The 144,179-nt window shown below is 43.2% G+C and overlaps 11 protein-coding genes across 11 annotated transcripts; 8 read left to right on the top strand and 3 right to left on the bottom strand.

Annotated features, from left to right (window-relative positions):
- Positions 1 to 3,431: 3,431 nt before the first annotated feature.
- Positions 3,432 to 6,975, top strand: LOC308298039 (perforin-1-like; the record flags this gene model as incomplete). Its single annotated transcript, XM_080741603.1, has 3 exons — positions 3,432 to 3,524; positions 4,506 to 5,038; positions 5,703 to 6,975. The coding sequence occupies 3 exons, from the start codon at positions 3,432 to 3,434 to the stop codon at positions 6,973 to 6,975; spliced, it is 1,899 nt and encodes a 632-aa protein (XP_080597729.1).
- Positions 6,976 to 24,864: 17,889 nt separating this feature from the next.
- On the top strand, positions 24,865 to 27,369 carry LOC308298038 (perforin-1-like; the record flags this gene model as incomplete). The annotated part of the gene is made up of 3 exons (XM_080741602.1): positions 24,865 to 24,925; positions 25,313 to 25,845; positions 26,100 to 27,369. Exons 2-3 carry the CDS (start codon positions 25,322 to 25,324, stop codon positions 27,367 to 27,369), a joined length of 1,794 nt encoding a protein of 597 aa, XP_080597728.1. The 5' UTR covers positions 24,865 to 24,925; positions 25,313 to 25,321.
- Positions 27,370 to 37,022: 9,653 nt separating this feature from the next.
- LOC308298037 (perforin-1-like) lies at positions 37,023 to 39,152 on the top strand (the record flags this gene model as incomplete). Its single annotated transcript, XM_080741601.1, has 2 exons — positions 37,023 to 37,546; positions 37,883 to 39,152. The coding sequence occupies 2 exons, from the start codon at positions 37,023 to 37,025 to the stop codon at positions 39,150 to 39,152; spliced, it is 1,794 nt and encodes a 597-aa protein (XP_080597727.1).
- A 5,815-nt stretch (positions 39,153 to 44,967) lies between these two features.
- Positions 44,968 to 47,206, top strand: LOC308298036 (perforin-1-like; the record flags this gene model as incomplete). Its single annotated transcript, XM_080741600.1, has 2 exons — positions 44,968 to 45,491; positions 46,018 to 47,206. The coding sequence occupies 2 exons, from the start codon at positions 44,968 to 44,970 to the stop codon at positions 47,204 to 47,206; spliced, it is 1,713 nt and encodes a 570-aa protein (XP_080597726.1).
- A 10,778-nt stretch (positions 47,207 to 57,984) lies between these two features.
- Positions 57,985 to 59,320, top strand: iapp (islet amyloid polypeptide; the record flags this gene model as incomplete). The annotated part of the gene is made up of 3 exons (XM_080741599.1): positions 57,985 to 58,064; positions 58,599 to 58,724; positions 59,152 to 59,320. 3 exons carry the CDS (start codon positions 57,985 to 57,987, stop codon positions 59,318 to 59,320), a joined length of 375 nt encoding a protein of 124 aa, XP_080597725.1.
- A 3,912-nt stretch (positions 59,321 to 63,232) lies between these two features.
- On the top strand, positions 63,233 to 75,568 carry LOC308298498 (pyridine nucleotide-disulfide oxidoreductase domain-containing protein 1-like). Its single transcript, XM_080742114.1, has 13 exons — positions 63,233 to 63,396; positions 64,582 to 64,662; positions 65,414 to 65,533; positions 66,795 to 66,923; positions 67,350 to 67,423; positions 67,820 to 68,016; positions 69,163 to 69,257; positions 69,672 to 69,756; positions 70,647 to 70,759; positions 71,099 to 71,221; positions 71,599 to 71,736; positions 72,397 to 72,486; positions 73,789 to 75,568. Exons 1-13 carry the CDS (start codon positions 63,319 to 63,321, stop codon positions 73,945 to 73,947), a joined length of 1,482 nt encoding a protein of 493 aa, XP_080598240.1. The 5' UTR covers positions 63,233 to 63,318; the 3' UTR covers positions 73,948 to 75,568.
- Positions 75,569 to 75,870: 302 nt separating this feature from the next.
- On the bottom strand, positions 75,871 to 79,800 carry LOC308298034 (CREB-binding protein-like; the record flags this gene model as incomplete). The annotated part of the gene is made up of 1 exon (XM_080741598.1): positions 75,871 to 79,800. One exon carries the CDS (start codon positions 79,798 to 79,800, stop codon positions 75,871 to 75,873), a length of 3,930 nt encoding a protein of 1,309 aa, XP_080597724.1.
- Positions 79,801 to 79,927: 127 nt separating this feature from the next.
- LOC308298032 (pyridine nucleotide-disulfide oxidoreductase domain-containing protein 1-like) lies at positions 79,928 to 95,584 on the top strand (the record flags this gene model as incomplete). The annotated part of the gene is made up of 13 exons (XM_080741596.1): positions 79,928 to 79,945; positions 82,647 to 82,727; positions 83,768 to 83,887; positions 85,224 to 85,352; positions 85,711 to 85,784; positions 86,176 to 86,372; positions 90,645 to 90,739; positions 91,205 to 91,289; positions 91,940 to 92,052; positions 92,385 to 92,507; positions 92,885 to 93,022; positions 93,676 to 93,765; positions 95,068 to 95,584. The coding sequence occupies 13 exons, from the start codon at positions 79,928 to 79,930 to the stop codon at positions 95,224 to 95,226; spliced, it is 1,422 nt and encodes a 473-aa protein (XP_080597722.1). The 3' UTR covers positions 95,227 to 95,584.
- A 2,485-nt stretch (positions 95,585 to 98,069) lies between these two features.
- LOC308298031 (uncharacterized protein) lies at positions 98,070 to 119,770 on the bottom strand (the record flags this gene model as incomplete). The annotated part of the gene is made up of 2 exons (XM_080741595.1): positions 98,070 to 101,954; positions 115,868 to 119,770. 2 exons carry the CDS (start codon positions 119,768 to 119,770, stop codon positions 98,070 to 98,072), a joined length of 7,788 nt encoding a protein of 2,595 aa, XP_080597721.1.
- Positions 119,771 to 124,172: 4,402 nt separating this feature from the next.
- LOC308298030 (pyridine nucleotide-disulfide oxidoreductase domain-containing protein 1-like) lies at positions 124,173 to 132,480 on the top strand (the record flags this gene model as incomplete). The annotated part of the gene is made up of 11 exons (XM_080741594.1): positions 124,173 to 124,337; positions 125,834 to 125,962; positions 126,237 to 126,310; positions 126,700 to 126,896; positions 127,624 to 127,685; positions 128,299 to 128,383; positions 129,058 to 129,170; positions 129,510 to 129,632; positions 130,010 to 130,147; positions 130,815 to 130,904; positions 132,201 to 132,480. 11 exons carry the CDS (start codon positions 124,173 to 124,175, stop codon positions 132,357 to 132,359), a joined length of 1,335 nt encoding a protein of 444 aa, XP_080597720.1. The 3' UTR covers positions 132,360 to 132,480.
- A 1,808-nt stretch (positions 132,481 to 134,288) lies between these two features.
- LOC308298029 (CREB-binding protein-like) lies at positions 134,289 to 138,221 on the bottom strand (the record flags this gene model as incomplete). Its single annotated transcript, XM_080741593.1, has 1 exon — positions 134,289 to 138,221. One exon carries the CDS (start codon positions 138,219 to 138,221, stop codon positions 134,289 to 134,291), a length of 3,933 nt encoding a protein of 1,310 aa, XP_080597719.1.
- Positions 138,222 to 144,179: the final 5,958 nt, after the last annotated feature.

Below are 144,179 nucleotides of genomic sequence, written 5' to 3'. Positions count from 1 at the left end.
TTGATTACCAATTCATTTTTGTTGTGGGAATTTCCATCAAGGGAGCTATATATAACTTGAAGGCGCCCATTTCACATTCCATACATTAAAGGACCACTAAAGCACCACTTATTTTCAACCCTATCTTTATATAATTGGTCCTCACTAATGCCTATTATAAGATGGCATTATTTCTCTGTGCTCTTGAGTTTCAGAGGGCTATGAACAACAGGGCTTTAGAAACCTTCCTACCAGTGACATCATAGGTAGACAGGTTTGTCAATTTAAAAAAAGAATTTAAAATGTTTTAATGCAAGAACAATGGCTTCTATTTCAGCCTGCTACATTTCCAGGAAGAGAAAGGCTGTTTCTATTAGCTTGGAATTTCCATGAGACACGGGTAGAACGGGTAGATGGAAATTGCGCCATCTTATAATGATCATTAGTGAGGACCAATTTTATGAAGATGAAGTTGGAAATGGATGAAGTGCTCCATTAAGTAATAGGACTCTTACAAAGATGCTCAAGCTCGTTAGATGTCACACTCAACATAGCCTCGGGATCCACACTCAACGCACCCCTAGCCACATTCCCAGGGTTCTTCTCGACCCCCTGGAACCATGTTTGTCTGAATCAATCCCACTCATCATCAGCTTCACTTCTCCCTCTCCCCTCATCCCTCACCCCCTTTGCTTCAATTCCTTCACTCCTTCTCTCCTCGCCCCTTATAGCACCTTTCACACCCTCACCCCTTCCATCCTTCAATCCCACATCCCCAGCATTATATTATGCCAGCAGTACATTGCCCAAGGTTTTCATACAAACCATGACATGAATGTAATTTGTGCTGCGATTTTGGACATTCACAAACTATTAAATGCACGGGAACACAAATGCCATAGATCAGGGATGTCAAAGTCAAATACAAATTTGCTACAAGTCGAGGGCCGAACTGGCTCAATGTTTATTTAAAACATATTGAAATGATTGCACATAGCCTATCGAACCTGGACCTAACACAGTGTGCGTGTGTGTATGTGTATATGTATATGTATATATGTATATATATATATATATATATATATATATATATATATATATATATAATATATATATATATATATGAATAAAGAAATATTTTCTTATGACTCTTATGTCAGTAATTTCAAGTGAAAACATTTTTCAACAGGCACACAGACAAAAAAATAACTTCCTTCAAAGAAAAACCCCATGTCCTGTACATTAAATGAATAAAGCAATATTTTCTGATGGCACCGTCAGTAATTTCAAGGGAAAACATTTTTCAACAGGCAAACAGCAAAAAAGTTCATTTCCTTCAAAAACAAAATATGTTCCTTAATAGCAAGATAAATGCAGAAATGAAATTGCATGCAAACTCATAGCGGTACAGTGTCGCACATTGAAAATAGCCAATCTACAAGCTCACAATGTGTCTGTCGCAGATCGCGGCGATGAGGTGTAAGCATGTAGAGTTTATTTATTTAATTTTTTTGGGGAAATTACTTTCTTCTCATTGAACTGTACAGTGTTGCTTGTGTTGCTTTGCTTCGACATGACAATGCGGAGGACGACACGAGTCACGGCCACATACACAACACATGAACGCGCTGTTTTACATCCTCCATTCTAAATCCTCCTTTTTCATGACCAAATCTGAAGAATCATCAGATTATGCACCAGCGTTGTCTTCTTTTCATCCATCTCTCTTTCCTTTTCAATTTCTCCATGCTGTGTGTTGTCAATTTGTCGTTGTGTCTGTGAGAGACTGACTGACTGTGTGCGACGCGTAACAGCCTAGAACAGGCAACAGCTGCTTTCGCAAGGGGAAGTTTGTGATTTGTTTGGCTTGAAATGCATGAAATGTGGTTTGTGGTTGGCTGGCCTTAGCTATAGATTTAGCATATGTCGTGTTACGCTGGTCCGTGCAACCGTTTTGCGTGCGGCCTGCGGTCGGTTCTAATAGTAATTAAATATCCTTCCGGGGGCCATAAATAATTCATTCGCGGGCCGGATCTGGGCTGGCCCGCATAGGCCCTTGACTTTGACATATGTGGTTTAGGTGCTCATTGCTTGATGTTAGAGTGAAAAGGGGTGCTGATGCTGGATCTGACCAAGCCCCAGCAGAACACATAGTGAAGGAAGGGTCAAATTCAACATACAGCATTTCCAGGATATAGGCACATCAGAGCTGTACAAAGTCGCATTACACAACCGGTTCCAAGCACTACAAGGTCTGCAAAACCAATCATAGGCAAGTTTCAGCAGTCACAAGCACACATTAAAAATACACGGGGTACACTACTCACAACTAAGGAAGACCAACTAAAGAGTTGTACAGAGCACTTTAGAACACTGCTCAACTGACAGCCCCCCCAACAGACAGCAGTTATCCAACCAGTCACAAATGTTTTGGAGATAAACTGCGACCCCCCCCCCCCCCCCCCCTGCTTTCAACACCGGGGAAGGTGCATCTTACTCGAGAGGCTTCAAAAGGCAGTCGACGAGAAACTGAAGGAAACCCAGGCTGGCTTCAGGAATAATAGAGCCTGTTGCAGACCAAATAGTCACACTCAGGGTTATCATTGAACAGTCAATTGAATGGAACTCTCCTGTCTATGTCAATTTCATAGGTTTTGAAAAGGCCTTTGACAGTGTGGATCGAGAGACGCTGTGGAGGCTGATGGCGCACTATGGCATTCCCTCAAAGTTGATTAACATCATCAAGAACACCTACCGAGGGATGCAGTGTCGTGTCCTTCATGAAGGTTGACTATCAGAACCCTTTGAGGTCCTGGGGTGCGGCAGGGATGCATGCTCTCTCCCTTCCTGTTCCTCCTTTGTATAGACTGGACTATGATACAAGCAACGAACAATAGCCGAACCGGCATCCAGTGGAACCTGACCGAACAGCTGGAAGACCTGGATTTTGCTGATGATTTAGCACTCCTAGCACACATACACCAACAGATGCAGGAAAAATCATGCAAACTGGAGAAAGCAGCTGCTTCGCTTGGGCTCAAAATCAACGCAGGAAAAACCAAGGTGATGCGTATCAACAATAAGAACAACTCTCCAATAATCATGGACCTTACATACCTAGGAAGCATAATTGCTGTGGACGGAGGAACGGATGAGGATGTCAGTGCCAGAATTGGGAAAGCAAGGACCACTTTCAACATATAGCAAAAAACATATCACACAAGACCAAACTGCAAATCTTCAATTTGTCAAATCCACCCTACTATACAGTTCAGAAACCTGGAAGATCACTACTAATATACTCCACAAAAGACAGACATTCTTCAACCGCTGCCTCCGACGCCTCCTAGTTATCTATACTGGCCCAACACCATCACCAATACCAACCTGTGGGACCTCACTAAACAAGACACAATAGAAAAACAAATCAGGATCACCAAACATGATCTAACATGGAACCCGCAAGGCAGGAGGAAGAGAGGAAGGCCCAGAGCCACCTGGAGAAGAACAACAGAGCAGGAGATGAAGGTGCAAGGACTGTCATGGCAACAACTGGAGTGGAGGGCACAAGACCGAAGGGGATGGAGGAGTTTCATCGATGGCCTATGTTCCTAAGGGAATTTAAAGGCCTAAGTAAGTAAGTAAGTAACAAGCCTACACATTTTGCATGTACCACCTACTCTATAGTATCATATATCTAGGCAGTTAAACAATTTATCATATTGATTGGAAATGGGGAAAACAGCCTGAGTACCTGACTCTGTACAAAAATAACAAAAGCTCAAAAACAAGAGTTAAAACTTGTTTGTGTCATGGATTTGAGGGAGGTATTAATATCATTATCAATCATACAAATGAAACATAGAACTCACCATCAAAAGGATGACTGCCTGTGTTGTTTCCCTGTGGTCGCATCTGAAAAGCAGGGGGCTGTCAGGTGAAAGCGAAAGAAACCCCCTATAAGAGCCAGACATTCACTCAGATGGTGACATACTGTACTGTACTGTAAAAGGCGCACGTCTACTTCACCGTCTGAAAGAAGACACAACCTTAAGCGAGTACAGGCTGACTGCAGTCAGGTGAGAAATTAAATCACACAAATATTTCTTCGTCAGTGGAAGTAGAATTACAACGGAGCCCCTGAAGGGACATAGTAGGTAGTTTTTTTGTAGGGGTATGGGCATTTTTTAAGGGTTGCGTTATTATTAAAGGGTGTTATTTTTTTTATTTTACATTCTTACACGTTGAAGTAACAAATTGCACAGTAGGATGACACGTGTTTTCTGAAAGTACCCACCCTAATTGTTTTAAAACGGCCATAAGGTGGATCCATGAAGGCAGCAATTCAAAGAAGGTAGTGGTATGAGTCACCGAGGATGCTTTTGGCTCTTCTGAAACAATGTTTCTGGTAGATGTCCCAGAGAGATGAAAGAGGAAGGGGAATGATTCTTTGGGCTATACTGTATGTATGACACCGTGAAGTGCCTAAAAGTAATCAAACTCAACACTCAACCTTTTCTCCATAGTGTTCCACAATGAAGCTTGCTGCACTGTGGCTGTTGCTGGCTGTGTGGCCACCCACTGCCCAGCTTGCCTGCACCAATAGCCCTGCAGACCAGTGCAAAGCTGCCAAGGAGGCACCCGGCACCAATCTGGCTGGCGAGGGCTTTGACGTGGTCACCATGGAGCGCAAACAGGCCTACGTCATCGACATGGACACCTGGCAGAAGGAGAACGGCTCTTGCACCCTCTGTACGAATCCCTTTATGGGTCCCAAACCACAGAGGCTGCCTGTGGCCGTGGTGGACTGGAGAGCCGTGCACATGTGCAACATGCAACTGACGAGCAGAGTGTACGACTCCAGTGAGGCCTTCACCAAGGAGAGTCACACAGAAGTAGATGCCAGCTGGAAATCTAACCTTGATATAGAAACCCCAAAAGCTAAAGGATCAGTCACTCTAGGAGGAACGCACTCTCGTGCTGCCAAGAATGCCATGGCATTGTCCAAGAAGGACAAATACAGCTTTATTAAGCAAGAGGTGGACTGCTCCTACTACAGGTATGAAACAATTACCTGCAGTATACTGAATGGCTTCTCTTCAGTTCATATTTTTGTGGTAATTATGTTGAAATGAGGACATTTCTTTTGGGGAGGGGGAAGTAATGTAAGATTTATCTTTGTTTGAGGTTTTAGTAATAATGGGAATGTTTTGGGGATTACTGCACTGTAAGTGATAAGGGGGAACAAATATTTCGGTTTGGGGAAATAGTGGGACTATTTACAGTAGGAAGTTAAGTTACTTCAGTTCTAAAGTGTTGTTGACCTGTTGACTCTAATGGAGGGAACGTTCTACAAACAAAGAGAGTTGAATAAAATTCCTGTCTCCATGTCTCATTTCTACCACATCTGAAACTATAAGTTAACCATGTATCCTTCAGTATTGCACTACCAATTGAGACTTTTGTACAATACAATTAACTGTATATATGTTGTGCTTATTTACCTGTTCAGTAAAAGCTCAATCTTGACCAATGACCAACCTTGCAGCAATTACTGTAAAATGATCAGTTGTATCCCTTTTTCCATGCATTGTTTTTAAACATTTCTATTATGAAATAGCCACTGAATATTAAAGCTTTTAAACTTTATCATCAGAAGAGAGATTTTTATGTTTTTTTCTGGTCTTTTGCCATATTAATTTCTGTGTCGTCTTTCTCCTTAGTTATCGTGTTGGAAGCAACCCTCCACTCCATCCTGAGTTTACTCAAGCTGTAAAAGCACTCTCCCCCATGTACACCAGCAAGACCAAAGATGTTTACATGAACCTCTTGACCACGTTTGGCACCCATTACATCCACAAGGCCCGTTTGGGCGGCAAGGTGAAGAGTGTCACCTCTGTGCGTGTGTGCGAGGCATCGCTGGAGGGCTACACCGAGACAACGGTGAAAGATTGCCTGGACGTTGAGGTGACTGCGGGGACACACACTAAATCTAATACTGTGGATGCCAAGGCTGAGGCAAATTATTGCAAGAAGGAGCTCGATGAACGGCGTGACAAGCAGAGCTTCAGCAATATGTTCCGCGAGAGGCTCACCCAGGTGGTGGGAGGCCGGACCGAAGGCACGGCCGACCTCCTCTTCTCGGCCAAGACTGACCCCACTGCCATCCAAGAGTGGAAGAAAAGCCTGATATCCACGCCGGACATCAACAGCTATGCTCTGCAACCTCTCCACATGCTGGTGAAACACCCTGAGAAGAGACAGGGACTGAAGAAGGCCATCGAGGACTACATCCTCAAAAGCGCTCTCATCCAGCGCTGCTCCAGCAAGTGCCCTGGAGGTGCCACCCGTAGCTCCCATAATGTCTGCAACTGTGTGTGCCAGCAGAGTGCGCAGATGACCAGCCAGTGTTGTCCTAAAGAACGGGGCCAGGCTCAACTCAAAGTCACTGTCAAGCATGCCACAGGACTGTACGGGGACTCAACCTCCAAAACCGACGGATATGTAAAAGTGCTTTTCAAAGACCAGGGCCGTCAGACACCAGTCATCTGGGACAACGATTACCCCAATTGGAATATGGCATTTGACATGGGCTTTGTCACGCTGTCCCAAGGCAGTCAACTGACGCTGGAGGTGTGGGAGAAAGATGGGCAGTGGTACAAGAGATGGGACGACCTTCTGGGAAATTGCAACAGGCCAATTAAATCTGGGAAACGTGATGAAATGTGCAGCTTGAATCACGGCACCTTGTTCTTCTCCTACGAGGTCAGCTGTGCCCCGGGGCTGACGGGCACCACCTGCAGGGAGTACGCCCCCTCCGTCATGAGTGCTGACCTCCGTGACCTCTACGTCTCCAGGAACAGCCTGAATGTCACCCAGGAGTTGCTGGCCCACCTCAGGATGGGCCTCCATGTGGAAGACCCCCTGACCTTTGTCCTTAAGCAGCAGAAGGAGAGAGGCAAGCAGGAGGGTGGCAAGCTCAAGGGTGACACTTAGCTGTCTCCAACCTCCAATGCATCAGCAATTATATGTTTAAGCTAATACATACTATGTCAGCATTCTATCATTTATACAGACATAATATGTCTGTGTTATTATAATACCATGTCGTTTTCAACACACATCCAAAGCATGTACCAGTTTGTATTTAGGTCTACATGGAGCATGTGTTATTATCTACCTTTGCTTTGCCTATATTGTAAAGTTATTTTCACCTTTTAACCCCACTGTGCTTTTTTATCCATTAAAAAAATAAGTTAACAGCAGAACAAACATCTACTGATGCTCCTTTTTTAGGATCTAACTGTTATTGTTTAAACATAATACTGTAGGTCAGCGATTCTCAACCTGTGGGTCGGGACCCCCTGAGGGTCCGTGATGATATTGCTAGTGGGCCCCCAAATGATTGGTGAAATACTAATGCTTTATTGATATTATAACATTAATATCATTGTGATACCGATAAGAAGGATCTTACAAGGGGCATTACACCCCAGGCTGATTTTGTAGTTTGTTTTCCAGTTCAGGTTAAACTACATGACAGACTAAGCAAAACATGGACAAAGCATAACAGCTGCACCATTGTCATACAAATTATTTTTTTTATAGTGGCGTGAGATTTTCATAGGTGTGCCAGAGCCATGTGCCAATGCCAATGTGCAAGACAGTATTGATTGATGCACCATTATTCATTTGATTAGCTTCAGCTGTGTTGCTCATGTCCATATTTTTTACCCTGCTAAACCTTTTAACCTCAAGTGGAAAACAAACTACAAAATATGCCTAGAGTTTCATGCCGATTCAACGTATACTGCATTATGTTAGTTACATCCAGTACAATTGATTGATTTATCATTAAAATAATCATGCTCTGTGCTGCCGTGTTAAGTGGGTGCCATGGCATTGGTCCGAAGGTTCATTAGTCCGAAGGTTCATTTGTCCGAATTTGTTAAGAATACTATGCCTAACTCTAACCCTAACCCTAACCTCAGTAACCCTAACTAAATTCGGACTAATGAACCTTCGGACCAATGGGCAGTCCCCTTTTAAGTGGCCAGATGGGTGGGCAGCAAGCAAGTGGGTCCTTTTTCAAGTGGATCCTGATCCGGAAAAGACTGCATGGGAACTGATTCTGTAGTGTATACAGAGTAGTGAATACAGTACGATATAATGTGTGTGTTTATTTGTAGTTGAATCTGAGTGCTTGAGTGTGTGGGAGATTGAGTGCATGCGTGTATGAAAGCTGCAAAGTATGTTGTATGTTACCACTGGAAACCAGCAGCAGGAAACGGGTAGTGCGACAGGAAACCTCAACCTGTAAAGTGGTAGAACGCTTTGTCACACAGATTTGTCACACAAATCACTCAAAGCTTAATTGGTATTGTTACGTGGACAAAGCCTGGGCTTTCATCGACGTGACTTTATATGACTGTGATGGAGATGTGGTGCTTACTGTTTACTTCATCACGCCACACCCCCAGGCGAGGCCAACCATGTGTGAATATTCATCTTTCTGTATGAAGGCTGATATTCAGTCCATCTTCATGGGCGGTGGCTAAGTCAACTTTTATATTTGTAGACTGAACTCAGAGACAGGAATTCATAATTACAACTATGAAGGCAGGTTATACAGTACTGCATAATAAATACATAATACTATTCTAAATAATGAAATGATAAATCTGTAATGACAATGACATACTAGTACCATCTTGTGGGCAATTGTTGAAATGCTTGTATTTTGACTTGAAATAATGATACTTACTGTATCACACATTGTTGATGTTACAATGTGGATAATAGTTTTACAGTTACTGTGTCAAGTAACACATTAGGTTGAGAAATTCTGTTATGTAATTATTGTTTTTGAATCTTCTAAGTTCTAATCTAGGCAAATTCTGACAATGACATATCATATAGATATTCACTATAGGACTTTTGTGAGAATGTGATATATATATATATATATATATATATATATATATATATATATATATATATATATATATAAACAATCAGACATTTAGTCAATTGCTGAAACGGTTTAAATGAATCCAGGAAAATCCCTCCAAAGTGGATATGGTTGAACATTTATATCATGGTTTGAATTTAGTTGGGTTAGTTCTGGGGTTTAACAATATTCAGGATCAAACATGGAAGTTTTTTTCCAAACCTCGAAATAAATTTAAACAAATGTAATTTGTGTTGCTTCAGTGAGTTTGAACTTGGAAAATTTGACAATCAGAAAAGGAACATCATTGACATGTTGATTTAGCTACAGTAAGTTAGGTGCAGCTCTATCTCACACACACAATGGAGCCCATTCTTTACATGGGCAATTTAAATGCCGTAGCCCGTACTGTAGCTATCAAGATATATCCTTAAAGAGATAGACATCAACTCCACGTTCAACCAAAGTACCACTGAGCCCCTCTGCAAAGCTGGTCAGCAGCTTTCTCCACTGCCCAGTAGCAGATGCAGAGGCACAGGCTGAACGGTCATAGTGCAAAGAAAACAATTGAGTTGTCCAAAGTAACTGGATACCAGGTAAACAGCTAATTGCATGCTCTCTAAATCAGTGGTTCTCAACCGTTTCAAGCCGCGACCCCCCAAATAGTCATATTTTAACTGGGCCTAACTAGAGTTGAGGCATTACATTTTGTATAACACGGTTCTATTGTGAAAATAGCAGCTCTACATGCTCACAACGCCTCGCAACGTGAGGCGTTGTGAGCATGTAGATCGGCTATTTTAACTATTTCTGACTAATATTTGACACTTTGGCCAATGTTTAATTTGTCATTTTAAAGGTATTAAAAAGTCCTTAAATTGTCACTTTAGAAATGTGCAGATACCCTCTATACACTTAAACTTTATGTTGGTTTGTTTACTGTTGAGTGAGAAAACAATGTTGCACGTTAAGTTAATCATCTGGGGACCCCCAGAATAATTTGGGGACCCCCATGGGGGTCCCGACCCACAGGTTGAGGACCACTGCTCTAAATAACATGCTTAGCATTTGTGGACAAGTAGCCAACGCTTGCATAGTAGGCTACTAGCATCTGACAAAAAATTGTGTATGTGTCAAATTAATTAACAGAAACACTATGCATGCACGTAGCACATGCAAAAAAGCTGTGCATCTGTAACCAGGTGTGGTTATTTAAATAAAACCTACCTAACCCGTCTATGTGTACTGTGCAGTGTGCATGGGCAGGCAGTGGACTAATGCAGAAAAAACATTAAAAACTATATAATGCAATTGTTTTGACTAATACCATGAGTTATCGATATCGAGGTATTCAACAACGTTATCGAATATCCAAGGTTTTCCTAATATCGCCCAGCCTTAGATCCAATCTATGATATTAATTGAATCAGCGCTGTTTCACGGCAACCATAAAAGTTGGAAGGGCCATTTTAGGACCAGGCCCAGGTCATGTCACTGCCGCGTGATTATGGATCCCACTGGGAAAGATGGATGGAAACGGCATAGAGCGCTCGTTTTCAGTTATTGTCCACGACATTGCAAGCGGCGCGAAGGCCAGCGGACCTTGGTCCTGCTCTTCGCGCCCGAAGCCGTGGTGAATGCAATCGTTATATTTATGCCCAGGCCGTAAGGCCTGGGCAAGCGCACGATAAACGCCATGATAATTGGGTTTTGGTGCACCTCGCGCGGTCCAAGTGACTACAACGGAGCGCTCCCTACGTCCGATTCAGCCAATCACAAGCTTCAAAAATGAGTAAGTGGAGGATTTGTCGTCGGGCTCTGCCTGATGCTGATCAGTGTTCAGTGGTCCGTGTTCGTATTTGACAGCGTCTGCATAGTCCTCGAGTACGGCCTGGTTCTCCTCGATAAGAGGGTCGGTGTCATCGCCAAGCGGGAGTACTTTCATGTTGCCAGTTTCGTCCTCAGACACTAGCTGTAGGCATGTGGGGAGAAAGACAGAGGACATCTGTCATTCAAAATGTGATACTTGCCTCAGAACATCAATTTCCTTAGAACCCTTAATAACACAGTTCGGTCAAAACCTTGTATGGCTGTTTTCACCCCATGCTTTTGGGTCCATGGTGTTATCAAAAAAGTATCTATCGACCCCCATCTCTTTCTTCACCAACGCCTCAATGGCCTTTGTCGACATCACTGTTACCGTGTTGTCTGTGGCATCGTTGAGCCCATAGGCTGCATATGACGGGAACTTGTACCGGAGCTTGTACGGTGTGGAAGGGTCAAACCTGGGACAACAGTAGGCCGATCAAAGGTGCTTCGGCACAGACAGTCGGTCTACATTGTCCCTATGACCCATACTGGTAATCCCTGTGACGATGTACGCAGTGCCTCTGCAGTAGTTATTGAGGCGCAGACGAATGTGGTTTAAGAACGGCAGCCAGTGGGAATGTAGGAATTCGCCGGCCAGAGGCACCGCGTTGGTCAGAGTGTATAGAGGCCTTGTCGTCCGGGCTCCTCTGATGCTGGTCTGGGTTCAGCTGGCCCCGCTGGTTGGAGACTGAGTTTGAATAATCAGCCAGCACCGCCTGGCTCTCCTCCAAGCTCTGCAGCGGCACACCTGCCGTGGGGAAGAAGAAAGAAAAGTAATAGCACCCTATTCCCGGCCGAGCCGCACGTTATGATGTGTACATTGCGGGGGTGGCGTAAATCGTTCGTCAGTTATTACGTGCCAAAATTTGTGGCGAAATGACCGACCGACCGACCGACATAAGTACTGTATGGCGGATTACAATAAGTGTTTTGCCATTGCATTGCAGGCACACTTAATCATACAAATGGAACTCACCATCAAAAGGGTGAGGCCTGTGTTGTTTCTTGGTGGTCGCATCTCCAAAGCAGGTGAAAGTGAAAGAAAGGGCTTATACTGCCCCCACCCACATCCCCTGAGCCTGGAGTTCACTCAGATGGTGACACACTATATGTAAAAGGCGTAGGTCTACTTCACCATCTGAAAGGAGACACAACCTTAAGCGAGTACAGGCTGACTGCAGTCAGGTGAGAAATTAAATCACACAAATATTTCTTCATCTGTGGAAGTAGAATTACAACGGAGCCTCTGAAGGGACATGGTAGGTAGTTCTTTTGTAGGGGTATACTATGGACATTTTTTAAGGGTTGCTTTATGATTAAAGGGTGTTATTATTATTATTTTTTTACATTCTTACAAGTTGAAGTAACAAATTGCACAGTAGGATGACACGTGTATTCTGAAAGTACCCACCCTAATTGTTTTAAAACGGCCGTGAGGTGGATCTCTGAGGGCAGCAGTTGTAAGAACGTAGTGACCCTGGGTGGGATGAGTCACTGAGGATACGTTTGGCTCTTCTGAAACAATGTTTCTTGTAGATGTCCCAGAGATGAAAGTGGGCAGGGATTGATTCTTTGGGCTATATGTATGACACCGTGAAGTGCCTAAGTAATCAAACTCAACAATCAACCTTTTCTCCATAGGGTTCCACAATGAAGCTTGCTGCACTGTGGCTGTTGCTGGCTGTGTGGCCACCCACTGCCCAGCTCGCCTGCACCAATAGCCCTGCAGACCAGTGCAAAGCTGCCAAGGAGGCACCCGGCACCAATCTGGCTGGCGAGGGCTTTGATGTGGTCACCATGGAGCGCAAACAGGCCTACGTCATCGACATGGACACCTGGCAGCAGGAGAACGGCTCCTGCACCCTCTGTACGAATCCCTTTATGGGTCCCAAACCCCAGAGGCTGCCTGTGGCCGTGGTGGACTGGAGAGCCGTGCACATGTGCAACATGCAACTGACGAGCAGAGTGTATGACTCCAGTGAGGCTTTCACCAAGGAGAGTCACATAGAAGTAGATGCCAGCTGGAAATTTAGCCTTAACCTAGCAACCCCAACAGCTAAAGGATCAGTCACTCTAGGGGGAACGCACTCTCGTGCTGCCCAGCCATGACATTGTCCAAGAAGGACAAATACAGCTTTATTAAGCAAGAGGTGGACTGCTCCTACTACAGGTATGCAACAATTACCTGCAGTATACTGAATGGCTGGTTCAGGATCAGTAGCCAACAAGCAGTGACCAATCACCAGGTGCTCGTTGAGTAGGTGGCACATGGCGATTGGTCCAATTGAAGGCTACCAAGTGAGCCTTTTGTGCGATACCTCTTTAATGACCAATTAACATATGTTGTGCTACATTACCTGTACAGTAAAAGCTCAGGGAGGGCAATAACATAATTTGGCAGCTCAACTACAAGTAGAATGATCAATCTTGCAGCGAATACTGTAAAATAATCGGTTGTATCCCTTTTTCCATGCATTGTTTTTAAACATTTCTATTATGAAATAACCACTGAATAAAGGCTTTTAAACTTTATCACCAGAAGTGGGCCCCCAAATGATTGGTGAATAATGCTTTATTGATATTATAACATTAATATCATTGTGATACCGATAAGAAGGATCTTACAAGGGGCATTAAACCCCAGGCTGATTTTGTAGTTTGTTTTCCAGTTCAGGTTAAAATACAGCAGATTAAAAACATGGCAGACTAAGCAAAACATGGACAAAGCAACAGCTGCACCAATGTCATGTGCAAGACAGTATTGACACACCTGAAAAAAACACACCATTATTAATTTTATTTAACTGCAGCTGTGTTGCTTACGTCCATATTTGTTACCCTGCTGTACTTTTTAACCTCAAACAAACTACAAAATCTGCCTAGAGTTTCATGCCCCTTTAAAGTATAGTTGCATTATGTTAGTTACATCCAGTACAATTGATTGATCATTAAAATAATCATGCTCTGTGCTGCCGTTAAGTGGCCAGATGGGTGGGTAGTAAACACTTTTTCAAGTGGATCCTGATCCGGAAAAGGCTGCATGGGAACCGATTTGTGATAATACAGTACGATATAATGTTTGTGTTTATTTGTGGTTGAATGAGTATAAGTGTGGGGGGGATTGGGTGCATATGTGTGTATGAAAGCTGCAAAGTGTGTTGACGCAGTGGCTGAGGACACTGCCCTGCAGTTGGTGATGACGGTTGATACGTTACCTCAACAGCCTGTGGTCTTTTGCTGAGTAATTTGTGAAGCTTTGATTTATAATTGCTTTCGTCATATCGGTTAGCATTAATATTCAATGAACATGGCTCAGAAGTTTAACCTCTAAACTCTAAATACAATCTTCACAATGGCCAACTTTGGATAAAATATACACCTTGGGACACTAATTTGTAGGGGGAAATAAATGAATACATACACTCCTATAATGTGCAAAAAGGTTTTGATTCTAAATAATTATTCTATGCTCAGCCAAACATAGCCTATGTTCAGGCTTTGGCTAGCTGGGTCAGGGGTTCTAAAAGTTTCTGCTGTCACACAAATCACTCAAAAGGGTATATGCACACACGCCATTTTGTTCTACTTCCGGGTGTCTTTCGACTTCCTTCACAGGTGTTACCAATGATACTAATGAAGGCTTTGTTCCATTCTGGTCAAACAGAGTCAGGGTGCTGATATTGTGCATGTTGGCTCACTGGAAACACTCTGCTACACCAGTGGGTCTCAAAGTGTCCTTGAGTGGGTTCCAAATGTCCCCATACGGGTGTGTAACTCTGAGAGTGTACAAGTGGAAGCAAATGGAGGGTCCATTTGGGGTCCATTTGCTTCCATTTGTATAGAGTTATGGGGGGCCTTGAAATGAACTGTACAATAAATCAAACAGAGCCTTAATTAGTGTCATCAGTAACACTTGTGAAGGAAGTCGAAAGACACCCGGAAGTAGAACAAAATGGCGTGTGTGTGTTGTGTGCATACCCTATTGGTATTGGTACGTGGACAAAGCCTGGGCTTTCATCGTCGTGACTTATCTGACTGTGATGGGAGATGTGGTGCTTACTTTTTACTTATGAGCTGTGGAAAGCTGAGGGAAACTTCATCACGCCACTCCCCCAGGCCAATGTTCATCATGTGTGAATGTTCATCTTTCTATGAAGGCTGATCTTCAGGCCATCTTCATGGGCGGTGGCTAATTCAACTTTTATATTTGTAGACTGAACTCAGAGACAGAGAGGAATTCATAATTACAACTATGAAGGCAAGGTATACTGCAGAATAAATACAGTACATAATATAATTCTAAATAATTAGGCCTAAATGATAACTCAGTAATGACAATGACATACTAGTGCCATCTCATGGGCAATTGTTGAAATAACACAATGCTTGTATTTGGACTTAAAATGATTATTGAAATAATGATACAGTTAAGGCCTACTGTATCACACATTGTTGATGTTACAATGTGGGTAATAGTTTTACAGTTACTGTGTCAAGTAACACATTAGGTTCAGAAATTCTGTTATGTAATTATTGTTTTAGAATCTTCTAATCTAGGCAAATTATGACAATGCCATATCGCATAGATAATGCAGCTCTGTAATTTCCCCTTACCAATTCATCACTATAGGACTACTATTTGTGAGAATGTGACGCACGCACGCACGCACGCACGCACGCACGCACACGCACACGCACACACACACAGTACTACAAGTATACTATATCCTGCACCAATAGAGCAGCAGCTCGTTTTTCATCGTGACACACTTATTTGTGACAAAATACAAAAAGTTCTAATGTATTGACAAAACGTTCTAATGTATGAAGTGTCTTAAATTAATATTAAAGCTCTATATTCTGATAGTAATCATAGAGTGGTTCTTCAGTAACCGGTCTCAATGTCTCTCCAGCTCTTTGATAAACAGAAAATACATTCCAAATTCCAATACGATTTCAGCCAATCAGAAGAGTACACATTTTTTATCTTTGGTTTTATAGTGTTCCAGTACCAATTTTGTCTGCATATTTCTGTGTCATCGCTTCAAATTTCAATTGTTTGTCGTATGGTTCTCGGTTCTCTCTCTTTGGATACAATTGGTATTCTGACCTGAAAATGCCTTTTCTGTTTATTAAAGTGGTGGAGAGAAAAGGAGACCCTGTTATTAAAGTACTAACAACATATGTAGCTATTTAACACTTATTTTAAATATTTTAATCTCTTTCACATATTTCATAGACATTTTGATTCATAGCAAACCAAGCGTTCAAAACACAACTCCCAACTATGATTCAAGTGGAATGAAATCATGTCCAGACACTTGAATGGCAAATAGGAGGCCCCAAATAACACTTGCCATGATGACAAAGCAATATCCCCCACCCTACCTTAAGTGCCACAAGGTAACTAGGATATCAGGTAAACGTCAAACCTAGCATTCTATCTAAATAACATACTCAGCATTTAAGTATGTAAAGTAGGCATATCTATAAATGCATAGCATGTGTGAACAATTAACCAATTCTTCATATATAAGTATAGGACTGATCAAAATATACATGTCTTCCCATCAAAATAATGAATCTATTCTCAACTGCTTTTGCAGGCTTTATTCCCTATAATCTGACAACCTGTATTCTTTCGTTGTAATACTTAGTTTGTGGAATGAATGTTATATGAATTTGATATTAGTTTACCCCTGACTAGTGTATGAGTACACGCCTCTCTCTGTTGCGATCCCTACCTAATTGTTAATAGTGAATTTAAGTATTTATGTAGACCCCTTTATTAGAACAGACTCAGACTCTATGTATTTAGACGTACGGTATATTTCTTTCACTCATGTGTATTATGGATTTTGATGTATATAGCTATTAATAATAAGAATTGCCTTTGCATTTTATTGTACAATGTTGGTTGGGAGTTGTTTGCTACACGGACTGAGGAAGTTGTCGCTCCTACAGGACCCTATAAAATGTGACACTTCCCTTGCCCACAGTATACAACGCTGATGAAGGCGTAAATGCCGAAACTCGCTTGGCTGCCCTGCAGCATACCATGTCGACCAAAAAGTGCCTTAAAAGGACTGTTTCGTGAGTGCTGGGGCCTTAGCTTCTATATCCTGTTTGTGCTGCATCGTGGTCATGCACAGCCACTAGATTTAGCACACTTTGACACTCAACCACAACAACCATGCTTCACACATACCGGTACATGTACCACAAATTCTTTATGACAGGTCTATAGGGCGGGAATCAGATAGGTGTGATGATGTTTCTCACAGATGCTCAAAAACATTTGAACAAGTGACGTTTGCAAACCAATCAGACATTTAGTCAACGGTTTAAATGAATCCAGGAAAATCCCTCCAAAGTGGATATGGTTGAACATTTATAGCATGGTTTGAATTTAGTTGGGTTAGTGCTGGGGACTGGGGTTAAACAATATTCAGGATCAAACATGGAAGTTTTCTTCCAAACCTTGAAATGGATTTAAACAAATCAGAATAATAATTTGGGGACCCCCCTGGGGGTCCCGACCCACAGGTTGAGGACCACTGCTCTAAATAACATGCTTAGCATTTGTGGACAAGTAGCCAACGCTTGCATAGTAGGCTACTTGCATCTGACAAAGTAGGCACCAAGACATGCTAGCAGCTATGGCCTTGGAAGCTTCTATCCTGTTTGTGGTGCATGGTGATGCACGCACACAGCTGCTAAATGTAGCACCTTATTTGACACTGAACCCACCCTCCTTCCAGATGCTCACACGCCACATTTAGGTGACATTTGAAAACGAATCAATTAATGCAGGAATAACCCAAATTCAAACGTGGACATGATAGAACATTTAGAGCATAGTTGAAATCAATTATTTGTGTTAGTTCTGGGATTTATAATAGCCATATTGAGACTCATAACTTTCATCCAAACCATGCAATGAATTTAAATTGTGCAGCTTCTGAGAGTTGTTTTACTCGATTCTTCCTTTTTCTTCCTTATAGTAGGAAGGGGGCAAGATATTGAAAAGGTATCGATATCGAGGTATCAACATGCAAGGTATACATATCAACGAAGATGGCTTGAAATGAGGTATTAGTGTATGTGTCAAATTAATTAACAGACACACTATGCATGCACGTAGCACATGCAAAAAAGCAGTGCATCTGTAACCAGGTGTGGTTATTTAAATAAAACCTACCTAACCCGTCTATGTGTACTGTGCAGTGTGCATGGGCAGGCAGTGGACCTAAAGCAGAAAAACATTAAAAACTAAATAATGCAATTGTTTTTACTAATACCATGAGTTATCGATATCGAGGTATTCAACAACGTTATCGAATATCCAAAAGTTGTTGAGGCGTTGGCGGACATTGCCCAAATACGGGTTCCAGGAAGTGTCCAGGAACTCTGTTTCCTGTGGCACCACCTTGGTGAGCGTGTAAGTGGAGGATTTGTTAATTAATATAAAACAAGTGCCATAGAAAACAAACACTCAGGGGGAAATGGGCATTTAACCCTGAATATTAAACAAGGCAACATATTAACAACAACAAGGTAACAAGAAACATACTATATGCAATATCATTAATGCAACAACATGATAGCTACAACTACAAAGCAACATTATACCCACAAACTCACTTCAGTAACGCATGACCCGGTTCAGGCCAGACAGGGCTCCCAAGCTGTTGTTCTGCTGCTGCTGACAAACAGGAGTGAGGGCACAGGCCATATATACCCACCTGGCCACTAATTAGTGAGTGAGTTCAGGTGTGATGCATGAGTGAGTGTAGATGAGGGGAGGGGCATGTCCTGATTGGCCAGGAGGAGGGTTGGTGACCAATATGACACTTTTCTACAATAGCTATTAAGATCCTAGCAGTAATAAGTCATATAGTCAAAACGCCATTAAATGGAGGCTCAGTGATACTTTGACTATATTATTACAGCATGGAGGCCCTCCATGCAAAGCTATCATGTTCAGCAGTCCTTTCCACTGACCCGTAGCAGAGGCAGAGCGTGACCATTGACACAGACAGAAACACGCATATACCTGTTCATACATTCAAGGCAGGCCATCTATGGTGTCCTCTGTGGATGAGAACTTGAACGTGTAGGCAGAGTACAGGGGCACCCAGGCCCCTGGGCAAGGGGAAATAAAGAGGCCCTCATACGCGCGCAAAAATTCCACCTCCGGTCCACCTGACCACACTGTGACCTCACCTCCGGACCGGCCCGTGCATAATCTGACTGTGCATTGGCTCATTGGAAGGGTTTAAAGCGGATACAGAATTGGAGTTTGCGTGCATGTGTGTAGCCTATGTGTGTGGAAAGTACCGGATACATAGAGTGGGCGGGCTTTAGACTGCACTAAGCTTTCAGAGCAGCTACATGCAGTGCGGCCAGCAGAGCAGAAGCTCTCAATGTGTTATTACCATAATAAAACAAAATGTACTGTAACTAAACACAAATATCAGTTTATTTGGATTGCAATACTTTAAAATGTCATCATTAAATTATTCATTCAGGGTCTTTTCAAAATGGCTTCCAAGTTCCACACAGCCTCCCTCCTCCACTTCCATGTTCATAGTGCACGGATCATGCATGCCCATGCCTAGATCATGCACCACGTGTGTGCACACTGTTCACAGCTTTCAAACAAAAAAATCTGAATGGAAATCCGTTCAGGCATTCATGAGCTAGCAGCCATTATGTTTTCTTGAAATGTAAACAAACATGGCTGCCATGTTTGAAAGATGGGGTTGGTATGGGGGTTAAACATGGAATTTCTCGATTGCGATCATGCATACTACATTTTTTTGGAGAGAAAAAAACTTTTTTTTTCTTTCTTTTTTTTTTTTTTTTTTTTTTTTTTTTAGGCCCCCCTCCCCTGAGGCCCCCGGGCGCGTGCCCATTCTTGCCCTATGGTAAGTCCGGCCCTGGGGGCACCCTGTGGGCGCCGTCATACAAGGTGGCATAGCGCGGTTCGTTGCCATAGCGCTGGCAGATTCTCCGAAGCCCTGGAATCCTGCAGGTACGCGGACAACATGGTGTGCACGCACACGTTTTTCCTTTCTGTCTCTGGAATGGATGGAGTGTAGACAGAGGGAGGGAAGGAATGAGCCAGAGGGAGTGAGGGGAGGAGCTGGAAGGGAGGTGTTCAGGGTGCAGCAAGTCTCTGGACAGAGCCTCCTCAACGTGCATTAATTAATGTGAGGAGTGGGATGCTCCGCTGACTGTGCAATCATTATTATACAGTAATAACATCTAACAAAGATACAAATTAAAACATTATGAGATAGAGTTTACAGGTATAGAAAGACACATACTCTAAAAACTATTTAGCAGCACTTTTGGTAGAACCCTGGGTTAGACAGGATTCAGTCCATGATACACATTAGTTCTAAGTCATCTTTATCTGTTGCTTCTGTGCTGTGAGTGAGGAACCAGAGTATGGTGAATGGAAACCGTTTCTGGCAGCATTGATTACCAATTCATTTTTGTTGTGGGAATTTCCATCAAGGGAGATATATATAACTTGAAGGCACCCATTTCACATTCCATACATTAAAGGACCACTAAAGCACCACCTATTTTCAACCCTATCTTTATATAATTGGTCCTCACTAATGCCTATTATAAGATGGCATTATTTCTCTGTGCTCACTGAGTCTCAGAGAAGGGCTATGAACAGAGCTTTAGAAACCTGCCTACCAGTGACATCATCGGTAGACAGGTTTGTCAATTTCAAAAAAGAATTCAAAATGTTTTAATGCAAGAACAATGGCTTCTATTTCAGCCTGCTACATTTCCAGGAAGAGAAAGGCTGTTTCTATTAGCTTGGAATTTCCATGAGACACACCAGGTAGATGGAAATTGCGACCAATTTTATGAAGATGAGGTTGAAAATGGATGAAGTGCTCCATTAAGTAAGAGGACTCTTCCAAAGATGCTCAAGCTCGTTAGATGTCACACTCAACATAGCCTCGGGATCCACACTCAACAGACCCTATAGCCAAAATCTCAGGGTTCTTCTCTACCCCCTGAGAGACAGCCGCTGACGGCCCCGTCCGCGGCTCTTGCTGGAGGAACCATGTTTGTCTGAATCAATCCCACTCATCATCAGCTTCACTTCTCCCTCTCCCCTCATCCCTCACCCCCTTTGCTTCAATTCCTTCACTCATACTCCATCCCCCTCTCCTTCTCTCCTCACCCAGGCCCCATATAGAACCTCACCCGTCGCTGCATACTGTTGTGCTCCGAGATGAGGTCCTATAAAGGTGGCGCAGCGATGGTCCGGACCGCCTCCACATCAAGTTGGAAAACACTCGAAATGAAATTGTATCCAAAAAGTAAAGGTAGTTCCGAGCTCCCAGACTATGGTTTTCCATCCCACGGTACATAAAACATGCACCTCGGCGTTGGGAAAACGGTTTAAATCGCTTATTTAGTCTCATTAAATTCAGAAAAGCCCCTGGCGTAGTCTCGCGTGGCCAGACTGTTGCCTAACGCGATTTGCAAATGCTCTCTGGCTACGTGAGACTACAGTACTGGCAACAGTTCCGCTTGAATGGGAAAACATTACAAAACTAACGATTTAAGAGGTTGTTTCATGCCCTGGTTCATGTTTTATGTACCGTGGGATGGAAAACCATAGTCTGGGAGCGTGGAACTACCTTTACTTTTTAGATAAATTTTTTGTTTCGAGTGTTTTCCAACTTGATGTGGAGGCGGTCCGGGCCATCGCTGCGCCACCTTTATAGGACCTCATCTCGGAGCACAACAGTATGCAGCGACGGGTGAGGTTCTATATGGGGCTATCCTCACCCCTTATACCACCTTCCCTGCGGGGTGAGGGTGTGCCTCACCCCTAATCCTTCCATCCTTCAATCCCACATCCCATCAATCCCACATCCCCAGCATTATATTATGCCAGCAGTACAAAGCCCAACGTTTTCATACAAACCATGAAAATAATGTAATTCGTCCTGCGAGTTTGGACATTCACAAACGATTAAATGCACGGGAACACAAATGCCATAGATTATAATAGATTTTTTTTAACTTTTCTGTCATCAAAATGGAATTGCATTTTGGCACGTTTGTGCCATTCCCTCAAGATATTCCTGAGATATCACGTTCACATGAATGGGACACTCCGTTAAACATAAATTGATTGGCAAAACTTTACTGGTGAGCAATCACATAAACAGCATCGCATCAAGCCATGGAAAATGTTTTCGTGCTTACCCTACCACTGTCAGTTGTTAGTGGCTGCACAGATAAAGCTGCTCATAATGTGGTGTGTGAGATCCTTTGGAGAAAACAATGCCGACACACACACACACACACACACACACACACACACACACACACACACACACACACACACACACACACACACACACACGCAGCCCCACACATACACACATTGATGAAAGAAAAAAAAAGTCTTCCTGTAGCTACTACACTCTAAAAGTCGTGGTCTGTCTTCCTGTGGTTATCACACCATACATAACACACTCTGACAGTTCACACCTCAGGAGCACAGTTCTCATCAAACAGTTGAAAGTTTCCATCGACCCCCATCTCTTTCTTCACCAGCGCCTCGATGGCCTTTGTCGACGTCTCTGTTACCGTGTTGTCTGTGGCGTCGTTGAGCCCATAGGCTGCATATGACGGGAACTTGTACCGGAGCTCGTACGGTGTGGAAGGGTCAAACCTGGGACAACAGTAGACCGACCAAAGGTGCTTCGGCACGGACAGTCGGTCTACATTGTCCCTACGTATCATATGACCCATGGTGGTCATTCCCGTGATGATGTACGCGGTGCCTCTGCAGTAGTTATTGAGGCGCAGGCGGATGCGGTTTAAGAACGGCAGCCAGAGGCACCGCGTTGGTCAGAGTGTATAGAGGCCTTGTCGTCCGGGCTCCTCTGATGCTGGTCTGGGTTCAGCTGGCCCCGCTGGTTGGAGACCGAGTTTGAATAATCGGCCAGCACCACCTGGCTCTCCTCCAAGCTCTGCAGCGGCACACCTGCCGTGGGGAAGGGCTGCATGTCACCCGCAGCAGAGCCACTGGATAACTGTTTGGAGGCAACAGTGATGGTGTTATTGATCACAATTCAAAATAGACCCATGAGTAGAGTGGGAAAAGGAACATCATCTGACATTGTGATTTGACTAAACTGCATGTGGAACTCTATCTACCACACACAATGGAGTCCATATAGTCAAAGCACCATTAAATGGAGGCTCAATGATACTTTGACTATATTATTACAGCATGGAGACCCTCCATGCAAAGCTGCCGTGGTCAGCAGTCCTTTCCACTGACCCGTAGCGAAGCCTGACCATTGACACAGACAGAAACATGCATATACCTGCGGTTCATACATCCAAGGCAAGCCATCTATGGTGTCCTCTGTGTCTGAGCCCTTGAACGTGTAGGCAGAGTACAGTGGCACCCTGTGGGCGCCGTCATACAAGGTGGCATAGCGTGGTTCGTTGCCATAGCGCTGGCAGATCCTCCGAAGCCCTGGCATCCTGATGCCCGTCGGAGCCTGTTGGCGGTACAGGAAGCGGTCACAGTCCCTGAAAGAAGAGGGGTCGACGCTTGCGGCCGCGGGGTTCACCAAGCAGATCAGCAGTGACAGTAGCAGATACGCGGACAACATGGTGTGCAAGCACATGTTTTTCCTTTCTGTCCCTGGAATGGATGGATGAGAGTGTAGACAGAGGGAGGGAAGGAAGGAGCCAGAGGGAGTGAGGGGAGGAGCTGGAAGGGAGGTGTTCAGGGTGCAGCAAGTCTCTGGACAGAGCCTCCTCAACGCAGAGGACATCCTTATCATATTGCCGTTCCTGACGCTTTTAATTAATGTGAGGCGTGGTAGGCTCCGCTGACTGTGCTGACAATAATTATTATACAGTAACAACATATAACAAAGATACAAATTAAAACATTATGAGATGAGTTTACAGGTATAGAAAGACACATACTCTAAGGGTAAAAAACTATTTAGCAGCACTTTTGGTAGAACCCTGCATGGGTTAGACAGGTAGCCACAGAATCAGTCCATGATATACAGTAGGTCTAAGTCATCTTTATCTGTTGCTTCTGTGCTGTGAGGAACCAGAGTATGAGAGAAGCACACTTGCACATATAAATGAATGCAAACCGTTTCTGGCAGCATTGATTACCAATTCATTTTGTTGTGGGAATTTCCATCAAGGGAACTATATATATAACTTGAAGGCGCCCATTTCACATTCCATACATTAAAGGACCACTAAAGCACCACCTATTTTCAACCCTATCTTTATATAATTGGTCCTCACTAATGCCCATTATAAGATGGCATTATTTCTCTGTGCTCACTGAGTCTCAGAGAAGGGCTATGAACAGAGCTTTAGAAACCTGCCTACCAGTGACATCATCGGTAGACAGGTTTGTCAATTTCAATAAAAGAATTCAAAATGTTTTAATGCAAGAACAATGGCTTCTATTTCAGCATGCTACATTTCCAGGAAGAGAAAGGCTGTTTCTATTAGCTTGGAATTCCCACAGAACGTGTAGATGGAAATTGCTCCATCTTATAATGATCATTAGTGAGGACCAATTTTATGAAGATGAGGTTGAAAATGGATGAAGTGCTCAATTAAGTAATAGGACTCCTCCAAAGATGCTCAAGCTTGTTAGATGTCACACTCAGCATAGCCTCGGGATCCACACTCAACAGACCCTATAGCCAAAATCTTAGGGTTCTTCTCTACACACTGGAACCATGTTTGTCTGAATCAGTGAGGAGAGAAGGAGAGAGGGATGGAGTATAAAACTTGTTTGTGTCATGGATTTGAGGGAGGTATTAATATCATTATGAATCATACAAATGAAACGCAGAACTCACTATCAAAAGGGTGAGGCCTGTGTTGTTTCCTGGTGGTCCCATCTGCAAAGCAGGAGGCTGTCACGTGAAAGCGAAAGAAAGCCCTTATACTCCCCCCACCAACACCACATATAAGAACCTGACATTCACTCAGATGGTGACATACTGTATGTAAAAGGCGTAGGTCTACTTCACCATCTGAAAGGAGACACAGCGAGTACAGGCTGACTGCAGTCAGGTGAGAAATTAAATCACACGAATATTTCTTCATCAGTGGAAGTAGAATTACAACGGAGCCCCTGAATTGAATTTTTTTAAGGGTTGCTTTATTATTAAAGGGTGTTATTTTATTTTTATTTTACATTCTTACAAGTTGAAGTAACACATTCTGAAAGTACCCACCCTAATTGTTTTAAAACGGCCGTGAGGTGGATCCCTGAGGGAGCAGGTCAAAGAAGGTAGTGATCCTGGGTGGGATGAGTCACTGAGGATACGTTTGGCTCTTCTGAAACAATGTTTCTTGTAGATGTCCCAGAGATGAAAGAGGGCAGGAAGTGATTCTTTGGGCTATATGTATGACACCGTGCCTAATCAAAACTCAACACTCAACCTTTTCTCTCCATAGGGTTCCACAATGATGCTTGCTGCACTGTGGCTGTTGCTGGCTGTGTGGCCACCCACTGCCCAGCTTGCCTGCACCAAAGGCCCTGCAGACCAGTGCAAAGCTGCCAAGGAGGCACCCGGCACCAATCTGGCTGGCGAGGGCTTTGATGTGGTCACCATGGAGCGCAAACAGGCCTATGTCATCGACATGGACACCTGGCAGCAGGAGAATGGCTCCTGCACCCTCTGTACAAATCCCTTTATGGGTCCCAAACCACAGAGGCTGCCTGTGGCCGTGGTGGACTGGAGAGCCGTGCACATGTGCAACATGCAACTGACGAGCAGAGTGTACGACTCCAGTGAGGCTTTCACCAAGGAGAGTCACACAGAAGTAGATGCCAGCTGGAAATCTGGCCTTAACCTAGCAACCCCAACAGCTAAAGTATCAGTCACTCTAGGAGGAACGCACTCTCGTGCTGCCAAGAATACCATGGCATTGTCCAAGAAGGACAAATACAGCTTTATTAAGCAAGAGGTGGACTGCTCCTACTACAGGTATGAAACAAAAGCTCATGGAGGGCAATAACATCATTTGGCAGCAAAGTAGAATGACCAATCTTGCAGCAATTACTGTAAAATGATCGGTTGTATCCCTTTTTCCATGGATTGTTTTTAAACATTTCTTTTATGAAATAGCCACTGAATAAAGGCTTTTAAACTTTATCACCAGAAGAGTGCTTTTGATGTTTTTTCTGGTCTTTTATTTTTGTCTTTTGCCATATTAATTTCTGTGTCGTCTTTCTCCTTAGTTATCGTGTTGGAAGCAATCCCCCACTCCATCCTGAGTTTACTCAAGCTGTAAACGCACTCTCCCCCATGTACACCAGCAAGACCAAAGATGTTTACATGAACCTCTTGACCACGTTTGGCACCCATTACATCCACAAGGCCCGTCTGGGCGGCAAGGTGAAGAGTGTCACCTCTGTGCGCGTGTGCCAGGCATCGCTGGAGGGTTACAAGGAGACAGAGGTGAAAGATTGCTTGGACGTTGAGGTGACTGCGGGGACACACACTAATACTGTGGATTCCAAGGCTGAGGCAAAATATTGCAAGAAGGAGCTCGAGAAACGGCGTGACAAGCAGAGCTTCAGCAATATGTTCCGCGAGAGGCTCACCCAGGTGGTGGGAGGCCGGACCGAAGGCACGGCCGACCTCCTCTTCTCGGCCAAGACTGACCCCACTGCCATCCAAGAGTGGAAGAAAACCCTGATATCCACACCAGACATCAACAGCTATGTTCTGCAACCTCTCCACATGCTGGTGAAACACCCTGAGAAGAGACAGGGACTGAAGAAGGCCATCGAGGACTACATCCTCAAAAGCGCTCTCATCCAGCGCTGCTCCAGCAAGTGCCCTGCAGGTTCCACCCGTAGCTCCCATGATGTCTGCAACTGTGTGTGCCAGCAGAGTGCGCAGATGACCAGCCAGTGTTGTCCTCAGCAACGGGGCCAGGCTCAACTCAAGGTCACTGTCAAGCATGCCACAGGACTGTATGGGGACACAACCTCCAAAACCGACGGATATGTAAAAGTGCTTTTCAAAGACCAGGGCCGTCAGACACCAGTCATCTGGGACAACAATTACCCCAATTGGAACAGGCAATTTGACATGGGCTTTGTCACGCTGTCCCAAGGCAGTCAACTGACGCTGGAGGTGTGGGACAAAGATGGGCAGTGGTACAAGAGATGGGACGACCTTCTGGGAAAGTGCAACAGGCCAATTAAATCTGGGAAACATAATGATGAAATGTGCCCCTTGAATCACGGCACCTTGTTCTTCTCCTACGAGGTCAGCTGTGCCCCAGGGCTGACGGGCACCACCTGCTGGGAGTACGCCCCCTCCGTCATGAGTCCTGACCTCCGTGACCTCTACGTCTCCAGGAACAGCCTGAATGTCACCCAGGAGTTGCTGGCCCACCTCAGGATGGGCCTCCATGTGGAAGACCCCCTGACCTTTGTCCTTAAGCAGCAGAAGGAGAGAGGCAAGCAGGAGGGTGGCAAGCTCAAGGGTGACACTTAGCGGTCTCCAACCTCCAATGCATCAGCAATTATATGTTTAAGCAAATACATTCTATGTCAGCATTCTATCATTTATACAGACATAATATCTCTGTGTTATTATAATACCATGTCCTTTTCAACACACATCCAAAGCATGTACCAGTTTGTATTTAGGTCTACATGGAGCATGTGTTATTATCTACCTTTGCTTAGCCTATATTGTAAAGTTATTTTCACCTTTTAACCCCACTGTGCTTTTTTATCAATTAAAAAATAAAGTTAACAGCAGAACAAACATCTAATGATGCTCCTTTTTTAGGATCTAACTGTTATTGTTTACACACACACACAAAAAAGAAGTATTGTAAACATAATACTGTAGGTCAGCGATTCTCAACCTGTGGGTCGGGGCCCACGGGGCCGTGATGATATTGCTAGTGGGCCCCCAAATGATTGGTGAAATACTTACTTTATTGATATTATAACATTAATATCATTGTGATACCGATAAGAAGGATCTTACAAGGGGCATGAAATCCCAGGCTGATTTTGTAGTTTGTTTTCCAGTTCAGGTTAAAATACAGCAGATTAAAAACATGGCAGACTAAGCAAAACATGGACAAAGCAACAGCTGCATCAATGTCATATAAATGAATATAGTGGTGTCAGATTGTCATACCGTCACAAATGATTTTTCAATGGATTCTGGTAGTATTGGGCAAGCTAAATAACATACTAAAAGCCTATACCAAAACCAACCTCCCAGAAAGCTGCCATTTTTAGTATGGCGTCCGAGATGGCTGCGGAGAGCTTAAAATGGCTTTATCTTGAATGGAAAAAAAGTTAAATGTTTTTTCAACTGATTCTGGTACCCCTGGACATGCTTAAGAACATACTAAGAAATTAGGAAAATATACCTTCCGGAAAGGCTTCATTTTCAAAATGGCATAACTGGTGTCCACGATTGCTGCCGGGAGCTTAAAACGCCTATAAACTGGGATTTAATGTGTAAAAAATCATAACAATTGTGCACTTGGTTACAGCTTTTAGATTTTTGGCATGGGGTTAGGTATGGCCATAAGGTTTTCAAAAATCTTCACAAACAAGTAGGGCTTTCCCCCTAGTGGTCTGTTGCAATTAACCCAATATTAAATAGGTCAGTATATGGTTGAAACCCCAAATAATTGATGGAAGAGATTTTTCAATGGACTCTGTTACTATTGTGTATGCTAAATAACATCCTAAACGCTTAGGAAAAACAAATAACTGGAAAGACATAATTTTCACAATGTCGTCCATGAGAGCTTAAAATGCATATCAATTGGGAGGGAATATGTGCCATCTTAAAAACTATCCCTTTCCAGTAGTTTGTTTTTACTTAGCTTTTAGGATGTTATTTAGTATACAGTCATTTGTGTAGATGTGGTAGATTATTAAGGAAGGCACTGAGGACAAAGCCCTGCAGTTGGTGATGACGGTTGATACGTTGCCTCAACAGCATGTGGTCTTTTGCTGAGTAATTTGTGAAGCTTTGATTTATAATTGCATTAATATTCAATGAACATGGCTCAGAACTTTAACCTCTTAAACTCTATACAATCTTTACAATGGCCAATTTTGAATAAAATATACACCTTGGGACACTAATTTGTAGGGGGAAATAAATGAATACATACACTCCTATAATGTGCAAAAAGGTTTTGATTCTAAATAATTATTCTATGCTCAGCCTAACAATAGCCTATGTTCAGGCTTTGGCTAGCTGGGTCAGGGGTCAGGGGTTCTAAAAGTTTGTGACTGTGATGGGAGATGTGGTGCTTACTTTTTACTTATGAGCTGTGGAAAGCTGAGGGAAACTTCATCACGCCACACCCCCACGCCAACTATGTGTGAATATTCATCTTATATGAAGGCTGATCTTCAGGCCATCTTCACGGGTGGTGGCTAATTCAACTTTTATATTTGTAGACTGAACTCAGAGACAGAGAGGAATTCATAATTACAACTATGAAGGCAAGGTATACTGCAGAATAAATAGAGTAGGCCTACATACATAATATAATTCTAAATAATTAGGCCTAAATGATAAATCTGTAATGACAATGACATACTAGTGCCATCTCATGGGCAATTGTTGAAATAACACAATGCTTGTATTTGGACTTACAATGATTATTGAAATAATGATACAGTTAAGGCCTACTGTATCACACATTGTTGATGTTACAATGTGGGTAATAGTTTTACAGTTACTGTGTCAAGTAACACAACACATTAGGTTCAGAAATTCTGTTATGTAATTATTGTTTTTGAATCTTCTAATCTAGGCAAATTCTGACAATGCCATATAGTATAGATAATGCAGCTCTGTAATTGTCCCTTACCAATTCAGCACTATAGGACTACTATTTGTGAGAATGTGACGCACGCACGCACGCACGCACACACACACACACACACACACACACACACACACACACACACACACACACACACACACACACACAGTAAACTACTACAGTAAACTACTAGTATACTATATCCTGCATAGAGCAGCAGCTCGTTTGACACAATCGAAATATCTCAATAGAAAAGCAGGTAGACAAAATACAAAAAGTTCTAATGTATTGACAAAAAGTTCTAATGTATGAAGTGTCTTAATTAAGATTAGGGCACGTTCTCACCCAAAGTCCGCTTAGAAGGTCCGGATCAGGGACCAAATGTTTACATTGTTGCATTTTGAATTTGGTCCTGGTAGCGTTCACACGGGACTTTTGTTAAAAGAACCAAATATGTAAACAAAATGACACGTGGACATGGTCATACAGGCTGCTGTTGATCTATTGACAGAATAGGCTATTCCTATGGAAAATTACTTCACTGCCTATTCTAATTCATTTTGTGTTATTAATCACAGCCGCTTCCTATATCTTTTTTTTAAAGAAGCGAAACTCACACATTTCAGGCAGTAATTAGCGATGGATGGAGGAATCTCTCTCTTTCTCTCTCTCTCAAAAAAATATAGCCTAAAGCCTTCTTCTTGATTAATTTAACAATAAATAGCGCAAGAACGCGTGGCCAAATAAAAACATAATAAGCGTCACCGTTTCCACATCAAATAATCTCTCTCTGTCTCTTTCTTTCTTTACAAGCAACGGGTCCATAAAGATATTTCCTATCCTTATCATGTTGGAAATGTGAAGCTACATGAATAAATAACCTAAATAAATACAATAAAATAATAGCAAATCCCTATTGTCCCAAATGTTGAATCTAGCATATGCGTGTGAGCCATAACTTTATATGCGGTGGCGCATGCTTAAAAATAACATATCTAACAGGTTGCTAGCTTGCAGATCTGTTCTTTAATTACAGGATTCATTTAGCTCTGAAACAGCCGTGTAAGCTTGCAAATCAGTTATTTTTACGCACATCACACGATGACTGGAGTAGGCTATGGACATCTTACTGCCGTCCCAACAACAATGTGAAAAGTTTGACTCGTGAACGCCTGTCCTCAGGGGAACAGTGAGAGAGCGAAAAGAGAGCGAAATCCTAATAATGCCTTGAAAAAAAAGCCAAGTTTGACATTTCCTTGTTGGATGGAAGTTATGTGCGCATCGAGGCTGTCTCCGTCTACTCCCGTGTTACACACAAGATGGTGACCTTACTTTTATTTGTGACAGTATTTGCGTCAAAACAAACAATGATCACCGTGTTCGGAGAGCGACCCCTGGAGTCACCGCACACGATGGGTCACCAGTTTCCATGTAGGCTGTAGCTTACAAGACACCGCACCGGAGCGGCGGCTCACAGGGAGAGGAGATGATACAATTATTAACGTGTAGCCTACTGCATCTAATGAAGAAATATCAGCGGTCGGGTCATATCAATAGTGATTCCCGTAAGAAATTCATGCTTTTAGAACTAATTATTAATCCAGCTTCACAACTGCAAAACATAAAGATTGATGAGTGTAGGCTAAGCTGTAGGTAGCTGAAGTTAGAATTGATTCACGAGTTGTCGTTTATTCTTTTTTTCCATAGCCTATTGTTTTTCAATGAACAACACACAGTGCAGAATGTACTGTAGGCTGATCAGACCTACGTTTGGTCCTCTATAAAGTCCGGCTCCGTTCACACCAGCAGAGGACCGGACCATGGTCCTTTTGGAAGAGGACCGAGTCCTGCCTTTTCAAGAGGACCATGGTCCGGACCAAACAAAGGGACCATGGTCCCTTTGCACGTTCACACCAGCGGACCAAAGGAGAAAGAGGACCATGGTCCCTTTTAAGCGGACCAAATAACCCTGGTGTGAACGCCCCCTAAAGCTCTATATTCTGATAGTAGGCCTAATCATAGAGTGGTTCTTCAGAAACCGGTCTCATTGTCTCTCCAGCTCTTTGATAAACAGAAAACACATTCCAAATTCCAATACGATTTCAGCCAATCAGAAGAGTACCCATTTTTTATCTTTGGTTTTATAGTGTTCCAGTACCAATTTTGTCTGCATATTTCTGTGTCCTCACTTCAAATTTCAGTTGTTTGTCGTATGGTTCTCGGTTCTCTCTCTTTGGATAAAATTGGTATTCTGACCTGAAAATGCCTTTTCTGTTTATTAAAGTGGTGGAGAGAAAAGGAGACCCTGTTATTAAAGTACTAGCCTCGGAAACCCAGACTTTTAAAGTACTAACAAAATATGTAGCTATTTAACACTTATTTTAAATATTTTAATCTCTTTCACATATTTCATAGACATTTTGATTCATGACAAACCAAGCGTTCAAAACACAACTCCCAACTATGATTCAAGTGGAATGAAATCATGTCCAGACACTTGAATGGCAAATAGGAGGCCCCAAATAACACTTGCCATGATGACAAAGCAATATCCCTCACCCTACCTTAAGTGCCACAAGGTAACTAGGATAGCAGGTTAACGTCAAACCTTATAGCATTCTATCTAAATAACATACTCAACATTTAAGTATGTAAAATAGGCATATCTATAAATGCATAGCATGTGTGAACAATCAACCAATTCTTCATAGTATAAGTATAGGACTGATCAAAATATACATGTCTTCCCATCAAAATAATGAATCTGTTTAGAACTACTTTTGCAGGCTTTATTCCCTATAATCTGACAATCTGTGTTCTTTCGTTGTAATACTTAGTTTGTGGAATGAATTTTATATGAATTTGATATTAGTTTACCCCTGACAGCAGTATATGAGTGGACTAGGTTTTGACACATGAAATACCACCCCTTTTTTGACCCTAAGGACTTTAACTATGTATTATATTTTTGATTCGCCCTGACATGAGTACCACACGCCTCTCTCTGTTGCGATCGCTACCTAATTGTTAATAGTGAATTTAGGTATTTATGTGGACCCCTTTATTAGAACAGACTCAGACTCTATTTAGATGTATAATTCTTTCACTCATATGTGTATTATGGATTTTGATGTATATAGCTAATAATTATAAGAATTGCCTTTGCATTTTATTTACAATGTTGGTTGGGAGTTGTTTGCTACACAGACTGAGGATGTTGTCGCTCCTACAGGACCCTATATAATAATGTGACACTTCCCTTGCCCACAGTATACAACGCTGATGAAGGCGTAAATGCCGAAACGCGTTTGGCTGCGTTTTGACCCAGCGTACCATGTCGACCTTAATATAAAATAAAAAGTGCCTTAAAAGGACTGTTCCTTGAGTGCTGGGGCCTTAGAAGCTTCTATATCCTGTGCATCGTGGTCACACACAGCAACCCAGTCTCCAGACAAAAACACAGCCACTAGATTTAGCACGCTTTGACACTCAACCACAACTCTATGACAGGTCTATAGGGCGGGAATCAGATAGGTGTGATGATGTTTCTCACAGATGCTCAAAAACATTTGAACAAGTGACATTTGCAAACCAATCAGACATTTAGTCAACGGTTTAAATGAATACCCTCAAAAGTGGATATGGTTGAACATTTATAGCATGGTTTGAATTTAGTTGGGTTAGTGCTGGGGACTGGGGTTTAACAATATTCAGGATCAAACATGGAAGTCTTCTACCAAACCTTGAAATGGATTTAAACAAATGTAATTTGTGTTGCTTCAGTGAGTTTGAACTTGGAAAAATTGACAATCAGAAAAGGAACGTCATTGACATGTTGATTTAGCTACAGTAGTGGGATGCAGCTCTATCTCACACACACAATGGAGCCCATTCTTTACATGGGCAATTTAAATGCCGTAGCCCGTACTGTAGCTATCAAGATATATCCTTAAAGAGAATAGCCATAAACTCCACGTTCAACCAAAGTACCACAGAGCCCCTCTGCAAAGCTGGTCAGCAGCTTTCTCCACTGCCCAGTAGCAGATGCAGAGGCACAGGCTGAACGGTCATAGTGCAAAGAAAACAATTGAGTTGTCAAAAGTAACTGGATACCAGGTAAACAGCAAATTGCATGCTCTCTAAATCAGTGGTTCTCAACCTTTTCAAGCCGCGACCCCCCAAATAGTCATATTTTAACTGGGGACCCCCCCCCCCCACACACACACCCTGAAGAGCACTAGAGTTGAGGCATTACATTTTGTATAACACGGTTCTATTGTGAAAATAGCAGATCTACATGCTCACAATGCCACGCAACGTGAGGCGTTGTGAGCATGCAGATCGGCTATTTTAACAATTTCTGCCTCTAATATTTGACACTTTGGCCAATGTTTAATTTGTAATTTTAAAGGTATTAAAAAGTCCTTAAATTGTCACTTTAGAAATGTGCAGATACCCTCTATACACTTAAACTTTATGTTGGTTTGTTTACTGTTGAGTGAGAAAACAATGTTGCACGTTAAGTTAATCATCTGGGGACCCCCCAGAATAATTTGGGGACCCCCCTGGGGGTCCCGACCCACAGGTTGAGGACCACTGCTCTAAATAACATGCTTAGCATTTGTGGACAAGTAGCCAACGCTTGCATAGTAGGCTACTAGCATCTGACAAAGTAGGCACCAAGACATGCTAGCAGCTATGGCCTTGGAAGCTTCTATCCTGTTTGTGGTGCATGGTGATGCACGCACACAGCTGCTAAATGTAGCACCTTATTTGACACTGAACCCACCCTCCTTCCAGATGCTCACACGCCACATTTAGGTGACATTTGAAAACGAATCAATTAATGCAGGAATAACCCAAATTCAAACGTTGGACATGATAGAACATTTAGAGCATAGTTGAAATAAATTATTTGTGTTAGTTCTGGGATTTATAATAGCCATATTGAGACTCATAACTTTCATCCAAACCATGCAATGAATTTAAATTGTGCAGCTTCTGAGAGTTGTTTTACTCGATTCTTCCTTTTTCTTCCTTATAGTAGGAAGGATAGATCCAATTAAGGCTGGGCAAGATATCGAAAATGTATCGATATCGAGGTATCAACATGCAAGGTATACATATTGACGAAGATGGCTTGAAATGAGGTATTAGTGTATGTGTCAAATTAATTAACAGACACACTATGCATGCACGTATAGCACATGCAAAAAAGCAGTGCATCTGTAACCAGGTGTGGTTATTTAAATAAAACCTACCTAACCCGTCTATGTGTACTGTGCAGTGTGCATGGGCAGGCAGTGGACTAATAAAAAACATTAAAAACTATATAATGCAATTGTTTTTACTAATACCATGAGTTATCGATATCGAGGTATTCAACAACGTTATCGAATATCCAAGGTTTTCCTAATATCGCCCAGCCTAAGATCCAATCTATGATATTAATTGAATCAGCGCTGTTTCAAGGGACCTCCACCACACTGTGGCCTGTCTGCTCATTCAGCGCGTAGCCGCCGTAGCTTGGGAACATGAACCTCACCTCATAGGGGGAGTTACGGTCAGCAGTATGCTAGCCACAGGTGTGGATTTCAGGAAGTGTCCAGGAACTCTGTTTCCTGCGGCACCACGTTGGTGAGCGTGTAAGTGGAGGATTTGTCGTCGGGCTCTGCCTGATGCTGATCAGGGTTCAGTGGTCCGCGTTCGTATTTGACAGCGTCTGCATAGTCCTCGACTCCTCGAGCACGGCCTGGTTCTCCTCGATCAGAGGGTCGGTGTCATCGCCAAGCGGAAGTACTTTCATGTTGCCAGTTTCATCCTCAGACACTAGCTGTAGGCATGTGGGGAGAAAGACAGAGGACATCTGTCATTCAAAATGTGATACTTGCCTCAGAACATCAATTTCCTTAGAACCCTTAATAACACAGTTCGGTCAAAACCTTGTATGGCTGTTTTCACCCCATGCTTTTGGGTCCATGTTGTTATCAAAAAAGTATCTATCGACCTCCATCTCTTTCTTCACCAACGCCTCAATGGCCTTTGTCGACGTCTCTGCTACCGTGTTGTCTGTGGCATCGTTGAGCCCATAGGCTGCATATGACGGGAACTTACCGGAGCTCGTACGGTGTGGAAGGGTCAAACCTGGGACAACAGTAGGCCGATCAAAGGTGCTTCGGCACAGACAGTCGGTCTACATTGTCCCTATGTATCATATTACCCATAGTGGTAATTCCTGTGACAATGTACGCAGCGCCTCTGCAGTAGTTATTGAGGCGCAGACGAATGCGGTTTAAGAACGGCAGCCAGTGGGAATGTAGGAATTCGGCGGCCAGAGGCACCGCGTTGCTCAGAGTGTAGGCAGAGGCCTTGTCGTCCGGGCTCCTCTGGCCCCGCTGGTTGGAGACAGAGTTTGAATAATCAGCCAGCACCGCCTGGCTCTCCTCCAAGCTCTGCAGCGGCACACCTGCCGTGGGGAAGAAGAAAGAAAAGTAATAGCACCCTATTCCCGGCCGAGCCGCACGTTATGATGTATATATTGCGGGGGTGGCGTAAATCATGCGGCAGTTATTACGTGCCGAAATTTGTGGCGAAATGACCGACCGACATAAGTACTGTATGGCGGATTACAATAAGTGTTTTGCCATTGCATTGCAGGCACACTTAATACAAATGGAACTCACCATCAAAAGGGTGAGGCCTGTGTTGTTTCCTGGTGGTCGCATCTGCAAAGCAGGTGAAAGTGAAAGAAAGGGCTTATAGGCCAACTGCCCCCACCCACATCCCCTGAGCCTGGCATTCACTCAGATGGTGACACACTGTATGTAAAAGGCGTAGGTCTACTTCACCATCTGAAAGGAGACACAACCTTAAGCGAGTACAGGCTGACTGCAGTCAGGTGAGAAATTAAATCACACAAATATTTCTTCATCAGTGGAAGTAGAATTACAACGGAGCCCCTGAATGGACATAGTAGGTAGTTTTTTTGTAGGGGTATACTATGGACATTTTTTAAGGGTTGCTTTATTATTAAAGGGTGTTATTTTTATTTTTATTTTACATTCTTACAAGTTGAAGTAACAAATTGCACAGTAGGATGGCATGTGTATTCTGAAAGTACCCACCCTAATTGTTTTAAAACGGCCATAAGGTGGATCCCTGAGGGCAGCAGTTCAAAGAAGGTAGTGACCCTGGGTGGGATGAGTCACTGAGGATACGTTTTCTGAAACAATGTTTCTTGTAGATGTCCCAGAGATGAAAGTGTCCAGGGATTGATTCTTTGATTCTAAGTAATCAAACTCAACAATCAACCTTTTCTCCATAGGGTTCCACAATGAAGCTTGCTGCACTGTGGCTGTTGCTGGCTGTGTGGCCACCCACTGCCCAGCTCGCCTGCACCAATAGCCCTGCAGACCAGTGCAAAGCTGCCAAGGAGGCACCCGGCACCAATCTGGCTGGCGAGGGCTTTGATGTGGTCACCATGGAGCGCAAACAGGCCTACGTCATCGACATGGACACCTGGCAGAAGGAGAACGGCTCCTGCACCCTCTGTACGAATCCCTTTATGGGTCCCAAACCACAGAGGCTGCCTGTGGCCGTGGTGGACTGGAGAGCCGTGCACATGTGTAACATGCAACTGACGAGCAGAGTGTACGACTCCAGTGAGGCCTTCACCAAGGAGAGTCACACAGAAGTAGATGCCAGCTGGAAATCTAACCTTAACATAGTAACCCCAATAGCTAAAGGATCAGTCACTCTAGGAGGAACGCACTCTCGTGCTGCCCAGAATGCCATGGCATTGTCCAAGAAGGACAAATACAGCTTTATTAAGCAAGAGGTGGACTGCTCCTACTACAGGTATGAAACAATTACCTGCTGTATACTGAATGGCTGGTTCAAGATCAGTAGCCAACAAGCAGTGACCAATCACCAGGTGCTCGTTGAGTATAGGTGGCACATGGCGATTGGTCCAATTGAAGGCTACCAAGTGAGCCTTTTGTGCGATACCTCTTTAATGACCAATTAACATATGTTGTGCTAAATTAACTGTCCAGTAAAAGCTCAGGGATGGCAATAACATAATTTGGCAGCTCAACTACAAGTAGAATGATCAATCTTGCAGCGATTATGTAAAATAATCGGTTGTATCCCTTTTTCCATGCATATTAATTTCTTTGTCGTCTTTCTCCTTAGTTATCGTGTTGAAAGCAATCCTCCACTCCATCCTGAGTTTACCCAAGCTGTAAACGCACTCTCCCCCATGTACACCAGCAAGACCAAAGATGTTTACATGAACCTCTTGAGCACGTTTGGCACCCATTACATCCACAAGGCCCGTCTGGGCGGCAAGGTGAAGAGTGTCACCTCTGTGCGCGTGTGCCAGGCATCGCTGGAGGGCTACACCGAGACAGAGGTGAAAGATTGCTTGGACTCTGAGGTGACTGCGGGGACACACACTGATACTGTGGATTCCAAGGCTGAGGCACATTATTGCAAGAAGGAGCTCGAGAAACGGCGTGACAAGCAGAGCTTCAGCAATATGTTCCGCGAGAGGCTCACCCAGGTGGTGGGAGGCCGGACCGAAGGCACGGCCGACCTCCTCTTCTCGGCCAAGACTGACCCCACTGCCATCCAAGAGTGGAAGAAAACCCTGATATCCACGCCGGACATCAACAGCTATGCTCTGCAACCTCTCCACATGCTGGTGAAACACCCTGAGAAGAGACAGGGACTGAAGAAGGCCATCGAAGACTACATCCTCGAACGTGCTCTCATCCAGCGCTGCTCCAGCAAGTGCCCTGGAGGTTCCACCCGTAGCTCCCATGATGTCTGCAACTGTGTGTGCCAGCAGAGTGCAGAGATGACCAGCCAGTGTTGTCCTCAGCAACGGGGCCAGGCTCAACTCAAGGTCACTGTCAAGCATGCCACAGGACTGCACGGGGACTCAACCTCCAAAACCGACGGATATGTAAAAGTGTTTTTCAAAGACAAGGGCCATGAGACAGAAGTCATCTACGACAACGATTACCCCAATTGGAACAGTCAGTTTGACATGGGCTTTGTCACGCTGTCCCAAGGCAGTCAACTGACGCTGGAGGTGTGGGACAAAGATGGGCAGTGGTACATGCCAAATGATGACCGTCTGGGAAATTGCAACAAGCCAATTACATCTGGGAAACATAATGATGAAATGTGCAGCTTGAATCACGGCACCTTGTTCTTCTCCTACGAGGTCAGCTGTGCCCCGGGGCTGACGGGCAGCACCTGCTGGGAGTACGCCCCCTCCGTCATGAGTTCTGACCTCCGTGACCTCTACGTCTCCAGAAACAGCCTGAATGTCACACAGGAGTTGCTGGCCCACCTCAGGATGGGCCTCCATGTGGAAGACCCCCTGACCTTTGTCCTTAAGCAGCAGAAGGAGAGAGGCAAGCAGGAGGGTGGCAAGCTCAAGGGTGACACTTAGCTGTCTCCAACCTCCAATGCATCAGCAATTATATGTTTAAGCTAATACATACTATGTCAGCATTCTATCATGTATACAGACATAATATGTCATAATATGTATGTCTGAATATCAAACCGGTTTGATATTTTCACAAATACAGACTCTGGGAGCTAGTCAGAGGAATAGGAACACATGGCTATAATAGGCCTATTTCAGCCAGATTTCAGCAAATCAAATGGAATCTTGAACCAGTCTTTACAATCCAGGCAACAACACCTCCAAAGCATCAGCAATTATATGTTTAAGCAAATATATACTATGTCAGTATGTCAGCATTCTATCATTTATGTAGACCAAAAACCAGAGAATAACGGGGTGCTCAAGGGAGATAAAATCGTATAGTAAAAAAGTGTGTAAGTGGTGCTTCTAGGATCAGTGGGATAAAACATCAGGGCAAAGAACTGAGTTCTTTGGCCTGATGAAGACCGCAAGGTCGAAACATGTAGTTTTTAGACAATAAACTTTGTTTTATTTTAAACTCCTCGAGTGCTCGGATCTCATCTCTTTTCTACATTCTATCATTTATACTGACATAATATGTCTGTGTTATTATAATACCATGTCCTTTTCAACACACATACAAAGCATGTACCAGTTTGTATTTAGGTCTACATGGAGCATGTGTTATTATCTACCTTTGCTTAGCCTATATTGTAAAGTTATTTTAACCTTTTAACCCCACTGTGCTTTTTTATCAATTAAATAATAAAGTTAACAGCAGAACAAACATCTACTGATGCTCCTTTTTTAGGATCTAACTGTTATTGTTTACACACACAAACAAAAATGTGTTGTAAACATAATACTTTAGGTCAGCGATTCTCAACCTGTGGGTCGGGACCCACTGATGGGCCGTGATGATATTGCTAGTGGGCCCCCAAATGATTGGTGAAATAATTATGCTTTATTGATATTATAACATTAATATATAAAAAGAAAAAAAAATCATTGTGATACTTACACTCACAAGGGGCATGAAACCCCAGGCTGTTTTTGTAGTTTTTTTTCAGGGTTGCCAGATTGTACGATAATTTGACCCTCTCTACGATGTACGATCAATAATTCCAAAAATTCCCAAATGTACGATAATTACGGCATATCGCCAAAAAGAGCGTGAATTCACTATTTTCCCTGGCTGCTGATCTGGGATCTGGTTTGGCTTCTCAAAATTAGCCAGGAAATCAGTCAATCTGACCCTAGATCTGTACTTGGAGGCATTAAAAACACCTATTGCATCTTTCCAGACCAGTTTCAGGCTTCTATTTGTGTAAGCTCCAGGAAGTTGCCTGCCTCCACGCAGCATATCTGATGAGTTTTTGTCACGCATGAGTCTCAAACAAGGTCGTTTCTTACACTAAAGACGCATTTTTTGGTGAAATTACGTTTTAACGCGAGTGATTTCTCTTTTTTGGCTGTGTACGAGAGTTTCATGTCAAATACGATAATTCTGAGCCTCCGGTACGATAATTCAACATTTCCCATCTGGCAACACTGAGTTTGTTTTCCAGTTCAGGTTAAACTACATGACAGACTAAGCAAAACATGGACAAAGCATAACAGCTGCACCATTGTCATACAAATTAATATAGTGGTGTGAGATTTTCATAGGTGTGCCAGAGCCATGTGCCAATGCCAATGTGCAAGACAGTATTGATTGATGCACCATTATTCATTTGATTAGCTTCAGCTGTGTTGCTCATGTCCATATTTTTTACCCTGCTAAACTTTAACCTCAAGTGGAAAACAAACTACAAAATCTGCCTAGAGTTTCATGCCGCTTCAAAGTATACTGCATTATGTTAGTTACATCCAGTACAACTGATTGATTTATCATTAAAATAATCATGCTCTGTGCTGCCGTGTTAAGTGCGTGTCATGGCATTGGTCCGAAGGTTCATTAGTCCGAAGGTTCATTTGTCCGAAATTGTTAAGAATACTATGCCTAACTCTAACCCTAACCCTAACCTCAGTAACCCTAACTAAATTCGGACTAATGAACCTTCGGGCTAATGAACCTTCGGACCAATGGGCAGTCCCCTTTTAAGTGGCCAGATGGGTGGGCAGCAAACAAGTGGATCCTTTTTCAAGTGGATCCTGATCCGGAAAAGGCTGCATGGGAACTGATTCTGTAGTGATACAGAGTAGTGAATACAGTACGATATAATGTGTGTGTTTATTTGTAGTTGAATCTGAGTGCTTGAGTGTGTGGGAGATTGAGTGCATGCGTGTATGAAAGCTGCAAAGTGTGTTGTTGACGGATACCACTGGAAACCAGCATCAAGAAACAGGTAGTGCGACAGGAAACCTCAACCTCTAGTCCACCGTGGTAGAACGATTTTTTGTTCATTATGTACTGTAGGTACCAGCTCAGTGGTAGAGTGTCTTCCAAACCTTGAAATGAATTTAAACAAATGTAATTTGTGTTGCTTCAGTGACTTTGAACTTGGAAAAACTGAAGAGAAGAAAAGGAGATCATTGACATGTTGATTTAGCTAAGTTAGATACAGCTCTATCTCACACACACAATGGAGCCCGTTCTTTACATGGGCAATTTAAATGCCGTAGCCCGTACTGTATCTATCAAGATATATCCTTAAAGAGAATAGCCATAAACTCCGCGTTCAACCAAAGTACCAGCAGGGAGCCCCTCTGCAAAGCTGGTCAGCAGCTTTCTCCACTGCCCAGTAGCAGATTTAGAGGCACAGGCTGAACGGTCATAGTGCAAAGAAAACAATTGAGTTGTCCAAAGTAACTAAGATACCAGGTAAACAGCAAATTGCATGCTCTATAAATTACATGCTTAGCATTTGTGGACAAGTAACCGACGCTTGCATAGTAGGCTACTAGCATCTGACAAAGTAGGCACCAAGAAATGCTATGGGGCCTTAGAAGAAGCCTCGGAAGCTTCTTTCCTGTTTGTGGTGCGTGGTGATGCACGGACACAGCTGCAAAATGTATCATCTTATTTGACACTGAACCCACACCCTCCTTCCTATGTGACTTTGTTTCTCACAGATGCTCACACTCCACATTTAGGTGACATTTATAAACAAATTATTTTTTAAATTAATGCAGGAATAACCCAAATTCAAACGTGGACATGGAATATTTAGAGCAAAGTTAAAATACATTATTTGTGTTAGCTCTGGGATTTATAATAGCCATATTGAGACTCGTAACTTTCATCCAAACCATGCAATGAATTTAAATTGTGCAGCTTCTGAGAGTTGTTTTACTCGATTCTTCCTTTTTCTTCCTTATAGTAGGAAAGATAGATCCAATTAAGGCTGGGCAAGATATCGAAGATGTATCGATATCGAGGTATCAACATGCAAGGTATACATATCGACAAAGACGGCTTGAAATTAGGTATTGGTGTATGTGTCAAATTAATTAACAGACACACTATGCATGCACGTAGCACATGCAAAAAAGCAGTCAATCTGTAACCAGGTGTGGTTATTTAAATAAAACCTACCTAACACGTCTATGTGTACTGTGCAGTGTGCATGGGCAGGCAGTGGACTAATGCAGAAAAACATTCAAAACTATATAATGCAATTGTTTTGACTAATACCATGAGTTATATCGATATCGAGGTATTCAACAACGTTATTGAATATCCAAGGTTTTCCTAATATCGCCCAGCCTAAGATCCAATCTATGATATTGATTGAATCACGGCAATCATAAAAGTTGGAAGGGCCATTTTAGGACCAGGCCCAGGTCATGTCACTGCCACCAGAGAAACATTGCTCAAGTCTCTCTTCCTCTTGACGTGGTCCTCTGACAGACAGCCCTTTTGGAAAATAGCCACGTTGCCGTCCATGTCTGTCTGGCGCCTCAGGAAGTCCTCCAGTGTCTTGAGAGGGACCTCCACCACACTGTGGCCTGTCTGCTCATTCAGCGCGTAGCCGCCGTAGCTTGGGAACATGAACCTCACCTCATAGGGGGAGTTACGGTCAGCAGTATGCTAGCCACAGGTGTGGGTTTTCAGGAAGTGTCCAGGAACTCTGTTTCCTGCGGCACCACGTTGGTGAGCGTGTAAGTGGGGGATTTGTCGTCAGGCTCTGCCTGATGCTGATCAGGGTTCAGTGGTCCACGTTCGTATTTGACAGTGTCTGCATTGTCCTCGAGCACGGCCTGGTTCTCCTCGATCAGAGGGTCGGTGTCATCGCCAAGTGGGAGTACTTTCATGTTGCCGGTTTCGTCCTCAGACACTAGCTGTAGGCATGTGGGGAGAAAGACAGAGGACATCTGTCATTCAAAATGTGACACTTGCCTCAGAACATCAATTTCCTTAGAACCCTTAATAACACAGTTCGGTCAAAACCTTGTATGGCTGTTTCCACCCCATGCTTTTGGGTCCATGTTGTTATCAAAAAAGTATCTATCGACCCCCATCTCTTTCTTCACCAACGCCTCAATGGCCTTTGTCGACGTCTCTGTTACCGTGTTGTCTGTGGCATCGTTGAGCCCATAGGCTGCATATGACGGGAACTTGTACCGGAGCTCGTACGGTGTGGAAGGGTCAAACCTGGGACAACAGTAGGCCGACCAAAGGTGCTTCGGCACGGACAGTCGGTCTACATTGTCTCTACGTATCATATGACCCATGGTGGTCATTCCCGTGACGATGTACGCGGTGCCTCTGCAGTAGTTATTGAGGCGCAGACGAATGCGGTTTAAGAGCGGCAGCCAGTGGGAATGTAGGAATTCGCTGGCCAGAGGCACCGCGTTGGTCAGAGTGTAGGTAGAGGCCTTGTCGTCCGGGTTCCTCTGATGCTGGTCTGGGTTCAGCGGGCCCCGCTGGTTGGAGACCGAGTTTGAATAATCAGCCAGCACCGCCTGGCTCTCCTCCAAGCTCTGCAGCGGCACACCTGCCGTGGGGAAGAAGAAAGAAAAGTAATAGCACCCTATTCCCGGCCGAGCCGCACGTTATGATGTATATATTGCGGGGGTGGCGTAAATCGTGCGGCAGTTATTACGTGCCGAAATTTGTGGCGAAATGACCGACCGACCGACCGACATAAGTACTGTATGGCGGATTACAATAAGTGTTTTGCCATTGCATTGCAGGCACACTTAATCATACAAATGGAACTCACCATCAAAAGGGTGAGGCCTGTGTTGTTTCCTGGTGGTCGCATCTGCAAAGCAGGTGAAAGTGAAAGAAATGGCTTATACTGCCCCCACCCACATCCCCTGAGCCTGGCATTCACTCAGATGGTGACACACTGTATGTAAAAGGCGTAGGTCTACTTCACCATCTGAAAGGAGACATAACCGCGAGTACAGGCTGACTGCAGTCAGGTGAGAAATTAAATCACACAAATATTTCTTCATCAGTGGAAGTAGAATTACAACGGAGCCACTGAAGGGACATAGTAGGTAGTTTTTCTTGTAGGGGTATACTAGGGACATTCTTTAAGGGTTGTTTTATTATTAAAGGGTGTTATTTTTATTTTTATTTTACATTCTTACAAGTTGAAGTAACACATTGCACAGTAGGATGACACGTGTATTCTGAAAGTATCCACCCTAATTGTTTTAAAACGGCCATAAGGTGGATTCCTGAGGGCAGCAGTTCAAAGAAGGTAGTGACCCTGGGTGGGATGAGTCCCTGAGGATATGTTTTCTGAAACAATGTTTCTTGTAGATGTCCCAGAGATGAAAGTGGGCAGGGATTGATTCTTTGGGCTATATGTATGACACCGTGAAGTGCCTAAGAAATCAAACTCAACAATCAACCTTTTCTCCATAGTGTTCCACAATGAAGCTTGCTGCACTGTGGCTGTTGCTGGCTTTGTGGTCACCCACTGCCCAGCTCGCCTGCACCAATAGCCCTACAGACCAGTGCAAAGCTGCCAAGGAGGCACCCGGCACCAATCTGGCTGGCGAGGGCTTTGATGTGGTCACCATGGAGCGCAAACAGGCCTACGTCATCGACATGGACACCTGGCAGCAGGAGAACGACTCCTGCACCCTCTGTACGAATCCCTTTATGGGTCCCAAACCACAGAGGCTGCCTGTGGCCGTGGTGGACTGGAGAGCCGTGCACATGTGCAACATGCAACTGACGAGCAGAGTGTACGACTCCAGTGAGGCTTTCACCAAGGAGAGTCACACAGAAGTAGATGCCAGCTGGAAATCTGGCCTTAACCTAGCAACCCCAACAGTTAAAGTATCAGTCACTCTAGGAGGAACGCACTCTCGTGCTGCCCAGAATGCCATGGCATTGTCCAAGAAGGACAAATACAGCTTTATTAAGCAAGAGGTGGACTGCTCCTACTACAGGTATGAAACAATTACCTGCAGTATACTGAATGGCTGGTTCAGGATCAGTAGCCAACAAGCAGTGACTAATCACCAGGTGCTCGTTGAGTAGGTGGCACATGGCGATTGGTCCAATTGAAGGCTACCAAGTGAGCCTTTTGTGCGATACCTCTTTAATGACCAATTAACATATGTTGTGCTAAATTACCTGTCCAGTAAAAGCTCAGGGAGGGCAATAACATAATTTGGCAGCTCAACTACAAGTAGAATGATCAATCTTGCAGCGATTACTGTAAAATAATCGGTTGTATCCGTTTTTCCATGCATTGTTTTTAAACATTTCTATTATGAAATAACCACTGAATAAAGGCTTTTAAACTTTATCACCAGAAGAGTGCTTTTGATGTTTTTTCTGGTCTTTTTCTTTTGTCTTTTGGCATATTAATTTCTTTGTCGTCTTTCTCCTTAGTTATCGTGTTGGAAGCAATCCTCCACTCCATCCTGAGTTTACTCAAGCTGTAAACGCACTCTCCCCCATGTACACCAGCAAGACCAAAGATGTTTACATGAACATCGTGACCACGTTTGGCACACATTACATCCACAAGGCCCGTCTGGGCGGCAAGGTGAAGAGTGTCACCTCTGTGCGCGTGTGCCAGGCATCGCTGGAGGGCTACACCGAGACAACGGTGAAAGATTGCCTGGACGTTGAGGTGACTGCGGGGACACACACTAATACTGTGGATGCCAAGGCTGAGGCACATTATTGCAAGAAGGAGCTCGATAAACGGCGTGACAAGCAGAGCTTCAGCAATATGTTCCGCGAGAGGCTCACCCAGGTGGTGGGAGGCCGGACCGAAGGCACAGCCGACCTCCTCTTCTCGGCCAAGACTGACCCCACTGCCATCCAAGAGTGGAAGAAAACCCTGATATCCACGCCGGACATCAACAGCTATTCTCTGCAACCTCTCCACATGCTGGTGAAACACCCTGAGAAGAGACAGGGACTGAAGAAGGCCATCGAAGACTACATCCTCGAACGCGCTCTCATCCAGCGCTGCTCCAGCAAGTGCCCTGGAGGTTCCACCCGTAGCTCCCATAATGTCTGCAACTGTGTGTGCCAGCCCAGTGCAGAGATGACCAGCCAGTGTTGTCCTAAAGAACGGGGCCAGGCTCAACTCAAAGTCACTGTCAAGCATGCCACAGGACTGTATGGGGACACAACCTCCAAAACCGACGGATATGTAAAAGTGCTTGTCAAAGACCAGGGCCATCAGACACCAGTCATCGACAACAACGACTACCCCAATTGGAACAGGCAATTTGACATGGGCTTTGTCACGCTGTCCCAAGGCAGTCAACTGACGCTGGAGGTGTGGGACAAAGATGGGCAGTGGTACAAGAGATGGGACGACCTTCTGGGAAATTGCAGCAGGCCAATTAAATCTGGGAAACATGATGAAATGTGCAGCTTGAATCACGGCACCTTGTTCTTCTCCTACGAGGTCAGCTGTGCCCCGGGGCTGACGGGCAGCACCTGCTGGGAGTACGCCCCCTCCGTCATGAGTGCTGACCTCCGTGACCTCTACGTCTCCAGAAACAGCCTGAATGTCACCCAGGAGTTGCTGGCCCACCTCAGGATGGGCCTCCATGTGGAAGACCCCCTGACCTTTGTCCTTAAGCAGCAGAAGGAGAGAGGCAAGCAGGAGGGTGGCAAGCTCAAGGGTGACACTTAGCTGTCTCCAACCTCCAATGCATCAGCAATTATATGTTTAAGCTAATACATACTATGTCAGCATTCTATCATTTATACAGACATAATATGTCATAATATGTATGTCTGAATATCAAACCGGTTTGATATTTTCACAAATACAGAGAGTGGGAGCTAGTCAGAGCTCCCACTCTGGGAGCTAGTCAGAGGAATAGGAACACATGGCTATAATAGGCCTATTTCAGCCAGATTTCAGCAAATCAAATGGAATCTTGAACCAGTCTTTACAAAATCTTTTAATCCAGGCAACACCTCCAAAGTATCAGCAATTATATGTTTAAGCAAATACATACTATGTCAGTATGTCAGCATTCTATCATTTATACAGACATAATATGTCTGTGTTATTATAATACCATGTCCTTTTCAACACACATCCAAAGCATGTACCAGTTTGTATTTAGGTCTACATGGAGCATGTGTTATTATCTACCTTTGCTTAGCCTATGTTGTAAAGTTATTTTCACCTTTTAACCCCACTGTGCTTTTTTATCAATTAAATAATAAAGTTAACAGCAGAACAAACATCTACTGATGCTCCTTTTTTAGGATCTATTTTTTACACACACACACACACAAAAAAGGGTAAACATAATACTGTAGGTCAGCGATTCTCAACCTGTGGGTCGGGACCCACTGATGGGCCGTGATGATATTGCTAGTGGGCCCCCAAATGATTGGTGAAATAATAATGCTTTATTGATATTATAACATTAATATCATTGTGATACTGATAAGAAGGAACTTACAAGGGGCATGAAACCCCAGGCTGATTTTGTAGTTTGTTTTCCAGTTCAGGTTAAAATACATGACAGACTAAGCAAAACATGGACAAAGCATAACAGCTGCACCATTGTAATACAAATTAATATAGTGGTGTGAGATTTTCATAGGTGTGCCAGAGCCATGTGCCAATGCCAATGTGCAAGACAGTATTGATTGATGCACCATTATTCATTTGATTAGCTTCAGCTGTGTTGCTCATGTTCATACTTTTTACCCTGCTAAACTTTTTAACCTCAAGTGGAAAACAAACTACAAAATCTGCCTAGAGTTTCATGCCGATTCAACGTATACTGCATTATGTTAGTTACATCCAGTACAATTGATTGATTTATCATTCAAATAATCATGCTCTGTGCTGCCGTGTTAAGTGGGTGCCATGGCATTGGTCCGAAGGTTCATTAGTCTGAAGGTTCATTTGTCCGAATTTGTTAAGAATACTATGCCTAACTCTAACCCTAACCCTAACCTCAGTAACCCTAACTAAATTCTGACTAATGAACCTTCGGGCTAATGAACCTTCGGACCAATGGGCAGTCCCCTTTTAAGTGGCCAGATGGGTGGGCAGCAAACAAGTGGATCCTTTTTCAAGTGGATCCTGATCCGGAAAAGGCTGCATAGGAACTGATTCTGTAGTAGTGTATACAGAGTAGTGAATACAGTACGATATAATGTGTGTGTTTATTTGTAGTTGAATCTGAGTGCTTGAGTGTGTGGGAGATTGAGTGCATGTGTGTATGAAAGCTGCAAAGTGTGTTGTTGACGGATACCACTGGAAACCAGCAGCAAGAAACAGGTAGTGAGACAGGAAACCTCAACCTCTAGTCCACCGTGGTAGAACGATTTGTTGTTCATTATGTACTGTAGGTACCAGCTCAGTGGTAGAGTGTCTTCCAAACCTTTAAATGAATTTAAACAAATGTAATTTGTGTTGCTTCAGTGACTTTGAACTTGGAAAAACTGACTATCAGAAAAGGAGAACATTGACATGTTGATTTAGCTAAGTTAGATACAGCTCTATCTCACACACACAATGGAGCCCGTTCTTTACATGGGCAATTTAAATGCCGTAGCCCGTACTGTAGCTATCAAGATATATCCTTAAAGAGAATAGCCATAAACTCCGCGTTCAACCAAAGTACCAGCAGGGAGCCCCTCTGCAAAGCTGGTCAGCAGCTTTCTCCACTGCCCAGTAGCAGATGCAGAGGCACAGGCTGAACGGTCATAGTGCAAAGAAAACAATTGAGTTGTCCAAAGTAACTAAGATAGCAGGTAAACAGCAAATTGCATGCTCTATAAATTACATGCTTAGCATTTGTGGACAAGTAACCGTCGCTTGCATAGTAGGCTACTAGCATCTGACAAAGTAGGCACCAAGAAATGCTATGGGGCCTTAGAAGAAGCCTCGGAAGCTTCTTTCCTGTTTGTGGTGCATGGTGATGCACGGACACAGCTGCAAAATGTATCATCTTATTTGACACTGAACCCACACCCTCCTTCCTATGTGACTTTGTTTCTCACAGATGCTCACATTTATAAACAAATTATTTTTTAAATTAATGCAGGAATAACCCAAATTCAAACGTGGACATGGAATATTTAGAGCATAGTTAAAATACATTATTTGTGTTAGCTCTGGGATTTATAATAGCCATATTGAGACTCATAACTTTCATCCAAACCATGCAATGAATTTAAATTGTGCAGCTTCTGAGAGTTGTTTTACTCGATTCTTCCTTTTTCTTCCTTATAGTAGGAAGGATAGATCCAATTAAGGCTGGGCAAGATATCGAAGATGTATCGATATCGAGGTATCAACATGCAAGGTATACATATCGACAAAGACGGCTTGAAATGAGGTATTGGTGTATGTGTCAAATGAATTAACAGACACACTATGCATGCACGTTGCACGTAGCTGCAAAAAAGCAGTCAATCTGTAACCAGGTGTGGTTATTGCGACCGTAGGTCGCAGTTACTTGCACACTATCCAAACCTCCACCGGCTGTCCCTCCGTCACTCCCTCTGTCACACGTCACACGTCACACTTTTGCCCTGCTCATATCTCTGCAACCGTTGCCCCGATCCATGCCAGATTTTGCACACACACTCCTTGCCTGCCAAACTACAACCTCCAAGGACCCCCGGAGTTTCGGGGACCCCCAGGTCCCTGGGGGACCCCCAGGTGTAAAAAATTACCAAATGTGCAAAAATGACCAAATGACCACCCCAACGGGGCTGCTCACGGGGCATTCCCGGGGACCACCCACTCCTGGTGCTCCAGAACGGATGCAAAAGTGGTGGCACCCCCAGTGGAGGACCCCCTGCCACTGCAGCTCACATAAAATGCCGTAACTCGGGCTAGGAGCGACCGGGAGAGCCGGGGCCGGTACCTATTCGTCCGCCTTGGCGGCGAGGAGACCCCACCCCTCATTTCTCACATGGCCCTCTAGCGCCACCATGAGGCCGATTCAGATTTTGCCCTAAAATCACGAAAATCACTACACAGTATGTCTACACTCATGTCAACAACATGGATCAGGAAGATTTTGGAAAAACACATTTTTGCTCTATTTATGGAGATAAGCGACCAACGGTCGCTTATCTCCCGATTAGGGAGTCTTACTGGTTTAAATAAAACCTACCTAACCCGTCTATGTGTACTGTGCAGTGTGCATGGGCAGGCAGTGGACTAATTCAGAAAAACATTAAAACTATATAATGCAATTGTTTTGACTAATACCATGAGTTATATCGATATCAAGGTATTCAACAACGTTATCGAATATCCAAGGTTTTCCTAATATCGCCCAGCCTAAGATCCAATCTATGATATTAATTGAATCAGTGCTGTTTCACGGCAACCATAAAATTTTGAAGGGCCATTTTAGGACCAGGCCCAGGTCATGTCACTGCCACCAGAGAAACATTGCTCAAGTCTCTCTTCCTCTTGACGTGGTCCTCTGACAGACAGCCTTTGTGGAAAATAGCCACGTTGCCGTCCATGTCTGTCTGGCGCTTCAGGAAGTCCTCCAGTGTCTTGAGAGGGACCTCCACCACACTGTGGCCTGTCTGCTCATTCAGCGCGTAGCCGCCGTAGCTTGGGAACATGAACCTCACCTCATAGGGGGAGTTACGGTCAAACCGCGGGCAGCAGTATGCTAGCCACAGGTGTTTCGGAATAGCCAACCGACCTTTATTTCCTCGCCGAATGGTCTCCCCTGAGGCGGTCACTCCAGTGACCATGAAGGACTTCCCGCGGCAAAAGTTGTTGAGGCGTTGGCGGACACTGCCCAAATACGGGTTCCAGGAAGTGTCCAGGAACTCTGTTTCCTGCGGCACCACGTTGGTGAGCGTGTAAGTGGAGGATTTGTCGTCGGGCTCTGCCTGATGCTGATCAGGGTTCAGTGGTCCGCGTTCGTATTTGACAGCGTCTGCGTAGTCCTCGAGCACGGCCTGGTTCTCCTCGATCAGAGGGTCGGTGGCGTCGCCAAGCGGGAGTACTTTCATGTTGCCGGTTTCGTCCTCAGACACTAGCTGTAGGCATGTGGGGAGAAAGACAGAGGACATCAGTCATTCAAAATGTGACACTTGCCTTTGAATATCAACTCGCTAAAAACCAGGACAAAAATCCACATGTCCTAGACAATTTGCCCTCCTGGTCCCCAAACTGTGGAATAAACTCCTTGTCGCACTTAGAACAACAGACTCACTCCCTAGCTTCCTCCGTGGCCTGAAGACTCACCTCTTCAGACTTACTTCACCTTAGTAGCACTCGCCTACCCCCCAATGACCATACATGAAAGCTAGATAGCATTTATTTTTTATATATATATTAAGCATTTTACTGATTCGGCGCTTGGTCTACCTACGTTATTTTTGTCTAGATTGATATTTCTATGCATTTGACGTATTGATGTTGATGTATTGATGTACAGTATTACCTTGCTTATTGTATTGATGTATTACCTTGCTTATTGTAAATCGCTTTGGATTATGAGCGTCTGCTAAATGCCTAAACTGTAAACTGTACTTGATTTCTATTTCCTTAGAACACTTAACCAGTAAGACTCCCTAATCGGGAGATAAGCGACCGTAGGTGGCTTATCTCCACAAATAGGGCAAAAATTTGTTTTTCCAAAATCTTCCTGATCCATGTTGATGACATGAGTGAGTGTAGACATGCTGTGTAGTGATATTCGTGATTTTAGGGCAAAAACTGTAGGAGCAGTGTCCAAAAATGTGTTTTAAAAATCGGCCTGAAGGTGGCGCTAGAATAGGGCCATGTGAGAAATGAGGGGTGGGGTCTCCGCGTTGCCTTGGCGGACGAATAGGTACCGGCCCCGGCTCTCCCGGACGCTCCTAGCCCGAGTTACGGCATTTTATGTGCGCTGCAGTGGCAGGGGGTCCTCCACTGGGGGCGCCACCACTTTTGCATCCGTTCTGGAGCACCAGGAGTCGGTGGTCCCCGGGAATTCCCCGCGAGCAGCCCCGTTGGGGTGGTCATTTTTGCACATTTGGTCATTTTTTACATCTGGGGGTCCCCCGGGGGTCCTTGGAGGTTGTAGTTTGGCAGGCAAGGAGTGTGTGTGTAAAATCTGGCATGGATCGGGTCAACGGGTGCAGAGATATAAGCAGGGAAAAAGTGTGACGTGTGAGCACATTTGGTCATTTTTTACATCTGGGGGTCCCCCAGGGACCTGGGGGTCCCTGGGGCTCCGGGGGTCCTTGGAGGTTGTAGTTTGGCAGTCAAGGAGTGTGTGTGCAAAATTTGGCATGGATGGGGGCAACGGTTGTGGAGATATGAGCAGGGCAACAGTGTGTCGGACTGACTGACTGACTGACTGACAGACAGCCAGGGGAGGTTTTGGTAGTAAATGCGACCTACGGTCGCAATAACACAGTTCGGTCAAAACCTTGCATGGCTGTTTTCACCCGATGCTTTTGGGTCCATCTCATTCCAAACCCAGAAGGAGAGGTATGTACTTCCAGGGAGTATGTGCTACTGTACGGTATGTGCTACAGTAAGTGGGTGAGCAAATTTAATTGAAATGAGTGGGTACTGGGTAGGGATTTTCAGTCCCCTACCGAGTCCTCCAGTTATTATGTAGCTCTATGGAAATTAGTGATGGATAGAGGGGGGCATTGACACTCTGCCACTGTTTGTTTGGCAGCCAATCAAAATGTTCTTTGAAGTGACATGGCAGCACATGTAGTCACTATGGATATTGTTACCAAAATGTTAAACTACAATATGAAATCAAGAAAATCAAGATCGACAACTGCCCGGGCTATTTCTTTCCTGAAATTCAATCAGAAACTGTTTTGTTAAGCTCCGGTGGTAGCCCTTGTTACAAGACAAGACAAGACAAGACAAGACAAGACAAGACAAGACAAGACAAGACAAGACAAGACAAGACAAGACAAGAAGACGAGACAAGACAAGACAAGACAAGACAAGACAAGACAAGACAAGACAAGAAGACGAGACGAGACAAGACAAGACAAGACAAGACAAGACAAGACAAGACAAGACAAGACAAGACAAGACAAGACAAGACAAATGTTGTACATGTATGCAGCTTTAAAAGGGACATTTTTGGGGCACCACCAAGAACAAAAACAACAACTTTGGAGCTTTGGAGCTCCCATCTCACCTGTCGCCCTGTTTTAAGGTAATATTTGACCCTGTGTCTTGCAGGGAAAGTCTGCCACTTTGCTTGCATTAATTGCTTTGCCATCGTTTATACTGGCAGTAGATTTCAAACAAAGTGGAACGTCCCTTTCTTATTGTCTTTACCTGGGGTTCATACATCCAGGGCGTGTCCATCCTCCTCTTCCCATCAGACTTCTTGAAGATGTAAGCCGAGTAGAGAGGGAGCCGGCGGCTGGTGTCATACAAGGTGGCGTAGCGCGGCTGGTCTTTGTAGCGCTGGCAGAGTCTCTTCAGGCTGGCTCCCTGTATGCCCGCGGGTGCTGTGTGCATGTAGAAGAACTGGTTGCAGTCTCTGAAGCTGTCTGACACGCTGGCACTCACCAGACTAGACACCATCAGAAGGGACAAGGCCGTGGTCAAGCCCCCTGACAGATGCATCCTTCACACAGCAGCAATAATACCTAAACAAAGATATCTCCTTATTGCAAATAGTTTGCAGACTAGGTTAAGAAACAGCAGGAAGTATTTTACGAATATGAAGTTCAGTGCAGGTGTTGATAATCACAACGGCTGCTCTACTTGGATAGTATATGCAAATCGATGGTGATGCACAACGGAGCCCATAGGCTGGACGACATGCTTATCTGTGTGACAAGCCTACAGCAGGCTGCGGCACAGCATGGCCCTGTGTCACCAAAGGCTTCTTTAACGTTCCTGACTGCCTTGCTGCTACAGTATGGGCTGCATTACATGCATTGTGTCCGTTTTCACTATCATGCGCTTGTCTTTAGGAGAGTTCAAACCAAAAGAAATGACGATGAAAAGATGCAGAAATGTATTAGTTGCTGTGCACTATCAACTAGATTATCTTCATTGTTGGCAGAAACCTCACATTTTTGTTGGTCACACTTTCTCTGTGGGTTTTAACCACTGAAGCCATATCTTATATCATCTCAAACATTTTCAAGAATAGATGATCCACAAAGGTGATGCGTTGTGAGCTTGTATTCTACATTGCCATTTTTAAACTTGTTATTAAAACGCGCCTATAATTCCAGAGTTATATGATGGGTATTGAAAAACAGCAAACTTTAGAAGGAATGGTAGGCAATCAGGAGGGAATAAGGGAAATGGAAGAGATCCATGTTGATGACATGACTTACTGTGTACCGCTATCTGCACAAGTTAATTAAAAAACTAAACGTCAATGTATATGAATTACACATGATGACTATCCTGGTGGGCCATGAATAATACATTTTAGGAAGCAAGCTATGGCGCGGGCCATTTAAAATCTGCCCTCGAGTCATGCTCCGATTAGCCCGCCGGACCTTTGAACATATCTCTACAGTACTATTCTGTGAAATATTCAGAAGTTGAGAAGAACGCTCCGACGTACAAAATAGATGTTTTAAGATGGTCACAGAGCAGGATGGAGAGTATGGTGGGAATGGGTGGTGAATAGCTTTTACAACACAGGAGAAGAGCAAAAGACTGCGGGAATAGGACTAGTCTTACACTTTAGTATAGGCTAACACAAATGCAAACTCAACCGACAAATACTACCTGATGTCTAAAGCCTTGTATTGCTTCAATCACTGATCAAACCTGTGATACTCATGACTAGAGAGTGACACCTCATGTGTGAAATCGCACTACAACATCTTACTTATATAAATAATTGCACCTGTGTGAAGTGAACGGTGCAAACACATGACTTGTCTAACATGTGACGTCATGGACAGAACAGATTTTCTTCTTCTTTCGTGTATCATCGTCCTTGATGATTGGTTGGCGACATTTTATTTCACAAGATTTCTTGTTACTTAGGGCAGGCCATGAGGTGGCTGTCGTCTTCTCCCCCTTGCTGACGACAGCATAGGCAGTGTTTGAACCACTCAACCTTCCACATGAAGGGCATGCGCACTAACAACTACACCAATGTCGCGTCCCAGAATAGCCTTCGATTGGTCCGTGAACATTATTAGGCTAACATTGACACAAAGTGAAATATAGGAGCGGTTTGCACCGCTAAAAAATAAAGATTTAGGTTAATTGTAACCTGTTATCCATTAATGAGCTGATGGTACAAAAACAATAAAGCTGAGACGGAGAGACTTCAGCACAATGGACAGCATGAAGACGCATGTTATGTTACTTCTTCTTCTTCTTTTACTGTTATTATAAAAATAAAAATAAATGAAAATAAGGTTAATGTGCATGGGTAAATATTAGGATATTTTCTCCCCCTTTACAGTACATTCTGAAACGGACTCTCCAAGGCTACCTCTTCATCCACCCACGTTCATCTTCCTTTCTTCTTTGTCTTGTCCTACTCCTCACCCCTCTTGAGATTCTACACATTAACCTCTCTCAGTAGCTCTCCTTCTTAACCCTGAAGAAGAGCACAATTATGCAGTGGATTCTTACGAAATTGGACAGTTATTGCGCAGATTCCTTCAATATTTAATTGAAACCAATTTCTCAATATCCAAATTAGTCAATTTTTAAAAATGTTTAACTGATTCCTACATTGTTTTTTGAGTGAGCTTAATATCTATATGACAAGGCAGTGAACGGTACCGATCAAATTTTATTCCCATATTTTCTGTAGCTGTTGTTTCTCAAAACAAGATTTTTAAATGAACAATCCAGATTTTACAGCATAAGGTCAACCTCTCAGTTTAATAATGTATATTCTATTCATGTAATATAGTGAATCAAGAGACAGATTCAGTTTGCTGTACAAATCTAATGTTTTACTCTTACTTACTTAGGCGAATCTTGTCTGTGGGAGTGGGACCCACAGGGTCTTATCGTTCGCGTCAGCCGTGCTACCCGCTATTGAGTCATCACGAAACACTTTATGAATTATGGTAATTCATATTCATATATAACTTTAAACATCCATTATTCATTAATGATGAGACCCTAGAGAGTGGAAGTGGGGCCAGGGTCCATTTCAAACTTGTCATATTTTGATAGAAGGTCAGTCCAGTCTCCAGTTTGACAGGGTTCCTCTCCCTTGGTGGGGTTTGCTGTGGGTCAGTCCCACCACGGACCCCAGATGACGACGATGATGACGACAAAGGTGATGACGAAAAAGGTGATGGGTGTACTTGCGTGTATTATTATGGTGAGGGGCAGGGGCGTCACAATGAGGGGGGGGGGAAGTGGGAATGAATTACTAGGGCCCAAGGTGGAGGGGCCTTAATCAGTGCAGGTGAAAAATAGCAGATATACAAGCTCACAGCGCGGCACAAGTTCTGCGCTGCGAGCTTGTAGATCTGCTATTTTTGAAAAGTTGTGAAAATGTGTGCAAATCTTTGAATATATGTCTTTTTTAAGCGAACATTTTTAACTCAAGTTTTGCTTCTTGGGGGTCCGTGGAACGAAATATTTTGAGATGGGCGTCCGTGGCCACGTTCCCAGTCTAAATGGGTTAAACCCACTCCTCCTATGAAGAACATTCATGGGGGGCCCGCAGGGAATCCTTGTACCCAGGGCCCAGAATTTGGTGCGACACCCCTGGTGAGGGGGGTACTATGGCATTGGTTTGTGCATGCATTAATGATGACTCCCACATCTTCAAGTGAACCTCCCGCAACATCCACAGAGACGCTCCCCCACCCAACGCTGTGTGAAATGGAAAGGCAGGACTATTATTCAGAGAGAGGGTGATGTCACAAATGATTTGATGTGTGGAGACTATAAGTGTGTGACAGCCTGAGAAACTTGGCACTGCAGCATTGTATACCACTGACTGACTGTACAGAGCACTGACTGGCTGCTGTATACTATTGACTGACTGGTTACCACTGGCTACTGGTCCAACTGAAGGTGAGTGGTTTGTTCGTCTCTCTTGAGGTGCAATGTTGAAGCCTTGCTGTCATTTAGTCTTTGGGGTTAAGAACAGAAATGTACACTTTTTACTAAACTTTCTATGTAGTTATGGAAGAATTACCTAACATTTCTTCCAAAGAAGAGGCAATAATGGGTCATATTTTGTTAGATAGAAGCTATCCAACATCCGACATCCGACAGACAACATTATAAGTGACATTTACTTTTGTCAGTTGCACAAACGTAATTATTTAAAACATATCTCCAATTACAGCAACATTTAGCTACTTGAGCTTTGTTTTAAATGCAATCTGTAAAATAATATACTCTCTGTTATGTGCATACAATTCTGGTTACAATGCAGTGATAATTTAATCTCTCTTGACAGACGTAGTTGTTCAGTAAGGCCAACCTTATGAAAGGATAATGTATTTTTACAGTGACTACTGCTGTCCACCATGTATCACCTGAGGCTGGCCGTGTTTCTCTCCATGCTGCTCATATTGGTTCACTGCGTTGCTACAGCTCCCAGCCACAGGTGAGTTTGCGCATCAATGCATTTTACACTTGAGAGTGTTGTAGTTAATCGAGTAGACTACATTCCTCAATAGAAGAGCAGGCAGACCACCACCAACCACCATAGTTAGTTGTATTAACATGCTCTACCTTACAGAATGGTTACCATAATGTCACACAGTCACACAGACACAAAGGTTATGGAGCATTTACAGCTTTAAAAGTTTACATCGTAAAGATAATCTCCTATACAGGGGATTCATTTATCACTCATTCTGAAAATCAATGATGTCAGATACACGTGTCATTGAGATGGGTCTTCAAAGGCAAGAAAGCAATGGCAAGGGTGAGTCTGAACTCAGTGGCTTATGGATATCAAGGCCAGAGTGACGCTGGGAAAGTGGCTTCTGTTTTAGTTTAGGAGCAGTAAGGTGCAAGCTGAGCTATAGCGGATGTTTCCACTCGTAGCCCTTGAGGTTATCAGTGAGGTTTTGAAGTAGGTATTATGGCATATCAACATGAAACATTTTGCTACTTGCCCCCTTGTGTCATGCAGGTACTTCAAACCCTCCTCATCCAGCGAGCAGGAAGCTGCACTCTCTGAGAGCGAGAGCTGGCTCACACCCGAACTCCTTGACCTTATGTCTGCACAGCCCCCAAGTTGGCCGAAAGCTAGCAATAGGTAAGACGTAGGAGTGATAAAATGCAATGTGTATGCATTACATCTTTATTGCCAATTATTGCAAATGTATTAACATCATTTACTTGTCAATTGCATATAACACAGTTACACTTGAGAGCTGACTTCCATTCTGGTCCTTTCTGGTCTCTTCTGTTGTAGAGGCATTTTTCCGATATCTAATCATACCAAGAAACAAAACAATATTATACTGTCTTGATTGTTTCATACATTCTATTGTTATTGTATGAATGGCTCATCATAATGCGCTGAGAAATTCAGGGGGGGAACATGTTGAAGACATTTGCCTATAATGACTTACCCAAAAGGGGAGGCATGTTTAACGTGTTTAAATGTATTGACTGACAATGGGACAATGTGACCGTCCTGGATGGAAACCAGCACTGATTTTCCCTTCTCTCCCTCCCAGCCACCACAGAGAGAGAAGGGGCTGCAACATGGCTACCTGCGTGACCCAAAGACTAGCAGACTTCCTGGTCCGTTCCAATAATATCATGGGAACCGTCTATGTCCCGACCAACGTGGGCTCTGGTACCTATGGCAGAAGAGAGCTACCGCAGGGCTTTCTAACCCTCTAGTAACTTGGAACAGTCAAACACCTGTTGTAGCCTACAGCTGATGGACTACACTATAGTAGTTATACTCATTTAGTTACAATACATTATAATAATGTCTCAGTCCACTGGAATTTAAGGTATAGAGTTAGTTCCAAAACGGTGCCTTTTGCTAACATCGTGGAAGAGGTATTAATGACAGAAATTGTTTTGAGGCTGACCAAATGTGATTTTTCTCTCATTATTTCTTTATGACTTCATGACATTACTCAAAGAACATTACTCTGGCATGTGCATTAAAAATAGTGTCTACGGTTTTTGATAATAAACATTTAAAAATGTATGGCTGTCTTTATTTTATTTTATATTTTTGTAATTAACATTAGGGAAAATGAATAAATTACATTTTCATTAAAAGCTAAAAGTTTAAGTTCTTATTTCATGTTTTCATCTGCTACAGATACCGAGAAATCATTTATTTATTGAATGTTAACAATTATGTAATGTTTTTCAGTAAATTCGGGAATGAAGGCCTGTTGTTGTTGAATCAGAATGGAATAATAGATCCAAGTAAATAATATTATAGCTCTTTACTATACTTACATACATCACCTCTGATTCTTTAATCAAACACTCTGGGGTCTTCTGGTGAGTCTGTTTAATAAGCAGTAGGGGATTTCCATTTCTATTTACTTGTTCACCAGGACATGTGGCTGAATAGACACCCTGGAGAGAAACGACAAACATAGTCCTACAGTCAGCTGTGTGGTCTTGAACGGTATGAATCATAATACTGCAGCAGCGTATATTATCAATATTCCCTCCCCTTAAGGTTGTTATGTAAATTGCAAAAGGTCTTTAATAACTAAATGTTATGCAATATCACAGGCTCAAAAACGTTCATAATCAATTATGTTATTTGTCTATATCTCGAAACTGTCTAATGCCAGGCTTCTTTCGCACCTGTGGGACAAAACAAAACATTTTTAGGGATAACAGAGGTAGACTACTGTAGATAAAGACACTGAAAATGAAACATAAATAATCAGAAATTAGGTTAGCTATGCTTATCAATTTGAGAAAGAATAAGTGCACTTCATTAGCATGGGGGCAATGCTCCAACACACAATAGAATCCTATAGGCCTACTATAATTTGTAAAATCCCTTAAAACTACATTTACTTTGAAAGAGCTCCATAGTAGGCTAACCCAGAAGTTATTGTTAATGCAGAAGTTAAAACGATGAAATGTTTCATGTCCCTGTTTAGAATGAAATGCTGCTGCAGGTGTCATATGAGGCAGTGTATAATGAAGATGGAGAGGGGTATATTATGACGCACAACATGAACCCATGTCTGATTAGCAGCGAACATAGTCATCATGGCGAGTCCCCCTCATGGTTGACCCCGGCAAGAATGCTTGTCCGGAAATAGCATGCAAAGACGACTTTTTGCTGACGGTTCCAAAAAACACAACAGCCATTATCTACCAAACAGAATGATGAATTGGGACGAGTCAACGCCAGTGTTAATCACTTAATGTGAAATCACACATTGCATTATGTACCTACAGCACTTCAACTGCTGTCATTCGTGTTGTTTATCCCCTGCAGTAATGAAGGCTGATGAATGTTTTGATGAAAAATGCTCTTGTTTACAGTCCTGCTAAAAGTGGAATGAGCATGGACCGAGCCCATTTATTAAAAGCAGCACAATGTAATTTTTATAAATAATAATAATAAATTGCAATTTTGTCTAATCTGTGTGGTAGATTATGTTAATACAATATAAATTTATACAATTGAGGTGGTTGTATGCTGTCTCCCTGCTCTTCTATTGAGACATTAGATTGTGTCAAAGGTCATGTCTCACCGAGACACAGGATTTTGACCTGATGGACAAGATTAAATGTATCTCTGGAGCAAGCAGGCAGGCTCTATTTGCTCAATGGTAAACATGTCATGAAACCAGGTTCAAATCCAGGGTAGAAGAGGAGAGTTACATATTGTACTGCTTTAACTAACAGGTAAACACATTTTGTGTTGATGATTCTATTCTGAGTGTATGACGGAATAGAATCACCCTAATTGACTATGAGTCATACATAGATTATGGACTTTAAAGGAATAGCCTACAAAAGCGCTGGGCAAATTTGTGAAGTGCACTTTTATGCATTGTACTCTGTGTACATCTGTATCTTTGTCTTACACATTACTGAATCAGTCTGTCTGTTATTATGTATTGCTGACACAGCATGGGCCTATTGGGCAGTGATGGGCAAGCTACTTGGAAAATATAGTGAGCTACTACTAGTTACTCTTGATTAAACATAGCTCAACTACATTAAAAGCTATCCCCAGAGAAATGTAGCAAGTTACACTACAAGCTACAGGACAAAAGTAGCTAGCTACATCAACACTACTTTTTCTTTCTTCTTTTTTCCACCAAACAAATGGGCATACAGGCATAAAATGCTCGCAAAACAAAATGTTTATTATAAAACAGACTGAAACTGGAAACCTTCTGTCTGGCTTTAAATTAAATGTATACCCCTCACTATTGGGGACACTATTGTAATGACAATAGTTCTATTAATGTATATATTCATCCCGACCGTGATGGCCCAGCTACTTGGAAAATGTAGTAAGCTACATTACTAGTTACTCTTGATTAAATATAGCTCAACTACACTACAAGCTATCCCCAGAGAAATGTAGCTAGTTTCCGTTATGCTACTTAGAAATGTAGTTAAGCTATGTAGCTAAGCTACTTGTAGCTAGCTACTGCCCATCACTGCTATTGGGTTAAGGAACAGGGGTCATCACCATGCTGGCTTGTGGAAGTTGTGGTGCACATATTTGCCAAAGATCTATATATTTTTGCCATGGACATGCAAATGAGTGGACAATAATATGACCGGAAACACATAAAGAGCATAGCTTTAAATGACCAGTATGTTTGTAACTCTTGAGTTATGTGGGTCCTTGAAAATAAAACGTTTGAGAACCACTGGAAGGCCTACTGGTGGACTCATGTGCCCTATAGTGTCATAGTAAATCAGTGTCATACATATGAGGTTGACATTCAGAACTTGGGTCTGATGATCAAAACGGTTACACCCCGCCATTCCGAAACACCGCTATTCCGAACGTTGACTTCTAACCCTAACACTACCCCTAACCCTAACCCTAACCCTTACCCTAACCCTAACCCTAACCCTAACCCTAACTAACCCTAACCCTAACCCTAACCCTACCCCTAACCCTAACCCTAACCCTAAACCTAACCCTAACCCTGCTTCGGAATAGCGGTGTTTCGGAATGGCGGACTGTTGCCGATCAGAACATGATGTTGTGTGAAAACAAAATCTAAAAATTGCCAAGGACAACGCCATATGTCTTGCCACGTGTGCAGACCTCTGATTAGGAACCATTAATGAGGGCAAATGCATTTAATGTAAACATGTTGTGCAGTGAATGCAGGGTTTTATTTTACAGGGAGTAGGCCCAGTTCTCCCCAACAGTGCCCAGTTTCCCCAAAAACCCAGTAGCCTACCAGTTCCCCAAAGTGCCCGGTTCTATCAAAAATAATGTGCCCAATTCTCTCAACTACCCAGTTGTTTGGTTACCCTAGAACTGGACTAGTTGATCTACTCTATTGCATCAAGCTGAGCACTATGGCGTTCAACAGGATTATTCACGTCACATTATTTCTTAAGAGAGAGAGAGAGAGAGAGAGAGAGAGAGAGAGAGAGAGAGAGAGAGAGAGAGAGAGAGAGAGAGAGAGAGAGAGAGAGAGAGACACTGAAATGTACATCAACAGTAGGTGGCAGTAATGCTGCATAACGATCTCGGTCATAAGATGACCGTGGCGTGCGGCTTGCCGTAGCAAATGTAAACAATGCATGGTCATAGCAATGGCAGAGTTTGTCTGAACCTGTCCTGAACCCATCATAAACACTTTAGAGATTATTTTTTTAGAGTCTTTGGATCATGCTTAGCTGTGACGCTAGTAGTTAACATAATGGCAGATGATAAGCAGAAACCTTTTCAGTTTGTGGTCGTAGGAGGTGGTATCGCAGGCGTAACATGCACTGAGCAGGTGAAACAATCTGTATGAATGGGATATTTGTTATTACCTTGTGGTATTAAGGCCAGTGGTGGAAAGGTAGTCAAATTGTTTTACTCAGGTAGAAGTGTTAGCCCTGAATACATGACTATCATATACATGATATGATGTATTCAGGGCTAGTAAAAGTGTCAATACTGCAATGTAGAATTACTTGTTACAAGTAAAAGTCTGTAATTCAAAATGAGTAAAAGTGCGAAGGTATTGGCATCAAAATGTACTTAAAGTACCAAAAGTAAAAGCATAAAATGTTAGAAAATAGCAGATCTTGTATGTAGATTGATTGGCTATTTTCAAATAGCCTAGGTATAAAATAGGGCTAAAGTGGTTAATGTATGTTTTATGATATTATAATTTATATCTGCAAAGTAACTATACTAAATTTTTCAAATAATCATAGTGAAGTACAATATTTGGATCCGAGATGTAGTGGAGTAGAAGTAAAAGTATTGGAAATTGGGAAATACTCAAGTAAAGTGCTAATAGAGCATCGCAGCGGAAGTTGATTCCTGGTGTCACTACGTCATTCCCCATTCATTTTCGCCATAGACTTTTACAAAAATATTTATAACAATTATGTTAAGCCTCGAACCAAGCCATCCAGGATGGAGGTGAATCATGACCATATAACCTTTTTTTCTATGAAAAGAACATTTTGAAAATCGCTAAACAAAGGGTAGTTATTAAATGTAGTATATCAAATAATGTAATATTAAAATATGTTTTCACATAGGATCAAAGGTTATATGGTCATGATTCACCTCCATCCTGGATGGCTTGGTTCGAGGCTTAACATAATTGTTATAAATATTTTTGTAAAAGTCTATGGCGAAAATGAATGGGGAATGACGTAGTGACCCCAGGCATCCACTTCCGCTGCGATGCTCTATACCTCAATATTGTACTTATAAGTACAGTACTTAAGTAAATGCACTTAGTTACTTTACACCACTGGTTATTACCTTGTGGTAAGGCAAAGGTAACGGCTTGTTAGTTGTGAAAACTGTGGGGGGTTATGGATTGTTGTACTTTGTTGAGTTCTCTCTCTGATCAGCTATTTGATGACGTTTGGTCACCCAGAGTCATCAATGTCATTATACTACTGCCTAACAAGTTAACAACAGTTGCTGATCAAATTGTTTCCATGTGACATAACAGCTGTTGTCCCGGTTTCCATCTGCTGGCGTGGCTCTGGTCACTGCAGCACCTCACATCAAAACAGTGGAGAACTTCAGGCAGGTGAGGATGATGATGATGATGGGCTATTCCCTGATCCACACCAAAAGTTCATGTCTATTCATAGTAGGGCTCACGATATGACATTTTACATGACGATTAATTGTCACTCAAATAATTGCGATTAACGATTCGATTGTGTTTTTTGTCGTTGACAATTACATTTCTGTTTGGCTTTTAGGCTTTGAAGATGCACATGGCAGATCTGACACATAACCTAAATACACAAAGAAATTACTGACATATTTGACAACTTACTACTTAAAAAATAACAGTGATAGTGGAAATAGCCGACAAGCTCACAACGCGTCGCGATGCGACGTGTTGTGAGCTTGTAGATCTGCTATTTCCACTATTTCTGAAAATGTTTGAAAATGACAATTATGACAAAATAATTCGCGATTATGTCAAATAATTGCGATTAGACGATTATGTAATAATTGTGACAGCCCTAATTCATAGCACTCAAGTTGGACGTAGAGGTGGGTGATATGGAAAAATACAATCTTATCACGATTCTTTTTCATGCTGGTTTTTATGGTTATTTTTCTAGTTACTTAACAACAAAAACTGAAAGAAAAAGGAGTAACAGACCATTTAGACCAGTGGTCCTCAAAGTGGCGTCCAGGAACTCATTGTGTTCCTTTTGGGAGGTGTAAATTGACCCTTACAAGTATGTAACTCTGTCAGTGGTGGACCACTGGTTGAAATGAAAACCACTGCAATTGACAACAACACTGTTTGTTTTTGTCAGGTTTCCAAGACGCTGGAAGAGTTTGATGTTGCTGAACGTCCATCCAGTGTTCTGGAGGAGAAATATCCCAACCTCACTGTAATCCAATCTGCTGCCATATCCCTCCACGCACACAACCACGTGAGTAGCTTTTCATTCATGGAGGAGGGAGGATAGTCAATCTCAATGCCATGTTCCTACTGAACATTTCCCACATAGATCAACTGAGTATTTATATTCTATTCATTGTGGTGGTTGGTGGCTTCTTGCTTGTCAATGCCATGTTCCTATTTTGCAGCTCATCAAATGGAGAGCATAAGGACAGACAGCTGTACCAAATGCTAAGACACATCCAATAAAATGTAAAAGCATTCAAAGTTTAGCCATATCTTCCTACTTCCTAGTGCGTCATAATGCTTTCTATAATATCCTATGGTAAGCACTGAATCAATAATACACAATTACAATAGTCCTTATAAACTGTCCTTTTTTACGGCACATACTGTTGTCTAGAGTAACGAGCAACATACCTGGGACGCCTGCAAGGAGATTTCAGCATAGAGGATATTGTTCGGCATACTGTTGTTGGATGAAGCATATCCAAGGATATTTACTAATATTGTCCAATTTGTCAATTATGATAGTAAAAAAATATGCAGGCCTAGTTGAAGCTATTGTGTTTTAAACATGTTGGGTTCAGATGTGTTTGTTCTACCCCTATGATGGACTGTGCATCTGGTATGTGAAGTTCTACACTGACAGAAGTGACAAATGTTATCAGAACCCATGGGTTTGATGCAACCAAGAAAACATGGTCCAGGTTGAAAAACAACAACAACCACTTACTTTGATTTAAAAGCTGGTATTTCCTTCTAATTGGAGCATCGTTTTGGATAGCAAAACAATATATTAGTACAAGGTCATGATCAACCTGTATGACCGGGTTGCTATACTAGACTGTGTATATTACATACTGTACTGTAGCACAGACTGTCATGCAGCAACATCACTGAGCCACAGTAAGGTCCTTTATTACCTGTCCACTACTGCCACCCTGTGGACGTTTGATTGCAAATGCTGCCTGCTGTTACAAGATGAAATGTACTTGTGTACTTTTTACTGTTACTTTTATTAGTTATCTGCACACACACATGATACTCCATTTGGAGATTTTGGACATTAAATTGTCAATTTACTCACCGTATTCTGTTTTTGAGCACACATTTTAGGTTGATGATGATATTGTTTTGATTTGATGCTTTTTCCCTCTTCAACCACACTACACAACACTTGGCATTTCACAATATCCCGAATCACACACAATATATCTACCGGTACTCCCATATCACTCATATTGATATAATGCCAATATATTGCTCATTAACTTGTATTTGATTATCAGACTCTACAGACCTTGGATGGACTGGAGGTGGGTTATGAGAAACTGTGCATCTGCAGTGGGGCCAGACCAAAACTCCTGACCAAGGACAACCCTTTTGTGCTGGGGATACGGGACACAGACAGTGCCCAGGTAGGACACAGCATCCCTCGTCTCTGTTGCTCCTACAAACAAAAAGTGTCTCTTCTGAGACACTTGGTGTATCCTCCTCGCTGCAAGGAGGTGGTCATGTCATAACATACTGTACATACTTACAGAATATGAACAATTACTGTAGAAGATTGATTGATGATGGATATAATGGTATTGATTGAAATGTTCTGGTTCAAGCCTGCGTAAGCACACATCATAGTTTGTTGTACAGGTTGTGTGTGTGTGTGTGTGTGTGTGTGTGTGTGTGTGTGTGTGTGTGTGTGTGTGTGTGTGTGTGTGTGTGTGTGTGTGTGTGTGTGTGTGTGTGTGTGTGTGTGTGTGTGTGTGTGTGAGAGAGAGAAATAAAAAACCTGACGGCTATAAAAAATAAATATGTGAAAGTTTACCAGTTCTTTGTGCTTGCAGGAGTTTCAGAAGCGGTTATCCAAGGCAAAGAGGCTTGTGGTTGTGGGAAATGGCGGTATTGCCTTGGAATTAGTGTGAGTTTACCTAAAGCATCATCAATGCTCAGTTGCACGAGGTGTCGCATATGACCTCAACATTTACACTATCATAATTGTGCTTAGTGGTGCATTTATTGTTTTCTTTATGGACCATAACAATGCACATTATGATATATGATTCATTTCTCATTTCAAGTTCAGTAAAACATATTTTAAAAGGAACAAACCACTGAGATAGTAACTATAATAAATGGTGCATTTATATAGTGCCTTTATCCAAGGCGCTTTACCTATATTGTGCATTACATGCAAAACAACATTTTGAGCAATACATTTTAACTTTACACCTATAATGATTAATGATATGCCCAAAATAGAGATGCCAGGGTTAATGTTGTTCTAAAAAAGTGTTGCTGTGTTGTTGTTCTTCAGGTATGAAGTGCGGGGCTGTGAGGTGATCTGGGCAGTGAAGGACAAGGCCATAGGGAACGCCTTCTTCGATGCAGGAGCTGCACAGTTCCTCATTCCCTCCCTGGAGGCAGAACGACCAGAGGGGGGCGCCACCTGTAAGAGAGCCCGTTACACCACAGAGGAGGCCAGGCCTGGACCGTCCCACACCTACACTGCAGGTGGCCACAATCAAATAGACTGACTGAAGTACTCAGAACCTTCTGCGCCTTCTCATAATACCTTGCCCGTTGACTGCTCCTCAGGCGGTGTAAAAGGCATTCTGGGGCCGTTCAACAAGAAACACAACAAGCCCAAATTACTCAAGTCGTAATCACTCCATGAGTCATTTGCTAAATCTGTATTTAACATTTTTTAAATTGTATAATCTTTTGATACTGTAAGCATAATTACATTTGATTGAGAAACATGGCTGTTGAAGTGCTCTTGAGCAAGGCACGCACTTAAAGGGATATTCCACTTACAAAAAAACTTTTGGTCATTGTATGGTCTAATCAGGCCTGTATGAACACCCTGAACAGTTTTTAATTTGCTTCATTCAGTATTTAGATATTTGATGTAAATGTTACCAGCTCCAACACGCCCAGGCCCTCTCCACATACACACCCATTGTAACTTCAAACTCCATTTTAACCATGATAGATTCATTAAAAACACACATTATTTTTTCTGGTGACTCATAATACCCTCCTAATACGTGAGCAGACCGTGTTTTTTCAATAACTTTTTTCATTTATTTTCAATAAAATATTATTGTATTTAATGTTTTCCATTTTCCCAAAGAATTATTAAAAATAAAAGAAAAAGATTATTGAAAAAACACGGTCTGCTCACGTATTAGGAGGGTATTATGAGTCACCAGAAAAAAATAATGGGTGTTTTTAATGAATCTATCATGGTTAAAATGGAGTTTGAAGTTACAATGGGTGTGTATGTGGAGAGGGCCTGGGCGTGTTGGAGCTGGTAACATTTACATCAAATATCTAAATACTGAATGAAGCAAATTAAAAACTGTTCATGGTGTTCATACAAGCCTGATTAGACCATACAATGACCAAAAGTTTTTTGAAAGTGTAATATCCCTTTAACACCTAACTGCTCCCCAGTCCCCAGGCATTGTATTAATGGGTCGGCCCATGAAATGTACTTTTTATTAACATTTATTTGTGATAGTTGCAGATAAAATGTGCCTGATTTCATTATGGACCCAAAGTCAGTGGTGATCTTTTTATTTATTTAGATATTTTTGGGGGCTTTTTCTGCCTCTGCTTCTGCGCGTGCGCGTGTGTGTGTGTGTGTGTGTGTAGGAGACAGACGAGAGGGTGGTTCTACCTCTGCAGAGCCTGGCAGTGCCCTGGGACCAGACTGGCATGAAGGCATCACTCTGAGAGGTGCAGAAGAGGTGATCATATGTGGAGTAGTATAGCTTATCCTTGCTGTCGTGCAGAAACCTTGTATCTCCACGTCTCGTCTTTTTGTTTTCAGAAATGAATGCCCTATTTCATACTTTGTAGTATGAGAGTGTTGTGCAAAAGTAGCAAATATATCCGATCTGTGGCAGTCAAATTCCATAGTTTGGAAGTGGAAAGGACTGAGCATGCAAGACAAGAAAAAAACAAGAAAACACGTAAAAATTAAGAAAATTAAAATTTGTTTGGAAAATGGAAACTTTTATTTTGCTTCCTTACCACCTTTTTTCATTTCATTTGATAATTAAATACAGATATGCTTTGTTATGTATAGTGGACAGAGGACATTAGCTGGTGTTTGAGTAAGGTCATACATTCTACATCTGCTCTCTATGTGCTTTCCACAGAGAGTGTCTGTGTCTGTGGAATATCAGTGTGAAGTGGACAAGATCTACACACACGAGGAGCTGGAAACGCCTGTATCTGAGAGAGGTGAGGTCATTTTGCGACTCATGTTGGCATTCTTGTAACTTTAAGGTACTCTAGTATGGCCTGTTCTGTGAACATACTGTACACTCAATATCAATTATTACAAGTAGTAGTATAGAACTATTTAACACAATTTAACCAAAAAAATCAAATCTTACACCACCTTTGGCAGTCAGAGGATTAATACAGATTGCCCTGAAATACCACTGTGTTTGTAGTCTTTGTAGACTCTACGGTACATCTATATAGTTGTAGAATGTTTGTATGTAGTTCTAATTGTAGAATCTGTTGACTACCGAAGTCCTGACATCACTCCTTCATCCCCTGGGTCAGGAAGGATTTTTTCTACGGAGAATAACATTGGGTCATCTGGGTCAATCGTCTCATATAAGAATTGTGTTCCAAACAGAAACCAATTGTCCAGACTATATTGTCAGGGAGGTGGCTCTGTAGTCTGTGTAATTTACAATATTTAGATACTCATATTTGATACAGTAACTAATTCGGCGGCAGTATAACATTAGTGTTTTCTCGCTCATTTACCAAAGTATGGATTTTTGGAGCCGTGGGCGGAGCCCATGGTCTCCCTCTGAGTGGCTTTGTGTGTCCTGTCTCACCAGTGAGAATTGTCCCGTTGAGTTCGAACAGTACCTTTTATGACCACACATGTTAAGGGAGGGGCGCTGTTTTCAGGCCAGGCACACACACACACGCACACACACACACAGGGGGGAACACATAGAATCAAAAACATAGATCTGGAAGTGCTCAATTTCACGGCTCCACTTCGAACCAAGGTTTGATTTTTGTAATGTAATGAACTAGGAGCCTAAGAGGAGAACCCTATCCCTAACATTCTACAAATTGTTGTTTTCTCACTACTGTATTCATAGGATCTTGGCCAGTCTACGTCCGGCTGACTAATGGGAAGACAATTGGCTGTGACTTCATTGTCAGTGCTACTGGTGTGGTGCCCAACACAGAACCATTTCTTCAAGGAAATAATGTAAGGATATGTATGCATGGTGGTACTGTATGTAGACAATAGTGTTAATTTTGACTTGGGTTTTGATTAACCTTAACCTAAATTAAATGAGAGTTTAAACTTGAAAAGTATTTATTATAATGCAAGTAGAAGCCATTATAATCTTAGGGTCACTAACACCTGACCAGAAGTAATGGAGATGATTATTTTTTTGGATACAAGTGAGAGAATGTGTAGCCTGCTGGCAATTGAATTGGGGATGATGACACAACGTTTGAATGTAAAAAACACATGCATAGTAGAAGAAATGGAGAAGTATCCACTAAAGTGCTGCTGTATAATATTTGCCTGTGTGTGTAGTTTGTGCTGGCACATGACGGCGGTCTACGAGTAGACGACCACATGATGACATCACAAGCAGACATCTATGCTGCAGGAGACGTGTGCACGGCATGCTGGGAACACAGCCCACTGTGGCAGCAGGTAGACGTTGCTGCATTCCTCATACAAATTGATTGCTAGGATAAAAGTAAAACTTATTTTAGTTTACTATTGAATTCAAAGATGAGACCTTTCTGATAATAATGACTTATTTTCCGTAGTAATACATTTGCAATGCTTTGGAATCAAATTCTTAGTTGGCCACTTAAACCCATATAGATATACATACTTTACAAGCCTGTGAGATTGTAGATCTTTGACAATTTATGAGACAGGGCTAAAATAGGGACATCTGCGAATTGAAAGGGGTTAAAAGTATTTCTCACTTGAGTTCAAGTTATCTAAGACTGTGTGTGTGTGTGCGTGTGCGCGACTGTGCTTGCGTGATGTTCTGTGTGCGACTGTGATGTTCTGGCTAGATGCGTCTGTGGACTCAGGCTCGTCAGATGGGCTGGTACGCTGGCAGCTGCATGGCTGCCCACGTCCTGTCAGAACCAATAGAGCTGGAGTTCTGCTTCGAGCTCTTCTCACACATCACCAAATTCTTCAACTATAAGGTACGGTATGAGGCGCGCTCTTGCATACAACCAGACCAGACCTTTGAGCTTCGCGGATAAAACAGGTTTCAAGGGTCCTCTTAAGACTTATACGCTATGCACAAAAATTGCTTTGTGCTATGGCAAGGCGTAAAGGAGAGTTTTGGTGGAAAACGACTTTCCTAACTTTAAAAGTATGTTTTTGGAAGCTTCCAGGGTGATCCAGCAGTTGTTTGGTCCAAAGCAGCAATTTATTCCATTTTCGATTTCATGTCCTACCTGACTACGGCTCCATACAGGACCGCTGGGATAGGGACTCTGGGCATTACGCTACTGGCTTCTAGTGAAACATTTACTTTTGAGCGAAATAAAAAAAAAATGATTAATGATTGAACCCAGCTGTATGGAGCCGTGGTCGGGTAGGACATGCGATTGAAAATGGAATAAATTGCTGCTATGCACCAAGCAACTCCAGGTGCAAATCTGTGAATCTTATGTTTTTGTGTTTTGCACTGGGGAAAATATAAATGTATAGTTTTTAGGGTGAATACTATCTGGATACAAAACATAATTTGTAAAAGGGGCCAGTGAATATTATTGACTGCCTGTTTTTCTTAACATTTAAGTCAACCTGCTGTCTAAACCTACCTGTGTGTCTCTCACATTTTGTCCATACTACAGGTTGTCCTGCTGGGGAAGTTTAATGGCCAGGGGCTGGGGTTAGATCAAGAGCTGCTGGTCCGTTGCACTAAAGGCCGGGAATATGTCAAGGTAACAGTGGTGCATTCAGTGTGTCAAGCTAACAGTGGTTATTTCATTGTGTCACGGTTCTGTTGATGAATTCAATATTGTCACGGTAACAGTGGTTATCGTGGTAATATTGGTGAAACTGAATGTCTCAAAAGCTTTTCTCAGAACATGTGCACCTCAGTCCAGATGTCTTGACTCTCTGAACTATAACTCAGAGAGCATGTCTACACCTAGCTCTGGTCCAGACCCGTCGCTAAATGACCAGACCGGGATTTCTCAGCCCCTACGATTATTTTTGTCATGAAATAAAACGCATCCAACTCGACCGCCGCTTATTTCCGGGTTGTGAACCGTTGTGTCTGCGGTGGCCGCTGGGTGGCTCGAGGTGGGTGCGTTTTATTTCATGACAAAAATAATGTATTTTACAGAGTGGGTGGGGTTCTGAGAGGTTTCCCACCGCGGAGAATAAACTTTCAACAACACAAAACTACCTTTGGTTTGGTGAGTATAGAAGTAGTTTAGTTTATTTTGACTCAAGCTGAGCACTCGTAGGGAATGAGAAATCCTGGTCTAGTCATTTAGCGACGGGTCTGTCAGAGCGTCAGCACTGACGCTCTGGACCAGAGCATGTCTAAACCTGACTTCCAAACCCTGACTTCCCACATGATTTTGGGGGCGTCCCCAGATGAAGTGGTAATTTAAGGACTTTTTTCTATTTACCAAAGAAAATAGAAAGTAAAGAAAAATACTGCATCAAAAATAATCAACTAACTATACTATAAAAACTGGTTAAACATTGGCCAATGGTAAAATAATATAAGAAAGGGGCTAAAATGTACCTGTGGAACCGAGTCAAACTAAATTGAATGCCTCAAAATAACACTACATTCCAAGTGCTTGTCAGGGAGGGGGTTTCCGCTGTTCCGGGCGTATGTGAAATTCTCAGAATTTTACAGGACCTTTCCATTCATTGTAATTATTTTATTAGAATTAAAAACAACATGTTTAAGCAATCTATACTTGCAGATTAGGCTTCAATGAATGTATTTTAAAATGTGACTTTTTAATGTTTTAATTAAATTATTACCATCAATGAAAAGCTATCCTGTAAAACTTTGAAAATGTCTCTTAACCTCTTTGCGCTCCATGCCCTCGAAATATGATTATTTTGGGAGGTCATGGCCTGAAAAAGTTGGGAACCACTCACATAGTTTACTAAATTCACCTATAAATGTTTATTTAATTGTATGTCAAATTAACCAGTGCATGGTTATAATTGTATAATCATCTATTGGCTAACTGCTCTGCTTTTGTTTTTGGCAGGTGGTTTTAAGTGGTGGTAGGATGGTTGGGGCGGTGCTCGTCGGAGAGACAGACCTGGAGGAGACGTTTGAGAACCTGATCCTCAACCAGATGGACCTGACGCCCTACAGAGACGAGCTGCTCAACCCCAACATCGATATAGAGGACTACTTTGACTGAGGTCCAGGGCAGGGAACCCAGAAGGACGCAAATGTACTTGCACAATGAACCCTTTCTGTGGTGGCCTGGATGTGCCAAAGAACATTTCACACAAAAGAAAGGAAACACCCGCCTATCTGTATATTGGGGAAAAAAAAACGTTTATCTCACAAGCAGCCATGATAATGATTAACTTAAAATGCTTTGGTATTATTACACATTCATTCTTCTTCCTCTTCTCCCTCCTTGTTGACAATGAATAATGTCTTATCGTGTGTGTGTGTGTGTGTGTGTCCGTCCGTCCGTCCGTCCATTCCACCCTGAAACCACTGAATGGCCAGAAATCTCTCCTATGCAGATTCAGTGGGATCGAACAGCTGCCTGCACTCTCAATGGAAATATTTACATCATAGGTATTATATCTGTTCTTGAAGACTCTTAGTCAGTGGTGGAAGAAGTACTGTGTTTTTACTTATTTTCTACATGACGTTGCAATACTAGAATGTGGAAATTACATTTTACAGTAAACATACACAAGTAATGGAATAAAAACTATGCTTGTAGTATCAAATAGAAGTACTCATAATGATGCAGAATCGCCCACTTCACAAACATATTGCATTGTAATTACTATGTACTTAGAAGACAACTTCACCTATTTTCAACCTCAACCAACCCATTCAGGCCGGGAACACATTTTGCTGTTTAGGAGGGGCTTACAGTACATGTACAGTATGTAGCAACATATTTGTTTTGTAGGCTAATTTCTGATTTAGCCCTATTCTATAGGTTAGGCCTAAATGGGTTAATGCTTCTCATAATATGGTAAAACTATTGTCTACCCCGTCTCTGTCTCAGATAAGGGATGTGACAGTTCAGAAACCCACCTACCAGTGACATCATAGGTGGTGGATACTGGAAGCCATTGTAATAAAATATTCAATCAATCAATATTAGCTTCATATCACCAACTTAACTCTGATTAAATTAAACTATTGTTTGAATGATTCATTCTGTCAAAGATCAGCTTCAAAGCTAATACCATAATAACTTAAATTAAACTATTACATGTTCATGTTCACAGAAATAATTATAATCATTTGGCATTTACAATGTGCATAACTTGCTAAGAACCCACAGATATAGCAATAGTTTTGAAAAACAGTAGCACTCACTCTTAGATGCGTTCTTAGATTGTTTTCCCATATAATGGCACGGTCACACTGCACCTATATTCTGCCAATGCATTTCAATGGCAATGGAGCGTTTGTTTTTGTTTTTTGCAGAAATCTGCAAAATGGAAGCAAACCATTCCCATTGAAATAAATTGGTGCATTCGAGTAGACTGTTTAATAATTATACCAAACTGTAATTGAGGGAGCGTGCTGTATGACCGTGCCCTTAGCTTGTTATATTGGTTGGCACTATGGTTGACTACTGTACTTTAGCTTTCAGTACATTTAAAAGGATGTCAAATTGAACCAATTGCATATAAAACAAATATATAAAAAGAGGCTCAACTCTGGTTTATGTTCACTTTATTACAGGATATAGGCCCACAGGGTAAAAACAATACATTAGAAAAATATGACAAATACAACATTATATACAATATTTACAAATAGCTTACTGATCAATTTGATACATTTTTCCATACAACCCTATTTTATTTGAAGATATTTTGAAGGCATGTTATGTTACATCTTGTATGATTTGTTCTGCACAGTGAAGTAAAAAGAAATAACACCCAATAAATACCACTTTCTGTAACACTTGTGTTCTGTTTTCATCAACAAAAGTCACTTCCTCTTGTGTGATCTGTGTTCTGAATAGCTGCTGCTGGTCTGAAAACATTTGTTTTTGAAGCCTTGTAGCAGTAAAACCATTTGCATAAAATGTCTTGTAGGCCTACCAGTCAAGAAAAGGTGGTGGCGTAGCCAAAATTCAATCCCTCATATCATATACTGCGTGTTGCTGCTGAGGCTGGATGGCATGGTACTTGGCTGTTCGTTGCTTGATGAAAGCAGCCATTAGCTGTGGGTTGGACTTCAGGATGTCAAGGACTTGCTGCTGCTGCTGCTGAGGTGAGCTGGGGGACTTGAGTGTATGGATGAGGGCCTGGAGGGAATTGGGAGCAATGGTGCCGGGTCTCTGTGTTGTCAGTGGCCAGACACCAGGCTGCTGGGAGGGCACCGCCACCAACATCCTCTGGGCCAGCTGTGGCTGCTGCCCTTGTGCCATCACCATGGCTTGTTGCAGGGTCATCGCCTGCTGTGGGGACTGCCCTTGGGGAAGGCCTGGTTGCTGGGGCCACTGTCCCGGGGCCATGCTGAGCTGCATAACCTGGGGCCCCCATGGCCCTGCCAACAACTGCATGGGAGCCTGCGTGGGTCCGGCCATGCGCTGCTGAGGGCTCATCTGAAGACTGTCCATGTTGAAACGGAAGTTCTGCTGATTCTGCTGGGCTTGGGCCGTCATCTCTATGTGCCACGCCATCTTGACAGCAGCTGGTGGAGGCTGCTGAGGCGGTTGTGAGGGAGGCGATGGCTGCTGGTTGAGGAGAGAGGCCTGGGGCCCTGGCTTGCCTTGCCATACAGGTGCCTGGGGCTGTCCATTGCCAGGAGCGCTGGGGAAGCCTGAGGACGTGGCAACAGCTGCGTTGGGGTTTTGGGACTGGTTAGAGAGAGGCTGCTGGGTGGTCTGTGGGTTGTTGGCCTGCTGGACGCTTGCTGGAAGCATGTGCTTTAAGTTCAGGCAGAACGGTACAGGACACTTGTTTTCCTGACAGTGCTTGGCATGATAGCAACACAAAGCAATGAGTTGTTTGCACAAGGGACAGCCTCCATTGGTCTTGCGCTTGCAATCCTTTGTGTGCTGAACCTTCCTCTTCATCTTTTGGCAGGACGGCAGGGAGCAGTTAGCGTTGCAGCACTGGCAGGCGTGGACCAGGGCCTGGATGCAGCGCTGGATACTCAAGCGCCAGCTCTCTTGAGGGCTCTTGGAGGCATCTCCACTCTGGCTGTTGCTATCATCATCCAGGCCCAGGCCACACTTAACCATCTGGTGCTCATGGCCCTTGGAGTTGTAGCAGTTAATGCACAGGTCAAAGTCCTCGCAGACAGTGCAGTGCCAGCGCGTCTCCACATGGTGCTTGCATTCGTTGCAGGTGTAGTCGAAGCGGTCCTGGACTTGGTTGTGCAGCTCCACCAGCATGCACATGGTGCTCCACTTGCACCGCCTCAGGGAGCTGAACTCCCAGTGCTTGTCCCTAGCCAGAGTCAGGAAGGGGTCGCGGCCGTCCATCAGGTCACAGGTCAGCAGGGGGTCAGGGTCCATGATGGGCGGCAGGGTGTTGACAATGGGGGTGGGGTGCAGGTGGATCACAAAGAACACCTCTTTGTGTTTCTCCAGGCTGGCATAAAGCTTCTGGGACAGGCCATTGGCTACGTTCGGCATTCCAGGCTTCTTATTGGCTCGGCTAACTCTGCTCTTGTTTTTATTGGCCTTCGTGTTGTTTTTCTTCTTGGTGTCACTTGGTGTGCCCTCAGCAGTTTCACAGGCCGTGATGTTCTCCTTCTTACGCTCCTCCTCCTCCTGTTCCAACTCCTTGATGCTTTCCTCCAAAACGTTGGGCCAGAAGTCACCTTCAAAATAGGGAAGCTCATTGGCGCTGTTCACACTGTCCTCTGTTGCCTGCTTGAAGATGTCATTGTAGCTGTGCAGAATCTTCTCCTCGTAGGCCTTGTCCAGCATGGCCCTGTACCACTCCTGAAGCCTCTTGGGTTTAGGGATCTTCTGGTCAGCAGGGTGGCAGTGGAAGATGTAGTCGTCTCCTTCAGTTGGCGGACTTGACCAGATGTGACCCTGGGCATACCCGAGTTTCTTGACATATTCAAGATAGCCAATGAGAATCTCTTGGTAGACTGCCGTTCGTAGCATCCGAGGTCTGAAGAAGTGAACACTGTCGAGGTATGATATGTATACCCGCCTGGTGTTGGGGAACGAGCATTCAGAGCCGTACTCCTGTACGTGCATTCCAAAGAAGCACACGTCCACTCCATCAATCTCCTCAAAGGCGAAAATTGCTTTGGTTCTGTAAGGAAATGTCTCTGGCATATCACCTTTGTCCACAAACCTGGTTTTCATTCCAGGCTTAACCACGGCCGTTTTGTCAGAGCTGGCCACCACTCGCACAAACACCTCTCCAGCCTCCGGGTGGTTCTGTCTCTTCAAGTACTTATTCACGCGGTCCTCTATGTACGTTCCCAACCGTGTAGACTGTAATCTTTTTGCAGAAAACGTATTATCCTTCCTTGTTTTACCGCTCTTGTTCAAACAATTGTCACAGATGAATCCAGATGGCCAGATGACGTCGTAGTGTAAAACACATATCTGGTGCATCTTCCGTCCACAATCTTTACATTCAACAAACGGTTCAGCATCTAGTGTCTCATTCTTCTTCCTTTCAAACTGGTCTTTCAATATCATTGTCTGTGGCTGAGCATAGTCATCTCCCAAGGTCACTCTCTCCCCCTGGATCTCATTGAAGCACTTCTCACAGAAATGATACCTGTTCTGGTAGCTGTAGTATGTGCCTCCAATGTGTATATTGCAATGCTGTTTGCCATAGCAACAGAGGGTTTGAGAGGAAAACTTGTACTTCCTACCACAGCAGTAGCCCAGGCCCTGCATGACTGGGTCGATCTCGGACTCGAACACCTCGGCCAGCTTGGAGCAGTACTTGTACACGCAAGATTTCTTGCGGTTGTACAGCCAGGCGTTGTTAAACATGAGCCAGACATCCTCCACATACTGCCAGGGGTCTTGGTACTGGCCCGTATCCAGCTTGCGCTTGATGGTCGACAGGTCTATGGGGTTCTTTACAATGTCAAAGTAATCTGGGATGCCCAGCTGCAAGGGCTCTACAGGTTGTCTGAAGGGCAGTGACTCTGGGTCCTGCCTGTAGAGAGATTCCAGGGTGGGCATCAGAGCCTGGCGCAGCTCCTCTGGATTAAAGACTTTCCTCTGTGATTGAGAGGAGGGTGAAGTCGTAGTGCCGTTAGCTCCACCTTTCTCCTCTACCTCCATTGCCTCGTGCTTCTCCTCTGGCTCCTCTTTCTTCATCGACAGCGAACCAAAGTCCTCCTCACTCTCCATCTCGGGCTCTGTTTTACCGCCAGCAGCCTCAAACTCCTGTGGGTCGTGGCGCGGCTTGATTTTGGTCTCCTGGATGGGCAAGTCGGCTCCTGCGTGCTGGTATTGCAAGTCAGCACTGGCGGCTGAGGCAGGGGTCGGCACCCTGTTATCTAGACTGGCTACCGGTTGAGACAGCGGCGTGGTAGGGGGATGAGGCGGGGCCTTCACCTGTGCCACTGCGGGGGGCTCGGCTTGGGTTTGGGGCTGGGCAGGGCAGGGTGGGATGGAACCCTGGTTGATCTGTTTCTGGAGCCGCGACCGCCACTTCTCCGCCAGCTCCTTCTGGATCTTGTAGATCTTCTCAGCCAGGAAGTGGTAGTACTCTTCCCTGCTGTTAGCTGACTCATACATGGCCCCCTCCACCTTCCTGGCATAAGCCACCAGGTTCTCCATCTGCTTGTCCTTCAGAGCTGCCGGGTCTGGCGATGGGAATATGGCTCGGACTAGTTTGTGTACAAGGCGATTGCGCAGGTCCTGAGTGATGTGCTCATGCCAACCTTTCCTAGTGCCTGTGCTGGAGAGGGGCGCTGCTGTGGACAGGTTGCCCATGGAGCCCACAGCTGACCGGCCAGGCAGCTGATTGTTAGCATTGAGTGCGTTGGGGAGGGTAGAGTCTAGTCCATCGAGCTTCCGTCTCTTAGGGTTGGGAGGTCCCACGTCCAGAAAGTTCTCAGCCATGGTGTTGTGGTGGTGGTGATCAGATAGTCTCTTTAAAAAAAATAAGAAAAAAAAAATAAGAAAAAAAAATAAGAAAGAAAAAATATATATCCAAAGAAATGCAGGGTAGATAGTCCTAGGTCGAAATATGGCGTGTATTAGCTGCGTTAGCAAGATGTTAATATGGAGTTAGCTGCTGGAGTATCTTGAGTGTCGTGTGCTCTCTCTGAAGTCTCAAGTCCAAGTGCGACGCTTTGCGGTCGGCGGTTGTATTTTAAACTTGTCTGTGTGGAACATACGCGCTGATTGGTCAGCGCCGTAGCCATGCCCCCAACGTACGCGTTGAGCGTGCCAGCGTGGGGGAGGCGCGGCTTTTGATTGGCTGAAACGGGAGTCGGTTGCGTCCAAGTTCAAATTAGCTCGCGAGCTTTTAGCTAGCTCGGAGCTAGCTAACTAGCTAGCCGAAGTAAACAAACACCAGTCCACGGTAAAACTTACAGTGGTGTGTGTAAAGTAACTAAATACATTCACTCAAGTACTGTACTAGCTAGCTTCGGCTAGTAGCTCGCGAGCTATTAGCTAGCTTCGGCTAGTAGCTCGGAGCTAGCTACTAGCTAATCGAAGTAAACAAACAGAGTCTACGGTAAAACCTAACGGTTGTGTGTAAAGTAACTAAATACAAGTACTGTACTTAAGTACACTTTCCATGTACTTTTTACTTTACTGGAGTATTTCCAATTTTGAGTAGCTATTTGTGTCCCAATGAGCTTGTACATCTGCTATTTTCAAAGATGTATTTTTATAGACGATTTGAAAACTGGACATTCTGCATAATGAGCACTTTTACACTTCAATACTTTTGTAGGTCTACTTTTACCTATGTACATTCATGGAATTCCGGGCGTTTAGCAACTTAATTAGCTGTATTTGTTGTAACAAAGTATTTCTACAACATTTATACTTTTACTTGAGTAAAACATTCGAGTAGTTTTTCCACTATTGGCCGCTTCAAGGTAAACGCTGCCCCGGGATTCGTGACTTAACCAATATTCATTAGTGACAGTGATTATCCCTCACACAGATACAGTCTGAATGGGGCTTCAACTAGAACGTGACCTTTTACATTACATCAACATGTAAGTGTTCCTCGATCAAACTGTTTGTAGCACTGTTTTGCTTTCTAATGAACGTTCGGATCAGATTTCGTTTAGTCTTCAAGTTCATATTCAAGATAGGCTTTAGGCAGTGTGTATGGATGTAGCCTAGCTTACGGATTTACGTTAGCCTGTGTTTACTGTTTACTGTAGGCTATGGTTAGATATGGATTTGATTGTGGTTTAATTACACATTTTTAGTTTGGACATGCAAACTCAGTTTCAAGTCGAGCCAATTATATTTAGAAAACATTTCATCCATGGCTGTGGATTAGATAACCAGTGTTGGGAAAAAAGTACTATTTAAGTAAATAATCAATACTGCAATGTAGAAATACTCTGTTGAAAGTAAAAGTCTGGAATGCAAAATGTACTTAAAAGTACAAAACATATACTTAAAATACAAAGTTCACAAGTTTTCAAATGTAGGCCTATAAAATCCTTTGAAAATAGAGATCTACAAACTCACAGTGTGACCTTGCTATTAGCCATCTACAGTAAGTAAGTAGTAACTCGAGTTTTCATATAAATGTAGTGGAGTAAAAGTATAATATTTGCCTCTGAAATGTAGTGGCTTTGCATAGAAGTAAAAGTATTGGAAATGGGAAGTACTCAAGTAAAGTACAAATACCTCAAAATGATCACTCAGCCATAGAGGTACAATCATGATAAATGTTGTGTGCAATATAGCTCATGGTATACAGTATACAGTCCATCTATAGCTGGAGGATCTTCAACATTTTTCAAGCCAAGGACCCTAGTTGACATGAAGATGAAGCAGGGACCCCCACTCGACATATTGTATAGAATTGTGTTGTAAATCATTCATAGATTTCTTAGATAACATTTGACATATTATGTATTTTCAGACAATTAACTACTTAAACCCTCAATACTTGGAAAACTTGTATCTTTATCTGTTCTTTTTTCCCTCTACAACAAACCTCAAAAATAGCTGATCTACAAGCTCACTGACGTTGTTTAATACAATCAGATAGCAAAATAACGTTTTGATTGATGCATTGGCTGCCTATGGGAGGTATTGCAACCCTAGATTCATCCGATTATAAAAAAATCTAGTGTAGCAATTTGCGGCTACTGCAATGTAGAATTACTTACAAGTTACAAGTAAAAGTCCGTAATTCAAAATTAGTAAAATTGCGACTGCGAAGGTATTGGCTTGGCATCAAAATGTACTCAAAAAGTACCAAAAGTAAAAGCATAAAATGTTAGAAAATAGCAGATCTTGTATGTAGATTGATTGGCTATTTTCAAATAGCCTAGGTATAAAATAGGGCTAAAGTGGTTAATGTATGTTTTATGATATTGTAATTTATATCTGCAAAGTAACTACCAAATCTTTCAAATAATCATAGTGAAGTAAAAGTACAATATTTGGATCCGAGATGTAATGGAGTAGGCCTAGAAGTAAAAGTATTGAAAATTGGGAAATACACAAGTAAAGTGCTAATACCTCAATATTGTACTTTACACCACTGGTTATTACCTTGTGGTAAGGCAAAGGTAATGGCTTGTTAGTTGTGAAAACTGGGGGGGGGGGGGGGGGTTATGGATTGTTGTACTTTGTTGAGTTCTCTCTCTGATCAGCTATTTGATGACGTTTGGTCACCCAGAGTCATCAATGTCATTATACTACTGCCTAACAAGTTAACAACAGTTGCTGATCAAATTGTTTCCATGTGACATAAACAGCTGTTGTCCCGGTTTCCATCCGCTGGCGTGGCTCTGGTCACTGCAGCACCTCACATCAAAACAGTGGAGAACTTCAGGCAAGTGAGGATGATGATGATGAGGGTCTGTTCCCTGATCCACACCAAAAGTTCATGTGTGTCTATTCATAGCACTCAAGTTGGACGTAGCGGTGGGCTATATGGAAAAATACAATATCCCAAATCACAATATTCTTCCAAGCTGTACCACAATACACAATCTTATCACGATTCTTTTTCATGTTGGTAATTTTATGGTTATTTTTCTAGTTACTTAACCGTACAACCACCTGGCTACAAGATAACAAAAACTGAAAGAAAAAGGAGTAACAGACCATTTAGACCAGTGGTCCTCAAAGTGGGGTCCAGGGACTCTCGGTTCCTTTTGGGAGGTCTAAATTGACCTGTAACTCTGACAATATACAAATGACAGTATACATGACAATGACCGTATACAAATGACAGTATACATGACAATGACCGTATACAAATGACAGTATACATGACAATGACAGTATGCAAATGAATGTTATAGCACCTTGCTATAACACCGGGTTACTCTTCATATCATATTTCTTGAGTGGTACATCTGTCATCAGCCTTTTGATTTCATTTGAACTTTGTAAGGGAGAATGGAGGTTTAGTATTCACATTAGGCCAGTGGTTTTCAACCCTTTTCATATCAAGGTCCATTATTTATTCTGCATTTGAGCCACGGACCACCAGTTGATGCGATTTAGTCTCTCAGACCCAAAACGTAGAATATTTTCTTGTTGTTGGATAAGATTTTGTCCATAATTCTATGCTGTATTGGTGTGGGACCATAGGAGAGATATAATAACAATTCTTCTACATTATCTAATTGTGCATACTGCAGATGTTTAACAATAATTTAACTCTTGACAACGTAAAATGAAACCAAATGGTTTGGTTTCATTTTATGCTTTCAAGAGTGATCTATAAGGGTCCATTTGGTTACCAACTTTATTTAGCTCATTTAGCTGGGGAACACCTTGAACACCCTCAAGGACCACTGGTTGTCCCTGGACACTGGTTGAAATGAAAACCACTGCAATTGACAAAAACACTGTTTGTTTTTGTCAGGTTTCCAAGACGCTGGAAGAGTTTGACGTTGCTGAACGTCCATCCAGTGTTCTGGAGGAGAAATACCCCAACCTCACCGTAATCCAATCTGCTGCCATAGCCCTCCACGCACACAACCATGTGAGTAGCTTTTCATACATGGAGGAGGGAGGATAGTCAATGCCATGTTTCTATTGAACATTTCCCACAGAGATCAATATAGTATTTATATTCTATTCATTGAGGAGGGTGGTGGCCTCTGGCTTGTCAATGCCATGTTCCTATTTTGCAGCTCATCAAATGGAGAGCTTAAGGGGCAGACAGCTGTGCCAAATGCTATAAAGTATTTTGGATAAAAGACACTTCCAATAAAATGTAAAAGCATTCAAAGTTTAGCCATATCTTCCAATTCCTAGTGCGTCATAATGCTTTCTATAATATCCTATGGTAAGCAATGAATCAATAATACACAATTATAAAAGTACTAATAAACTGTCCTTTTTTACGGCATATACTGTTGTCTAGAGTAACGAGCAACATACCTGAGACGCCTGCAAGGAGATTTCAGCATAGAGGATATTGTTTGGCATACTGTTGTTGGATGAAGCATATCCAAGGATATTTACTAATATTGTCCAAATTGTCAATATGATGGTAAAAAAAAATATGCAGGCCTAGTTGAAGTTATTGTGTTTTAAACATGTTGGGTTCAGATGTGTTTGTTCTACCCCTATGATGGACTGTGCATCTGGTATGTAAAGTTCTACACTGACAGAAGTGACAAATGTTATCAGAACCCATGGGTTTGATGCAACCAAGAAAACATGGTCCAGGTTGAAAAACAACAACAAACCACTTACTTTGATTTAAAGGCTGGTATTTCCTTTTAATTGGAGCATCGTTTTGGATAACAAAACAATATATTAGTACAAGGTCATGATCAACCTGTATGACCGGGTTGCTATACTAGACTGTCAGTGTATATTACATACTGTACTGTAGCACAGACTGTCATGCAGCAACATCACTGAGCCACAGTAGGGTCCTTTATTACCTGTCCACTACTGCCACCCTGTGGACGTTTGATTGCAAATGCTGCCCAAAGCTATGCCATGCACACAGTCTGCTGTTACAAGATGAAATGTATGAGTTCCAGACATACTTTACAGTTACTTATAATCTTTTATACGTTTTACTGTTACTTTTATTAGTTATCTGCAAACACATATGATACTCCATTTGGACATTAAATTGTCAATTTACTCTTATACCGTATACTGACTCTGTTTTTGAGCACACATTTTAGCTTTATGATGATATTGTTTTGATTTGATGTTTTTCCCTTCAACCACACTACAAAACACTTGGCATTTCACGATATCCTGATCACACGTGATATATCTACTCCCATATCACTCATATTGATATTATGTCAATATATTGCTCAGTCCTAATTTAACTTGTCTTTGATTATCAGACTCTACAGACCTTGGATGGACTGGAGGTGGGTTATGAGAAACTGTGCATCTGCAGTGGGGCCAGACCAAAACTCCTGACCAAGGACAACCCTTTTGTGCTGGGGATACGGGACACAGACAGTGCCCAGGTAGGACACAGCATCCCTCGTCTCTGTTGCTCCTACAGACAACCAAGTATCTCTTCCGAGACGCTTGGTGTATCCTCCTCGCTGCAAGGAGGTGGTCATGTCATGAAGAATTAGTGTAGAAGATTGATTGATGATGGATATAATGGTATTGATTGAAATGTTCTGGTTCAAGCCTGTGTAAGCACACATCATAGTTTGTTGTACAGGTAGTGTGTGTGTGTGTGTGTGTGTGTGTGTGTGTGTGTGTGTGTGTGTGTGTGTGTGTGTGTGTGTGTGTGTGTGTGTGTGTGTGTGTGTGTGTGTCTGACGGCTATAAAAAATAAATATGTGAAAGTTTACCAGTTCTTTGTGCTTGCAGGAGTTTCAGAAGCGGTTATCCAAGGCAAAGAGGATTGTGGTTGTGGGAAATGGCGGTATTGCCTTGGAATTAGTGTGAGTTTACCTAAAGCGTCATCCATGCTCAGTTGCACGAGGTGTCGCATATGACCTCAACATTTACACTATCATAATTGTGCGTAGTGATACATTTATTTTTTTCTTTATGGACAATGCACATTATGATATATGATTAATTTCTCGTAAGTTCAGTAAAACATTTTAAAAGGAGAACAAACCACTGAGATAGTAACTATAATGAATGGTAAATGGTGCATTTATATAGTGCCTTTATCCAAGGCGCTTTACATATATTGTGCATTACATGCAAAACATTTTGAGCAATACATTTTAGCTTTACACCTATACTGATTAATGATATATCCAAAATAGAGATGCCAGGGTTAATGTTGTTCTAAAAAAGTGTTGCTGTGTTGTTGTTCTTCAGGTATGAAGTGCAGGGCTGTGAGGTGATCTGGGCAGTGAAGGACAAGGCCATAGGGAACGCGTTCTTCGATGCAGGAGCTGCACAGTTTCTGATCCCCTCCCTGGAGGCAGAACGACCAGAGGGGGGCGCCACCTGTAAGAGAGCCTGTTACACCACAGAGGAGGCCAGGCCAGGACCGTCCCACACCTACACTGCAGGTGGCCACACTCAAATAGACTGGCTGAAGTACACAGAACCTTCTGCACCTTCTCATAATACCTTGCCCGTTGACTGCTCCTCTGTCGGTGTAAAAGCCATTCTGGGGCCGTTCAACAAGAAACGCAACAATCCCAAATTACTCAAGTCATAATCACTCCATGAGTCATTTGCTAAATCTGTAATTAACATTTTTTAAATTGTATTAATCTGTTTATACTGTAAGCATGATTACATTTGAATGAGAAACATGGCTGTTGAAGTGCTCTTGAGCAAGGCACGCACTTAACACCTAACTGCTCCCCAGTCCTCAGGCATTGATTTCATTATGGACCCAATGTCAGTGGTGACCTTTTTATTTATTTAGATATTTTTGGGGGCTTTTTCTGCCTCTGTTTTTAGTGGAAAGTGGAAATGGACAGGAAACATGGAGAGAGAGAGATTAGTAAAGATCGTTGGGATCTGGACTCAAACCACCGATCAGGCTACTTTACCGATCTGGCTTAGAGCCACAGATCAAACCTTCTGGCTCCCAGACGGCTGAGGAATTGCATTCACACTATTGATTTCACTGCAAACTGCATTGGAAAACATTACAGTACAGTAAAAGTGCCATATACAATAGCAATTGTGATGAATGGGCACACCAATGTGGTGTCAAGTTGCTGCATTGGTCACAACAATGTGAAGCCAATTACTTTCCTCCCAGTTACTTTTGACTGAAATGCACTGATGCGATGGCAGTACCTTTACCCTTTAACCACAAATCTAAATAATCCTCTGAGATCGAATCGGGTCAATGAATGCCTATTCGCTAAATATTATGGGAATGTCCAAATTAGAGTTCTGTTGTATTGTATTCTGCTGTATCTGCTGATCTGCTCTACTCTGCAGGTACAATTTTACTACTGTGCGTGTGTGCGTGTGTGTACTGGAGGTGGTTCATGAAAAGGGCAAAGTCTTCCTGGGAGTGGGGCCAGACACCCCAAATGTCATCCAGATAACGGAAGTAAGCTTTGGGCTTCAGGGGGAAACCCGCTAGAGCACCCCCCTCCCACTCCGCCATAAACAGGTCCGCCAGGGCTGGTGCGAATTTTTTGCCCATGGCGACCCCCTTTACTTGTAAGTATGTTTGCCCGTTGAAAGAGAACTCGTTAGTAAGAAGGGCTATACTCAGGAGTTCTGAAACGAGATCGTCATGGCGATCTGGTTGGGGGTGGGAGTTGAAGGCCTTACGTACTGCCGCCAACCCCTGGGCCGAATCGATGTTGGTATACAAAGAGGCCACGTCTATGGAGAACAAGAGGTCCGTGGGGTCGAGGGACAGGGCTCGGACTTTGGCCAAAAAGTCATATGTGTCTTTAAGGTAGCTGGAGTGGAGAGTAGAAAGGGGGTTAAGGAAACCGTCTATATATTCCGAAATTCTATCCGTTTCACTCCCGCAGTCAGACACTATCGGTCTGCCTGCGGGAATGGAATGGGGGACTGGCCAGGAAGAGGGATCTTTATGAATTTTGGGGAGGAAGTAAATAGTACGGGGTTGTGGTGGTGCATCACCCGAAAGGTAATTGAATTGTTTTCGGGTGATGACATTTTGGTTGGAGAGGGTTTTCAAGATAGAATTTAGTTTAGAATTTATTTTCTGGTAATATTGGGTGTCATTTAGTTGTCTCTCTCCCTCCGCCACATATTGAGCCCTGTCCATTACAACAACCACGGACCCCTTGTCCGCCGGTTTGATGACCAACTGTTGGTCCCTTTTAAGAGAGTGCAAGGCCTGTACCTCCTCACGGGAGAGATTATGTGGTGCTGGGGTGGGGGGTGGGAGGGTCCGAATAGAACGGAGGTCTTTGCGGATCAGCCTCCGCACGGGTGCGGGGATTTGTTCTGGTGCCGGTTCCCAGGTCGACCTGGCCGTGTATGGGGTGTGAGAGGACTGGGGGTCCGCGGAGTCATCCCCGAAGAAAGCCGCCAGTCTAAGGGACCTATGATAAGATCGGGTCTCTTCGAGGATGACTCTGCGGTCCGGTCTCGGGGTGGTGTTGAGAGTGGGGATAAATGATAGGCCTCGACTCAATAGGGTAATTTGGGCTGGGGACAGGACACAGTGTTTTGAGAGGTTCAGTACCTCGCCCCTCCCCTGCCCTGGAGCAGAGAGGGGCCCCGGCAGTTTAACGCCGCCCTCTAGGAATTAAGAATGGCCAGGGCTGTGTTATGGGTCCAGTGTATGAGATCCCTTTGTGTGGCGAAACTTGTGGCTGGTAGGGCCGGGATGTGCGGACCGTCTCCGATGATGCTATTGATAAGATCCAGACGAGCTCTATCTCCCTCCGGGAGCTCAGGGGAGTAGGGGATTTTGGGTAGGAAGATGGAGGCATTGGGGAACTTTGTGGCGGCCTGTTCCCAGAGACTCTGGACATATCTGCGGAGTGTGTACGCAGTGCCCCTGGAACGGTTGTTGAGACCGAATGAAAGAACCACTGTACGGACCCACGGAAGTGGATCCGGGATGCCCTGCAGGATGGCCAGGGCATGGGTCAGCTGGGCCCCCGGGTAACTGTCTACCTGAATGTTTAGGTCTGGGATTTTGGGTAGAATTTTAATATTGGAGTCTCCCATGAAAATGATGGGCCGGGAGGGTGCCAGTGACCAAGTAGCTTTGTTGTTGTTGTGGTGGTGTACGGTGTGTAGTGGTGGGCCTGGTTTGGGTGGGAGGGGCTCTGGGAGGCCACCAGTGGGGGTTGGTGTAGGTTCTCTAGGGATTATCCTTCGGGGAAGGAGTCGGGGCGATGTAGGGGCCGTGGGAGTTGTCTCCCTAGGGGAGGTTATGGGTTGTGTGCCCCCTGTTTTGTCCTTCCTGGTGGTGGCAAAGTCCCCTTTGCGGTTTTGAGTAGTGGGCGGGGGATGGCCACGACTAGGGGTTTTGGAGGGGTGGAGCCCCGTGGGTTGGATTTGTGGGTGTGGCCGTTTGGGGGGAGGAGGAAGGAGATGGGTCTTAGAGGTGGAGGCAACGGGGTCAGCGGCCTGGACCTGGAGGGTGGGTCCTACCGACTCCCGCGTGTCTCGACTGGTGGACGGGCGAGAGTCCTCATTGTTGATAGGGGAACGTGCCCTCTTAGGGGTCCCAATTGGGGTTTTGAAGGAACCCTGTTGCGGGCGTGGTATTCCCGGGGGAGGGGGGATTTTTGTCCCGGGTTGTGTGCACTCCGGTGCAGTAGGGTTTCCGATTGGGGTTCTGGAGGGCCCCTGTTGTGGGTGTGGTAGGCCCGGGGGAGGGGGGAGTCGAGGCGCGGGTTGTGTGCCCTCCGGTGTGATCCGGCATCCCAGACTGGGTAACAGTGCCTCCACCCTTCCTATGACTCTCGAACTGAGTCCGTCCATTAAGGAGTGGTCTGCCTGTGAGCAAGCCCCTCTCCAGGTGGCGGAGGGGATGCTCTGCTGGAGCTCTCTTAGAGCCCGTGAGGTTTCCTGTATACGTTCGTCCAGGTGCTCTGCGATAAGGGCGTGGCCCCATCGGAGCCACTCCTCCGCCCCCTCCGTGAGTCTTCGTTGTATTTGGGGACTGGGGTTCTCAAGTGTGAGAATTGCCTTAAGCAAGAGGACTTTGTTTGAATGCCCTTCTGGGAGAATGTTTCCTCGGCAAACTTCCTTGGCTTCTAGAAGAAGTTGGGAGTCTTGTAAGAGGTCCTGGAGGAGGCGGGCTATTGTTGGATGCCCTGGGGTCTCCGGGGGGACGTCCATTTTAGAGACTGGGTTTCCAGGTCGTAGGTATAATCGATATTGTTGGGTGGGAGGTCCCTTCTTGATGAGGTCCTCTGAGCGAGATCCAAGGAATCAAAGGGAACGCCCAACACACACAATAGCAGAGTCAGGAAGGGGACGAGTGAAGTATCATCAACCTGAAACATCATATCCTATTATATAATGCCTTCTTAACAGAATATTAACCCCTAAATAATTTACAAGTAGAGTTATGCAGGAGTTTAAGCAGTATTAGCGTTGGAGGTGTAATATAAAGGGTTAATGAATTATGCAAATTAGGTCAAAAATTGAAAAAGGATTAAGGGAGGATCATAAGGTAAAGGTTTTAAACCGAAAGCTAGTATAGAATACATATTATAGGTAAAAAGGTCTAAAAGGTGGTAAAAATAGATTGAAATCAATAGAAACCCAATCCAAGTTAAAATACCATAAAGGGTTAATACATTTTGAAAATTTAATAGGGGGACTGAAGAGGGATGCATGTGTGCGCGTGTGTGTGTGTGTGTGTGTAGGAGACAGACGAGAGGGTGGTTCTGGCTCTGCAGAGCCTGGCAGTGCCCTGGGACCAGACTGGCATGAAGGCATCACTCTGAGAGGTGCAGAAGAGGTGATCATGTGTGGATTAGTATAGCTTAGCTTTGCTGTCAGGCAGAAACCTTGCATCTCCATGTCTCGTCTTTTTATGTTTTCAGAAATGAATGCCCTATTTTATACTTTGTCGTATGACAGTGTTTGCAAAAGTAGCAAATTTAGCCGATCTGTGGCAGTCAAATTCAAATTCCATAATTGGGAAGTGGAAAGGACTGAGCATGCAAGACAAGAAACATACTGTAATTAAAGTAGTAAAACAGAAGGTGCTGATGTCACACCGAAACAAGAATAAAGAAAATGGAAATGTGACTTGAAACTCTAATTTTGGAGTGCTGCTTCCTTACCACCTTGGTGAACTCTTTTCATTTCATTTTTTAATTTAATACAAATATGCTTTGTTATGTATTGTGGACAGAGGACATTAGCTGGCGCTTGAGTAAGGTCATACATTCTACATCTGCTCTCTATGTGTTGTCCACAGAGAGTGTCTGTGTCTGTGGAATATCAGTGTGAAGTGGACAAGATCTACACACACGAGGAGCTGGAAACAGCTGTATCTGAGAGAGGTGAGGTCATTTTGCGACTCATGTTGGCATTCTTGTAACTTTAAGGTACTCTAGTATGGCCTGTTCTGTTTACAAACATGAACATACTGTACACTCAATATCAATTATTACAAGTACTAGTATAGAACTATTTAACACAATTTAACCCAAAAAATCAAATCTTACACCACCTTTGGCAGTCAGAGGATTAATACAGATTGCCCTGAAATACCACTGTGTTTGTAGTCTTTGTAGACTCTACGGTACATCTATATAGTTGTAGAATGTTTGTATGTAGTTCTAATTGTAGAATCTGTTGACTACCGAAGTCCTGACATCACTCCTTCATCCCCTGGGTCAGGAAGGATTTTTTCTACGGAGAATAACATTGGGTCATCTGGGTCAATCGTCTCATAAGAATTGTGTTCCAAACAGAAACCAATTGTCCAGACTATATTGTCAGGGAGGTGGCTCTGTAGTCTGTATAATTTACAATATTTAGATACTCATATTTGATACAGTAACTAATTCGGCGGCAGTATAACATTAGTGTTTTCTCGCTCATTTGCCAAAGTATGGATCTTTTGTAATGTAATGAACTAGGAGCCTAAGAGGAGAACCCTATCCCTAACATTCTACAAATTGTTGTTTTCTCACTACTGTATTCATAGGATCTTGGCCAGTCTATGTCCGGCTGACTAATGGGAAGACAATTGGCTGTGACTTCATTGTCAGTGCTACTGGTGTGGTGCCCAACACAGAACCATTTCTTCAAGGAAATAATGTAAGGATATGTATGCATGGTGGTACTGTATGTAGACAATAGTGTTCATTTTGACTTAGGTTTTGATTAACCTTAACCTAAATTAAATGAGAGTTTAAACTTGAAAAGTATTTATTATAATGCAAGTAGAAGCCATTATAATCTTAGGGTCACTAACACCTGACCAGAAGTAATGGAGATGATTATTTTTTTGGATACAAGTGAGAGAATGTGTAGCCTGCTGGCAATTGAATTGGGGATGATGACTTGAATGTAAAAAACACATGCATAGTAGAAGAAATGGAGAAGTATCCACTAAAGTGCTGCTGTATAATATTTGCCTGTGTGTGTAGTTTGTGCTGGCACATGACGGCGGTCTACGAGTAGACGACCACATGATGACATCACAAGCAGACATCTATGCTGCAGGAGACGTGTGCACGGCATGCTGGGAACACAGCCCACTGTGGCAGCAGGTAGACGTTGCTGCATTCCTCATACAAATTGATTGCTAGGATAAAAGTAAAACTTATTTTAGTTTACTATTGAATTCAAAGATGAGACCTTTCTGATAATAATGACTTATTTTCCGTAGTAATACATTTGCAATGCTTTGGAATCAAATTCTTAGTTGGCCACTTAAACCCATATAGATATACATACTGTACAAGCCTGTGAGATTGTAGATCTTTGACAATTTATGAGACAGGGCTAAAATAGGGACATCTGCGAATTGAAAGGGGTTAAAAGTATTTCTCACTTGAGTTCAAGTTATCTAAGACTGTGTGTGTGTGTGCGTGTGCGCGACTGTGCTTGCGTGATGTTCTGTGTGCGACTGTGATGTTCTGGCTAGATGCGTCTGTGGACTCAGGCTCGTCAGATGGGCTGGTACGCTGGCAGCTGCATGGCTGCCCACGTCCTGTCAGTACCAATAGAGCTGGAGTTCTGCTTCGAGCTCTTCTCACACATCACCAAATTCTTCAACTATAAGGTACGGTATGAGGCGCGCTCTTGCATACAACCAGACCAGACCTTTGCGCTTTGCGGATAAAACAGGTTTCAAGGGTCCTCTTAAGACTTATACGCTATGCACAAACATTGCTTTGTGCTATGGCAAGGCGTAAAGGAAGGTGGAAAACGACTTTCCTAACTTTAAAAGTGTGTTTTTGGAAGCTTCCAGGGTGATCCAGCAGTTGTTTGGTCCAAAGCAGCAATTTATTCCATTTTCGATTTCATGTCCTACCTGACTACGGCTCCATACAGGACCGCTGGGATAGGGACTCTGGGCATTACGCTACTGGCTTGTAGTGAAACATTTACTTTTGAGCGAAATAAAAAAAACTGATTAATGATTGAACCCAGCTGTATGGAGCCGTGGTCGGGTAGGACATGCGATTGAAAATGGAATAAATTGCTGCTATGCACCAAGCAACTCCAGGTGCAAAGCTGTGAATCTTATGTTTTTGTGTTTTGCACTGGGGAAAATATAAATGTATAGTTTTTAGGGTGAATACTATCTGGATACAAAACATAATTTGTAAAAGGGGCCAGTGAATATTATTGACTGCCTGTTTTTCTTAACATTTAAGTCAACCTGCTGTCTAAACCTACCTGTGTGTCTCTCACATTTTGTCCATACTACAGGTTGTCCTGCTGGGGAAGTTTAATGGCCAGGGGCTAGGGTTAGATCAAGAGCTGCTGGTCCGTTGCACTAAAGGCCGGGAATATGTCAAGGTAACAGTGGTGCATTCAGTGTGTCAAGCTAACAGTGGTTATTTCATTGTGTCACGGTTCTGTTGATGAATTCAATATTGTCACGGTAACAGTGGTTATCGTGGTAATATTGGTGAAACTGAATGTCTCAAAAGCTTTTCTCAGAACCTGTGCACCTCAGTCCAGATGTCTTGACTCTCTGAACTATAACTCAGAGAGCATGTCTACACCTAGCTCTGGTCCAGACCCGTCGCTAAATGACCAGACCGGGATTTCTCAGCCCCTACGATTATTTTTGTCATGAAATAAAACGCATCCAACTCGACCACCGCTTATTTCCGGGTTGTGAACCGTTGTGTCTGCGGTGGCCGCTGGGTGGCTCGAGGTGGGTGCGTTTTATTTCATGACAAAAATAATGTATTTTACAGAGTGGGTGGGGTTCTGAGAGGTTTCCCACCGCGGAGAATAAACTTTCAACAACACAAAACTACCTTTGGTTTGGTGAGTATAGAAGTAGTTTAGTTTATTTTGACTCAAGCTGAGCACTCGTAGGGAATGAGAAATCCTGGTCTAGTCATTTAGCGACGGGTCTGTCAGAGCGTCAGCACTGACGCTCTGGACCAGAGCATGTCTAAACCTGACTTCCAAACCCTGACTTCCCACATGATTTTGGGGGCGTCCCCAGATGAAGTGGTAATTTAAGGACTTTTTTCTATTTACCAAAGAAAATAGAAAGTAAAGAAAAATACTGCATCAAAAATAATCAACTAACTATACTATAAAAACTGGTTAAACATTGGCCAATGGTAAAATAATATAAGAAAGGGGCTAAAATGTACCTGTGGAACCGAGTCAAACTAAATTGAATGCCTCAAAATAACACTACATTCCAAGTGCTTGTCAGGGAGGGGGTTTCCGCTGTTCCGGGCGTATGTGAAATTCTCAGAATTTTACAGGACCTTTCCATTCATTGTAATTATTTTATTAGAATTAAAAACAACATGTTTAAGCAATCTATACTTGCAGATTAGGCTTCAATGAATGTATTTTAAAATGTGACTTTTTAATGTTTTAATTAAATTATTACCATCAATGAAAAGCTATCCTGTAAAACTTTGAAAATGTCTCTTAACCTCTTTGCGCTCCATGCCCTCGAAATATGATTATTTTGGGAGGTCATGGCCTGAAAAAGTTGGGAACCACTCACATAGTTTACTAAATTCACCTATAAATGTTTATTTAATTGTATGTCAAATTAACCAGTGCATGGTTATAATTGTATAATCATCTATTGGCTAACTGCTCTGCTTTTGTTTTTGGCAGGTGGTTTTAAGTGGTGGTAGGATGGTTGGGGCGGTGCTCGTCGGAGAGACAGACCTGGAGGAGACGTTTGAGAACCTGATCCTCAACCAGATGGACCTGACGCCCTACAGAGACGAGCTGCTCAACCCCAACATCGATATAGAGGACTACTTTGACTGAGGTCCAGGGCAGGGAACCCAGAAGGACGCAAATGTACTTGCACAATGAACCCTTTCTGTGGTGGCCTGGATGTGCCAAAGAACATTTCACACAAAAGAAAGGAAACACCCGCCTATCTGTATATTGGGGGGAAAAAAACGTTTATCTCACAAGCAGCCATGATAATGATTAACTTAAAATGCTTTGGTATTATTACACATTCATTCTTCTTCCTCTTCTCCCTCCTTGTTGACAATGAATAATGTCTTATCGTGTGTGTGTGTGTGTGTGTGTGTGTGTGTGTGTGTGTGTCCGTCCGTCCGTCCGTCCATTCCACCCTGAAACCACTGAATGGACAGAAATCTCTCCTATGCAGATTCAGTGGGATCGAACAGCTGCCTGCACTCTCAATGGAAATATGTACATCATAGGTATTATATCTGTTCTTGAAGACTCTTAGTCAGTGGTGGAAGAAGTACTCTGTGTTTTTACTTATTTTCTACATGACGTTGCAATACTAGAATGTGGAAATTACGTTTACAGTAAACATACACAAGTAATGGAATAAAAACTATGCTTGTAGTATCAAATAGAAGTACTCATAATGATGCAGAATCGCCCACTTCACAAACATATTGCATTGTAATTACTATGTACTTAGAAGACAACTTCACCTATTTTCAACCTCAACCAACCCATTCAGGCCGGGAACACATTTTGCTGTTTAGGAGGGGCTTACAGTACATGTACAGTATGTAGCAACATATTTGTTTTGTAGGCTAATTTCTGATTTAGCCCTATTCTATAGGTTAGGCCTAAATGGGTTAATGCTTCTCATAATATGGTAAAACTATTGTCTACCCCGTCTCTGTCTCAGATAAGGGATGTGACAGTTCAGAAACCCACCTACCAGTGACATCATAGGTGGTGGATACTGGAAGCCATTGTAATAAAATATTCAATCAATCAATATTAGCTTCATATCACCAACTTAACTCTGATTAAATTAAACTATTGTTTGAATGATTCATTCTGTCAAAGATCAGCTTCAAAGCTAATACCATAATAACTTAAATTAAACTATTACATGTTCATGTTCACAGAAATAATTATAATCATTTGGCATTTACAATGTGCATAACTTGCCAAGAACCCACAGATATAGCAATAGTTTTGAAAAATAGTAGCACTCACTCTTAGATGCGTTCTTAGATTGTTTTCCCATATAATGGCACGGTCACACTGCACCTATATTCTGCCAATGCATTTCAATGGCAATGGAGCGTTTGTTTTTGTTTTTTGCAGAAATCTGCAAAATGGAAGCAAACCATTCCCATTGAAATAAATTGGTGCATTCGAGTAGACTGTTTAATAATTATACCAAACTGTAATTGAGGGAGCGTGCTGTATGACCGTGCCCTTAGCTTGTTATATTGGTTGGCACTATGGTTGACTACTGTACTTTAGCTTTCAGTACATTTAAAAGGATGTCAAATTGAACCAATTGCATATAAAACAAATATATAAAAAGAGGCTCAACTCTGGTTTATGTTCACTTTATTACAGGATATAGGCCCACAGGGTAAAAACAATACATTAGAAAAATATGACAAATACAACATTATATACAATATTTACAAATAGCTTACTGATCAATTTGATACATTTTTCCATACAACCCTATTTTATTTGAAGATATTTTGAAGGCATGTTATGTTACATCTTGTATGATTTGTTCTGCACAGTGAAGTAAAAAGAAATAACACCCAATAAATACCACTTTCTGTAACACTTGTGTTCTGTTTTCATCAACAAAAGTCACTTCCTCTTGTGTGATCTGTGTTCTGAATAGCTGCTGCTGGTCTGAAAACATTTGTTTTTGAAGCCTTGTAGCAGTAAAACCATTTGCATAAAATGTCTTGTAGGCCTACCAGTCAAGAAAAGGTGGTGGCGTAGCCAAAATTCAATCCCTCATATTAGAGGTCTTCACGGGTCCAATTTGAACTACCCGAACCCAAAAGGACCCGGGGGAAACGGACCCGGACCCATATGGCCCCGTCTATCATTTGGAATTTGAGAACCGTTACCCGATCAGCCCCGAGACGTGATGGATCCGATCCGAACGGCCCCGCCTGTTATTAGAAAAATTGGATCCGATACCCGAGCAGAACGAGAGATCCGAGACCCGAACCTGTCGCCCCGAAATGAAAGAATGCCAATTATATTAAGAGTTGTATCAGACATATTTCTTACCTAACGTCGCCACGGTGCTGCTGTTGCTGTCAGCGGCGCTGTGCCTCTCGCCAAAAGATGATCTTTTCCCAGACCAGTAAGTCAATGCGGACAGTTTGTAAATACAAATAAATCCATGTTTTTATTCCTTCTTCTTTGGTTAGCCAATGCTAATGCTATCGTTTTCTGTCGCATGTGTTGTTCATTATATCTTTCTGCTTTGAGTGTCCATTTTGCTCTGCAGAGCATGACAACACGCAATGACAACTCCATTGTAAACCGTTAACCAAAACGTTACGTTAATATCTTTGATAATAATAACAATCCAACTGATACAGTCAGTGTGAGTGAGTTCTACTTCTCAGTTCTCACAACCAATGCAACATATTACATGCTGCATCTTTAGTGCCATCGTGTGGCGTTATCTATTTGGTGCAGTTGTTGCGTTCACTTTCACTTCAATCTCGGCCTGTCTCGGCTCCACTCGGGTAACAGGAGATACCCGGGGAACCGGGGCAGACGGCCCCGGCCCCGGCCCGCCCCGCGGTAAAAGCTAGAAAACGGCCCCGTTACCCGGCTCGGTTCGGTTCGGATCGCGGGTAATTTCGGATCTCGGGCAGGTCCGAAGACCTCTACCTCATATCATATACTGCGTGTTGCTGCTGAGGCTGGATGGCATGGTACTTGGCTGTTCGTTGCTTGATGAAAGCAGCCATTAGCTGTGGGTTGGACTTCAGGATGTCAAGGACTTGCTGCTGCTGCTGCTGAGGTGAGCTGGGGGACTTGAGTGTATGGATGAGGGCCTGGAGGGAATTGGGAGCAATGGTGCCGGGTCTCTGTGTTGTCAGTGGCCAGACACCAGGCTGCTGGGAGGGCACCGCCACCAACATCCTCTGGGCCAGCTGTGGCTGCTGCCCTTGTGCCATCACCATGGCTTGTTGCAGGGTCATCGCCTGCTGTGGGGACTGCCCTTGGGGAAGGCCTGGTTGCTGGGGCCACTGTCCCGGGGCCATGCTGAGCTGCATAACCTGGGGCCCCCATGGCCCTGCCAACAACTGCATGGGTGCCTGCGTGGGTCCGGCCATGCGCTGCTGAGGGCTCATCTGAAGACTGTTCATGTTGAAACGGAAGTTCTGCTGATTCTGCTGGGCTTGGGCCGTCATCTCTATGTGCCACGCCATCTTGACAGCAGCTGGTGGAGGCTGCTGAGGCGGTTGTGAGGGAGGCGATGGCTGCTGGTTGAGGAGAGAGGCCTGGGGCCCTGGCTTGCCTTGCCATACAGGTGCCTGGGGCTGTCCATTGCCAGGAGCGCTGGGGAAGCCTGAGGACGTGGCAACAGCTGCGTTGGGGTTTTGGGACTGGTTAGAGAGAGGCTGCTGGGGGGTCTGTGGGTTGTTGGCCTGCTGGACGCTTGCTGGAAGCATGTGCTTTAAGTTCAGGCAGAACGGTACAGGACACTTGTTTTCCTGACAGTGCTTGGCATGATAGCAACACAAAGCAATGAGTTGTTTGCACAAGGGACAGCCTCCATTGGTCTTGCGCTTGCAATCCTTTGTGTGCTGAACCTTCCTCTTCATCTTTTGGCAGGACGGCAGGGAGCAGTTAGCGTTGCAGCACTGGCAGGCGTGGACCAGGGCCTGGATGCAGCGCTGGATACTCAAGCGCCAGCTCTCTTGAGGGCTCTTGGAGGCATCTCCACTCTGGCTGTTGCTATCATCATCCAGGCCCAGGCCACACTTAACCATCTGGTGCTCATGGCCCTTGGAGTTGTAGCAGTTAATGCACAGGTCAAAGTCCTCGCAGACAGTGCAGTGCCAGCGCATCTCCACATGGTGCTTGCATTCGTTGCAGGTGTAGTCGAAGCGGTCCTGGACTTGGTTGTGCAGCTCCACCAGCATGCACATGGTGCTCCACTTGCACCGCCTCAGGGAGCTGAACTCCCAGTGCTTGTCCCTGGCCAGAGTCAGGAAGGGGTCGCGGCCGTCCATCAGGTCACAGGTCAGCAGGGGGTCAGGGTCCATGATGGGCGGCAGGGTGTTGACAATGGGGGTGGGGTGCAGGTGGATCACAAAGAACACCTCTTTGTGTTTCTCCAGGCTGGCATAAAGCTTCTGGGACAGGCCATTGGCTACGTTCGGCATTCCAGGCTTCTTATTGGCTCGGCTAACTCTGCTCTTGTTTTTATTGGCCTTCGTGTTGTTTTTCTTCTTGGTGTCACTTGGTGTGCCCTCAGCAGTTTCACAGGCCGTGGTGTTCTCCTTCTTACGCTCCTCCTCCTCCTGTTCCAACTCCTTGATGCTTTCCTCCAAAACGTTGGGCCAGAAGTCACCTTCAAAATAGGGAAGCTCATTGGCGCTGTTCACACTGTCCTCTGTTGCCTGCTTGAAGATGTCATTGTAGCTGTGCAGAATCTTCTCCTCGTAGGCCTTGTCCAGCATGGCCCTGTACCACTCCTGAAGCCTCTTGGGTTTAGGGATCTTCTGGTCAGCAGGGTGGCAGTGGAAGATGTAGTCGTCTCCTTCAGTTGGCGGACTTGACCAGATGTGACCCTGGGCATACCCGAGTTTCTTGACATATTCAAGATAGCCAATGAGAATCTCTTGGTAGACTGCCGTTCGTAGCATCCGAGGTCTGAAGAAGTGAACACTGTCGAGGTATGATATGTATACCCGCCTGGTGTTGGGGAACGAGCATTCAGAGCCGTACTCCTGTACGTGCATTCCAAAGAAGCACACGTCCACTCCATCAATCTCCTCAAAGGCGAAAATTGCTTTGGTTCTGTAAGGAAATGTCTCTGGCATATCACCTTTGTCCACAAACCTGGTTTTCATTCCAGGCTTAACCACGGCCGTTTTGTCAGAGCTGGCCACCACTCGCACAAACACCTCTCCAGCCTCCGGGTGGTTCTGTCTCTTCAAGTACTTATTCACGCGGTCCTCTATGTACGTTCCCAACCGTGTAGACTGTAATCTTTTTGCAGAAAACGTATTATCCTTCCTTGTTTTACCGCTCTTGTTCAAACAATTGTCACAGATGAATCCAGATGGCCAGATGACGTCGTAGTGTAAAACACATATCTGGTGCATCTTCCGTCCACAATCTTTACATTCAACAAACGGTTCAGCATCTAGTGTCTCATTCTTCTTCCTTTCAAACTGGTCTTTCAATATCATTGTCTGTGGCTGAGCATAGTCATCTCCCAAGGTCACTCTCTCCCCCTGGATCTCATTGAAGCACTTCTCACAGAAATGATACCTGTTCTGGTAGCTGTAGTATGTGCCTCCAATGTGTATATTGCAATGCTGTTTGCCATAGCAACAGAGGGTTTGAGAGGAAAACTTGTACTTCCTACCACAGCAGTAGCCCAGGCCCTGCATGACTGGGTCGATCTCGGACTCGAACACCTCGGCCAGCTTGGAGCAGTACTTGTACACGCAAGATTTCTTGCGGTTGTACAGCCAGGCGTTGTTAAACATGAGCCAGACATCCTCCACATACTGCCAGGGGTCTTGGTACTGGCCCGTATCCAGCTTGCGCTTGATGGTCGACAGGTCTATGGGATTCTTTACAATGTCAAAGTAATCTGGGATGCCCAGCTGCAAGGGCTCTACAGGTTGTCTGAAGGGCAGTGACTCTGGGTCCTGTCTGTAGAGAGATTCCAGGGTGGGCATCAGAGCCTGGCGCAGCTCCTCTGGATTAAAGACTTTCCTCTGTGATTGAGAGGAGGGTGAAGTCGTAGTGCCGTTAGCTCCACCTTTCTCCTCTACCTCCATTGCCTCGTGCTTCTCCTCTGGCTCCTCTTTCTTCATCGACAGCGAACCAGAGTCCTCCTCACTCTCCATCTCGGGCTCTGTTTTACCGCCAGCAGCCTCAAACTCCTGTGGGTCGTGGCGCGGCTTGATTTTGGTCTCCTGGATGGGCAAGTCGGCTCCTGCGTGCTGGTATTGCAAGTCAGCACTGGCGGCTGAGGCAGGGGTCGGCACCCTGTTATCTAGACTGGCTACCGGTTGAGACAGCGGCGTGGTAGGGGGATGAGGCGGGGCCTTCACCTGTGCCACTGCGGGGGGCTCGGCTTGGGTTTGGGGCTGGGCAGGGCAGGGTGGGATGGAACCCTGGTTGATCTGTTTCTGGAGCCGCGACCGCCACTTCTCCGCCAGCTCCTTCTGGATCTTGTAGATCTTCTCAGCCAGGAAGTGGTAGTACTCTTCCCTGCTGTTAGCTGACTCATACATGGCCCCCTCCACCTTCCTGGCATAAGCCACCAGGTTCTCCATCTGCTTGTCCTTCAGAGCTGCCGGGTCTGGCGATGGGAATATGGCTCGGACTAGTTTGTGTACAAGGCGATTGCGCAGGTCCTGAGTGATGTGCTCATGCCAACCTTTCCTAGTGCCTGTGCTGGAGAGGGGCGCTGCTGTGGACAGGTTGCCCATGGAGCCCACAGCTGACCGGCCAGGCAGCTGATTGTTAGCATTGAGTGCGTTGGGGAGGGTAGAGTCTAGTCCATCGAGCTTCCGTCTCTTAGGGTTGGGAGGTCCCACGTCCAGAAAGTTCTCAGCCATGGTGTTGTGGTGGTGGTGATCAGATAGTCTCTTTAAAAAAAATAAGAAAAAAAAAATAAGAAAAAAAAATAAGAAAGAAAAAATATATATCCAAAGAAATGCAGGGTAGATAGTCCTAGGTCGAAATATGGCGTGTATTAGCTGCGTTAGCAAGATGTTAATATGGAGTTAGCTGCTGGAGTATCTTGAGTGTCGTGTGCTCTCTCTGAAGTCTCAAGTCCAAGTGCGACGCTTTGCGGTCGGCGGTTGTATTTTAAACTTGTCTGTGTGGAACATACGCGCTGATTGGTCAGCGCCGTAGCCACGCCCCCAACGTACGCGTTGAGCGTGCCAGCGTGGGGGAGGCGCGGCTTTTGATTGGCTGAAACGGGAGTCGGTTGCGTCCAAGTTCAAATTAGCTCGCGAGCTTTTAGCTAGCTCGGAGCTAGCTAACTAGCTAGCCGAAGTAAACAAACACCAGTCCACGGTAAAACTTACAGTGGTGTGTGTAAAGTAACTAAATACATTCACTCAAGTACTGTACTAGCTAGCTTCGGCTAGTAGCTCGCGAGCTATTAGCTAGCTTCGGCTAGTAGCTCGGAGCTAGCTACTAGCTAATCGAAGTAAACAAACAGAGTCTACGGTAAAACCTAACGGTTGTGTGTAAAGTAACTAAATACAAGCACTGTACTTAAGTACACTTTCCATGTACTTTTTACTTTACTGGAGTATTTCCAATTTTGAGTAGCTATTTGTGTCCCAATGAGCTTGTACATCTGCTATTTTCAAAGATGTATTTTTATAGACGATTTGAAAACTGGACATTCTGCATAATGAGCACTTTTACACTTCAATACTTTTGTAGGTCTACTTTTACCTATGTACATTCATGGAATTCCGGGCGTTTAGCAACTTAATTAGCTGTATTTGTTGTAACAAAGTATTTCTACAACATTTATACTTTTACTTGAGTAAAACATTCGAGTAGTTTTTCCACTATTGGCCGCTTCAAGGTAAACGCTGCCCCGGGATTCGTGACTTAACCAATATTCATTAGTGACAGTGATTATCCCTCACACGTCACACAGTCAGATACAGTCTGAATGGGGCTTCAAATAGAACGTGACCTTTTACATTACATCAACATGTAAGTGTTCCTCGATCAAACTGTTTGTAGCACTGTTTTGCTTTCTAATGAACGTTCAGATCAGATTTCGTTTAGTCTTCAAGTTCATATTCAACATAGGCTTTAGGCAGTGTGTATGGATGTAGCCTAGCTTACGGATTTACGTTAGCCTGTGTTTACTGTTTACTGTAGGCTATGGTTAGATATGGATTTGATTGTGGTTTAATTACACATTTTTAGTTTGGACATGCAAACTCAGTTTCAAGTCGAGCCAATTATATTTAGAAAACATTTCATCCATGGCTGTGGATTAGATAACCAGTGTTGGGAAAAAAGTACTATTTAAGTAAATAATCAATACTGCAATGTAGAAATACTCTGTTGAAAGTAAAAGTCTGGAATGCAAAATGTACTTAAAAGTACAAAACATATACTTAAAATACAAAGTTCACAAGTTTTCAAATGTAGGCCTATAAAATCCTTTGAAAATAGAGATCTACAAACTCACAGTGTGACCTTGCTATTAGCCATCTACAGTAAGTAAGTAGTAACTCGAGTTTTCATATAAATGTAGTGGAGTAAAAGTATAATATTTGCCTCTGAAATGTAGTGGCTTTGCATAGAAGTAAAAGTATTGGAAATTGGAAGTACTCAAGTAAAGTACAAATACCTCAAAATGATCACTCAGCCATAGAGGTACAATCATGATAAATGTTGTGTGCAATATAGCTCATGGTATACACTATACAGTCCATCTATAGCTGGAGGATCTTCAACATTTTTCAAGCCAAGGACCCTAGTTGACATGAAGATGAAGCAGGGTCCCCCACTCGACATATTGTATAGAATTGTGTTGTAAATCTTTCATAGATTTCTTAGATAACATTTGACATATTATGTATTTTCAGACAATTAACTACTTAAACCCTCAATACTTGGAAAACTTGTATCTTTATCTGTTCTTTTTTCCCTCTACAACAAACCTCAAAAATAGCTGATCTACAAGCTCACTGACGTTGTTTAATACAATCAGATAGCAAAATAACGTTTTGATTGATGCATTGGCTGCCTATGGGAGGTATTGCAACCCTAGATTCATCCGATTATAAAAAAATCTAGTGTAGCAATTTGCGGCTACTGCAATGTAGAATTACTTACAAGTTACAAGTAAAAGTCCGTAATTCAAAATTAGTAAAATTGCGACTGCGAAGGTATTGGCTTGGCATCAAAATGTACTCAAAAAGTACCAAAAGTAAAAGCATAAAATGTTAGAAAATAGCAGATCTTGTATGTAGATTGATTGGCTATTTTCAAATAGCCTAGGTATAAAATAGGGCTAAAGTGGTTAATGTATGTTTTATGATATTGTAATTTATATCTGCAAAGTAACTACCAAATCTTTCAAATAATCATAGTGAAGTAAAAGTACAATATTTGGATCCGAGATGTAATGGAGTAGGCCTAGAAGTAAAAGTATTGAAAATTGGGAAATACACAAGTAAAGTGCTAATACCTCAATATTGTACTTTACACCACTGGTTATTACCTTGTGGTAAGGCAAAGGTAATGGCTTGTTAGTTGTGAAAACTGGGGGGGGGGGGGGTTATGGATTGTTGTACTTTGTTGAGTTCTCTCTCTGATCAGCTATTTGATGACGTTTGGTCACCCAGAGTCATCAATGTCATTATACTACTGCCTAACAAGTTAACAACAGTTGCTGATCAAATTGTTTCCATGTGACATAAACAGCTGTTGTCCCGGTTTCCATCCGCTGGCGTGGCTCTGGTCACTGCAGCACCTCACATCAAAACAGTGGAGAACTTCAGGCAAGTGAGGATGATGATGATGAGGGTCTGTTCCCTGATCCACACCAAAAGTTCATGTGTGTCTATTCATAGCACTCAAGTTGGACGTAGGGGTGGGCTATATGGAAAAATACAATATCCCAAATCACAATATTCTTCCAAGCTGTACCACAATACACAATCTTATCACGATTCTTTTTCATGTTGGTAATTTTATGGTTATTTTTCTAGTTACTTAACCGTACAACCACCTGGCTACAAGATAACAAAAACTGAAAGAAAAAGGAGTAACAGACCATTTAGACCAGTGGTCCTCAAAGTGGGGTCCAGGGACTCTCGGTTCCTTTTGGGAGGTCTAAATTGACCTGTAACTCTGACAATATACAAATGACAGTATACATGACAATGACCGTATACAAATGACAGTATACATGACAATGACCGTATACAAATGACAGTATACATGACAATGACAGTATGCAAATGAATGTTATAGCACCTTGCTATAACACCGGGTTACTCTTCATATCATATTTCTTGAGTGGTACATCTGTCATCAGCCTTTTGATTTCATTTGAACTTTGTAAGGGAGAATGGAGGTTTAGTATTCACATTAGGCCAGTGGTTTTCAACCCTTTTCATATCAAGGTCCATTATTTATTCTGCATTTGAGCCACGGACCACCAGTTGATGCGATTTAGTCTCTCAGACCCAAAACGTAGAATATTTTCTTGTTGTTGGATAAGATTTTGTCCATAATTCTATGCTGTATTGGTGTGGGACCATAGGAGAGATATAATAACAATTCTTCTACATTATCTAATTGTGCATACTGCAGATGTTTAACAATAATTTAACTCTTGACAACGTAAAATGAAACCAAATGGTTTGGTTTCATTTTATGCTTTCAAGAGTGATCTATAAGGGTCCATTTGGTTACCAACTTTATTTAGCTCATTTAGCTGGGGAACACCTTGAACACCCTCAAGGACCACTGGTTGTCCCTGGACCACTGGTTGAAATGAAAACCACTGCAATTGACAAAAACACTGTTTGTTTTTGTCAGGTTTCCAAGACGCTGGAAGAGTTTGACGTTGCTGAACGTCCATCCAGTGTTCTGGAGGAGAAATACCCCAACCTCACCGTAATCCAATCTGCTGCCATAGCCCTCCACGCACACAACCATGTGAGTAGCTTTTCATACATGGAGGAGGGAGGATAGTCAATGCCATGTTTCTATTGAACATTTCCCACAGAGATCAATATAGTATTTATATTCTATTCATTGAGGAGGGTGGTGGCCTCTGGCTTGTCAATGCCATGTTCCTATTTTGCAGCTCATCAAATGGAGAGCTTAAGGGGCAGACAGCTGTGCCAAATGCTATAAAGTATTTTGGATAAAAGACACTTCCAATAAAATGTAAAAGCATTCAAAGTTTAGCCATATCTTCCAATTCCTAGTGCGTCATAATGCTTTCTATAATATCCTATGGTAAGCAATGAATCAATAATACACAATTATAAAAGTACTAATAAACTGTCCTTTTTTACGGCATATACTGTTGTCTAGAGTAACGAGCAACATACCTGAGACGCCTGCAAGGAGATTTCAGCATAGAGGATATTGTTTGGCATACTGTTGTTGGATGAAGCATATCCAAGGATATTTACTAATATTGTCCAAATTGTCAATATGATGGTAAAAAAAAATATGCAGGCCTAGTTGAAGTTATTGTGTTTTAAACATGTTGGGTTCAGATGTGTTTGTTCTACCCCTATGATGGACTGTGCATCTGGTATGTAAAGTTCTACACTGACAGAAGTGACAAATGTTATCAGAACCCATGGGTTTGATGCAACCAAGAAAACATGGTCCAGGTTGAAAAACAACAACAAACCACTTACTTTGATTTAAAGGCTGGTATTTCCTTTTAATTGGAGCATCGTTTTGGATAACAAAACAATATATTAGTACAAGGTCATGATCAACCTGTATGACCGGGTTGCTATACTAGACTGTGTATATTACATACTGTACTGTAGCACGGACTGTCATGCAGCAACATCACTGAGCCACAGTAGGGTCCTTTATTACCTGTCCACTACTGCCACCCTGTGGACGTTTGATTGCAAATGCTGCCCAAAGCTATGCCATGCACACAGTCTGCTGTTACAAGATGAAATGTATGAGTTCCAGACATACTTTACAGTTACTTATAATCTTTTATACCTTTTACTGTTACTTTTATTAGTTATCTGCAAACACATATGATACTCCATTTGGACATTAAATTGTTAATTTACTCTTATACCGTATACTGACTCTGTTTTTGAGCACACATTTTAGGTTGATGATATTGTTTTGATTTGAAGTTTTTTCCCTCTTCAACCACACTACACAACACTTGGCATTTCACGATATCCTGATCACACGCGATATATCTACTCCCATATCACTCATATTGATATTATGTCAATATAGTGCTCAGTCCTCCTCCTCTTTGATTATCAGACTCTACAGACCTTGGATGGTCTGGAGGTGGGTTATGAGAAGCTGTGCATCTGCAGTGGGGCCAGACCAAAACTCCTGACCAAGGACAACCCTTTTGTGCTGGGGATACGGGACACAGACAGTGCCCAGGTAGGACACAGCATCCCTTATCTCTGTTGCTGCTAAAACAACCAAGTATCTCTTCCGAGACACTTGGTGTATCCTCCTCGCTGCAAGGAGGTGTCACTGGTCATGTCATAACATACATACTTACAGAATATGAAGAATTAGTGTAGAAGATTGATTGATGATGGATATAATGGTGTTATTGATTGAAATGTTCTGGTTCAAGAGAGAGAAATAGAAAACCTGATGGCTATAAAAAATAAATATGTGAAAGTTTACCAGTTCTTTGTGCTTGCAGGAGTTTCAGAAGCGGTTATCCAAGGCAAAGAGGATTGTGGTTGTGGGAAATGGCGGTATTGCCTTGGAATTAGTGTGAGTTTACCATCAATGCTCAGTTGCACGAGGTATCGCATATGACCTCAACATTTACACTATCACAATTGTGCTTAGTGGTACATTTATCTTTTTCTTTATGGACCATAACAATGCACATTATGATATATGATTAATTTCTCGTAAGTTCAGTAAAACATATTTTAAAGGGGAACAAACCACTGAGATAGTAACTATAATAAATGGTAAATGGTGCATTTATATAGTGCCTTTATCCAAGGCGCTTTACCTATATTGTGCATTACATGCAAAACAACATTTTGAGCAATACATTTTAGCTTTCCACCTATAATGATTAATGATATGCCCAAAATAGAGATGGCAGGGTTAATGTTCTAAAAAAGTGTTGCTGTGTTTTTGTTCTTCAGGTACGAAGTGCAAGGCTGTGAGGTGATCTGGGCAGTGAAGGACAAGGCCATAGGGAACGCGTTCTTTGATGCAGGAGCTGCACAGTTTCTGATCCCCTCCCTGGAGGCAGAACGACCAGAGGGGGGCGCCACCTGTAAGAGAGCCCGTTACACCACAGAGGAGGCCAGGCCTGGACCGTCCCACACCTACACTGCAGGTGGCCACACTCAAATAGACTGACTGAAGTACACAGAACCTTCTGTGCCTTCTCATAATACCTTGCCCGTTGACTGCTCCTCAGGCGGTGTAAAAGCCATTCTGGGGCCGTTCAACAAGAAACGCAACAAGCCCGAAATACTCAAGTCGTAATCAGTCCTTGAGTCATTTGATAAATCTGTATTTAACACTTTTTAAATTGTATAATCTTATTTGACACTGTAAGCATGATTACATTTGAATGAGAAACATGGCTGTTGAAGTGTTCTTGTCTTGAGCAAGGCACGCACTTAACACCTAACTGCTCCCCAGTCCTCAGGCATTGATTTCATTATGGACCCAATGTCAGTGGTGACCTTTTTATTTATTTAGATATTTTTGGGGGCTTTTTCTGCCTCTATTTTTTGTGGAAAGTGGAGATGGACAGGAAACATGGAGAGAGAGAGATGAGTAAAGACATGTAGTAAAGATCATTGGGATCTTGACTCAAACCGCCGAGGCATTATCAGGCTACTTTAGAGCTTAGAACCTTCTGGCTCCCAGACGGCAGAGAAATTGCATTCACACTATTGATTTCACTGCAAACAATTTTACTACTGTGTGTGTGTGTGTGTGTGTGTGCGCGTGTGTGTGCGTGTGTGTGTGTGCGTGCGTGCGTGCGTGCGTGTGTACTAGGAGACAGACGAGAAGGTGGTTCTACCTCTGCAGAGCCTGGCAGTGCCCTGGGACCAGACTGGAATGAAGGCATCACTCTGAGAGGTGCAGACGAGGTGATCATTTATGGAGTAGTATAGCTTAGCTTTAGCCTGACACTCAGCCTGAATTGACATTTCGTTTCACCAAATTAAAGGGGTGTGGCTAGCGATTCAGGGTCTGGAACAAGGCTAGCTTAGCTTCGCTGTCGGGCAGAAACCTCATATCTCCATGTTTCGTCTTTTTATGATTTCAGAAATTTTTATACTTTGTCGTATGACAGTGTTGTGCAAAAGTAGCAAATTTAGCCGATCTGTGGCAGTCAAATTCCATAGTTGGGAAGTGGAAAGTACTGAGCATACAAGACAAACATAATAAAGTAGTTATTATGTTTATTATTATAAACATAACTAAAGTAGTAAAACAGAAGCTTGCTCTGATGAAGACGTCATGCCAAAACACGCAAGAATAAAGAAAATGGAAATTTGTTGGAAAATAAATCTTGACTAAAAAAAAATATATATATGTTTATTTTGGAGTGCCGCTTCCTTACCACCTTGGTGGACTTTTTTAATTTCATTTGATAATTAAATACAGATATGCTTTGTTATGTATAGTGGACAGAGGACATTAGCTGGTGTTTGAGTAAGGTCATACTTTCTACATCTGCTCTCTATGTGTTGTCCACAGAGAGTGTCTGTGTCTGTGGAATATCAGTGTGAAGTGGACAAGATCTACACACATGAGGAGCTGGAAACGCCTGTATCTGAGAGAGGTGAGGTCATTTTGCGACTCATGTTGGCATTCTTGTAACTTAAAGGTACTCTAGTATGGCTTGTTCTGTTTACGAAAGAGCTGGGGAGACCCCTGCTACTGAACATACTGTACACTCAATATCAATTATTACTAGTACTAGTATAGAACCATTTAACACAATTTAACCAAAAACATTCTAATCTTACACCACCTTTGGCAGTCAGAGGATTAATACAGATTGCCCTGAAATACCACTGTGTTTGTTGTCTTTGTAGACTCTACGGTACATCTATATAGTTGTAGAATGTTTGTATGTAGTTCTAATTGTAGAATCTGTTGACTACCGAAGTCCTGACATCACTCGTTCATCCCCTGGGTCAGGAAGGATTTTTTCTACGGAGAATAACATTGGGTCATCTGGGTCAGTCGTCTCATATAAGAATTGTGTTCCAAACAGAAACCAATTGTCCAGACTATATTGTCAGGGAGGTGGCTCTGTAGTCTGTATAATTTACAATATTTAGATACTCATATTTGATACAGTAACTAATTCGGCGGCAGTATAACATTAGTGTTTTCTCGCTCATTTACCAAAGTATGGATTTTTTGTAATGTAATGAACTAGGAGCCTAAGAGGAGAACCCTATCCCTAACATTCTACAAATTGTTGTTTTCTCACTACTGTATTCATAGGATCTTGGCCAGTCTACGTCCGGCTGACTAATGGGAAGACAATTGGCTGTGACTTCATTGTCAGTGCTACTGGTGTGGTGCCCAACACAGAACCATTTCTTCAAGGAAATAATGTAAGGATATGTATGCATGGTGGTACTGTATGTAGACAATAGTGTTAATTTTGACTTGGGTTTTGATTAACCTTAACCTAAATTAAATGAGAGTTTAAACTTGAAAAGTATTTATTATAATGCAAGTAGAAGCCATTATAATCTTAGGGTCACTAACACCTGACCAGAAGTAATGGAGATGATTTTGTTTTTGGATACAAGTGAGAGAATGTGTAGCCTGCTGGCAATTGAATTGGGGATGATGACACAACGTTTGAATGTAAAAAACACATGCATAGTAGAAGAAATGGAGAAGTATCCACTAAAGTGCTGCTGTATAATATTTGCCTGTGTGTGTAGTTTGTGCTGGCACATGACGGCGGTCTACGAGTAGACGACCACATGATGACATCACAAGCAGACATCTATGCTGCAGGAGACGTGTGCACGGCATGCTGGGAACACAGCCCACTGTGGCAGCAGGTAGACGTTGCTGCATTCCTCATACAAATTGATTGCTAGGATAAAAGTAAAACTTATTTTAGTTTACTATTGAATTCAAAGATGAGACCTTTCTGATAATAATGACTTATTTTCCGTAGTAATACATTTGCAATGCTTTGGAATCAAATTCTTAGTTGGCCACTTAAACCCATATAGATATACATACTGTACAAGCCTGTGAGATTGTAGATCTTTGACAATTTATGAGACAGGGCTAAAATAGGGACATCTGCGAATTGAAAGGGGTTAAAAGTATTTCTCACTTGAGTTCAAGTTATCTAAGACTGTGTGTGTGTGTGCGTGTGCGCGACTGTGCTTGCGTGATGTTCTGTGTGCGACTGTGATGTTCTGGCTAGATGCGTCTGTGGACTCAGGCTCGTCAGATGGGCTGGTACGCTGGCAGCTGCATGGCTGCCCACGTCCTGTCAGAACCAATAGAGCTGGAGTTCTGCTTCGAGCTCTTCTCACACATCACCAAATTCTTCAACTATAAGGTACGGTATGAGGCGCGCTCTTGCATACAACCAGACCAGACCTTTGCGCTTTGCGGATAAAACAGGTTTCAAGGGTCCTCTTAAGACTTATACGCTATGCACAAAAATTGCTTTGTGCTATGGCAAGGCGTAAAGGAGAGTTTTGGTGGAAAACGACTTTCCTAACTTTAAAAGTATGTTTTTGGAAGCTTCCAGGGTGATCCAGCAGTTGTTTGGTCCAAAGCAGCAATTTATTCCATTTTCGATTTCATGTCCTACCTGACTACGGCTCCATACAGGACCGCTGGGATAGGGACTCTGGGCATTACGCTACTGGCTTCTAGTGAAACATTTACTTTTGAGCGAAATAAAAAAAAAACTGATTAATGATTGAACCCAGCTGTATGGAGCCGTGGTCGGGTAGGACATGCGATTGAAAATGGAATAAATTGCTGCTATGCACCAAGCAACTCCAGGTGCAAAGCTGTGAATCTTATGTTTTTGTGTTTTGCACTGGGGAAAATATAAATGTATAGTTTTTAGGGTGAATACTATCTGGATACAAAACATAATTTGTAAAAGGGGCCAGTGAATATTATTGACTGCCTGTTTTTCTTAACATTTAAATCAACCTGCTGTCTAAACCTACCTGTGTGTCTCTCACATTTTGTCCATACTACAGGTTGTCCTGCTGGGGAAGTTTAATGGCCAGGGGCTGGGGTTAGATCAAGAGCTGCTGGTCCGTTGCACTAAAGGCCGGGAATATGTCAAGGTAACAGTGGTGCATTCAGTGTGTCAAGCTAACAGTGGTTATTTCATTGTGTCACGGTTCTGTTGATGAATTCAATATTGTCACGGTAACAGTGGTTATCGTGGTAATATTGGTGAAACTGAATGTCTCAAAAGCTTTTCTCAGAACCTGTGCACCTCAGTCCAGATGTCTTGACTCTCTGAACTATAACTCAGAGAGCATGTCTACACCTAGCTCTGGTCCAGACCCGTCGCTAAATGACCAGACCGGGATTTCTCAGCCCCTACGATTATTTTTGTCATGAAATAAAACGCATCCAACTCGACCGCCGCTTATTTCCGGGTTGTGAACCGTTGTGTCTGCGGTGGCCGCTGGGTGGCTCGAGGTGGGTGCGTTTTATTTCATGACAAAAATAATGTATTTTACAGAGTGGGTGGGGTTCTGAGAGGTTTCCCACCGCGGAGAATAAACTTTCAACAACACAAAACTACCTTGGTTTGGTGAGTATAGAAGTAGTTTAGTTTATTTTGACTCAAGCTGAGCACTCGTAGGGAATGAGAAATCCTGGTCTAGTCATTTAGCGACAGGTCTGTCAGAGCGTCAGCTCTGGACCAGAGCATGTCTAAACCTGACTTCCAAACCCTGACTTCCCACATGATTTTGGGGGCGTCCCCAGATGAAGTGGTAATTTAAGGACTTTTTTCTATTTACCAAAGAAAATAGAAAGTAAAGAAAAATACTGCATCAAAAATAATCAACTAACTATACTATAAAAACTGGTTAAACATTGGCCAATGGTAAAATAATATAAGAAAGGGGCTAAAATGTACCTGTGGAACCGAGTCAAACTAAATTGAATGCCTCAAAATAACACTACATTCCAAGTGCTTGTCAGGGAGGGGGTTTCCGCTGTTCCGGGCGTATGTGAAATTCTCAGAATTTTACAGGACCTTTCCATTCATTGTAATTATTTTATTAGAATTAAAAACAACATGTTTAAGCAATCTATACTTGCAGATTAGGCTTCAATGAATGTATTTTAAAATGTGACTTTTTAATGTTTTAATTAAATTATTACCATCAATGAAAAGCTATCCTGTAAAACTTTGAAAATGTCTCTTAACCTCTTTGCGCTCCATGCCCTCGAAATATGATTATTTTGGGAGGTCATGGCCTGAAAAAGTTGGGAACCTCTCACATAGTTTACTAAATTCACCTATAAATGTTTATTTAATTGTATGTCAAATTAACCAGTGCATGGTTATAATTGTATAATCATCTATTGGCTAACTGCTCTGCTTTTGTTTTTGGCAGGTGGTTTTAAGTGGTGGTAGGATGGTTGGGGCGGTGCTCGTCGGAGAGACAGACCTGGAGGAGACGTTTGAGAACCTGATCCTCAACCAGATGGACCTGACGCCCTACAGAGACGAGCTGCTCAACCCCAACATCGATATAGAGGACTACTTTGACTGAGGTCCAGGGCAGGGAACCCAGAAGGACGCAAATGTACTTGCACAATGAACCCTTTCTGTGGTGGCCTGGATGTGCCAAAGAACATTTCACACAAAAGAAAGGAAACACCCGCCTATCTGTATATTGGGGGAAAAAAAACGTTTATCTCACAAGCAGCCATGATAATGATTAACTTAAAATGCGTTGGTATTATTACACATTCATTCTTCTTCCTCTTCTCCCTCCTTGTTGACAATGAATAATGTCTTATCGTGTGTGTGTGTGTGTGTGTGTGTGTGTGTGTCCGTCCGTCCGTCCATTCCACCCTGAAACCACTGAATGGACAGAAATCTCTCCTATGCAGATTCAGTGGGATCGAACAGCTGCCTGCACTCTCAATGGAAATATTTACATCATAGGTATTATATCTGTTCTTGAAGACTCTTAGTCAGTGGTGGAAGAAGTACTCTGTGTTTTTACTTATTTTCTACATGACGTTGCAATACTAGAATGTGGAAATTACGTTTTACAGTAAACATACACAAGTAATGGAATAAAAACTATGCTTGTAGTATCAAATAGAAGTACTCATAATGATGCAGAATCGCCCACTTCACAAACATATTGCATTGTAATTACTATGTACTTAGAAGACAACTTCACCTATTTTCAACCTCAACCAACCCATTCAGGCCGGGAACACATTTTGCTGTTTAGGAGGGGCTTACAGTACATGTACAGTATGTAGCAACATATTTGTTTTGTATGCTAATTTCTGATTTAGCCCTATTCTATAGGTTAGGCCTAAATGGGTTAATGCTTCTCATAATATGGTAAAACTATTGTCTACCCCGTCTCTGTCTCAGATAAGGGATGTGACAGTTCAGAAACCCACCTACCAGTGACATCATAGGTGGTGGATACTGGAAGCCATTGTAATAAAATATTCAATCAATCAATATTAGCTTCATATCACCAACTTAACTCTGATTAAATTAAACTATTGTTTGAATGATTCATTCTGTCAAAGATCAGCTTCAAAGCTAATACCATAATAACTTAAATTAAACTATTACATGTTCATGTTCACAGAAATAATTATAATCATTTGGCATTTACAATGTGCATAACTTGCTAAGAACCCACAGATATAGCAATAGTTTTGAAAAACAGTAGCACTCACTCTTAGATGCGTTCTTAGATTGTTTTCCCATATAATGGCACGGTCACACTGCACCTATATTCTGCCAATGCATTTCAATGGCAATGGAGCGTTTGTTTTTGTTTTTTGCAGAAATCTGCAAAATGGAAGCAAACCATTCCCATTGAAATAAATTGGTGCATTCGAGTAGACTGTTTAATAATTATACCAAACTGTAATTGAGGGAGCGTGCTGTATGACCGTGCCCTTAGCTTGTTATATTGGTTGGCACTATGGTTGACTACTGTACTTTAGCTTTCAGTACATTTAAAAGGATGTCAAATTGAACCAATTGCATATAAAACAAATATATAAAAAGAGGCTCAACTCTGGTTTATGTTCACTTTATTACAGGATATAGGCCCACAGGGTAAAAACAATACATTAGAAAAATATGACAAATACAACATTATATACAATATTTACAAATAGCTTACTGATCAATTTGATACGTTTTTCCATACAACCCTATTTTATTTGAAGATATTTTGAAGGCATGTTATGTTACATCTTGTATGATTTGTTCTGCACAGTGAAGTAAAAAGAAATAACACCCAATAAATACCACTTTCTGTAACACTTGTGTTCTGTTTTCATCAACAAAAGTCACTTCCTCTTGTGTGATCTGTGTTCTGAATAGCTGCTGCTGGTCTGAAAACATTTGTTTTTGAAGCCTTGTAGCAGTAAAACCATTTGCATAAAATGTCTTGTAGGCCTACCAGTCAAGAAAAGGTGGTGGCGTAGCCAAAGTTCAATCCCTCATATCATATACTGCGTGTTGCTGCTGAGGCTGGATGGCATGGTACTTGGCTGTTCGTTGCTTGATGAAAGCAGCCATTAGCTGTGGGTTGGACTTCAGGATGTCAAGGACTTGCTGCTGCTGCTGCTGAGGTGAGCTGGGGGACTTGAGTGTATGGATGAGGGCCTGGAGGGAATTGGGAGCAATGGTGCCGGGTCTCTGTGTTGTCAGTGGCCAGACACCAGGCTGCTGGGAGGGCACCGCCACCAACATCCTCTGGGCCAGCTGTGGCTGCTGCCCTTGTGCCATCACCATGGCTTGTTGCAGGGTCATCGCCTGCTGTGGGGACTGCCCTTGGGGAAGGCCTGGTTGCTGGGGCCACTGTCCCGGGGCCATGCTGAGCTGCATAACCTGGGGCCCCCATGGCCCTGCCAACAACTGCATGGGTGCCTGCGTGGGTCCGGCCATGCGCTGCTGAGGGCTCATCTGAAGACTGTCCATGTTGAAACGGAAGTTCTGCTGATTCTGCTGGGCTTGGGCCGTCATCTCTATGTGCCACGCCATCTTGACAGCAGCTGGTGGAGGCTGCTGAGGCGGTTGTGAGGGAGGCGATGGCTGCTGGTTGAGGAGAGAGGCCTGGGGCCCTGGCTTGCCTTGCCATACAGGTGCCTGGGGCTGTCCATTGTGGGGAGCGCTGGGGAAGCCTGAGGACGTGGCAACAGCTGCGTTGGGGTTTTGGGACTGGTTAGAGAGAGGCTGCTGGGGGGTCTGTGGGTTGTTGGCCTGCTGGACGCTTGCTGGAAGCATGTGCTTTAAGTTCAGGCAGAACGGTACAGGACACTTGTTTTCCTGACAGTGCTTGGCATGATAGCAACACAAAGCAATGAGTTGTTTGCACAAGGGACAGCCTCCATTGGTCTTGCGCTTGCAATCCTTTGTGTGCTGAACCTTCCTCTTCATCTTTTGGCAGGACGGCAGGGAGCAGTTAGCGTTGCAGCACTGGCAGGCGTGGACCAGGGCCTGGATGCAGCGCTGGATACTCAAGCGCCAGCTCTCTTGAGGGCTCTTGGAGGCATCTCCACTCTGGCTGTTGCTATCATCATCCAGGCCCAGGCCACACTTAACCATCTGGTGCTCATGGCCCTTGGAGTTGTAGCAGTTAATGCACAGGTCAAAGTCCTCGCAGACAGTGCAGTGCCAGCGCGTCTCCACATGGTGCTTGCATTCGTTGCAGGTGTAGTCGAAGCGGTCCTGGACTTGGTTGTGCAGCTCCACCAGCATGCACATGGTGCTCCACTTGCACCGCCTCAGGGAGCTGAACTCCCAGTGCTTGTCCCTGGCCAGAGTCAGGAAGGGGTCGCGGCCGTCCATCAGGTCACAGGTCAGCAGGGGGTCAGGGTCCATGATGGGCGGCAGGGTGTTGACAATGGGGGTGGGGTGCAGGTGGATCACAAAGAACACCTCTTTGTGTTTCTCCAGGCTGGCATAAAGCTTCTGGGACAGGCCATTGGCTACGTTCGGCATTCCAGGCTTCTTATTGGCTCGGCTAACTCTGCTCTTGTTTTTATTGGCCTTCGTGTTGTTTTTCTTCTTGGTGTCACTTGGTGTGCCCTCAGCAGTTTCACAGGCCGTGGTGTTCTCCTTCTTACGCTCCTCCTCCTCCTGTTCCAACTCCTTGATGCTTTCCTCCAAAACGTTGGGCCAGAAGTCACCTTCAAAATAGGGAAGCTCATTGGCGCTGTTCACACTGTCCTCTGTTGCCTGCTTGAAGATGTCATTGTAGCTGTGCAGAATCTTCTCCTCGTAGGCCTTGTCCAGCATGGCCCTGTACCACTCCTGAAGCCTCTTGGGTTTAGGGATCTTCTGGTCAGCAGGGTGGCAGTGGAAGATGTAGTCGTCTCCTTCAGTTGGCGGACTTGACCAGATGTGACCCTGGGCATACCCGAGTTTCTTGACATATTCAAGATAGCCAATGAGAATCTCTTGGTAGACTGCCGTTCGTAGCATCCGAGGTCTGAAGAAGTGAACACTGTCGAGGTATGATATGTATACCCGCCTGGTGTTGGGGAACGAGCATTCAGAGCCGTACTCCTGTACGTGCATTCCAAAGAAGCACACGTCCACTCCATCAATCTCCTCAAAGGCGAAAATTGCTTTGGTTCTGTAAGGAAATGTCTCTGGCATATCACCTTTGTCCACAAACCTGGTTTTCATTCCAGGCTTAACCACGGCCGTTTTGTCAGAGCTGGCCACCACTCGCACAAACACCTCTCCAGCCTCCGGGTGGTTCTGTCTCTTCAAGTACTTATTCACGCGGTCCTCTATGTACGTTCCCAACCGTGTAGACTGTAATCTTTTTGCAGAAAACGTATTATCCTTCCTTGTTTTACCGCTCTTGTTCAAACAATTGTCACAGATGAATCCAGATGGCCAGATGACGTCGTAGTGTAAAACACATATCTGGTGCATCTTCCGTCCACAATCTTTACATTCAACAAACGGTTCAGCATCTAGTGTCTCATTCTTCTTCCTTTCAAACTGGTCTTTCAATATCATTGTCTGTGGCTGAGCATAGTCATCTCCCAAGGTCACTCTCTCCCCCTGGATCTCATTGAAGCACTTCTCACAGAAATGATACCTGTTCTGGTAGCTGTAGTATGTGCCTCCAATGTGTATATTGCAATGCTGTTTGCCATAGCAACAGAGGGTTTGAGAGGAAAACTTGTACTTCCTACCACAGCAGTAGCCCAGGCCCTGCATGACTGGGTCGATCTCGGACTCGAACACCTCGGCCAGCTTGGAGCAGTACTTGTACACGCAAGATTTCTTGCGGTTGTACAGCCAGGCGTTGTTAAACATGAGCCAGACATCCTCCACATACTGCCAGGGGTCTTGGTACTGGCCCGTATCCAGCTTGCGCTTGATGGTCGACAGGTCTATGGGGTTCTTTACAATGTCAAAGTAATCTGGGATGCCCAGCTGCAAGGGCTCTACAGGTTGTCTGAAGGGCAGTGACTCTGGGTCCTGCCTGTAGAGAGATTCCAGGGTGGGCATCAGAGCCTGGCGCAGCTCCTCTGGATTAAAGACTTTCCTCTGTGATTGAGAGGAGGGTGAAGTCGTAGTGCCGTTAGCTCCACCTTTCTCCTCTACCTCCATTGCCTCGTGCTTCTCCTCTGGCTCCTCTTTCTTCATCGACAGCGAACCAGAGTCCTCCTCACTCTCCATCTCGGGCTCTGTTTTACCGCCAGCAGCCTCAAACTCCTGTGGGTCGTGGCGCGGCTTGATTTTGGTCTCCTGGATGGGCAAGTCGGCTCCTGCGTGCTGGTATTGCAAGTCAGCACTGGCGGCTGAGGCAGGGGTCGGCACCCTGTTATCTAGACTGGCTACCGGTTGAGACAGCGGCGTGGTAGGGGGATGAGGCGGGGCCTTCACCTGTGCCACTGCGGGGGGCTCGGCTTGGGGCTGGGCAGGGCAGGGTGGGATGGAACCCTGGTTGATCTGTTTCTGGAGCCGCGACCGCCACTTCTCCGCCAGCTCCTTCTGGATCTTGTAGATCTTCTCAGCCAGGAAGTGGTAGTACTCTTCCCTGCTGTTAGCTGACTCATACATGGCCCCCTCCACCTTCCTGGCATAAGCCACCAGGTTCTCCATCTGCTTGTCCTTCAGAGCTGCCGGGTCTGGCGATGGGAATATGGCTCGGACTAGTTTGTGTACAAGGCGATTGCGCAGGTCCTGAGTGATGTGCTCATGCCAACCTTTCCTAGTGCCTGTGCTGGAGAGGGGCGCTGCTGTGGACAGGTTGCCCATGGAGCCCACAGCTGACCGGCCAGGCAGCTGATTGTTAGCATTGAGTGCGTTGGGGAGGGTAGAGTCTAGTCCATCGAGCTTCCGTCTCTTAGGGTTGGGAGGTCCCACGTCCAGAAAGTTCTCAGCCATGGTGTTGTGGTGGTGGTGATCTAAGATCTAAGATGATTAAGATCTCTTTAAAAAAAATAAGAAAAAAAAAATAAGAAAAAAAAATAAGAAAGAAAAAATATATATCCAAAGAAATGCAGGGTAGATAGTCCTAGGTCGAAATATGGCGTGTATTAGCTGCGTTAGCAAGTTAGCAAGATGTTAATATGGAGTTAGCTGCTGGAGTATTGTGTGCTCTCCTGAAGTCTCAAGTCCAAGTGCGACGCTTTGCGGTCGGCGGTTGTATTTTAAACTTGTCTGTGTGGAACATACGCGCTGATTGGTCAGCGCCGTAGCCACGCCCCCAACGTACGCGTTGAGCGTGCCAGCGTGGGGGAGGCGCGGCTTTTGATTGGCTGAAACGGGAGTCGGTTGCGTCCAAGTTCAAATTAGCTCGCGAGCTTTTGCTAGCCGAAGTAAACAAACACCAGTCCACGGTAAAACTTAACGTGGTGTGTGTAAAGTAATTAAATACATTCACTCAAGTACTGTACTAGCTAGCTTCGGCTAGTAGCTCGCGAGCTATTAGCTAGCTTCGGCTAGTAGCTCGGAGCTAGCTAGCTACTAGCTAATCGAAGTAAACAAACAGAGTCTACGGTAAAACCTAACGGTTGTGTGTAAAGTAACTAAATACAAGTACTGTACTTACTTAAGTACACTTTCCATGTACTTTTTTACTTTACTGGAGTATTTCCAATTTTGAGTAGCTATTTGTGTCCCAATGAGCTTGTACATCTGCTATTTTCAAAGATGTATTTTTATAGACGATTTGAAAACTGGACATTCTGCATAATGAGCACTTTTACACTAAAATACTTTTGTAGGTCTACTTTTACCTATGTACATTCATGGAATTCCGGGCGTTTAGCAACTTAATTAGCTGTATTTGTTGTAACAAAGTATTTCTACAACATTTATACTTTTACTTGAGTAAAACATTCGAGTAGTTTTTCCACTATTGGCCGCTTCAAGGTAAACGCTGCCCCGGGATTCGTGACTTAACCAATATTCATTAGTGACAGTGATTATCCCTCACACAGATACAGTCTGAATGGGGCTTCAAATAGAACGTGACCTTTTACATTACATCAACATGTAAGTGTTCCTCGATCAAACTGTTTGTAGCACTGTTTTGCTTTCTAATGAACGTTCAGATCAGATTTCGTTTAGTCTTCAAGTTCATATTCAAGATAGGCTTTAGGCAGTGTGTATGGATGTAGCCTAGCTTACGGATTTACGTTAGCCTGTGTTTACTGTAGGCTATGGTTAGATATGGATTTGATTGTGGTTTAATTACACATTTTTAGTTTGGACATGCAAACTCAGTTTCAAGTCGAGCCAATTATATTTAGAAAACATTTCATCCATGGCTGTGGATTAGATAACCAGTGTTGGGAAAAAAGTACTATTTAAGTAAATAATCAATACTGCAATGTAGAAATACTCTGTTGAAAGTAAAAGTCTGGAATGCAAAATGTACTTAAAAGTACAACACATATACTTAAAATACAAAGTTCACAAGTTTTCAAATGTAGGCCTATAAAATCCTTTGAAAATAGAGATCTACAAACTCACAGTGTGACCTTAATAGCCATCTACAGTAAGTAAGTAGTAATTCGAGTTTTCATATAAATGTAGTGGAGTAAATGTATAATATTTGCCTCTGAAATGTAGTGGCTTTGCATAGAAGTAAAAGTATTGGAAATTGGAAGTACTCAAGTAAAGTACAAATACCTCAAAATGATCACTCAGCCATAGAGGTACAATCATGATAAATGTTGTGTGCAATATAGCTCATGGTATACAGTATACAGTCCATCTATAGCTGGAGGATCTTCAACATTTTTCAAGCCAAGGACCCTAGTTGACATGAAGATGAAGCAGGGACCCCCACTCGACATATTGTATAGAATTGTGTTGTAAATCTTTCATAGATTTCTTAGATAACATTTGACATATTATGTATTTTCAGACAATTAACTACTTAAACCCTCAATACTTGGAAAACTTGTATCTTTATCTGTTCTTTTTTTCCCTCTACAACAAACCTCAAAAATAGCTGATCTACAAGCTCACTGACGTTGTTTAATACAATCAGATAGCAAAATAACGTTTTGATTGATGCATTGGCTGCCTATGGGAGGTATTGCAACCCTAGATTCATCCGATTATAAAAAAATCTAGTGTAGCAATTTGCGGCTACTGCAATGTAGAATTACTTACAAGTTACAAGTAAAAGTCCGTAATTCAAAATTAGTAAAATTGCGACTGCGAAGGTATTGGCTTGGCATCAAAATGTACTCAAAAAGTACCAAAAGTAAAAGCATAAAATGTTAGAAAATAGCAGATCTTGTATGTAGATTGATTGGCTATTTTCAAATAGCATAGGTATAAAATAGGGCTAAAGTGGTTAATGTATGTTTTATGATATTGTAATTTATATCTGCAAAGTAACTACCAAATCTTTCAAATAATCATAGTGAAGTAAAAGTACAATATTTGGATCCGAGATGTAATGGAGTAGGCCTAGAAGTAAAAGTATTGAAAATTGGGAAATACACAAGTAAAGTGCTAATACCTCAATATTGTACTTTACACCACTGGTTATTACCTTGTGGTAAGGCAAAGGTAATGGCTTGTTAGTTGTGAAAACTGTGGGGGGGGGGGGGGGTTATGGATTGTTGTACTTTGTTGAGTTCTCTCTCTGATCAGCTATTTGATGGTCACCCAGAGTCATCAATGTCATTATACTACTGCCTAACAAGTTAACAACAGTTGCTGATCAAATTGTTTCCATGTGACATAAACAGCTGTTGTCCCGGTTTCCATCCGCTGGCGTGGCTCCGCTGGCGTGGCTCTGGTCACTGCAGCTGTATATTCAAAACAGTGGAGAACTTCAGGCAAGTGAGGATGATGATGATGATGAGGGTCTGTTCCCTGATCCACACCAAAAGTTCATGTGTGTCTATTCATAGCACTCAAGTTGGACGTAGGGGTGGGCTATATGGAAAAATACAATATCCCAAATCACAATATTCTTCCAAGCTGTACCACAATACACAATCTTATCACGATTCTTTTTCATGTTGGTAATTTTATGGTTATTTTTCTAGTTACTTAACCGTACAACCACCTGGCTACAAGATAACAAAAACTGAAAGAAAAAGGAGTAACAGACCATTTAGACCAGTGGTCCTCAAAGTGGGGTCTAAATTGACCTGTAACTCTGACAGTATACAAAATGACAGTATACATGACATAGGCATTGAGTATACAAATGACAGTATACAAATGACAGTATACCTGACAATGACAGTTTGCAAATGAAACCAAATGGACCCTGTAAGGGTCCATTTGGTTTAATTTGTATACTGTCAGAGTTAAGGGAAGATCTTGACATTGTAATGTTTGGGAACTACTGATTTAGACCAAAATGCAGGTTTAAATGAATTTTGCATTGAATCTCTGTATTATCAATTCAACAGGATTTTTTTATAAAGCTCCCTCATTGTATATATATTCAATATCTCTGAAAAGGCATATCGTTGAGACATGCCTCTCAACGATATTTATCACCATATCGCCCCACCCATAGTTGGACGTCAAGCATGTTTATTATGTATTGTAGCCCTGCTCAATCTACCAATCTGGGGGGAGCGTGTCGCTGTTACTACATGTCATCTTTTTGACACCCATCTCTAACCCTCACCCTAACCCTAACCTCCGTGGAGTGAGTCGCTAACCCTCCGGTCGAAATGATGGTCGTTCGAAAGAGCGCGATTTCCCCAATCTGGGAACCCAAAATTTTAAATACACTGACTCTCCTCAAGTATACATGTCACTACCCTATATCAGCACCTTGTTATAATACCGGGTAACTCTTCATATCATATTTATTGAGTGGTACTGTACATCTGTCATCAGCCTTTTGATTTCATTTGAACTTTGTAAGGGAGAATGGAGGTTTAGTATTTACATTAGGTCAGTGGTTTTCAACCCTTTTCATATCAAGGTCCATTATTTATTCTGCATTTGAGCCACGGACCACCATTTGATGAGATTTAGTCTCTCAGACCCAAAACGTAGAATATTTTCTTGTTGGATAAGATTTTGTCCATAATTCTATGCTGTATTGGTGTGGGACCATAGGAGAGATATAATAACAATTCTTCTACATTGTGCATACTGCAGATGTTTAACAATAATTTAACTCTTGACAACGTAAAATGAAACCAAATGGTTTGGTTTAATTTTACGCTGAGTAAAAAAAGAGTGATCTATAAGGGTCCATTTGGTTACCAACTTTATTTAGCTAATTTAGCTGGGGAACACCTTGAACACGGGCCCTCAAGGACCACTGGTTGTCCCTGGACCACTGGTTGAAATGAAAACCACTGCAATAGACAACAACACTGTTTGTTTTTGTCAGGTTTCCAAGACGCTGGAAGAGTTTGACGTTGCTGAACGTCCATCCAGTGTTCTGGAGGAGAAATATCCCAACCTCACTGTAATCCAATCTGCTGCCACATCCCTCCACGCACACAACCATGTAAGTAGCTTTTCATTCATGGAGGAGGGAGGATAGTCAATGCCATGTTCCTATTGAACATTTCCCACAGAGATCAATAGAGTATTTCTATTCTATTCATTGTGAAGGGTGGTGGCCTCTGGCTTGTCAATGCCATGTTCCTATTTTGCAGCTCATCAAATGGAGAGCATAAGGGCAGACAACCAGGGGTGAGATGCCATAGGCTCGTGTGGGCTCGGCGAGCCCACACTTATTTTGCTGCACGCACGCGCGCCTCATATGCACACACTAATTAACAATAAAAACAGCGTGCACGCATGACGTCATGAATTTAGAGGACACACACTTCTAAAATCAATATCACACCACTGCAGACAGCTGTGCCAAATGCCATAAAGTATTTTGGATAAAAGACACATCCAATAAAATGTAAAAGCATTCAAAGTTTAGCCATATCTTCCTACTTCCTAGTGCGTCATAATGCTTTCTATAATATCCTATGGTAAGCAATGAATCAATAATACACAATTATATTAGTCCTAATAAACTGTTTTTTACGGCACATACTGTTGTCTAGAGTAACGAGCAACATACCTGAGACGCCTGCAAGGAGAATTCAGCATAGAGGATATTGTTCGGCATACTGTTGCTGGATGAAGCATATCCAAGGATATTTACTAATATTGTCGAATTTGTCAATATGATAGTAAAAAAATATGCAGGCCTAGTTGAAGTTATTTTGTTTTAAAAATGTTGGGTTCAGATGTGTTTGTTCTACCCCTATGATGGACTGTGCATCTGGTATGTGAAGTTCTACACTGACAGAAGTGACAAATGTTATCAGAACCCATGGGTTTGATGCAACCAAGAAAACATGGTCCAGGTTGAAAAACAACAACAAACCACTTACTCTGCTTTAAAGGCTGGTATTTCCTTTTAATTGGAGCATTGTTTTGGATAACAAAACAATATATTAGTACAAGGTCTTGATCAACCTGTATGACCGTGTTGCTATACTAGACTGTGTATATTACATACTGTACTGTAGCACAGACTGTCATGCAGCAACATCATGGAGCCACAGTAGGGTCCTTTATTACCTGTCCACTACTGCCACCCTGTGGACGTTTGATTGCAAATGCTGCCCAAAGCTATGCCATGCACACAGTCTGCTGTTACAAGATGAAATGTACGAGTTCCAGACATACTTTACAGTTACTTATAATCTTTTATACCTTTTACTGTTACTTTTATTAGTTATCTGCAAACACATATGATACTCCATTTGGACATTAAATTGTTAATTTACTCTTATACCGTATACTGACTCTGTTTTTGAGCACACATTTTAGGTTGATGATATTGTTTTGATTTGAAGTTTTTTCCCTCTTCAACCACACTACACAACACTTGGCATTTCACGATATCCTGATCACACGCGATATATCTACTCCCATATCACTCATATTGATATTATGTCAATATAGTGCTCAGTCCTCCTCCTCTTTGATTATCAGACTCTACAGACCTTGGATGGTCTGGAGGTGGGTTATGAGAAGCTGTGCATCTGCAGTGGGGCCAGACCAAAACTCCTGACCAAGGACAACCCTTTTGTGCTGGGGATACGGGACACAGACAGTGCCCAGGTAGGACACAGCATCCCTTATCTCTGTTGCTGCTAAAACAACCAAGTATCTCTTCCGAGACACTTGGTGTATCCTCCTCGCTGCAAGGAGGTGTCACTGGTCATGTCATAACATACATACTTACAGAATATGAAGAATTAGTGTAGAAGATTGATTGATGATGGATATAATGGTGTTATTGATTGAAATGTTCTGGTTCAAGAGAGAGAAATAGAAAACCTGATGGCTATAAAAAATAAATATGTGAAAGTTTACCAGTTCTTTGTGCTTGCAGGAGTTTCAGAAGCGGTTATCCAAGGCAAAGAGGATTGTGGTTGTGGGAAATGGCGGTATTGCCTTGGAATTAGTGTGAGTTTACCATCAATGCTCAGTTGCACGAGGTATCGCATATGACCTCAACATTTACACTATCACAATTGTGCTTAGTGGTACATTTATCTTTTTCTTTATGGACCATAACAATGCACATTATGATATATGATTAATTTCTCGTAAGTTCAGTAAAACATATTTTAAAGGGGAACAAACCACTGAGATAGTAACTATAATAAATGGTAAATGGTGCATTTATATAGTGCCTTTATCCAAGGCGCTTTACCTATATTGTGCATTACATGCAAAACAACATTTTGAGCAATACATTTTAGCTTTCCACCTATAATGATTAATGATATGCCCAAAATAGAGATGGCAGGGTTAATGTTCTAAAAAAGTGTTGCTGTGTTTTTGTTCTTCAGGTACGAAGTGCAAGGCTGTGAGGTGATCTGGGCAGTGAAGGACAAGGCCATAGGGAACGCGTTCTTTGATGCAGGAGCTGCACAGTTTCTGATCCCCTCCCTGGAGGCAGAACGACCAGAGGGGGGCGCCACCTGTAAGAGAGCCCGTTACACCACAGAGGAGGCCAGGCCTGGACCGTCCCACACCTACACTGCAGGTGGCCACACTCAAATAGACTGACTGAAGTACACAGAACCTTCTGTGCCTTCTCATAATACCTTGCCCGTTGACTGCTCCTCAGGCGGTGTAAAAGCCATTCTGGGGCCGTTCAACAAGAAACGCAACAAGCCCGAAATACTCAAGTCGTAATCAGTCCTTGAGTCATTTGATAAATCTGTATTTAACACTTTTTAAATTGTATAATCTTATTTGACACTGTAAGCATGATTACATTTGAATGAGAAACATGGCTGTTGAAGTGTTCTTGTCTTGAGCAAGGCACGCACTTAACACCTAACTGCTCCCCAGTCCTCAGGCATTGATTTCATTATGGACCCAATGTCAGTGGTGACCTTTTTATTTATTTAGATATTTTTGGGGGCTTTTTCTGCCTCTATTTTTTGTGGAAAGTGGAGATGGACAGGAAACATGGAGAGAGAGAGATGAGTAAAGACATGTAGTAAAGATCATTGGGATCTTGACTCAAACCGCCGAGGCATTATCAGGCTACTTTAGAGCTTAGAACCTTCTGGCTCCCAGACGGCAGAGAAATTGCATTCACAGTATTGATTTCACTGCAAACAATTTTACTACTGTGTGTGTGTGTGTGTGTGTGTGCGCGTGTGTGTGCGTGTGTGTGTGTGCGTGCGTGCGTGCGTGCGTGCGTGCGTGCGTGCGTGCGTGTGTACTAGGAGACAGACGAGAAGGTGGTTCTACCTCTGCAGAGCCTGGCAGTGCCCTGGGACCAGACTGGAATGAAGGCATCACTCTGAGAGGTGCAGACGAGGTGATCATTTATGGAGTAGTATAGCTTAGCTTTAGCCTGACACTCAGCCTGAATTGACATTTCGTTTCACCAAATTAAAGGGGTGTGGCTAGCGATTCAGGGTCTGGAACAAGGCTAGCTTAGCTTTGCTGTCGGGCAGAAACCTCATATCTCCATGTTTCGTCTTTTTATGATTTCAGAAATTTTTATACTTTGTCGTATGACAGTGTTGTGCAAAAGTAGCAAATTTAGCCGATCTGTGGCAGTCAAATTCCATAGTTGGGAAGTGGAAAGTACTGAGCATACAAGACAAACATAATAAAGTAGTTATTATGTTTATTATTATAAACATAACTAAAGTAGTAAAACAGAAGCTTGCTCTGATGAAGACGTCATGCCAAAACACGCAAGAATAAAGAAAATGGAAATTTGTTGGAAAATAAATCTTGACTAAAAAAAAAAATATATATGTTTATTTTGGAGTGCCGCTTCCTTACCACCTTGGTGGACTTTTTTAATTTAATTTGATAATTAAATACAGATATGCTTTGTTATGTATAGTGGACAGAGGACATTAGCTGGTGTTTGAGTAAGGTCATACTTTCTACATCTGCTCTCTATGTGTTGTCCACAGAGAGTGTCTGTGTCTGTGGAATATCAGTGTGAAGTGGACAAGATCTACACACATGAGGAGCTGGAAACGCCTGTATCTGAGAGAGGTGAGGTCATTTTGCGACTCATGTTGGCATTCTTGTAACTTAAAGGTACTCTAGTATGGCTTGTTCTGTTTACGAAAGAGCTGGGGAGACCCCTGCTACTGAACATACTGTACACTCAATATCAATTATTACTAGTACTAGTATAGAACCATTTAACACAATTTAACCAAAAACATTCTAATCTTACACCACCTTTGGCAGTCAGAGGATTAATACAGATTGCCCTGAAATACCACTGTGTTTGTTGTCTTTGTAGACTCTACGGTACATCTATATAGTTGTAGAATGTTTGTATGTAGTTCTAATTGTAGAATCTGTTGACTACCGAAGTCCTGACATCACTCATTCATCCCCTGGGTCAGGAAGGATTTTTTCTACGGAGAATAACATTGGGTCATCTGGGTCAATCGTCTCATATAAGAATTGTGTTCCAAACAGAAACCAATTGTCCAGACTATATTGTCAGGGAGGTGGCTCTGTAGTCTGTGTAATTTACGATATTTAGATACTCATATTTGATACAGTAACTAATTCGGCGGCAGTATAACATTAGTGTTTTCTCGCTCATTTGCCAAAGTATGGATCTTTTGTAATGTAATGAACTAGGAGCCTAAGAGGAGAACCCTATCCCTAACATTCTACAAATTGTTGTTTTCTTACTACTGTATTCATAGGATCTTGGCCAGTCTATGTCCGGCTGACTAATGGGAAGACAATTGGCTGTGACTTCATTGTCAGTGCTACTGGTGTGGTGCCCAACACAGAACCATTTCTTCAAGGAAATAATGTAAGGATATGTATGCATGGTGGTACTGTATGTAGACAATAGTGTTCATTTTGACTTAGGTTTTGATTAACCTTAACCTAAATTAAATGAGAGTTTAAACTTGAAAAGTATTTATTATAATGCAAGTAGAAGCCATTATAATCTTAGGGTCACTAACACCTGACCAGAAGTAATGGAGATGATTATTTTTTTGGATACAAGTGAGAGAATGTGTAGCCTGCTGGCAATTGAATTGGGGATGATGACACAACGTTTGAATGTAAAAAACACATGCATAGTAGAAGAAATGGAGAAGTATCCACTAAAGTGCTGCTGTATAATATTTGCCTGTGTGTGTAGTTTGTGCTGGCACATGACGGCGGTCTACGAGTAGACGACCACATGATGACATCACAAGCAGACATCTATGCTGCAGGAGACGTGTGCACGGCATGCTGGGAACACAGCCCACTGTGGCAGCAGGTAGACATTGCTGCATTCCTCATACAAATTGATTGCTAGGATAAAAGTAAAACTTATTTTAGTTTACTATTGAATTCAAAGATGAGACCTTTCTGATAATAATGACTTATTGTCCGTAGTAATACATTTGCAATGCTTTGGAATCAAATTCTTAGTTGGCCACTTAAACCCATATAGATATACATACTGTACAAGCCTGTGAGATTGTAGATCTTTGACAATTTATGAGACAGGGCTAAAATAGGGACATCTGCGAATTGAAAGGGGTTAAAAGTATTTCTCACTTGAGTTCAAGTTATCTAAGACTGTGTGTGTGTGTGCGTGTGCGCGACTGTGCTTGCGTGATGTTCTGTGTGCGACTGTGATGTTCTGGCTAGATGCGTCTGTGGACTCAGGCTCGTCAGATGGGCTGGTACGCTGGCAGCTGCATGGCTGCCCACGTCCTGTCAGAACCAATAGAGCTGGAGTTCTGCTTCGAGCTCTTCTCACACATCACCAAATTCTTCAACTATAAGGTACGGTATGAGGCGCGCTCTTGCATACAACCAGACCAGACCTTTGCGCTTTGCGGATAAAACAGGTTTCAAGGGTCCTCTTAAGACTTATACGCTATGCACAAAAATTGCTTTGTGCTATGGCAAGGCGTAAAGGAGAGTTTTGGTGGAAAACGACTTTCCTAACTTTAAAAGTATGTTTTTGGAAGCTTCCAGGGTGATCCAGCAGTTGTTTGGTCCAAAGCAGCAATTTATTCCATTTTCGATTTCATGTCCTACCTGACTACGGCTCCATACAGGACCGCTGGGATAGGGACTCTGGACATTACGCTACTGGCTAAATGTTTCTAGTGAAACATTTACTTTTGAGCGAAATAAAAAAAAACTGATTAATGATTGAACCCAGCTGTATGGAGCCGTGGTCGGGTAGGACATGCGATTGAAAATGGAATAAATTGCTGCTATGCACCAAGCAACTCCAGGTGCAAAGCTGTGAATCTTATGTTTTTGTGTTTTGCACTGGGGAAAATATAAATGTATAGTTTTTAGGGTGAATACTATCTGGATACAAAACATAATTTGTAAAAGGGGCCAGTGAATATTATTGACTGCCTGTTTTTCTTAACATTTAAGTCAACCTGCTGTCTAAACCTACCTGTGTGTCTCTCACATTTTGTCCATACTACAGGTTGTCCTGCTGGGGAAGTTTAATGGCCAGGGGCTGGGGTTAGATCAAGAGCTGCTGGTCCGTTGCACTAAAGGCCGGGAATATGTCAAGGTAACAGTGGTGCATTCAGTGTGTCAAGCTAACAGTGGTTATTTCATTGTGTCACGGTTCTGTTGATGAATTCAATATTGTCACGGTAACAGTGGTTATCGTGGTAATATTGGTGAAACTGAATGTCTCAAAAGCTTTTCTCAGAACCTGTGCACCTCAGTCCAGATGTCTTGACTCTCTGAACTATAACTCAGAGAGCATGTCTACACCTAGCTCTGGTCCAGACCCGTCGCTAAATGACCAGACCGGGATTTCTCAGCCCCTACGATTATTTTTGTCATGAAATAAAACGCATCCAACTCGACCGCCGCTTATTTCCGGGTTGTGAACCGTTGTGTCTGCGGTGGCCGCTGGGTGGCTCGAGGTGGGTGCGTTTTATTTCATGACAAAAATAATGTATTTTACAGAGTGGGTGGGGTTCTGAGAGGTTTCCCACCGCGGAGAATAAACTTTCAACAACACAAAACTACCTTTGGTTTGGTGAGTATAGAAGTAGTTTAGTTTATTTTGACTCAAGCTGAGCACTCGTAGGGAATGAGAAATCCTGGTCTAGTCATTTAGCGACGGGTCTGTCAGAGCGTCAGCACTGACGCTCTGGACCAGAGCATGTCTAAACCTGACTTCCAAACCCTGACTTCCCACATGATTTTGGGGGCGTCCCCAGATGAAGTGGTAATTTAAGGAATTTTTTCTATTTACCAAAGAAAATAGAAAGTAAAGAAAAATACTGCATCAAAAATAATCAACTAACTATACTATAAAAACTGGTTAAACATTGGCCAATGGTAAAATAATATAAGAAAGGGGCTAAAATGTACCTGTGGAACCGAGTCAAACTAAATTGAATGCCTCAAAATAACACTACATTCCAAGTGCTTGTCAGGGAGGGGGTTTCCGCTGTTCCGGGCGTATGTGAAATTCTCAGAATTTTACAGGACCTTTCCATTCATTGTAATTATTTTATTAGAATTAAAAACAACATGTTTAAGCAATCTATACTTGCAGATTAGGCTTCAATGAATGTATTTTAAAATGTGACTTTTTAATGTTTTAATTAAATTATTACCATCAATGAAAAGCTATCCTGTAAAACTTTGAAAATGTCTCTTAACCTCTTTGCGCTCCATGCCCTCGAAATATGATTATTTTGGGAGGTCATGGCCTGAAAAAGTTGGGAACCACTCACATAGTTTACTAAATTCACCTATAAATGTTTATTTAATTGTATGTCAAATTAACCAGTGCATGGTTATAATTGTATAATCATCTATTGGCTAACTGCTCTGCTTTTGGCAGGTGGTTTTAAGTGGTGGTAGGATGGTTGGGGCGGTGCTCGTCGGAGAGACAGACCTGGAGGAGACGTTTGAGAACCTGATCCTCAACCAGATGGACCTGACGCCCTACAGAGACGAGCTGCTCAACCCCAACATCGATATAGAGGACTACTTTGACTGAGGTCCAGGGCAGGGAACCCAGAAGGACGCAAATGTACTTGCACAATGAACCCTTTCTGTGGTGGCCTGGATGTGCCAAAGAACATTTCACACAAAAGAAAGGAAACACCCGCCTATCTGTATATTGGGGGAAAAAAAATGTTTATCTCACAAGCAGCCATGATAATGATTAACTTAAAATGCTTTGGTATTATTACACATTCATTCTTCTTCCTCTTCTCCCTCCTTGTTGACAATGAATAATGTCTTATCGTGTGTGTGTGTGTGTGTGTGTGTGTCCGTCCGTCCGTCCGTCCATTCCACCCTGAAACCACTGAATGGACAGAAATCTCTCCTATGCAGATTCAGTGGGATCGAACAGCTGCCTGCACTCTCAATGGAAATATTTACATCATAGGTATTATATCTGTTCTTGAAGACTCTTAGTCAGTGGTGGAAGAAGTACTCTGTGTTTTTACTTATTTTCTACATGACGTTGCAATACTAGAATGTGGAAATTACGTTTTACAGTAAACATACACAAGTAATGGAATAAAAACTATGCTTGTAGTATCAAATAGAAGTACTCATAATGATGCAGAATCGCCCACTTCACAAACATATTGCATTGTAATTACTATGTACTTAGAAGACAACTTCACCTATTTTCAACCTCAACCAACCCATTCAGGCCGGGAACACATTTTGCTGTTTAGGAGGGGCTTACAGTACATGTACAGTATGTAGCAACATATTTGTTTTGTAGGCTAATTTCTGATTTAGCCCTATTCTATAGGTTAGGCCTAAATGGGTTAATGCTTCTCATAATATGGTAAAACTATTGTCTACCCCGTCTCTGTCTCAGATAAGGGATGTGACAGTTCAGAAACCCACCTACCAGTGACATCATAGGTGGTGGATACTGGAAGCCATTGTAATAAAATATTCAATCAATCAATATTAGCTTCATATCACCAACTTAACTCTGATTAAATTAAACTATTGTTTGAATGATTCATTCTGTCAAAGATCAGCTTCAAAGCTAATACCATAATAACTTAAATTAAACTATTACACGTTCATGTTCACAGAAATAATTATAATCATTTGGCATTTACAATGTGCATAACTTGCTAAGAACCCACAGATATAGCAATAGTTTTGAAAAACAGTAGCACTCACTCTTAGATGCGTTCTTAGATTGTTTTCCCATATAATGGCACGGTCACACTGCACCTATATTCTGCCAATGCATTTCAATGGCAATGGAGCGTTTGTTTTTGTTTTTTGCAGAAATCTGCAAAATGGAAGCAAACCATTCCCATTGAAATAAATTGGTGCATTCGAGTAGACTGTTTAATAATTATACCAAACTGTAATTGAGGGAGCGTGCTGTATGACCGTGCCCTTAGCTTGTTATATTGGTTGGCACTATGGTTGACTACTGTACTTTAGCTTTCAGTACATTTAAAAGGATGTCAAATTGAACCAATTGCATATAAAACAAATATATAAAAAGAGGCTCAACTCTGGTTTATGTTCACTTTATTACAGGATATAGGCCCACAGGGTAAAAACAATACATTAGAAAAATATGACAAATACAACATTATATACAATATTTACAAATAGCTTACTGATCAATTTGATACATTTTTCCATACAACCCTATTTTATTTGAAGATATTTTGAAGGCATGTTATGTTACATCTTGTATGATTTGTTCTGCACAGTGAAGTAAAAAGAAATAACACCCAATAAATACCACTTTCTGTAACACTTGTGTTCTGTTTTCATCAACAAAAGTCACTTCCTCTTGTGTGATCTGTGTTCTGAATAGCTGCTGCTGGTCTGAAAACATTTGTTTTTGAAGCCTTGTAGCAGTAAAACCATTTGCATAAAATGTCTTGTAGGCCTACCAGTCAAGAAAAGGTGGTGGCGTAGCCAAAGTTCAATCCCTCATATCATATACTGCGTGTTGCTGCTGAGGCTGGATGGCATGGTACTTGGCTGTTCGTTGCTTGATGAAAGCAGCCATTAGCTGTGGGTTGGACTTCAGGATGTCAAGGACTTGCTGCTGCTGCTGCTGAGGTGAGCTGGGGGACTTGAGTGTATGGATGAGGGCCTGGAGGGAATTGGGAGCAATGGTGCCGGGTCTCTGTGTTGTCAGTGGCCAGACACCAGGCTGCTGGGAGGGCACCGCCACCAACATCCTCTGGGCCAGCTGTGGCTGCTGCCCTTGTGCCATCACCATGGCTTGTTGCAGGGTCATCGCCTGCTGTGGGGACTGCCCTTGGGGAAGGCCTGGTTGCTGGGGCCACTGTCCCGGGGCCATGCTGAGCTGCATAACCTGGGGCCCCCATGGCCCTGCCAACAACTGCATGGGTGCCTGCGTGGGTCCGGCCATGCGCTGCTGAGGGCTCATCTGAAGACTGTCCATGTTGAAACGGAAGTTCTGCTGATTCTGCTGGGCTTGGGCCGTCATCTCTATGTGCCACGCCATCTTGACAGCAGCTGGTGGAGGCTGCTGAGGCGGTTGTGAGGGAGGCGATGGCTGCTGGTTGAGGAGAGAGGCCTGGGGCCCTGGCTTGCCTTGCCATACAGGTGCCTGGGGCTGTCCATTGCCAGGAGCGCTGGGGAAGCCTGAGGACGTGGCAACAGCTGCGTTGGGGTTTTGGGACTGGTTAGAGAGAGGCTGCTGGGGGGTCTGTGGGTTGTTGGCCTGCTGGACGCTTGCTGGAAGCATGTGCTTTAAGTTCAGGCAGAACGGTACAGGACACTTGTTTTCCTGACAGTGCTTGGCATGATAGCAACACAAAGCAATGAGTTGTTTGCACAAGGGACAGCCTCCATTGGTCTTGCGCTTGCAATCCTTTGTGTGCTGAACCTTCCTCTTCATCTTTTGGCAGGACGGCAGGGAGCAGTTAGCGTTGCAGCACTGGCAGGCGTGGACCAGGGCCTGGATGCAGCGCTGGATACTCAAGCGCCAGCTCTCTTGAGGGCTCTTGGAGGCATCTCCACTCTGGCTGTTGCTATCATCATCCAGGCCCAGGCCACACTTAACCATCTGGTGCTCATGGCCCTTGGAGTTGTAGCAGTTAATGCACAGGTCAAAGTCCTCGCAGACAGTGCAGTGCCAGCGCGTCTCCACATGGTGCTTGCATTCGTTGCAGGTGTAGTCGAAGCGGTCCTGGACTTGGTTGTGCAGCTCCACCAGCATGCACATGGTGCTCCACTTGCACCGCCTCAGGGAGCTGAACTCCCAGTGCTTGTCCCTGGCCAGAGTCAGGAAGGGGTCGCGGCCGTCCATCAGGTCACAGGTCAGCAGGGGGTCAGGGTCCATGATGGGCGGCAGGGTGTTGACAATGGGGGTGGGGTGCAGGTGGATCACAAAGAACACCTCTTTGTGTTTCTCCAGGCTGGCATAAAGCTTCTGGGACAGGCCATTGGCTACGTTCGGCATTCCAGGCTTCTTATTGGCTCGGCTAACTCTGCTCTTGTTTTTATTGGCCTTCGTGTTGTTTTTCTTCTTGGTGTCACTTGGTGTGCCCTCAGCAGTTTCACAGGCCGTGGTGTTCTCCTTCTTACGCTCCTCCTCCTCCTGTTCCAACTCCTTGATGCTTTCCTCCAAAACGTTGGGCCAGAAGTCACCTTCAAAATAGGGAAGCTCATTGGCGCTGTTCACACTGTCCTCTGTTGCCTGCTTGAAGATGTCATTGTAGCTGTGCAGAATCTTCTCCTCGTAGGCCTTGTCCAGCATGGCCCTGTACCACTCCTGAAGCCTCTTGGGTTTAGGGATCTTCTGGTCAGCAGGGTGGCAGTGGAAGATGTAGTCGTCTCCTTCAGTTGGCGGACTTGACCAGATGTGACCCTGGGCATACCCGAGTTTCTTGACATATTCAAGATAGCCAATGAGAATCTCTTGGTAGACTGCCGTTCGTAGCATCCGAGGTCTGAAGAAGTGAACACTGTCGAGGTATGATATGTATACCCGCCTGGTGTTGGGGAACGAGCATTCAGAGCCGTACTCCTGTACGTGCATTCCAAAGAAGCACACGTCCACTCCATCAATCTCCTCAAAGGCGAAAATTGCTTTGGTTCTGTAAGGAAATGTCTCTGGCATATCACCTTTGTCCACAAACCTGGTTTTCATTCCAGGCTTAACCACGGCCGTTTTGTCAGAGCTGGCCACCACTCGCACAAACACCTCTCCAGCCTCCGGGTGGTTCTGTCTCTTCAAGTACTTATTCACGCGGTCCTCTATGTACGTTCCCAACCGTGTAGACTGTAATCTTTTTGCAGAAAACGTATTGTCCTCCCTTGTTTTACCGCTCTTGTTCAAACAATTGTCACAGATGAATCCAGATGGCCAGATGACGTCGTAGTGTAAAACACATATCTGGTGCATCTTCCGTCCACAATCTTTACATTCAACAAATGGTTCAGCATCTAGTGTCTCATTCTTCTTCCTTTCAAACTGGTCTTTCAATATCATTGTCTGTGGCTGAGCATAGTCATCCCCCAAGGTCACTCTCTCCCCCTGGATCTCATTGAAGCACTTCTCACAGAAATTATACCTGTTCTGGTAGCTGTAGTATGTGCCTCCAATGGGTATATTGCAATGCTGTTTGCCATAACAACAGAGGGTTTGAGAGGAAAACTTGTACTTCCTACCACAGCAGTAGCCCAGGCCCTGCATGACTGGGTCGATCTCGGACTCGAACACCTCGGCCAGCTTGGAGCAATACTTGTACACGCTTGATTTCTTGCGGTTGTACAGCCAGGCATTGTTAAACATCAGCCAGACATCCTCCACATACTGCCAGGGCTCTTGGTACTGGCCCGTATCCAGCTTGTGCTTGATGGTCGACAGGTCTATGGGGTTCTTTACAATGTCAAAGTAATCCGGGATGCCCAGCTGCAAGGGCTCTACAGGTTGTCTGAAGGGCAGTGACTCTGGGTCCTGCCTGTAGAGAGATTCCAGGGTGGGCATCAGAGCCTGGCGCAGCTCCTCTGGATTAAAGATTTTCCTCTGTGATTGAGAGGAGGGTGAAGTGGTTGTGCCGTTAGCTCCACCTTCCTCCTCTACCTCCATTGCCTCGTGCTTCTCGTCTGGCTCCTCTTTCTTCATCGACAGCGAACCAGAGTCCTCCTCACTCTCCATCTCGGGCTCTGTTTTACCGCCAGCAACCTCAAACTCCTGTGGGTTGTGGCGCGGCTTGATTTTGGTCTCCTGGATGGGCAAGTCGGCTCCTGCGTGCTGGTATTGCAAGTCAGCACTGGCGGCTGAGGCAGGGGTCGGCACCCTGTTATCTAGACTGGCTACCGGTTGAGACAGCGGCGTGGTAGGGGGATGAGGCGGGGCCTTCACCTGTGCCACTGCGGGGGGCTCGGCTTGGGTTTGGGGCTGGGCAGGGCAGGGTGGGATGGAACCCTGGTTGATCTGTTTCTGGAGCCGCGACCGCCACTTTTCCGCCAGCTCCTTCTGGATCTTGTAGATCTTCTCAGCCAGGAAGTGGTAGTACTCTTCCCTGCTGTTAGCTGACTCATATATGGCCCCCTCCACCTTCCTGGCATAAGCCACCAGGTTCTCCATCTGCTTGTCCTTCAGAGCTGCCGGGTCTGGCGATGGGAATATGGCTCGGACTAGTTTGTGTACAAGACGATTGCGCAGGTCCTGAGTGATGTGCTCATGCCAACCTTTCCTAGTGCCTGTGCTGGAGAGGGGCGCTGCTGTGGACAGGTTGCCCATGGAGCCCACAGCTGACCGGCCAGGCAGCAGCTGATTGTTAGCATTGAGTGCGTTGGGGAGGGTGGAGTCTAGTCCATCGAGCTTCCGTCTCTTAGGGTTGGGAGGTCCCACGTCCAGAAAGTTCTCAGCCATGGTGTTGTGGTGGTGGTGATCAGAGTCTCTTAAAAAAAAATAACCAAAAAAAAAAAGAAAAAAAAAAATATATATATCCAAAAGAATGCAGGGTAGATAGTCCTAGGTCGAAATATGGAGTGTATTAGCTGCGTTAGCAAGTTAGCAAGATGTTAATATGGAGTAGCTGCTTGAGCTTGAGTATCTTGAGTGTCGTGTGCTCTCTCTGATGTCTCAAGTCCAAGTGCGACGCTTTGCGGTCGGCGGTTGTATTTTAAACGGCAACAGTCTGTCTGTGTGGAACAAACGCGCTGATTGGTCAGCGCCGTAGCCACGCCCCCAACGTACGCGTTGAGCGTGCCAGCGTGGGGGAGGCGCGGCTTTTGATTGGCTGAAACGGGAGTCGGTTGCGTCCAAGTTCAAATTAGCTCGCGAGCTTTTAGATGGCTTCGGCTAGCTCGGAGCTAGCTAACTAGCTAGCCGAAGACAGTAAACAAACACCAGTCCACGGTAAAACTTACAGTGGTGTGTGTAAAGTAACTAAATACATTCACTCAAGTAGCCTACTGTACTAGCTAGCTTCGGCTAGTAGCTCGCGAGCTATTAGCTAGCTTCGGCTAGTAGCTCGGAGCTAGCTACTAGCTAATCGAAGTAAACAAACAGAGTCTACGGTAAAACTTAACGGTGGTGTGTAAATAGGGTGACCAGACGTCCCGTTTTACCCGGGACAGTCCCGTTTTCAAGCTGCGTGTCCCAGTGTACTGACAAATATCTCTAAAACACTAATATGTCCCGGTTTTCAACATTCACTGCAAGATTGTCCCGGTTTTCGCCAGAATTAAAATAATAGTAGCTGTTTTCAGTGGTTGCATAGACATTCATCATGTTCTTTTCATGAAAACATGCTCACCAACCAATCAGAAAACATAAACACATTCATTGCGTGTCTGAATTCAACACTGAGGCTGTTTGACAATCACTCACTGCCTGTTTGCAACCCTGCGGTGTGTGTGTGCGCGTGCACGAACGTTAGAGAATGGGCACGCACTTTTAAGGTCCCGGTTTTAAGCAACAGTGGTTTGCGTCCCGGTTTGAGTGGCTGAAAATATGGTCACCCTATGTGTAAAGTAACTAAATACAAGTACTGTACTTAGTACAATTTCCATGTACTTTTTACTTTACTGGAGTATTTCCAATTTTGAGTAGCCATTTGTGTCCCAATGTGATGCACTGTGGGCTTGTACATCTGCTATTTTCAAAGATGTATTTTTATAGACGATTTGAAAACTGGACATTCTGCATAATGAGCACTTTTACACTTGAATACTTTTGTAGGCCTACTTTTACCTATGTACATTCATGGAATTCCGGGCGTTTAGCATTAGCTGTATTGGTTGTTGTAACAAAGTATTTCTACAACATTTATACTTTTACTAAAGAGTAAAACATTCGAGTAGTTTTTCCACTATTGGCTGCTTCAAGGTAAACGCTGCCCCGAGATTCGTAACCAATATTCATTAGTGACAGTGATTATCCCTCACACAGTCTGAATGGGGCTTCAAACAGAACGTGACCTTTTACATTACATCAACATGTAAGTGATCAAACTGTTTGTATCCAGCACTGTTTTGCTTTCTAATGAACGTTCAGATCAGATTTCGTTTAGTCTTTAAATTCATATTCAAGATGGGCTATAGGCAGTGTGTATGGATGTAGCCTAGCTTACGGATTTACGTTAGCCTGTCACTGTGTTGTTTAGTTTTTTTGTTTACTGTAGGCTATGGTTAGATATGGATTTGATTGTGGTTTAATTACACATTTTTAGTTTGGATATGCAAACTTGGTTTAAGTTCAAACATATTAGTATTACTTGTTTCATAAGACTTCAGATTTTGCAACGTTTTTTAACCTATTTAAAAGCTCCTCTATCAGTTTCAAGTCGAGCCAATTATATTTAGAAAACATTTCATCCAAAGCAATTTCCACCATGGCTGTGGATTAGATAACCAGTGTTGGGGGAAAAAGTACTAACATTTTAAGTAAATAATCAATACTGCAATGTAGAAATACTCTGTTGAAAGTAAAAGTCTGGAATGCAAAATGTACTTAAAAGAAGTACAAAACATATACTTAAAATACAAAATTAAAGGTAGGCCTACTCATGCAGAATGTCCCATTTCACAAGTTTTCAAATGTATAAAATCCTTTGAAAATACAGATCTACAAACTCACAGTGTGACCTTGCTATTAGCCATCTACAGTAAGTAAAAGTAAAAGTATAATATTTGCCTCTGAAATGTAGTGGCTTTGCATAGAAGTAAAAGTATTGGAAATTGGAAGTACTCAAGTAAAGTACAAATACCTCAAAATGATCACTCACCCATAGAGGTACAATCATGATAAATGATGTGTGCAATGCAATATAGCTCATGGTATACAGTAGATATACAGTCCATCTATAGCTGGATCTTCAACATTTTTCAAGCCAAGGACCCCCTATTAGACATGAAGATGAAGCAGGGACCCCCACTCGACATATTGTATAGAATTGTGTTGTAAATCTTTCATAGATTTCTTAGTTAACATTTGACATATTATGTATTTTCAGACAATTAACTACTTAAACCCTCAATACTTGGAAAACTTATCTGTTCTTTTTTCCCCTCTACAACAAATCTCAAAAATAGCTGCTCTACAAGCTCACATGCCACAGCGCCTCCCAGCATGAGGCGTTATGAACTTGTAAACGTGTTTGCCAATAGCCTCATTAACCCAGGCTTTTATTTTGGCGATAGTTTGCCAATAATAGTCAACTTTCAAACATGTAAAGCATTTTTTTTTCTTTAACAAAGACAATACACACATGAACATTAAAATGTCTCCTTACCCTAGCATCTTATCTGATTACATAGGAAAAAGAGATGGCTGGGAAACATCAGAAGACCAGACCTGTCTATCTTGTCATAAGGCTATGGAGTCTGTGAGAACCACTTAAAAAAGACATGATTGTGCAAATGGTACATTCCAGAATTCACACCCATATCACTATATCTAACAATCATCCTTGGGGGTAATGCAATAGTTCCTCATGTGAATATTATTTATTATGCAGAACGGATGAAAACTTCTCGCAGTCGACGAAGCCACACCACCGTTAAATTGTGCTGATCATCCACCATCAGCTGCTGGTAGACGTTTGCTACGTGGACTCCTCCATAGCATTGGTAGGTAACAGGTGACAGTGCAGCAGTTTAATCTCCTTTCTAGTATACATTCTGTAAATGGACATCAGTAGCCACAACTTGTTTAACAAGTTGTGGCTAAATCCCTAAACAAACATGGCTTGTTCTTAGTTTCATTATCAAATACATGTTCCAGCTAAATCTCAGACTTGTCTATCACCTACTGTGGTGTTGGATACAAGTTGGATATAAATTGAGTACCATAGTGGTTTCACAGACATTCCTGACACTGTGATTACATTGAAGAAATGAACATATTTATTTTTGTGCTACCAAGCCACAGGCTGTCAACTCTGCACACACTTTTTGGATCAAATTAGTGCCCACATTTGGAAATGGCTGACATCACTGATACATTTGGTTATGAACAGAATGTTAGACAATCCTTTTCCCAATTACAAGAATAAGAAAGCCATGGGATTCATGTGGTTAATAAGGAGTTACAGAAAACATTCATATTTAGACATACAACTCCCCACAATAAGGTAAGGTGCCTCTGCAGTGTCACACATGTCATGTTTTCCTATTTCAAATTCAGATGACTTAAGCTGGACGTCTGTGCAGCAGCTGACTGATCGCTAAGCCCTTCCTGGCCAAGCGGAAGTGTGTTGAGCCGTTCCCCTAGTCCAAGAAGACCTTTCAGCACTCAGCAGAAGATGGAGCTATGGAAGACACAGCAGGGGGACAGGTACATGATTAATCTTTTCATTTAATATATAGATTATGGCTTAAGTGATTAATTGGCTTTATGGTGCCATATGTGATACAGTAGCCAGGGCTGGATGTGATGTTCAAAGTTCTCTGCTGTATTAACCCAGTGAATGTATTTAAATTAATTTCTTAGAATCCTGTTTTCCAACTTTTGGTCTCATAATTTGTTTTTGGTTCGTAACTTTGTTCCAATCACTGCAACCACAAAATAAATAAAACTACATTTCAACTCTACTTTGCTCTCCTACTACTCTCCCCATCTGCAGGAGCACTCATCATACCTGGAGTATCAGAAGCTGATTTGTGTGATGGAGCTCCTGTCATGGCTTTATGTGGCCTGGCTGTTTGTCTGCGCAGAGGAGACCAAGCTGAAGTCAGCTGAGGACCTGAAGGTCTTCTGAGATAACATTTCTCACATGCAGGTAAAGATGGCTGAAAATGAGCAGAGGGTCTGCAACCTGTCTATGCTTCTGATGGACCCTATTCATAGGCTGTTTTTTTGTGCTTACACATTATGAGCTTGTAGATTGGCTATTTTCACTTCACTTAATTTGAGTATGTCATGCCACCATGATTGTACAATGAAGCATAATGCAGGGTTAAGTGGTTAATCGATTTATTTAATTATAAAAAATGTGTGTTGATTCATTCATATATCACGAGAAGGTAAAAAAATGCTTCTCGATTATTCAATTAACTTACATGAGCTAGATGGTTATTGGTTCTATATATTTGTTTTGATATTTCTTTCAGTTAATTGCCCACAATGCCCAGTCCTGCTTTGCGTTTGGGGTGTGAAAACAGTCCTGGAAAACTGACATTTATTTTGTGTGCTGACTTCCCTCTCTTAGGAGGTGTGTGGATCCTTGAAGGCCCTGGAGTCCACGATTGGCGCTGACTGATGTACAGCGGCAGGTTGCCTAGACCCAGAGTACCCTGGACCTGAAGAAAAGGTCCCTCAAGCCAAGGATGAGACCAAGAAAAATAATGAGCTTGTCAAGAGTATAGATGAGGTGAGCAACCTATCAATCCTATTCTGGAGTTAACAGGTATACAAGCTCACAACTAGGGTTGCAACGGTACTCGGTGTTACCGGTGAGCGAGCACAACACTGAGCACTTTACATCTACCACATACATCCTGTTGGTGGCCACTAGTGATGCACGGGTCAGTTTTTTTTTCATAGCCCGCAGCGCCCACAGCCCGCACGGAACGTAACCCGCTCGCCCGCGCCGCAGAACAATATACAAATCAACGAAGCCGCCCGCCCGCAACCCGCATTTAAAAAAAGATGGTATATCATCTCCACAATAGCTCATCTTTATATACGGCTCTTCTAAGTACCCAAAGTCTCTTTACAGAAAGGTCTACAGTAGCACAATATTGTCATAGGCTAAATGAACAAACGTGTTGTTCAAATTCTGGGTTTAGCCTATTTGACAGCAAAAAGACATTCATTCAAAGACGTTCATTCTCTCTAAATCGCGGGGGCATTGTCGGGGTAAGAATGGCGTTTCAGGTTTTATATCAATCATATTTATACAGCACTTCGCACTTCAAACAGACAGCAAAAGACGGCAGTATTAAATCCTGTTGGTTACTGATTAATCACCAGATTGGAGAGATGGGAGCGACTCGAGGTGAGCGTGGTTCATTCAGTCAAAAAATCTGTCTCACTTGCGAAAGTTGTGTTTCAAATCGTATCCGTTGACTGGCTGGTTATATAACTTAACCGACACAAAGTATTTATAAACAGACTTGTGTGGATGACAGAGACATTTAAGTGAAATCCTGATCAGCGACACACGCTGAATTGTTTGTGCATCTTCTCTGCTCACGTTGTGTGTCTGACTGGCTGCTATGTGCGCAAGGCGAAAATGTTGGCGAATGTGGTTCGCGGCCCCAGCAGGAGCGAAATTGGGACGGTCCTCGCACCAAGGAGCGCTCCAAGCCTCTCCGGCGCATTTTAAAACGTATTTAAGTGATGTGTGTATTTCTCTAGTATTTATATGATTGTAAGGTTCCC

Source organism: Nannobrachium achirus (assembly GCF_963921795.1).
Source record: "Nannobrachium achirus genome assembly, chromosome: 14".
Taxonomy (NCBI): Eukaryota; Metazoa; Chordata; class Actinopteri; order Myctophiformes; family Myctophidae; genus Nannobrachium; species Nannobrachium achirus.
The sequence above is the reverse complement of the archived record's forward strand: the minus strand, read 5'-3'. Positions and strand labels throughout refer to the sequence as shown.

Coding starts and splice junctions, on each gene's coding strand:
- LOC308298498 (XM_080742114.1), top strand. CDS start 63,319: ATGGCAGATGATAAGCAGAAACCTTTTCAGTTTGTGGTCGTAGGAGGT. Junction 71,737..72,396: donor CCAAATTCTTCAACTATAAG/GTACGGTATGAG, acceptor TCCATACTACAG/GTTGTCCTGCTGGGGAAGTT. Junction 72,487..73,788: donor AAGGCCGGGAATATGTCAAG/GTAACAGTGGTG, acceptor TGTTTTTGGCAG/GTGGTTTTAAGTGGTGGTAG.